The 144,179-nt window shown below is 40.0% G+C and overlaps 2 protein-coding genes across 3 annotated transcripts in view; one reads left to right on the top strand and one right to left on the bottom strand.

The window, feature by feature from the left end:
• The window catches only part of UHRF2 (ubiquitin like with PHD and ring finger domains 2), a 71,305-nt gene extending 28,479 nt beyond the window's left edge, over positions 1 to 42,826 (top strand). Inside the window, exons 4-16 of the mRNA XM_065907762.1 lie at positions 7,234 to 7,452; positions 17,505 to 17,614; positions 19,483 to 19,669; positions 24,951 to 25,074; positions 25,478 to 25,585; positions 27,831 to 27,935; positions 29,790 to 29,896; positions 33,293 to 33,455; positions 34,136 to 34,276; positions 36,070 to 36,163; positions 36,484 to 36,641; positions 40,708 to 40,806; positions 41,805 to 42,826. Coding sequence (XP_065763834.1) covers positions 7,234 to 7,452; positions 17,505 to 17,614; positions 19,483 to 19,669; positions 24,951 to 25,074; positions 25,478 to 25,585; positions 27,831 to 27,935; positions 29,790 to 29,896; positions 33,293 to 33,455; positions 34,136 to 34,276; positions 36,070 to 36,163; positions 36,484 to 36,641; positions 40,708 to 40,806; positions 41,805 to 41,951 — 1,762 coding nt within the window. The 3' untranslated portion in view covers positions 41,952 to 42,826. The remainder of the gene's footprint in view (positions 1 to 7,233; positions 7,453 to 17,504; positions 17,615 to 19,482; positions 19,670 to 24,950; positions 25,075 to 25,477; positions 25,586 to 27,830; positions 27,936 to 29,789; positions 29,897 to 33,292; positions 33,456 to 34,135; positions 34,277 to 36,069; positions 36,164 to 36,483; positions 36,642 to 40,707; positions 40,807 to 41,804) is intronic.
• Positions 42,827 to 53,695: 10,869 nt separating this feature from the next.
• On the bottom strand, positions 53,696 to 138,575 carry GLDC (glycine decarboxylase). 2 transcript variants are annotated; one of them, XM_065908155.1, is made up of 25 exons: positions 138,111 to 138,575; positions 137,486 to 137,564; positions 119,198 to 119,333; positions 115,072 to 115,236; positions 111,089 to 111,166; positions 109,742 to 109,889; positions 109,220 to 109,416; positions 107,418 to 107,514; positions 104,322 to 104,427; positions 103,102 to 103,241; positions 101,943 to 102,023; positions 99,511 to 99,608; positions 98,691 to 98,775; positions 98,476 to 98,517; positions 97,374 to 97,516; positions 81,571 to 81,646; positions 76,678 to 76,803; positions 75,104 to 75,253; positions 72,949 to 73,061; positions 71,529 to 71,670; positions 69,023 to 69,134; positions 62,723 to 62,818; positions 59,299 to 59,471; positions 57,837 to 57,917; positions 53,696 to 57,342 (listed from the first exon to the last, which is right to left on the bottom strand). In XM_065908155.1, the coding sequence occupies exons 1-25, from the start codon at positions 138,363 to 138,365 to the stop codon at positions 57,199 to 57,201; spliced, it is 3,063 nt and encodes a 1,020-aa protein (XP_065764227.1). In that variant the 5' UTR covers positions 138,366 to 138,575; the 3' UTR covers positions 53,696 to 57,198. The 2 variants fall into 2 exon arrangements, with proteins under 2 accessions (XP_065764227.1, XP_065764228.1); XM_065908156.1 differs by lacking the exon at positions 101,943 to 102,023.
• Between the last annotated feature and the right edge of the window lie 5,604 nt (positions 138,576 to 144,179).

Below are 144,179 nucleotides of genomic sequence, written 5' to 3'. Positions count from 1 at the left end.
CAATCTTGTTCAATCCCTGCCAGCATCCCCAGGCACCACCACTGGATTATTTTGGAGCAAGTCCCAAATTTTAATTGTTTTCAACCAGAAATAGCAGCTATGGTGGGCACACTGCTCAGATCTTCAAGATAGAACTTGTTGACCCACAGGGAATGACTGCAGTTAACTGACAACTTTTAATCACAGCACTTTTAAGATCTGTTACAGTGTCTGAGCCAAGGCCACACTCTTTCCTGGTTCATCTTGTTGTTGACATCTTAAGAGCATTCAACTGAGAAAATAGCTAAATGGATTCTTTTTAAAGTGTGCAGAAGAGAGCTAATATCAAGCCAGAGATTTACTACTCTTTGAAAGGTCGGTGTATGGTTGACCTTTGGCTGGTGTTGGGGAGCTAACTTTCAGGAGGATTCTCATTCCTTGATAAAAATGGTATACTGTGCATAAGCTCTACGAAAGAAATATGGATTATGCTGAATACCTGCTTCTGAGAGTCTGGAATTTTGGTATGTGCTAGATATTGAGTGCTGATGTGATCAATTCCTAATAAAACTCTTGAGCATTCTTTACTGCACATCCCTGGTAGACAACATTATAACACATATGTTGTCAGAATTTGTTGCTGAAGGAATTAAGCACATTTTATGTGACTACTGGGAATGGACTGCTTGAGCTTGTACCTGCATTCCTCTGGACTTAACCTTATATATATATTTTTTTTCTTTGCTGAATTTGCTTTGTATCCTTTCATTATAGTAAATCATAGCCATGGGAAGAACTGTGTGCTCTTCTGTGAGAATGAGACCTGTGAGTTCCCCCAACAAATCACTGAACCTGACGAGGGGACCCCAACACATTAAAAAAAAAATTCCACCTGGAATTTACAATGGTTCCTTAAAATCAAATAACCAGTCAATGTTCAGACTTATTTGTTTTTAAAACATATTCTTGGAATGTACACATAAGGATAAAATTAAGATTCATCCATTGCATGTTAAGTCTCAACCTACAGATCCCCCCTACTTTTTTTTTTTTCCTTACTATTTGTTTATGCAGGTGACAGTTTATTCAGTTTTCCCACAGTTGGGAGTTTACATTTCTGTTAATGTTAGTTTCCTGAAAGCTTATATGGTCATCCCTTGGTATCCATAGGGCATTGGTTCCAGGACCCCAGTGCATACCAAAATCCATGGATGCTCAAGTTTCTTATAAAAAATGACTTTTTGGGGTATAACCTATGCACATCCTCTTGTTTAAATCATGTCTAGATGACTTGTAATACCTAATGTTGATATTCTGTAAATAGTTGTAAATACTATATAGTGAAAGTGCTCAGTTGTGTCTGACTCTTTGTTACCCCATGGACTATATCCCACCAGGCTCCTCTGTCCATGGAATTCTCCAGGCCAGAATACTGGAGTGGGTAGCCGTTTCCTTCTCCAGGGGAATCTTCCCAACCCAGGGATCGAACTCACATGTCCTGCATTGCAGGCAGATTCCTTACTGTCTGAGCCACCAGGAAGTACTGTCTGAGCCACCAGGAAGCCCAAATACAATGTAAATGCTGTATCGGGACTTCCCTGGTGGTTAAGACTCTGAGCTCCCGATGGAGGGAGTAGGTTTGATGCCTGGTTGGGGAACTAAGATCCCACATGCTGTGTGTCCAATAAATAAAACATTTGGGGGAAAATGCTGTATAAATAGTTGTTGGAACCTGGCAAATTGAACTGCTTTTTGGAACTTTCTGGAATTTTTTTCTGGTTATTTTCCAACAGTGATTGGTTGACTCTATGGATGCAGAACCATCCATATATATGTACCTAGAGGTTTGATAGGTTTTAAATTTCATCATTTGATAAGACTGGTTTAGAGATGGTATTTATTTACCTATTGCATGACATTGAGAAACATATAATACCTGCTTCCCCGTTCTTTTCTTGTGGTAAGATTTAAGTGTTGTCAGTCTGATAAATACATTGTGAAATTTCCTGCCAGCTTTTAATGGTTTTAGTAGCCATTAAACTTCACCTTCCCAGGTGGTGCAGTGGAAGAGAATCTGCCTGCCAATGCAGGAGATGCAGGTTTGATCACTGGGCCAGGAAAGACCCTCTGGGAGTAGGAAATGGCAACCTATTCCAGGATTCTTGCCTGGAAAATCCCATGGACAGAGGAACCTGGGGGGCTGTAGTCCATGGGGTTACAAAGAGCTGGACACAACTGAGGGACTGAGCACCCACACAGCCTTTACCTATAGTTGCTATGTAATGAAATGTAAAAATGGTAATATTTCATTCTCTTTTCCTTCATTTGTTACCTATAGCTCTTTCATAAAGGACTTTCCTTAACAGTTGATTCATATACGAAAGGTAGAATAAACTATCAATTGTTGAACTTTTTCAGTGTTTAGAGTGAGTAAATTCCCTAGCATCCTCCAAAGGATCCTCCAGGGTCAGTGAGATTTTTACTAAGTATCATGTGAACTAATGGATTTTAATACTTGCTTTAATCTAACCCAGCTCTTTGTGGTGCCCAAGTTGTCTCATCTCTGGCCTGTGGAAGCTCCTTCAAGTCGAACCTGACTTAATGAGGATTTCTTTACATTCAGGTACAACAGGATGTCCCAAGCTCTCCTGTTTCCTGCCCAGGACTGGATTCAGCCATTTCTTTTTTTTTATTTTTATTTTTTAATTAATTAATTAATTAATTTTACTTTACAACATTGTATTGGTTTTGCCGTACAACATTGTATTGGTTTTGCCGTACATTGACTTGACTCTGCCATGGGTGTACATGTGTTCCCCATCCTGAACCCCCCTCCCACCTACCTCCTCATCCCATCCCTCTGGGTCATCCCAGTGCACCAGCCCCAAGCACCCTGTATCAGCCATTTCTTTAAGGATCTTTGGCTCTTTAGAGTGTATAGTTGGATGTTCATTGATACTTGTTTTGATCGTGTTTCTAGGTCTTCACATTGGAAACAGCTAGGAAGTTTGTACTGATACTTCCAATTAATTTTAGAGTTGAAAGGCTATCATTTAATCTTTTAGTTCTTCTCTTATCCAAGAATCATAGTTCTGATAATGTCAGCATTACCTTGCTTTATTCTCCTCATATGATGGTTTCAGATTAACAGTGCTACTACTATTGCAAACAATATTAGTGAAAAGTTGGTGTATTTTTTACTTTGTCCTTAGTAGATAAGTATAACTACACTAGGAATATGGAGTTAATTTAGTGTATTTTCAAGTCACTTAAGAGTTTGTATTTAAGCCACTTTTTTCATTTTGCTTTTGATCTTTAGCTATTTATCACATTTTGTAAATTTATGATCATGTGAAACGTTATGTGGTTCTAAAGGAAAAACGTTGAAATAAGCACATTAAGAAAAGCAGTGTCCATCTTGGTTCCTGCTAGCCTATTTCTTGTCTCTCTTTGTGGTAAATGAGTTTTGGTTTATCCTTTTATCTCAAAATATAAGTATTTGTGTGTGTGATTACATATATACTCACACGTATATACACACTTACATATGTACACATATAAGTCAGTCGTGTCTGATTCTTTTGCAACCCCATGGACTGTAGCCCACCAGCCTCCTCTGTCCATGAAATTTTCCAGGCAAGAATACTGAAATGGGTTGCCATTTCCTCCTCCAGGGGATCTTCCCAATTGGGATCAAACTCATGTCTCCTGCATTGGCAGGTGGACTCTTTACCACAGAGCCACCTGGGAAGCTATTCTTCAGGCACAAGTACTGGAAAGGGTTGTCATGCCCTCCTCCATGGAATTTTCCTGACCCAGGGATTCAACCCAAGTCTCCTGTTTCTCCTTCATTGGCAGGCAGGTTCTTTACCACTAGCACTGCATGGGAAGCCCATGTACAAATATATTTATTTCAACACATACTTAATTGGTGGAAGATAAATATTGTTTGCATCTTGGGTTTTATGAGTTAATATATCTCTCCATATATATGTATCACTCCAGCAAATGTCATATTCCTTTCCATTATATAACTGTATCTTGTAGTAAGTAGTTTCCTATTGTGGACATTTGGTTATTTCTAGTCCTGCTGTTACAGATAGTGCAGCTATAAATAGCCTTGTGTATGTGTCTTTTCTGGGGTGTTTTGTTTCTTAATGTTTGGGACAGATTCCTAGAGTAGAATTCCTGGATCAAAAGGTAAATACATAGGCAGTTTTGCTGGGTATTGCCAAATTCCCCTCTTCAAGGAGACCGTACCAGTTTGTATTCCCATCAGCAGTGTTTGAGAATGCCTGTTTTCCTACAGCCTATGAACACATTGTTATCAGGCTTCACAAAATGTTTTAAGTAGATCTGTGTTTTAGAGTCTTTGGCAAAAGTATGGTGGAGTCTAAGGAGTCTAATAAAACAGTGAGATGAATTGGCCTTGACAGCCTCAGAGAAATGCACGCCTTTACTGAGGATATAGAGTTACAGAAGTGTTGACAGTATGTGTAAGGAGGACTTAGTAATGATGGAGAAATTGGGGATAACTTCAATTTCTGGGAGTATGAAAAATTTACTGTAAAGAATATTGAGCATCAGCAGATTAGAGGATGGGGGAATTTCTTAAATTTGAGGCACTCCTGAAATACATGTTAGAGATGTAGTTGGATATATGAATCTGAAGAGAAATTTGGGTTAGAGCATTTTAGTCATCCCTGTGTGATGTTAAGATATGTGTAAATGAAGATGCTGAGGAAAAGAATAAAAGTGATAATTGAGCCTCAGCATGTTCTTGACTTTGGTAAAAATAGTTTTATGGGTCTTTTCTATGTCTTCTTACTTAGCAGCTGACTTAACATCTCTGGCTATACTTCATTTTCATGACTTTCATGCACTATACATAAGGACTGTGTATTTGTATCTTCTACAATGTAATTCTGTTCTGAAGTCATACAAACTTAGTTTCAGGGCAAACATAGCTTAAATTCCTTTGATGTAGGGAATGGTTTATTTTGACTCATCTCCAGTAAACATGATTTTATATATGATTTTAAAACTTTTGTTTAAAGTATTTCCATTCTTGGTATCTAACTTTGGCAATCATAGGCAAATGGAGAGTTCTTGCCAGTGAAGTACCCTTTTTTCCTATATTAATCATACAGGAGTATATGATGTCAAGATGTAAAAGTCATTTTACAGCTGAGAAAAGGATCTCATATAAAAGAATAGTTTTCTATTCTATCATTTATGGCCTTAAGAATATTGAGTCAGGAAACACATTCACTACTTTAGAATTAGAAAAGCCCTGAAATAGCTAGTTAAAAGTCTTCACCATTTTCGTTTTCAAAACAACCATATGGGCTAGTTAGTTAACCATTAGGTATGTTTTATACATGAGAGATAGTCATGTGTAAACTAAACACGGATAAAACTAAAACAGCGAAGTTTGGTAACCTTCCCAAGGATACACAGTAGTAGGAAGCTAAAATGGAATTTAAACCCAGGCAGGTTGAAAATAGAACATATTTTGAGTGAAGAGACAGGATGATAAAGGATTCAAAACATTATGTAAGTTGAAGGAAATTCATTTATAATGTTTTATACTTAAAGGGTGGCAGGGTGACCAACTTAGACCGTCAAGGATTAGGTCTTTAGTGGAGACAGTGTGTAGATTTCTTCCTGGCACTTGAGCTGTGGAACTTATTGTGTTTATCTTTGGTCTAGTATCAAGTATATTCTCTTTCCTATGTCAGAGCTATGTGAAAACAAAGTGACTTTTTTTAGAGTTAGAGCTGCCCTCTTCTCACTTACTGTCCAAGCAGAGGTTGCTTGGAGGCTTGTGGTAAAAGGGAATTGTAGCACTGAGGGTAAATGGACCAGATCCTTTTTAAGGCCCCTTGCTAGTCTGAGGATTTTTTTTCTTTTTCTTCTCTGCTTAACTAAAATTTGAAGAAGTTTGATTAAACTGAGTGATTAACTAAAATCCCACCAGGGTTAATATCCATTTATTATAAATAAGTTAGACATACTGTGAGAGTCCTAGGCCTGCATAGTACTTGTTTGATTTGGAAGAACCGAGACAAGCTGCTAGAGCTGCTTCCAACTTCAGGCTCACTTACATTTTGAATAGGTCACTCAATTGGTTAAGGGTTAATGGTCTCTTCCCTTAGTTACTACCTTGTTAATGCCGTCAAAAAGAGCTGTGATACTGAACAATTCTTGTGTTTCTATATAGCACAGTAGCTTATCAAAGTTGAGTATGCTTGAGAATTGCTGAGAGGATTTGTGACAATCGACCTCTGGGCCTCACTCCCAGAGTGTGAGTCAGGTCAGAAGTGGAGTTAGGAGTCTGCGTTTATGGCGTGTTCCCAAATGGAAACACTGGTTTGAGGACCACTGCTACAGTAGCTTGACCTACCCCAGGAGCTGAGCTTTCCAAGAGCACGAACCAGAAATTACTTGTTTCCTTATCCCTCTACTAGCCTGCAATACATAAAGACAACAGATCTTATTAATGTTATAGAAACCACTGTGGACTGTTACATTGCTGTTTTTGCCTGTGGATACCAAATGATAGGCCCCAAATTGAGGAACCTTCTTTTAAGTTCAAGTCAGGTTTAGGTTTGTTAAACCTTTAGGAATTCAAGTAAGATCAAGATTCTACTGGAATTCTTTCGCATGGGCTTCCCAGGTGGCGCTAGTGGTAAAGAACCTGCCTGCCAGTGCAGGAGACTTTGAGACGCGGGTTCGATCCCTGGGTCAGGCAGATCCCTGGAGGAAGGCATGTCTCTCCAGTATTCTTGCGTGGAGAATCCCATGGACAGAGGAGCCTGATGGGCTACAGTCTAGAGGGTCGCACAGAGTCAGACATGACTGAAGCAACTTGGCACTCAAGCATGTTCTTATTATGCATAAAGCATATGGCAGAGCTGGATAAACTAGTTCCAAGTTCAGGAGGAGATCAGCATCTAGTCTTACTGAAGTAATTTTTAAATGTGGGTTAAGAAAATGTAGAAAAGAAGAACTTGGTTTTTTTACCTGCCCCATTCATCATTCCCCGCCAACTCCCTCCTCAAGCTAGTTAAGAATGACTTACTAAGATTTTAACAAGACTTGTTTATTCTGGCATTTAAAATCATAAATATTATTTACTTAAGAGCCATTAAGAATAAAAGTATTAGGCTTTTATACATATTGCATGTAATTTTAGTCTTCCATGCTGATAATCATAATCATAAGCAGTATTCTGTGATTCTTTCTCCTCAGATATCCGGAAAGTGGTACTGTAGAAATAAATGTCAAGGATCTTCGGCCACGAGCTAGAACCACTTTGAGATGGAATGAACTAAATATTGGTGATGTGGTAATGGTTAATTACAATGTAGAAAGTCCTAGTAATAGAGGATTTTGGTTTGATGCAGAAATCACTACATTGAAGACAATCTCAAGGACCAAAAAAGAACTTCGTGTGACTGTTTTCTTGGGGTAAGATTCTCTTCACTGATACCATTTGATTACTGAATTAAGGAATATAATTTTTAAGTGTTAAGCACATGTTCTTTAATTTAAAAAAAAGATGGAATCCATGAAAGATGGAAATTTCCATACTAGAGGAAAACTTTTTAATTAATTTCTTGAATTTTTTATTAAGAATGACCCTTAAATCTCCATTGCTACTTTAAGGCTGGAGGTATTATTTAAAAGCACCTTGGAAATAATTGAACAGGTTATTAGAGAAATTTTTGCCCACTGTACAGGATTCTACTAGGCTAAACCAATAATATACAGAAGTGTTTCAATAGCTATGTTTGCTGTGAAGATCTGTTGATACAATAGAAATGAATGTCTACCTAGCCAGCTGTCTGCTGTACTTGCAAGACTAGCAAAAATTTTCCTTTATAGTAATTTTATTTAACTTAGGAACTTAAAACCTCCTTTGAAAAGAATTTAAAAGGTAAAATGTCACCCAAGATCTCATATCACTCAGATACTTCCATTGTTAATTCTTTAAGGAATACTTTTAGATATTTCCTTCAAGTGATACAAGTACTATGCATTGTTTCAAAGCTACCTTTTTACACTTGGAAAAATGTTGTCAACACTGTTTTGTGTTCAGTTCTTCTGAATAAAATGTATTGGATGAATAGTCACTAATTTACTTTTTAAAAAAAGTCTGCTAAAGTATTTCCAATTCTTTATCACGATGCTTAAGTAAAAACCTTGTGTATGCGTTTTTGTGCATTTTTCTTTAGAGTGAATTCTTGAAAGTACATCTGTTGTGTTGAGCATTGCAGATACTAGAATGACCCTGACAGTTTTCTTTTACTTAAGAGAAGCAGTCAAACTAACATACTTGTTAAATTCTGGTTAAAGTTCTGGTTAAATGCATTGTACATATATATGAGGGATACATATATATCTAGTTTAACATTGAGGTGACAAATCTAAGATTAAGCATCTGCTTATGATGAGTAATATAATGCAGAGGTTGGTAAACTATGGCCCATTGGCTACTTGTTTTATGAAAAGAAATTTTTATTGGAACACAGCAGTGCCCATTTATGTTTTATCTAAGACTGGCTTTTTTGTCTGTGTGCTCAACAGCATTGTTGAATGACTGCAAACATGAAACTTAAAGAATTTTAAACTACTTACTCTCTGACCCTTCATGGAAAAAGTCTGCTGACTCCTAAGATAAAAAGATTGTGAGCTTTTATTTTAGAAAACCATTTCAGAACTTTGGTGAAAACCCAAATGTGATTCTGTTGTCAGGCTAAGGATGTAATAACTCAATTAACAGATTTCTAAGTAGCTTGAAATTCTGACATGGATACAAATTATGAAAGAAAGGAGAAAGCATCTACATAAATTAGTTATATAGAGATACATAGGTGTAGGAAGTGAAAAAAAAGCATGTATACACAGCAGTACTCATAACATTGAGCTAAAAAAGCTTGCTATTTAAAACGTTTTCCTGAGTAATTCTGAGGTAAATTAAACAGTGGAGCACTCTGGCTTTAGGGACTAGAGGTAAGATTGAGTGGAAATTATAGATAGGCAAATATTGACTCATGAGAAAATGGTGGTATTTGAGGGCTGTCCCAAAATAAAACACACTGTCCTATAAAGGCTTAATGTTTGCTATCATTTAGGTTTTTACTAGACTTGTTAAGGATACAGGAGCCAAATAAGGAGTCACTTTGGCTTGTGGATGGGAATTTTTTTTCATTGTTAGAAATCTTTTCCCTTCACTGGAAGGAGTTTGGTGCTGTTACAGACAGTGCTTCCATGACATTATACTTCTGTCCTGGTGCTTATGTGTGTAGTTTCTGTTGGGTGGGTCTTGTCTAGAAGTAGAATCACTTGATTGTAGAACTTGTGCATCTCTAACTTTAGTAGATAGAACCACATATTTAAGTGGTTGTACCAGATTCCACTTTGACCATGGTGAGTTCAAATTGCTCTGCATTCTTAACCACACTTAATTTTGTCAGACTTGAGTTTTTGGTACTCAAGTGAGTTTCTAATAATATACTGTTGTGGCGTTAATTTACGTTTCCCTGACTATTAATGAGATTGAGAACCATATGTTTATTGGCTATTTGGATATCTCTTGTAAGAATCCTGTTTCAAGCATTAAGGATCCTGCTTCAAGCATTGGTGTTGTAGTTAATTAGGTAGTCTCTCATTGAAATTTTAGGAGTTCTAGTTATGGTGACTTGACCATTTCAGGTATATGTGGAGAAAATACTTACTTGAATTCTGTGGCTTTTCTTTTTTTCCCCTATGTTTGACTAGTAGTCTTAATTTTAAGTGGTTGAGTACTTTCTGTGTCTTGATTTAAGAAACCTTCTGAGGGTTGGTCAGGGTGGGAGATGAGTGAGAGTGGTTAAAAGGTACAAACTTCCAGTTATATGATATATAAGTTCTAGGGATATAATGTACAGCATGGTGACTATAGTTAATAATGTACTGTATATTTGAAAGCTGCTTAGAGAGTAGATCTTAAAAGTTTTCATCACAAGGAAAAAAATTGTAACTGTGGGGTGATGGATGTTAACTAATCTTTTTGCGGTAATCACTTTTCTGTATATCAAGTCATATTGTACACCTTCAGTTCAGTTCAGTTGCTCAGTCGTGGCTGACTCTTTGTGATCCCATGGACTGTAGCACACCAGGCCTCCCTGTCCATCACCAACTCTTGGAGTCCACCCAAACCCATGTTCATCGAGTCAGTGATGAGCCATTCAACCATCTCATCCTCTGTCATCCCCTTCTCCCACCTTCAATCTTTCTCAGCATCAGGGTCTTTTCAAATGAATCAGTTCTTTGCATCAGATGGCCAAGGTGTTGAAGTTTCAGCTTCAGCATCAGTCCTTCCAATGAATATTCAGGACTGATGTCCTTTAGGATGGACTGGTTGGATCTATTTGCTGTCCAAGGGACTCTCGAGTCTTCTCCAACACCACAGTTCAGAAGCATCAGTTCTTCAGCACTTAGCTTTCTTAATAGTCCAATTCTCACATCTGTACATGACTACTGGAAAAACCATAGCTTTGACTAGACAGATCTTTGTTGATAAAGTAATACGTCTGCTTTTTAATAAGCTATCTAGGTTGGTCATAACTTTTCTTCCAAGGAGCAAGCATCTTTTAATTTCATGGCTTCAGTCACCATGGGCAGTGATTTTGGAGCCCCCCAAAATAAGTCTCACTGTTTCCATTGTTTCCCCATCTCTTTGCCATGAAGTGATGGGACCACATGCCATGATCTTAGTTTTCTGAATGTTGAGCTTTAAGCCAACTTTTTCACTCTCCTCTTTCACTTTCATCAAGAGGCTCTTTAGTTCTTCTTCACTTTATGCTGCAAGGGTGGTGTCATCTGCACATTTGAGGTTATTGATATTTCTCCCAGCCATCTTGATTCCAGCTTGTGTTTCATCCAGCCCAGCGTTTCTCATGGTGTACTCTGTATATAAGTTAAATAAGCAGGGTGACAATATACAGCCTTGACATACTCTTCCCTATTTGGAACCAGTCTGTCTTTCCATGTCCAGTTCTAACGGTTGCTTCTTGACCTGCATACACATTTCTCAGGAGGCAGGTCAGGTGGTCTGGTACACCTTAGACTGAGACAGTTGTATGTCAGTTATATCTCGGTAAAACATAGAGTGGAGCAGAGGGGAGAAACTTCTCCCTACTCGTAGAACATAAAGATATCCTCCATTATTACCTTATAAAAGCTTAATACCACCTTTCTTTAGTTCTTTAATCCACTTCAAGTAGGTTTTTTGGTACAGTGTGAGGTAAACATTAGACTTGCCTTAATACATGTGAATAATCATTTTTCCGGGCATCATTCATTTAAAAGGCCATTTTCCCTTTATTGATTTTCAGTATCACCTCACTGAGTGTCTATATTTGATTCATCCATTCATCCATCTGATCTCTATTTTGTATCATTGGTTTGTTTTGTATATCCTTACATAAGTTTCGTACTTTCATAATATGACTGAGCATTCTAGTCATCTTGGTAACGTCTACATAAAACCATTAGGAATTTGATAGGTACAGGATTAAATCTAATCTATGAGTGTGATTTCTTTGCATTTATTTAGGTCTTTAATATGATTTTGTCATGTTTTTATTAGGTAAGGCATGTGCGCTCAGTAGTGTCTGACTCTGTGATCCCATGGACTGTAGCCACCCCCAGACTCCTCTGTCCATGAGATTTTCTGGGTAAGAATAATGGAATAGGTTGCCATTTCCTTCTCAAGGAGATTTTCCCAACCCAGGGATTGAACTCATGTCCCTGTGTCTTCTGCATTGGTAGGTGGATTTTTTACCCTGATGCCACCTGGGAAGCCCTGTTTATTAGATTAGACTGTATGAAATGTTTTTATAGATTCAAAATATTTGAATGTAGACAATTATATGACTCGGCCTGGTAGAATTCTCTCCAGAGGTCTAATCTTATGTGTCTTTTATTCTTATTTAGCTTTAGGTACCACTTGTTGTTATAAACAAATCCTTTTAAATTTCTTTTATCTTTCTTACTCTTATGTAAATAACCTTTGATTTTGGATCCACTAGCTTTACTACAGTTATTAATTTTAATTTCCATGTAGATTGTTTTGTGGTTTTTATGATTTTAATCATAATCTGTGAATTATGTTTGCGTTATCACTCAGTCGTGTCCGACTCTTTGTAATCCAATGGACTATAGCCCGCCAGGCTCCTCTGTTCCTGGAATTTCCCAGACAAGAATACTGGAGTGGTTTGCCATTCCCTTCTCCATAAATTACATTTATGTGTTCTTTTTCCTTTGATCTTTAACTTTTGTCTCCATTCACCAGTTGCCACTTAGTATGTTGTTAGAAGGAGGTGGTGAGAACAGGTATCTTTTTTTTTTCCACCCTGATGCCAAGAAGAAACTTTGTTGAACATTTTACAAGTACTTACAATGTTTGACAGGTATTTTGTAGGTATGCTTTCCTGGATTTGGCTTGACAGTATTTTGTGTAGGATTTTTCCATTTGGGTTAGTGAGTGAAATCTGCATTATCTTTCCTATCTAGCTATCCTTTACAAATTATGTTGATTTTATAAAAAATAGTGTGCTGTAATATTTTTCTATTTTATGGTAGAATTTTGTGTCCTTTTCTTGAATGCTTATTAGAACTTCTCAGTTAAGGTCTTTGGGGCTGAGTTTTCTTTGTACAAAGTTTTTTGTTTTGTTTTTTCCTGTAATGATTATCTAGAACTATAAGGTGCAAAGGAAGAAGCAAATAGAGGACATGATTTTTAATCTGCCTTGGAGATTTGATAAGGGAACTTGGAGTTAAAGTTTATTATTGTTTCTAATTTTTAATATGTGAGTATTCACCAAAAAGTGAATATGCTTAAATTATCTAATTCTAGTTAACATATTCTATTTTTCACTTGTCATTTCTGTTTCTGTTTGAGCTTTGAAGAAAATAGAAGTCTAGGGTTTAAATCCATTTTTCAAAATTTTGTTCGCTTACTCTAATATACTTAATACTACATGAAATTATACTAGATTAGTTTCGTAAGTAGAATTTGAATCCTATAGCAAAAAAAAAAACTTTAACCTCACTCAAACTATGAATATGCTTACCATATTTTGCATCTTTTTTATAGGGTTTCATTTACTAAATTTTATCTATACTTGTTTATCATAACATCTGTAGTGATGATCTTATTTTTGAATGTACCATTTTTACAGAATATAAACTTGATGTCAATATCAAGTTGTAAATCAAAGCTCACTGTATTCCAACCGTATTGGCCTCCTTGTGTTGATTAGTCATACAGACATGCTCCTATTTCAGAGCCTTTGCCCTTGACCGTTTCCTCTTACTGGTCTACACCACACTAGTATTCATTTGACTGGCTTTGTCTTTTATTTCTTTATTCACACATCACTTTGAAAGACAACTTTCTTGATCGTGCTATGTAAAATCATACGCACCTGGCATGGGTTAGTTAAATTCTCCTTTAGTGTAACTTAATTTCTTTATGAAACTGATTATCATCTGACATTTATTATTCTCTCTTGCTCTACTTGTATTAGTTTCCTATTATTGCTGTAACAAATTACCACAGACTTAGTGGCTTAAATTGGAGAAGGCAATGGCAACCCACTCCAGTGCTCTTGCCTGGAAAATCCCATGGACGGAGGAGCCTGGTAGGCTGTAGTCCATGGGGTCGCGACGAGTCGGAAACGACCAAGTGACTTCATTTCTCAGTTTCATGCATTGGAGAAGGAAATAGCAACCCACTCCAGTGTTGTTGCCTGGAGAATCCCAGGGATGGCGGAGCCTTGGTGGGCTGCCATCTATGGGGTCGCACAGACATGACTGAAGCGACTTAGCAGCAGCAGCTTAAATAATACAACTTATTATTTTACAGTTCTGTAAGGCAGAAGACTTACAAATTTCACTGGGCTAAAAGTATCAGCAGGGTTGTGTTCCATTTTGGAAACTCTGAAAAAAAAATTTACTTCCTTGCCTTTTTCAGATTCTAGGGATCTCCCAGTTCCTTGGCCTATGGCCTACTTCCTCCATTTTTAAAGCCAACAAAGTTGTATCTTTGACTATTTGTTTTTAGTCACATCTTCCTTCGAGGCTCTTTCTTGCCTCTTCTACTTTTCAAGATCCCCCGTGATTACCTTTGGTCTATCTAGGTAATCCTATTTAAAGGTTAGTAACTTCATAATGTCTGCAAAGTCCGTTTGCCATGTAAGGTAATATATTCATAGTTTCCTGGGCTGATGACAGATATCTTTGGGGCCTGTTATTTTGCCAGTCATACCACTAGAATGTTAATACTTTGATTTTTGTTTTTGTTGCTGTTTGCTGCTGTGTGTCAGACCCTGTTCTAAGAACTAGTTAGAATAGATATTCAGGAAATACAGTATTTCATAGAATCTGAAATTAACTTTTCTGTATTTTAACATCTATGAAATTAGGGTGTATCTTAAAATTGCTATTGGACTGACTAAAGTTGGGTTCTTTGAGATACTTGGTTTTACTTCTGCTAGTCACCTTGGAGTGCCATCTAACTTGAAGTTAAATTTACTATATCTAGAAATAGGACTAAAGGAGGTACATAAAAGAGAAAGTATAATATGTAATGGCTTTATGGATAGTATGTAACAGCTTTATGGTCTGACACTATAGTTATAACTGTAATACATGGAAGAAATATACAAAGAAATTTTAAAGTATTTTCTATAATCCTGATGACAACTGGTGAAAATGTCTTATGTGTAATGTGGAGTAAAGCAAAGAAGTACTTGTAGCATTCTCATTTAGCCATCCCTGGTGTCTTTGAGAACTAGGATCATGAAAGAAAGATTCTAGTTTTCTGATTGTGAAGGAAAAGAGAAATAGATAAATAATTGCTTTGTCAAAAGCAAACTTGCCCTTCAGTCCTGAATTTGAATAAAAAGTGTTTGCATGATCTCATGAGGTATGTTGTATATGTATTAATGTGTATGTCTCAATTTTGTAGGTTTGTCCACTAAAAATACCTGAAAATAGCAATCAGTCCAGTTGCAGTAAGCTTTTTAGCGCCTAAATCCTGGTCTTGAAATAACCATTTCCACCTAAAAGAAGGCTTCCCAGATAGCTCAGTTGGTAAAGAATCCACCTGCAACGCAGGAGACCCTGGTTTGATTCCTGGGTTGGGAAGTTCCCCTGCAAAGGGATAGGCTTACCCACTCCAATATTCTTCAGCTTCCCTGGTGGCTCAGACAGTAAAGAATCTGCCTGCAATGCGGGAGACCTGGGTTCAGTCCCTGGGTTGGGAAGATCCCATGGAGGAGGGCATAGCAACCCACCTCAGTATTTTTTTTTTTTTTTTTTTTTTGGAGGTGAAGGGATTGTTGAGCAAAAACCACTACAATATTGTAAAGTAATTAGCCTCCAACTAATAAAAATAAATTAAATAAATAAATAAATAAAATAAAAATTCACTTCAGTATTCTTAACCGGAGAATCTATGAGGTCACAGTCAGTCAGACACGACTGAGTGACTAAGCACACACACACACACACACACACACACACACACACCTATAGTCAGTCAGACACGACTGAGCGACTAAGCGTGCGCGCGCGCGCACACACACACACACACACCTAAAAAACCTAGCTTCCTTGGAGATACGATGACAGGCCAGAGGCAGAAATGTACAAGAACTAGGAACATCATGTCTCACGGTTAACAAGGAAGCCCACAAAGACTGCTAAACTCTTGTCAGAAAGATTTGAGAGTCAATTGAAAGATTCCATTGACAGAAGGTGAGACAATTTGACCATCTATAAGGCAAATAATAACTAAAGTGGATTGAAACACCTCAAACATGTAAACTCCTAGTAATATAGAAGCTGACTGGTCACCCACAGAGAACGTTTGAGAGCTATTTTTTTTTAACTGCTAAAGAAAGTATTCCATTTGTATTTGTTACATGCGTTATACCACTGAGTTACCAAATAATTGATGTGGTCATGTTTCTCTTTATGGAATTATTTCAGCAAATAAGTGAAAGGGAATGAAAGAACTAGAATATCAACATTATCCAGTCCCCAGTGAATTAATCTAGTCATTGAGCGTCTGTGGCTGCTATCATCATAGGAAAAGACAACTAAATAATTAGGTGCTTACTGATGAAAATAGACCTGTAGATGATTTTTACTCAAAAAATGAACCTATTTGAGTAAACATTGAGAGAAGGGTCAGCAGTTTTATTCTGTAAAGAGCCAGATAGTGAATAGTTTAACCTTTGGCTGCCAGATGGTCTCTCTCACAACTCAACTCTGCTGCTGTAGCATGAAACCAGCCATAGAGAATACATAAGTGAATAGGCATTGCTGTGTCCAGTAAAACTTTATTTTTAAAAACATGCCTCAAAGCAATGGTTTTTGACCTTTTTACCAGACCAACTACTGATTTACTGGAAACATAAATGACAGAAAAAACTGAAATAAACTTAGTGAATGTGGATATCAAAATCAAAACCATGGGAAACTGTAGGACAAATGGGGGGGGGTTCATCAACAAGTTATAAGGCAAAAGATTCGGAATTTAGTTTTTGAAACTCAGAACTATATCATATACTTAGGGAGGTAGACAGGTGAGAAGATTGAAGAAAATTAAGGTAAATATGGCTCTTGGGAGGGAGTGAAGAAGTTTTGACTTTTGAGGGAGGATGTGAAGTGCTGAGGGAGTTAATAGTCCTGTCTCTTGTCATGGTTGATTACAAGGATATGTGCCTTTTAGTTGGCTAAACTATACATCTATCTATAAATTTTCTGCATTTGTTTGCATTCGACATTAAAAGTTTTAAAAGAAAGGTGAAATATTTGAAAAAGTCCCCAAGCAAATAGTAACCAAAAAAACCAAAGGTACACTTGTGATACAAAATGCGTTACTAGAGATAGAAAGACATTTCATAAGAACATTTAAGTATTCTTAGTCTGTATGTACCCAATAATATATCTTAAAATATAAAGCAAAAGTTGATAGATTAAAAGGAGAATTATATAAATCTATAGTTACAGCAAGAAACTTTGAAGAAGTATATGCAAATAGCTATAAATATGTCTGGGGAAAATATGACTTAGTATTTGAAAGACTTTTCTTTGTAATGAGGTCATCTGTTTACTCAGAAAAGTGCATATTTATTGGAAAAATGTTTAAATCTTTCGTTTTAATTTGGAGTATCATTTTACCTTATCTTTAAATTTACAAGATAGGTGTCTTCTCACCAAATGGTCTAAGTCTTGATTTTTTTTTCCTAATATTAAACTAAAGTTACATTTTAACTTCAAATATTAATCACTGGACTTTTCCTACTGCTGGAAACAATAATTCAGTGATTAGCTATTACCCCATTTTAGTAGTGTTCAGTGAGTTTTGAAACTGACTTTTAATTACTGTTTACATATGGTTTAGATTTTGCTGATTTGCATATGGTTTAGATTTTGCTGACCTTTCTTCCTTTTTTAAACAGGGGTTCTGAAGGAAAATTAAATGACTGTCAGATAAGATTCATAAATGAAATCTTCAAGATCGAGAAACCTGGAGCCCATCCTCTTTCATTGGCAGATGGAAAGTTTTTAAGTATGGATCTTTCTTACGGGCCGAGACTGCATGTATTGTTCAGGATTGCCATTTTGACTGGCCAGGGAATGACTTTTGAGGAAGTACAAAACTAAAGACCATACAAATTTATTTTCAAGACAGCCATTTTGATATAAGATCAGTTTGGTTTAATGGATTTTTCTCAAGTGATAAAATTTGTTTTCAAAGACTGTTTTCTCATCTTGGGATTTTATTGCCATTTTCTTGCTGTTTCCTTTATTATAGTCTGTCCGGATAAAAAAACGTACTTTGGTAACGTGGCCATTTAAGATTAATATTTAATAATGAGGCTTATTTTTATACTAGTAGAGCCTGAGAAGAATAATGCTGGTTGAGCCCTGAATTTCTGGGAGGTAATGGATGGTTTATGTAATCGTTAGAACGTAGCCTCATCTCCTCATTGTGTGTAACGTAATTTCATGCAGCTAGTTGGTAACAAAGGTAGGACTAAATTCTAAGTCTTTCCCTTCATAGTTCAGTTGCTATCTTTCCAAATAGGTTACAGTGTTTCATACTCTGTTAATTCTGATTTGTGTGTATGTGTCTGTGTGTGGAGAACAGTTCATTAAGCTTTTGCCATGTGTCCATGTCAGTGTCTCATATATTCTGGCAAAAGACATATTCAAGATTAAAGAGTCCTGCCTATCCTCTTCTTAACCACAGTTGTGCAGAATTAGAAAAAGACAAGTCCTTTAACAGATTAATTATTAGACTTCCATGTTACTGGTTTAAGCCATACTCACTTTTGGGACTGCAGTGCTAATACACCTAGACTTGAATTAAGAACTTTAAGGCATACTGTGTATGATTGTATGGTTATATTCTAGGAATAAGGGTAACTTGTTGAGTAAACTTATTTAATGTGACTTGCTGTCAGTAAAACACAAAAGAAAAATTGACTAGGTTTTTCTTGTGTTTTCTCTCTCAGTGTATCTGCATATATATGTTCTTTGCCCAATGCTAATCATGTCATAGCTACAACTTTGAACTCCTGTGTAAGGAAACCATTTCAGAGCCACTGGCACTGATCTCTCTAAACCAGAAATCTAAACATACCCTTGGCAACATGTCGTTCTAGACATCTTTCTTTGTCCATATAATTCATCTTGGTGTGTTTATACAGTTTTGTCTAAAAAATTTACTCTGCAGTTTCATTTTGGCTGTCTCTGTATTATAGTTCTTGTAAATTTACCTCATTTTTCATAAAATTTATCCAACTGTTACTCTTTTGATACTTAAATTTAACTTTTGCTGTTAGCATTACTGTAAGACTTTTGTGTATATATGTTCATTTTATAATTTCAAATGAACATTTTGGCAAAAAGTACTTTGGATTTAGATGGCAGAGACTGGCAGAGGAGGGGTGGGCAATAAGTGGAACCTGTTAGTTGCCTGAATTCTGAACCAACTGATAAGCAAGATTTAAAAAAAATCAACTGTTAGGTACTGTATTTACTAATAGAGTATGTTGGGGGCATAGCAAAACCAAAATGGATTTGATGACTTCTAACAGGTGCACCCCTCCTAGTTTAGTCCACCTAGGGAAAGGTTTGGATCCGCAGAACAGATGTTACCTAACACTTCCATTTCGGAACAACTTTGTTCAGTTATTTCACTGGAAATTTTAATCTTATGATGCCCCATGAGTTCACTGTAAAACCCCTATCCATCTTGATGCACATTTGGGGAATATTAAAGTCTTGAACTGAATTATTCTATATGGTTCTTTTTGTTTAAAAAAAAAAAAAAAAAAAGCTGTGTGCTATTCTCATGGGTTTTTCTTTATAAAATTCATAGACATAAAAATGATTTTAAGACTGGGCTTGCTATAATTTTGTTCTTAATAGGGAAAAATGACCCTGAATGTGACTCTTGTGGTGGAGACCCACATAAGAAATGCCGTTCTTGCTCCTGTCATGTATGTGGTGGAAAACAGGAACCCAACATGCAAGTTCTATGTGATGAATGTAACATGGCCTATCATATTTACTGCCTGAATCCTTCTTTGGATAAGGTCCCTGAAGAGGAATACTGGTATGATTATCACGGGATTTTTGTTGTTACTATGTAAGAACTGAATGTGCAATATGTATTTGAAGCCCCAAAGGTAGATTTCTAAAGATACAAATGTGTAAGGGGTGGCTTTATTGAGAGAAATACATGTCTCCTCCTGGCAGAGATGCGGTCCATCTCAGAAGACGAGTGGTCTACATAGTATATACTGAAGTGCTTAAAACTGTATAACTAATGGTTATTTGGCATTGGTACCTTTATTCAGTTACTACAACAGCTTCTGAACTGATCTCTCACTCCGTTTTTTAATCCCTCCAGTCCTTTCTCCAATATGAGTCTGTGTTCTTTCAAAAATGCAAATTTGATTACTCCTTTGCTTCAGATGCTTTACATTACTGTAGAGAGCCTTGCACAGTGTTTTTTAGTTGATTTTTTCCACTGTATCTCTTACCACTTTCCTCTTTTATTTTCCAAAGTGCTCCCTAGATGACTTCATGCAATGATGAGACTTTAAATACCGAGCAAATGGTTCAGAATTTGTATTTTCAGACCCAGCCTTACCTGAACTTTATGTTCCTATGTTCAACTGCTTGCTTGACTAGTATTACAAAATTAGTGACTCCAAGTGGAGATCTTGATTTCCACAAACATGTCCACTGAAATCTTACTCCTCACGCAGTCATCAGTAAATAATACCATTGTTTCATCCACCTGTTGAGGAAAAAGCTGAATTTCATTTCAATTCTCTCTTCTCCTTCGTCACATACTCTAAGATTTGCTAATGTTATTGGATGTACAGTTCTACTCTCATTACCCAGTTGAGCCACCATCTGTACCCTGAACTGTGTGCATGTGTGCATGTATGCTTAGTTGTGTCTGATTCTACCACCCCATGGACTGTAGCCTGCCAGGCTCCTTCGTCCTTGGAATTTTCCAGGCAAGAGTACTGGAGTGGGTTGCCGTTTCCTTCTCTGGGATCTTTGCAACCCAGGAATTGAACCTGAGTCTCTGGCATCTCCTGCATTGACAAGTGGATTCTCTACCAGCTGGGTCACTAGGAACCCTATAGTAAATGCACAGCTAGTCTTCTTGCTTTCACATTGACTACCAACTATCCTTCTTGCCATAGCAGCAGAATGATCTAAATCCTGAATCAGAATACTCACCTGTTTAAGACCCCTAATGTCTTCCTGTTGAATTTAGGATAAAATCTAAACCCTTGCTCTCTATGAACCAACCTCTGCCTACTTCCAATATTCTTCACAACATACCATTCTTTATTATGCCTCAGGACCTTTATACTTATCTCTTTGCTTGTACTCTTGATAGGTTTGGCTCTTCTAATCTCATCTGGAATAGCACTAACCGTGATGTATTTCCTTTATCAGTCAGTTCAGTTCAGTTGCTCAATCATGTCCAACTCTTTGCAACCCCATGGACTGCAGCACGCCAGGCCTCCCTGTCCATCACCAACTCCCGGAGTTTACTCAGATTCATGTCCATTGACTTGGTGATGCCATCCAACCATTTCATCCTCTGTTGTCCCCTTCTCCTGCCTTCAATCTTTCCCTGCATGAGGGTCTTTTCAAATGAGTCAGTTCTTCACATCAGGTGGCCAAAGTATTGGAGTTTCAGCTTCAGTTTCAGTCTTTCCAATGAATATTCAGGACTGATTTCCATTAGAATGGACTGGTTGGATCTCCTTACAGTCCAAGGGACTCTCAAGAGTCTTTTCCAATATCACAGTTCAAAAGTATCAATTCTTCAGCGCTCAGCTTTCTTTATAGTCCAACTCTCACATCCATATATGACTATTAGAAAAACCAAAGCTTTGACTAGATGGACCTTTGTTGGCAAAGTGATGTCTCTGCTTTTTAATAAACTGTCTAGTTTGGTCTTAACTTTACTTCCAAGGAGTAAGTGTATTTTAATTTCATGACTGCAGTCACCATCTGCAGTGATTTTGGAGCCCCCAAAAATAAAGTCAGCCACTGTTTCCACTGTTTCCCCATCTATCTGCCATGAAGTGATGGGACCGGATGCCATGATCTTAGTTTTCTGAATGTTGAGTTTTAGCCAACTTTTTCACTCTCCTCTTTCACTTTCATCAAGAGGCTCTTTAGTTCTTCACTTTCTGCCATAAGGGTGGTGTCATCTGCATATCTGAGGTTATTGATATTTCTCCCAGAAATCTTGATTCTAGCTGTGCTTCATCCAGCCCAGCATTTCTCATGATGTACTCTGTATATAAGTTAAATAAGCAGGGTGACAATACACAACCTTAACGTTCTCCTTTCTGGATTTGGAACCAATCTGTTGTTCCATATCCAGTACTAACTGTTGCTTCCTGACCTGTGTACCAATTTCTCAGGAGGCAGGTCAGGTGGTCTGGTATTCCCATCTCTTTCAGAATTTTCCATGGTTTGTTGTGGTCGACACAGTCAAAGGCTTTGGAGTAGTCAATAAAGCAGAAGTAGATGTATTTCTGATACTCTTGCTCTTTCAGTGATCCATCGGATGTTGGCAATTTGATCACTGGTTCCTCTGCCTTTTCTAATCCAGCTTGAACATCTGGAAGTTAACAGTTCACTTGCTGTGGAAGCTTGGCTTGGAGAATTTTGAGCAATACTTTACTAGCATCTGAGATGAGTGCAATTGTGTGGTAGTTTGAACATTCTTTGGCATTGTCTTTCTTTGGGGTTGAAATGAAAACTGACCTTTTCCAGTCCTGCAGCCACTGCTGAGTTTTCCAAGTTTGCTGGCATATTGAGTGCAGCACTTTCACAGCATCATCTTCTAGGATTTGAAATGGCTCAACTGGAATTCCATCACCTCCACTAGCTTTGTTCGTAGTGTTGCTTCCTAAGGCCCACTTTACTTTGCATTCCAGGATGTCTGGCTCTAGGTGAGTGATCACACCATCGTGATTATCTGGGTCGTGAAGATCTTTTTTGTACAGTTCTTCTGTGTATTCTTGCCACCTCTTCTTAATATCTTCTGCTTCTGTTAGGTCCATACCATTTCTGTCTTTTATTGAGCCCATCTTTGCATGAAATGTTCCTTTGGTATCTCTAATTTTTTTGAAGAGATCTCTAGACTTTCCTATTCTGTTGTTTTCCTCTATTTCTTTGCATTCATCACTGAGGAAAGCTTTCTTATCTCTTCTTGCTATTCTCATTCAAATGGGTATATCTTTCCTTTTCTCCTTTGCCTTTCACTTCTCTTTTCACAGCTATTTGTAAGGCTCCTCAGACAACCATTTTGCTTTTATGCATTTCTTTTTATTAGGGATCGTCTTGCTCCCTGTCTCCTGTACAGTGTCACATACCTCCATCCATAGTTCTTCAGTCATTCTATCAGATCTAATCCACTGAATCTATTTGTCACTTCCAGTGTATAATCATAAGGGAGTTGATGTAGGTTATACCTGAATGGTCTAGTGGTTTTCCTTACTTTCTTCAATTTAACTGAATCTGGCAATAAGGAATCTATGGTCGGCTCCTGGTCTTATTTTTGCTGACTATATAGAACTTCTCCATCATTGACTGGAAAGAATATAATCAATCTGATTTCGGTGTTGACCGTCTGATTATGCCCATGTGTAGAGTCTTCTCTTGTGTTGTTGGAAGAGGGTGTTTGCTCTGACTAGTGCGTTCCCTCGGCAAAACTCTATTAACCTTTGCCCTGCTTCATTCTGTACTCTAAGGCCAAATTTGCCTGTTACTCCAGGTATTTATTTCTTTTATACCTTTATATTTCCTTTATAGCACTTACCATTTTCTGAAATTGATTCCTTGTGTGTACTAGTTTTCTTTAACTATTTACAAATATTTTAATCACAAGCATTTATCTCTGCCCGGTGCCAAAATAGTGCCTGGACTCATAACAAACCTGATGAAGAGAGTGATCCTAGGGATGACTATAATTAGAGGAGTCTTAGATTACTCTGTGAAGTATTTATACATTCATGTTGAGGTCCTTCACTTCATCTGAAATTCCTTAACCTTACATCTTTTCTACTTTTCCAAATCACATTGTCTGAATATTTAGTCTCTGAACTCATTTTCTCATTAGAGATGATACCTGCTTTCACCATAAGATCTTTGATAAAATTATAGTTAGAAGGTTAGCATGTCAGGTAAAACAGTCTTTCTTAAATTAATTTTTGGAAATGTTTCTGCTTTCCAGATTAGTAAGGATTTTACTTGATAATATTCATTGCCTTATCATACATAATTTTGCCTTGGATTTATTTCTATATCTCACTACCCAGCTAATTTTCTCAAAGTCTGAATTGTCTACATATCTTGTCTATAGTACTAAATATAACATCTCATAATTAGGTATTCAAAATTAACTAGTGGGTATAGATGTCATCATCTTTGTGAAACTATAGAAAAAGAAATATAAGATTAATGGGTGGAATGGCAAGTTGATCTTTGGGTATACCCAAAGTTTCCATTTCTTTGTGACTCAAAAATAGCCCCATTTCATTCTATATATATACTTAGGCTTTGCTTTTCAGAAATGATGACAAGGCAGCTTATAATGATGTGTACGTTACAGTGGCTTCCCTGGTGGCTCAGTGGTAAAGAGTCTGCCTGCCAGTGCAGGGGACACAGGTTTGATTCCTGGGTCAGGAAGATCCCCTGGAGAAAGCAATGGCAACCCACCCTGGTGTTCTTGCCTGGGAAATCCCATGGACAGAGGAACCTGGCAGGCTATAGTCATGGGGTTTCAGAGTGGGACACAACTTAGTGACTAAACAACAACAAACAACTCAAGTTATAGTAGCGAAACAACCACAAATAGGCTAAAGGATAAACACCTGTAGAGAATTAAAGTTGAGCTAGAGACATCCTTGAATCTGGTATACTTGTTATAATTGGCTATAGATTCTTTACTTTGAAAATTCTAATAACCAGTTCAGATGGGGAGATCTATCAGTTGCCATGGTTCATTGTTCAGTCTGGAATCATCTGTTCTTACCATTTTTGTTTTAATGGTAAAAAGTTCAGATGAATGATGTCTACTCTGAGAATTAGTGATAAGATCAGCATTTATGGTGCCATTTGGATTGGACAGCCTTGTTTGGCTTGTGCACTGAATTTGATCATAAAATATTAAGTTCTCTAAAAGAATGGCAGACTTAATCATGTAAATATTTTGAAAAGTTTAGTACTGAAATGCCCACTGAAACTCTAATATACACCAAGTATTACACATCTTAAAAATTAAACTAGAAAGGCCATATTTGTTATTGACGTTACTATAATATTATCAAAATTCTCTTTTTTTAAAGGTATTGTCCTTCCTGTAAAACTGATTCTAGTGAAGTTGTAAAGGCTGGTGAAAGGCTCAAGATGAGTAAAAAGAAAGCCAAGATGCCATCAGCTAGTACTGAAAGCCGAAGAGATTGGGGCAGGGTAAAGAAGGAAGTCTTTCTCTTCCTAGCTATAATGTTTATAACTGTAATGCAAGTTATAATGTTTCAATTCCAGTAGTAGTAATGGTATAAGTGATAATCTGAAATGCTAACAAATGACAATATTGGTTAATCATATAGATTGTTAGGATGTGCCTGATGGCCCAGTGGTTAAGACTCTGCTCTTCCACTGCAGAGGGTGTGAATTCGATCCCTGGTTGGGGAACTAAGATCCTGCATGCTGAGCAGTGTGGCCCCCAAAAAAGGAAAAAAAAAAAAAAAAAGTTAAATATTAATCACATAAATTGTAGGGTTTTATTTTATCTGCATTTTATGGGGATTAAGGGCTTTCTTTAAGATTTAAAATAACTGATTTCTCAAACAACTTGTTTGGTACCTTGTAGGGAATGGCCTGTGTTGGTCGCACTAGAGAATGTACTATTGTTCCTTCCAATCATTATGGACCTATTCCTGGAGTTCCTGTTGGATCAACTTGGAGATTTAGAGTTCAGGTATGTTTTAGATTGACTTAGTCAAAAGAGTAAAATTGGGTATAGCTCACATTATAGCAGTGTTAATGTCAGTTGATTCTAAGTGAACTGACGTAGGTAAGTATCATATGGCATTCACTTGTTAAAATGAACAATTTCCTGTAGGATGATTAGGCACTTCCTCATAACTTAGCAGACAGAGAAACATAACATCATGGACTTGGGCATTATCTAAGCCTTTGTATCATTTTATTTTTCTGTTATTGTTATAGTAGTTAAAGTTATTATTCATTATTCTGAAGAATAGGCATTTAGTTTAACAAGTACTGTGTTTTTTACAAATGAAAAGTTTTTGGCAACACTTTGTCCAACAGGTCAGTTGGTGCCATTTTTCTGATAGCATTTTTAAATTAAGATATGTACATTTTTTGGACATAATGCTATCAAGCACTTAAGACTACAATATAGTGTAAATAGTGGCTTTTATATGTACTGGGAACCCAGAAAATTCGTGTGGCTTGTTCTGTTGTGATATTCACTTTACTACAGTGATCTGGAACCAAACCTGAAATATCTCTGAGGTATGCCTGTACAATCATATTTATTTTTTATACTATGCATTATTGATAATATTTATATATAAAATAAGTTATAAAATCCACTTCAGTTCAGTCACTCAGTTGAGTCCGACTCTTTGCAACCCCATGGACTGCAGCATGCCAGGCTTCCCTGTCCATCACCAACTCCCACTTAATTGTCTTGTTCTTTGGTTTTTTTTTTTTTTTTAATTTTTTTCCTTTTTGTATACCTATCATTCGTTCCCCAATTCTAAAAGCCTCATTAATACGGTCTAAGATGACTTTGAAGTCATTGACTTGAGTAACTAGAAGGATAGATTTGCAGTTTAGGAAAGAGGGAAGATTCAGCACAGATTTATTTTGGGGGTTGTTCATGAAGCTGAGAATCAGATGGTCCTTGCTTCTAAAATACTTGGTGTTTCCAAGGCCTAAATCCAGGTTCTGTTGTTTTTATCAGCTTCTCATTGACTTCTAATGTACCTCTTTACCCAGCCCACTGTACAGTCTTGGATTTCAGTTTGCTTTACTCTGAGAACAGTTGTGTAATAAACAAATGAATCAGAATACTTCTCTTGGGGAGTTTGAAGTACATGAAGAAGTGACACTTAGTTTAAGTGAGCCAGAATTAAAGGTATATGGGGAAATGTAGTAAGCCCATTGTAATAAACTAAAAATGAGTGCTATGTTTGAGTATTACTGAGTAAGTAATTGGACTCAGATGTATAAACTCCATAAAGAAGAAACTGGATATAAGGATGAGAAAGTAGGTAGGAGCCCAGTTGAGAGAAGGTAACGTATAATACTTAACTTGGGCTTGATCTACTATTACGACCATTTAATACATGTTAAGCAGTTGAAAATTAAAAGCAGATTTGTTCTTGAAAGGGTTATTCTGTTTGTGATGGGTAGAAGGAATTTGAAGGAACAAAGCTGGAGGCAGTGAAAAAAGGTGTGTTTTAAGTATTTATGACTCAAATTAGAATTCTATCAGTGACTGTGGAAAATGATGGATTTGAGAAGATTTGGAAATCGAATCAGCAATGTTTACAACCAGATGGGTTTGAAGAATACAGACAAATGAGGCTGAAATGACTGTTGTCTGTCTGACTTGACTGAACTTCCCTGGTGGTTCAAATGGTAAAGAATCTGCATGCAATGCAGGAGACTTGGGTTCAATCCCTGGGTCGGGAAGATCCCCTGGAGAAGGGAATGGCAACCTACTCCAGTATTCTTGCCTGGAGGATTCTATGGACTGAGGAGCCTGGTGGGCTACAGTCCATGGGTCGCAGAGTCAGACATGACTGAGCGACTAACAATTTCTCTTTGATTTGACTAGGGAACAGTACCATAATGAAAGATGAGAAATGAGAAGAGGAGTTCTGGAAAACTGATAGTAAATTATTTTTCACCTGAATTGAGCTGGAATTACCAATAGCACAGAATGATAATGATTTAATAGTTACTTTGAAACTCAATTCTAGGCCTGAGCAGTTTTACAAGTCATTACTTCAGTACCTGAAGACTATATAGTTGGGGAGAAGTAAAGTCTGAGCAAAACATAGAATTCTGGGTGACATTCGGTTCTTAGTTGGAAGGTTTTAGGAAACAGTAACATATGTGAAACCGTTTTGTAGATGTAACTTAATGAACTGTATTTTGAGTATTTTGAGTCTCACTTGATGTTATAGGTGAGCGAAGCGGGTGTCCATAGACCCCATGTTGGTGGAATTCATGGTCGGAGTAATGATGGCGCTTACTCTCTTGTCCTGGCTGGCGGATTTGCGGATGAAGTAGTAAGTCATGATGCAACCTTGTTCTTTAGAACCTGTCTTAATTATTCAGTAAAATACAGAAGCTTTGTCCAGGATAAATCCCATCTCTTTTAGCATCACTTTTGTGTTGAAGTGGTCAGTTCTATACAAGTAACATAGTAAATCAGTCAGCGTCTTTAATCATTGCATGCGCTGATTACTGCAGTTGAAAATAGTCACATTTTCTTTAGAGCTCATTTTAATTTGGGCATAATTGTAGATTGACATGTAGCATTAGAAATAATACAGAAATGTCTGTGCTCTTTACTCAATTTCAGCCAACGATAACATCTTGGAAAACTGTAGCCCAGTATCACAACCAAGATACTGACACTGCTACACATTCAGGACACTGAACATTTTCCTTACTGCAAGGGTCTCTCACATGTCCTTTTTTAGCCACCATACTATTTCTGCTTTCCCAATACCCCTTAACTCTAGACAACCACTAATTTGTTGTCCATTTCTGTAATTTTGTCACTTAAAAATTTTTTATAAATGGAATCATATAGTGTATAATCTTTGGGATTGGCTTTATTCAGTTAGCATAATCCTCACTGTGGCATGTGTCAATAGTTCATTCCTTTCTGTTGCTCAGTAGTGTTCCGTTGATATAGGTGTATCACAGTATAACCATTCACCCATTGCAGCAAATGAACATTTGTGTACAGGGGATTTTGTGTGTATAAATATGAGTGTTTGTTTCTTTGGGATAAATCCCCAGAAGTATAATTGCTGGGTTGTATGGTAGTTGCATGATTAGTTATTTAAGAAACTGCTCGCCCCTCAAAAAAATGGTGAGGGAAAAAAAAGCTGCCAAACTGCCATTGTGAAGTCAATTCAGATACCATCTGGAAGACCATATCTGATCAATTTAAGAAGTATTCTGGAATTTTTAATATGTACTTTTTATTAGACTTTCTTCAAATGATGTATACACTGAAGGTGAATTCCTTAATGCCTTATTCCTTAAAATATAAACCTCAGTGTTGAATCAACAAAGTGTTTAACCCAAACCTCAGTTTGGATATGCAAAGGGTCCCTAAAGTTTTGGGACATATAAAAACACTTAAAATCATGAAATTTTAGTTCTGATTCTTAGTCCAAAGGAAAAATTAGATGAAAAACCTTTATTACAAGCAAGAATGAAGTAAAAAACGTCATTATATTCAGTCTGAATTAATTAAAATAATCTTGCATTGAAGAACCACTATTAAGATAGAGTTAGTAGAAGTAATTTACATACTGATGGTTTTCTTCGTTTAAGTACTCAATCAGGTAGAAACTTAACAATAACAATATAAATTTGTAGTTAAATTCTTTTCTAACTTTCTTCTTAATTATATGCAGTTGTCTTACCCAAATATAACCTGGGTAAACGCATAGATTTTGAAATGTGAGAAACTTACAGTGCCATTAGGATTGTGGTGTATTTTGCTGTTGAGAAATCAGTTTTGGAATATTTATTAAAATGATGCCCTGTAAAGAACCTACATAGTATTGATAAATTTATTTTAATAACATTAAATTAAATTAATATTCCCAACCTATAAGACCTTATTTTGTAACATTCTATAGATTATTTGTATATCACAAGAATAGTTATGTCTGGAGGCATTGGAAGCTATAATATTGAAATGAAATCTTTAGATCAAGTGATACAGCTTGAAGGTGTATTACACACAAGACTGTATTTGAATTTTCCCTTATTTTGGTAGATACCTTGAGAGAACATGTCAGCTTATAACATCCTAACCAAAGTTCTGGCTATGAAATAAGAATTGGTAAAATCATACCTGGATTTAGATGTTTAATGCCAAAAATGTTCTTCTGTAGGACCGAGGTGATGAATTCACATACACTGGGAGTGGTGGTAAAAATCTTGCTGGTAATAAAAGAATTGGTGCACCGTCGGCTGATCAAACGTTAACAAACATGAACAGGTACTCTTTATTGTTGGAGTTTATAAAAACTGTTTAGAATTTGGGCTTTGTATTAACAGTTGGACTATAGGACTATAATTTATAACTTACACTGTAGAGAAGAATCCTAAAGTGTAAGTTAATATAGCTAAAATAAGAATCTTATTACCTGATTAATATAAATTAATTATAAATAAGTATTATATAAATACTTACAAGCTTTCTAACTTATTTTAGTATTATTCTTTTTTAAATGACATAATTCCCAGTCTTAATACGTGTGCTTTGCACTTGGAAACATGTTGAAAACTTTGAAGAAAAGAAACCCATATAATTTAAGTGAAATTAAGGGCAAGGTGGCTTGCCTACTATCACATAGGTCAGAGTTTTGTTCTATTAAACACAAATTTATCTTTTAAAGTGACAGACTTCTTATTAGAAGAGACTAATGTGAAATAGGATTATGTTTAGGAGCCACATTTTTGTGCATGCAACATCAGATAACTTAATCAGAACTACACGAGGTGCTTTTAGAATTTATAATGTCTTTTAAGTGTTTAAAAAAAAAGAATCATTATGAAAGAGCCACCTTGTGCCAGCTTTATCCTATAGAAGAATTTATGATGGTCCAGCTTCCATGGGAATAGAAAGTTTAACTTCAAATGTTTTATTTTGTAAATGCATGCTAGCACCAGAAATAGATTAAGTGACCCAAACCATCAGATAGCAGTGACCATGTTGTAACTTGTCATAGTGAAAATTTTGCAATGATAAAGTTGAAATTTTTTGTATTTTATTATTAAGAATATTTTGTGGGATATTAAATGAAAGTGAGTTTCGCTTTCCTGAGTCTAAATCACTCAGTTTTAAGTAGTGTGCCCTTAATTTCTGATTACTGTGTAAAGAATATACTTTGTGGTTTCAAGACTTTTGTTGTATACCAAGTTATATAGAATCTGTTTTTATGTCTTCCTTCTATATTATTTCTGACAGTAGGATTATTATATTGAACCAGCAGAGGAGACAGGTCAGATTTGCTGGTGAAAACATTGTTGAGGTAGAAGTCTAGTACCTATGCAGTCTTTCTCTAATGAGGAAGCAATTCTTTAGGAGGAATGATCTTAAAAAGAATTAGAAATATTTTGATGTGTATTGTCAGTGTATCTTGAATTTGCAAAAGGGCTTTTTTTAATAATAAGATTATTTGACTTGAATGAAACTTCCTTTGTAACTACCTGCGCTTGTAATGTACATGAAAATTTCTTTTCAAGCTTGGAAGAATCTAATAAGTATACCGTGTTTATCTTATGTTACAATCTCAGAAAATAATTGATAGTAAAAATGTCTATATTAATAAGGAAGATAGTGAAAATGAAATAGTAACTCAGAACAATTCAAGATTAACTTATCACAGAGATGCTAACATTTCTTCAGTTAATTTATACACTAAGCTGTGCGTATGCCTTGTGATTGTAAAGACCTCTTAGGCAAAGATACCTATGTGTCTTACTATAAACATGAAAAGTGAAGTAAAAGACCCTTAGCTTTAACCCATAGTATATTCTTTCCTGGAGGGTATATGGTCTAATTCCTTTTTGCTTCTCTACTGAGAGGTAGTTTGATACCTGCTCCTTGCTTTTAAGAAGTTTGGTCCTATATCTTCTCAGCTCTTCCTCTTTATGAAACTGAAAAGGGCAGCAGGTAACCTGACCATCCTCTATCGGGACAATTGGGGCAACTGATTGAGCTGTGAACAGAGTAATGGAAAAGCCTTTTGTTTTGCCTAGTTTCATCCTCTTGAACTCTTTACACAGACATGAACAGACTACACACTTACATGAAACTGGAAGTGAGTTAATAATGCCAGTTAGTGGTGGCATTCATTATGACGGAAGGTACCTGTGGCACCAAAGCATTCTACTCATTAACGGGAAGATAGTACATATCTCTATGTCAGTTCTTTTAGGGGATGAAGTATGTGTATCTCAGTAGATAATTCCATAAATAATACCAATGCTGGAATTGATGGCTACAGTTTCTTCTACCTGACAGAGTTTTAATGCATTTCCCATTTGAGATTGTAACCAAAAAAAAGATAACTTGATGAGCTTTAATGACACCTAAAAATTTTTTTTTAGCTAAACACTTAAGTTCATTTACTTTAACTATGATAGAGATTATAATAGATTAGTCATTTAGTCTTAAATTTTTTTTTTTTTTGAGCCTGCATAAAAAGAACTACACCTTGGAAAAAAGTATTTTGTTCATATCTGATTTTACCAGATTTCAGGGGAGGGTGTCTGTATATATTTTCTTAACCTTAAGTGTTCTCAGTGGATTCTTTACACTTAAGTTAGAATACACGTGTCTTACAGAAGGAATCCTCAACCTCACGGATCTCATGCCTGATGATCTGAAGGTGGAGCTGATGTGATAATAATAGAAATAAAGTGTGCAATAAATGGAATGTGCTTGAATCATCCTGAAACTATCCTCCCCAGACCCCATTCCATGGGAAAATTGTGTCCCATGAAATGGGTCTCCAGTGCCAAATAGGTTGGCTACCACTATCTTAGAGGAAAAATACTAACTTTAAATAGTTCTAGTTTGTCTTTTGAAGGGCAGGACTGTGTTTCCCCAAGGAAGGTCTTCTAACATCTAATAACCTTACTGATTAGTTACTACTAGATGAGTACATACTAAGGAAGGTTCAGCTAAATCAAATGCCGCTTCCAGCTCAGTGTTCCTCCTTGTTCATGTGTCATCAGTAAAATGTAGTGATCTTGAGCAGCCAATAATCTTTATTGTCATGATTGAGCACAGGTATTTGAATGCTTCAGTTTTATTTAAACTTATCTTTCTACTGGAAATCTTTAAAGGATATCTTCATATTAAATTTGTTCTTTATTATCTTCTAAACTTTAAGGAATCTCTGTCTGGAATATGGAAAGTAGACCAAGAAAGGTCATTTGTACCTTGCAGACAAATTTATTTTTCTAGATTTCTTTCTACATTAGTCCAACAGTTTACCTTATTCCCTTATCAAAAATAATGATTACAGCAGTCAACTTGCTTTAGTTTTCCAACTTTCTCCCTCCCCTCAACAACGTTATTTAAAGAAAATTCCATGTATTTCTAGTTGTTTTCTATTATACGTGGCACAGATGTTATTACTTTCAGAAGAACCCTACAGGCTATCTGAGAACCAATCCCCTGGCTTGGGGGTGACATCAGAAAACTGATTTGTCTTCTCTGCTGGTGGGGGAAAGCATAATCCTATTATCTGGAATAATATGGAAAGAATCATAGAATCTTAACCATCAGGTAAGGCATAATTCACCTTTTAAGTTAGCTAATGATGTGATTATATACTTGAAGAAAGATTACTTGGTATAAAGACTTTGTTTTATTTTTTAGGGCATTGGCCCTAAACTGTGATGCTCCATTGGATGATAAAATTGGAGCAGAGTCTCGGAATTGGAGAGCTGGTAAGCCAGTCAGAGTGATACGCAGTTTTAAAGGGAGGAAGATCAGCAAATATGCTCCTGAAGAAGGCAACAGATATGATGGCATTTATAAGGTGCTCTATCTGGCATGACATCTTGCTAGTCATTCTTCCTGGGCTTTCAAGACAGGGTTGCCACAGGGAACTGCTCTACTGTGGGTGGGCTAAAGGAAACAATAGACCTTCTTAGTTGGTCTTTCTCCTTTTTCTAGAAATAAAACATGCACAAAACGAGCTCTTAATTTTGATACTTGTCTTTTAAGACTTACCTGAAGTCCCTAAAGGCAGAGTTATATTTGGGGTTAAGCTTTTTATAAGTGATACACTCTTATGATAAAACTATTCAAATAACTTGACCATTGTAAATATTGGATTCTTATATCTTCCAGAATGATTCTAACTGTAATAGATTTTTCAAAGTAGAGCACATTATAATTTTAAAATAGGGTGCATTCTTTGTTTTAAAAATGAAGGCATCTACTGCCACCATTTTAATCTACTATGTAAAATTATATTGATGAGCATAATCTTGCTACAACTTGAAATTTATAGCAGTCTGTCCTTATGGGAATTATCATAATTAGGAAATAAAGTCAAAACAATATTTTACTGCATACTTTTTACTTAATATTCCAGCAAAGCCAGTATCTTTCAAAGTTGCATTTAGTTCTGCCAAGTTTACTTAAAACACTAACATGACATTATGAATAAGTCTAAACTGTACATCTCAAACTAGCTGAAATATTATGATTTAGGTGGTGAAATACTGGCCAGAGATTTCATCAAGCCATGGGTTCTTGGTTTGGCGCTATCTTTTAAGGAGAGATGATGTTGAGCCTGCTCCGTGGACCTCAGAAGGAATAGAACGGTCAAGGAGACTATGTCTACGTTTACAGGTTAGATTACGTTTGTCTAGGCTACATGTATGTTCATTAAAATGTATGCCTGTGTACTATCTGTGTGCCTTAACACTGGATATAGCCCACAGCAGTTGGTCAGTGGACTGTAAGGGGTGAGGAATGAGATCACACAAGTATAGGAAAGGAAAAGAAGTAAAAAAGCAGCCTCCTAGGTGTCAAACTGCCCTAAGACCAAGAATTGTGCTTGGGGAAAACTGGGCTTGACAATGAAAAGTAAAATACATTTGACCCTTGAACACCACAGGCTTGACCTACCTGGGTCCACTTACACATGGATTTTTTTCAGTAGCAAATATTGTAGTACATTTCTGCTGTTGGTTAAATCCTCAGATGCAGAGGGCCAGCCGTAAGGTACACAGGAATTTTTGACTTCTGTACAATTGGCCCAACCCTAACTTCCTGCATTGTTTAAGGGTCAACTGTATTTCCAATTCACTCTGGACTTTAAGCATGAGGGAAAGGGATACCTGAAATTGAGGTATAGGAGGCCTTGAGAAGGGAAGTTTTATCCTAGAGGGCACAGGGGGTATGTCTCTGGTAGGGGAAGGGGGGAGGTGGCTTATAAGAGTGGTCTGCTTTCTACCCTTCTCACTTTTCCTCACCCCTTTTCTCTCTTCCCCCTCCAAGCTGCTTCCTTGTCCTGTCGCCACCTTTAGTGCTTTGCCTTTTTTTTTCTCTTTGCCCATGCTCAGCTGTTAACCCATGTAAGACTTTGTTAGTTTTGTGTGCATAATGGATGGTATGGCTACATTCCCCCTCCACTGCCTATATACCCTAGACTCTGTCCCTGACACTGACTTCAGAGCATGGTTTGAGTTTATCCTCCATCATTGCCCATCACTGTGCTTCTCGTAAAGACTACCAGCTTTGTCATTTCCCCTGGCTCTGCCCACACTGCATGTGTAGGGGCTGAACTATGGGCAAGTGTCTGACCACCCAGGCAGGTGAGTGTGTCTCTTCTAGTGCAAGTCTGTTTTTTTGTTGTGTTTTTTTCTTTTTAAACTCATGGAATTGTTTAAATGAGGTCTGTCAGCTGCTAAAATAACTGGCAAAATCATTCCTTTTATAACTAAATATTTTTAAAACCTATTGTTAAATCCATATTCAGAAGATTTTTTTTTTTCAGGTCTACTGTTCAGCAGAGCAGTATTCTAGATAGGTTAACTGTGAAACAGTTGAACAGAAAGAAGCATGTAAGCCAATCAGCTATGATAAGTTCATATCACTGAGATTTGTAACATTTTGAGCTTTAAATATGAGTGTTATCACAAAGCATATCCAAAAAAGTGTATAGCCAATAAAACACAAGGGTAATTGGGTAGAATTTATTCCTTAAAGTCTTACCTTTTAGTTGATAAAGAGTTCGGTAATGTAGTGGCTTTAGGTCTTCTGAAAGCTCTCCTGCCTCACCCTATCTGCCTGTTAATTTTAGGAGACAGAAACTTACCTTTCTATCTAATTCTACATTTTTCCTCAAACTTTTTAAGCCCCCTAGTCACAACTTGTAAACTGTTCTTTTCTCTTTTCAGTCTGAAACTAAAATCATGACGTTATAAAATGGAATATCTTAACAGTCAAAACTATATAGTCTTACACTGAATTGGGGGATTTTTAATAATCTTTTGTCCTTTGAATTCTGTTTCTTTCGATGTCTGTGTCGTTTATATAAATCCTTTTAACTTAGGGAAAGTATAGATCCCTCCCCATTTTCCTTTAACCTCTCTTCTCTATGAAGGTTAAATCTACATTGCACTTTTTCCCCTCATCAGTATCCAGTAGGTTACCCTTCTGATAAGGAAGGGAAGAAGACTAAAGGACAGTCAAAGAAGGCCAGAGGAACCTCAAAAAGGCCATCTGCAGATGGTAGGTAATGATCTAAGGACTTAAATACAAATAACTTAGTTTTTTATAAAGGGAAATACTAAGAGTAAGTTGAAAAACTCATAAGAAATGAAAAGAAAAAGGGTTTGTGTGTGTGTGTGTGTGCATGGTGGGGGTGGAGTGGGGTGGGATATTTGTGTATTTAAAAAATGTCAGAGCCTAAACTGCAAAGTATCCTAAACTATGGGAAAGTTAGATGCTGCTTTATATTTGTTATCTTCATGCTAAGCATAATCGGTGCCAATTAACTCTTCTGCTTAGAACCACTTGTAGTCTGCTGATATATTTTTAAATAAATCTAGATGATTGTCCAAGTGCCTCCAAAGTCCTCAAACCATCAGATTCAGCAGAAGCAGTTGAGGCTTTCCAACTAACACCTCAGCAGCAGCATCTAATCAGAGAAGATCATCAAAACCAGAAGCTATGGGATGAAGTTCTTGCATCTCTTGTGGAAGGACCAGTATGTAAAGATTTTTTAAAAGAGTTTCTAATATTAACAAATGATGAAAAATAATTTCCCTATGAATTATCATTTTCACAAGGCAGTTAAAACTTGATCCTTTTATCCAGGCTTCTCACTCAGTGCTCCTTTCAGAAATGCGGCAACACTCAAATGCTTTTAAGTTGATTTTAGGCCTCTTAGATGTTGGTTTTTTTACCATTTTGTGCTTAAACTGTGTGAGGTACTGTTCATAGGTAGAACTTTCAGTTGTGGAACACATTCAATTTAATCTAAAACTCATTAGGAAAGTTTTTTTCAAAGTTACATAATAGAATAAGTCTTAAGCAGTTCAGCACAATTTTCAGTGCTCATATGTTCAGCCTAGGAGTAAGGTAAAAACCAGCATTTAAGTATTTCCTATGTTTTTGATTTTTTTGTTTTCTTTGATAATCATAACATTTTTAAGTGAAAAGGAATTTCAAGTTTAACTGATGTTTGGGTTTTGTGTTAAGCTGTGTTTTGCAATGAATTTTTATTATCAAATCCCAGAAGGTAAAGGTTCCAAATGTAAATTGTCTCTTCATTCTTGGCTCACTGCTTTTGTCTGTCAGTTTGCTTATAAATTTGATTCTTCAACTTTCTTAGTTATTAGCCCTTTGTCAGGTGTAGTACATTACTCTTCTGTTTCCTTTCCTTCAAAGTATGTGATGTGCGGGTGTTGTGGGTGAACTCTAGTAACCTCTCTTGAAATTGCATTTGATCACGTTTTAGCAGTTTCTTCCTGCCTATGGTTTCTTCATTTTCTGAGGGCATTGGCCAAAACTTCTGTGTGTTTGAAATGGGGTTAATGCATATCTTATATGTGCCTTTTATGTGGATTTAGAGGAAACTCTCATATTTTTTGTGTTGCTTTTAGTCATTATTATGGAAAAATCTTCCTGATAACTATTTTTAGACTAAGGAATAAATCAGTTCAGTTCAGTGTCGTCGCTCAGTCGTGTCCGACTTTTTGCGACCCCGTGAACTACAGCACTCTAGGCTTCCCTGTCCATCACTAACCCCCAGAACCTACCCAAACTCATGTCCATTGAGTCGGTGATGCCATCAACCATCTCATCCTCTGTCACCCCCTTCTCTTCCTGCCCTCAATCTTTCCCAGCATCAGGTTCTTTTCAAATGGGTCCGCTCTTCACATCAGATGGCCAAGGTATTGGAATTTCAGCTTCAACATCAGTCCTTCCAGTGAACACCAGGACAGATCTCCTTTAGGATGGACTGGTTGGATCTCCTTGCAGTCCAAGGGACTCTCAACAGTCTTCTCCAGCACCACAGTTCAAAAGCATCAATTCTTCAATTTCTTTACAGTCCAACTCTCACATCCATACATTACCACTGGAAAAACCATAGCCTTGACTAGACGGACCTTTGTTGGCAAAGTAATGTCTCTGCTTTTTAGTATGCTGTCTAGGTTGGTCTTAACTTTTCTTCCAAGGAATAAGCATCTTTTAATTTCATGGCTGCAATCACCATCTGCAGTGATTTTGGAGCTCCCCCAAAAATAAAGTCAGCCACTGTTTCCACTGTTTCCCCATCTATTTGCCCTGAAGTGATGGGACCGGATGTTATGATCTTAGTTTTCTGAATGTTGAGTTTTAACCAACTTTTTCACTCTCCTCTTTCACTTTCATCAAGAGACTCTTTAGTTCTTCTTCACTTTCTGCCATAAGGGTGGTGTCATCTGCATATCTGAGGTTATTGATATTTCTCCCGGCAATCTTGGTTCCAGCTTGTGCTTCCTCCAACCCAGCATTTCTCATGATGTACTCTGCATATAAGTTAAATAAGCAGGGTGACAATATACAGCCTTGACGTACTCCTTTTCCTATTTGGAACCAGTCTGTTGTTCCATGCCCAGTTCTAACTGTTGCTTCCTGACCTGCATATATATTTAGGTTTCTCAAGAGGCAGGTCAGGTTGTCTGGTATTCCCATCTCTTTCAGAATTTTCCATAATTTATTGTGACCCACACAGTCAAATGCTTTGGCATAGTCAATAAAGCAGAAATGGATGTCTTTTTGGAACTCTCTTGCTTTATCGACGATCCAGTGGATGTTGGCAATTTGATCTCTGGTTCCTCTGCCTTTTCTAAAACCAGCTTGAACATCTGGAAGTTCACGGTTTGGAATGAATGGGGTTTATGAAATACCCTTAGGATTGATATTGGAGAGTTTTTTTCTTTGTTTTGTCTACAAATGTAATATTTTGCATTGTCCTTGGGTAGAATGAGACTTACATGTTTGGAGGACAGAGAAGAGTGAGTTAGCTCTGTGAGAAGTGTTAACTTGCTTTTTAGCATAGAGAGTCTTGACTCTGGTACATAAGAGTCATTTTCACTTAGAGCAAGTAAGAAACCGCAAGCAGTTGTTGATTATGGTCTAATTTTCTGGTTGGAGAGGATACAGCTGGGTTAGTGGTAACTCAGGTGAGTCCCAGCTGTGAATGGGCAGAAGACAAAGTAGCAGATACAGGTGAAGGATAATGACATCTGGGTGCACACGAAAGTTCTGTTTTGCACATTTGTTTGTCTGGGTGGAACATATGTATTAGGCCTCAGTCTGAGCTTTTGATATATCCTGTTTATCAATTTAAAAAAATAATCAAAGTTGTCAAATCCTGCAAGACTTCATAGATACGTGCAAATCAAGTATACTTTTCAGTCTCTTCTTTCAGTGTAACTTTTATGAGTCACCACTTGACAGTTCTCAAACAAGCAATAAAAACCCTGCCCTCTGGTGGCAGGACCTTACATACCTAGGTCAGGTGACTGTAACCTTGCTGCTAGTGGTTACCCTGGGTAGGCTTCATGCCCATTCTTTTCAGATAAACCAAGAACAACAAATCAGATTTTAGCCAGATGTGACTTTTAAATAAGTGCATATATTACATATGTATGTTTATATCCAGACACCTTCCCAAGACCTTACCAGATCTGACATCTCTACCAACCTCTGCATTCCCTTCTTGCCACGCTTTCCCTCCAAGCTGCTTCAGCCTCAGTGGCATTTGTGCTATTTAAACACAGAAAACCTGTTCCTGGACCATCACACACACACCATCTCTCTGACTGGCATTCTTCTCTCTGTTTCTTCATGAAGCTCATTCCTTCATCTCCTGTAAGTCTCTACAAAGTACTACACGCCCCAAAAAGGGCTTCCCTAGCTATCTTTTCTAAAATACATCCTCCTTACTCTGTTGCTTTAATTTGCATTGTTTCCTCAGTTATGACTATCTGAAATTGAAGTCTTAAAAATCTGCTCTCCTAAAGGAATATAAAGTTCTATGAGAACAGAGACTTGGCCTTTTCATTACTCTTTGTAGATGAGTACCTAGCACAAAAAATAACTGAGTGGAGGATTATCTTGGTGACTATTCAGAAAACTACTTTTCCTTCTAGGTTAAACAGCTTGGGTAAAATAGAACCCAGTAATGGCTTTTGAAGATTATAGAGCACTCATTTGATCATGTTTGCTTCAGAAAGCTTGACCTTCTATCATTTAGTCCCAGTTTGAGTAAATGTTAGCATTAGGAAAATAGGGGATTTTTGGATTTGGGCAAAATATCACAGAAAATTATCCTAGGAATATAAATACATTGATTCTTTGGGGTTTTCTGTGCTAGAGTATTACCGCCAAGTAGTTTCATCTTTTTCAGCATAAAAAATAAGTATTGAAGGTTTATAAGAGAGAAGGGTGAATAGATATTTTAGAATATATATAGATATATTAGAATACCATGGAGCTTTTTGAAAAATATGAGGTTGTCTTTGCAAAGTCATATCTTGACTTTGCAACCTTTGCAACTGAATCCTAAGATTTAAAACTAATATGTTTATCTTATGGATGAGATTTCTGCAGTTTCCTATTACACATTTGCTTGTAGTTACAACCACTACTTGATTTTTTTTTCCTTGATAGAAAGCATATATACTAAACGCGGTTGACACTTTTCCCCCCAATTATTTGGAATTCTATTAATATATTATGAAATGCTAACCTTTTTTTCTTCCGCTTGGTTACCATTTTAGAATTTTCTGAAAAAATTGGAACAATCTTTTATGTGTGTGTGCTGCCAGGAGCTAGTTTACCAGCCTGTGACAACAGATTGCCTCCACAATGTCTGTAAAGTAAGTAGAATTCTTTCTCATTTTCCCATATTAGGCGAGGAGGCACACTAACCTCCAAACCTGTTTTTAGCTCATGAAAAAGCAGTTTTTTTCATGAAGCAGAATAGATAAGGAACCTTGCTGGATAGGAAGGATTTAATTTCATCTTGGTGGTGAATGCATATTTTAATTTTACAGCAGTTCAAATCTATATAGTCTCCATATTCTATCACATTTGAAATTATTGAAGATGAGTTGAAATGGAAAAGAAAGTAAGGTGTTGCTGGTGTCTTCTATTACAACTTATGTATGTCTCATATATTATAGTGCAAACTGAAATAATTCTATGTACTTAACAGAATCTAGAACAAATTCTGTCTGGCAGCATGCTCAGAGGAATTGTGTATTGTCTTATCAGTGTGGTATAAAAGGAATTTGAATTTCAGTCAAACCAAGGTTGGAATCTTGTTCAACTGCTTGGTGGTTATATGTCCTGACCTAACTTCTGAGGTTTAGTTTCTTTTGTAAAATGGAAACAGACTTTCCACATAAGTGTTTGTATCTGACCTTGAGTCAGTTAAATAGTATCTTTTTGGAAAACACATTATATAAAATAGATAATGTAGTTTTAAGGAGGGAATTCCGGAGTTTTTTTTTTTTTTCTTTAGTGCCCCATCAGGAAAAATAAGGATTAAAATCCAACCTAGGTGAGGCTAGTGGGAACCATGCAGAATTCTAACACTCATTTCACTGAATGAGGAAATTTATATAAAAATTGTCATTTGCCTGAAGTCTCACAGCATGTGTTAGAGGTGGGACTGAAGCCTTGTCTGTAAGTTCATTTTCATACTGCAGGTTCAGGCCTTGACAGTTGTTCATCTTTTATGTTTCTCTTGTTTCCAAACAGTAAGTTTCTAGTTCTAGTCAAAAGCCTAAATTGTTGAGTATTTTCTATATGCTTTACCCTCAGATGAAATCAGATGTGTTTACTTTTCATTTTGTTTTTGGTTTTGCCTTAGGATTGCTTGCAGCGCTCCTTTAAGGCTCAGGTGTTCTCCTGTCCTGCTTGCCGGCATGATCTTGGCCAGAATTACATCATGATTCCCAATGCTGTTCTGCAGACTCTACTTGACCTTTTCTTCCCTGGCTACAGCAAAGGACGATGATCTATCCACTACTGTGTTGCTCACCGTGGCTTTTTGGACAATAAGGAATCTAAAATGGTTGGGGGTGGTTGGGAGGGGTGGAAGCAATGGTGGACCATATCTCACGTTCTGAAGCAGCTAATCCTCTTTCCTACATAGCCATCATCTTGTGTGTGTAGTAAGAGGCCCATTTCTCAACTGTCTTTTAAATATCAAAAGGTAGTTCTTGTCAGTTAACAACTAGTTTTAATGAGTAAGAAGACAAAGCCTCAGCTCTAGTTGATATCCAAGTTATGATTTATTTTGCAACTACCTCAGGACAGAAAAGATTTATGGGGATTTTTTAAATCATTGAGAAATTAGTTAAATGAAATTTTAGCTACACACTGCCTCCCAAATATTAGTTGTGCCTGGTTCATGTAATTTGATTTTAGAAAAGGAAGTGACACTTGAGATTGTTGGAATGAACGCAGCTTCTGTAGTGTGCATAATACATTTTTAATGTCTTCTTCCATTACAGTGTGTGTTTTGCAAGAACAGGTTCATTTTTTAGCCCATTTTGTGAGCTCCATTGTGCTTTTTTCTGGTGTTTTATGCAAGTTGACTACTAATGAAAACAATATGAATGCATTGTTGCTGCATTAGTGTAATGTGGTGTGGTTTTGCACTTAAAAGAGGTATTCAGATGATCTAGTTGTAAATTTCATGAAAAACCTCTTCTGTACTAGTCAAACTGCTTTTAGTGAGTCTCACCAATGGTTTTACATCTGCAGAGCATTGAGGACTGGGCTGAGTTTTTGAGAGGATTGAAATTGCTTCATATTGTGATCCTAAATTTTATATTCACTATATTCCCTAAAGTATACCTTAATAAATATTTTATGATCAGAAAAAAATAGCTCATCTTGCTTCACTTTTTTACATTTGTCTGGCTTATATTTGTAGGTATCTTTAAGAATCAGTCACTTCCAGAGTATTTCAGTGTGTGTTTTTACTGAAACAGACATTATGCACAATTTTTCACTCTTGATTTTTGGTATTGAGAACTAGTATGAAATCTTAAGTACTAAAGGACAGATTTCACCTTGAATTTGATCTTTTTTTTCCCCCAATTATTTTTATTAATTGGAGGCTAATTACTTTACAATATTGTAGTGGTTTTTGCCGTACATTGACATGAATCAGCCATGGATTTACATGTGTTCCTCATCCTGAACCCCCCTCCCACCTCCTTCCCCGTCCCATCCCTCTGGGTCATGATCTTTTTTTTTTTTTTAAACTAAATGGGGGGAAATTTTCAAATTAAGAACCTAGTGACTATTTTATCTATAACAATTCAGTCTTATGTTCAGTTTTAGCATAATTAGTGCTACTTGTTTCACAGATATGAGGATATTCTAAAACACTTCTAGTTTCTGAAACTAAATTTTCACAAAAGTTTTAATGTTATTAAATCAGTTTTCCTACCCTTGAATACAGACTCATAAATATACCTGGTATTTATTGAATATTTGCTTTGCATTTGTTCCTTTTCATGTATACTCACTTAATCCTATTGACAGTCCTGATAGGCAGAACTTCTTATCCCCTTCTTACGGATGAATATCAAAGGCACAGAAAGGTTAAGAAACTGGCCAGAGTTCATTGGGACAGGGGAGTGACAGAGCTGTGCTATACACAGGCCATCTGAGTCTAAACCTGGCGATCTACTTTTGGGCTACATAGGCTCACGCTTGAATATAAGCCAAACTGGTTTCAGAACTTTTCCTGCCTTCAGTTAAGCTCAAACATGGTGATTGGAGCTACTGTCAATGAGGGCTAGTTTCAAACATTGGAGTCATTTTTATTTTGAATAAATTAGGTTGAAAATGAATCATTAAATTGCATCATCCGGTGTTGGTCATATTGATGCATGAAGAGTGGGGAATACCTTCCAGTTTCAACTACTTTATCTGGTTTTACTACTTTTATTAGGAAAATAAAGGATTCCCACATTTATGGTATCTATTTATTTAACTTTGCTATAGAATGATAGACTGTGAATAAAAAAATGATTACAGTTTAACATGTTCAGAAGTGTCAAGAATGTCTCAAAGCTAAACAATTTTAGGTTGCTCAGGCTTTTTTTGAAGATTTCAAGTTTTTTTAACATAAAGTATAGGAAGTTTAAAAAATTTAATGGTAATTATATCCTCAAATCTAGTAAATATTTGTTCAGATTTCTCTTGTCTCAAATATCATGCATGGATATTTAGGTTTGTTTGAATCAGGACCCAAATAGACTTTAAATTGTTACTAATTGCTATCTTAGTGTCTTTAATTTGTGTTTATCTCCTGAATCTTTTTTTTTTTCTTTGCCTTTTACAGTTTGCATTTTGAAATGTCAAAAGCCTTTCAAACAGAATAGATTTTGCCAGTAGTAACCATGTGGTACAGTTAACCTATTTCTCTTTATTTTCTCTAAGTTAGTAGTTAGAATTCAAGAGTGACCAGATTTAGACTTAAAAGTGTGGCTGGGTAGGCAGCAAGACTTCTTCATAAGTGTTATAGTTGTCGATCAGGAAGGTGGAATATAATATTTGGTTGTCTCTTAGGCATAAGTTTGAATAATGAGATTTTTAGTGGATTCCATTACATTTAGTAAGTTATAGCGACTGCTAACCCACTTTCTTAAGGGCAAGAGTTTAGGAATTTTCTTTTTTCTAATTAGAGTAGGCAGAGCCTCTAGTTTTAGAACTTACTTCAGTGACCAGAATGACTGTGGTGACCACCAGCTATACTTTCCACCAGCTGTTTCCGGCTCAACTGCATATGTTAGGATTATATATCCCAGCCTCCTTGTGGTTGGCTAGGACTATGTGACCAGTTAGTTATGACATAAGTGCTGTGTCCCTTCTGGGCAGACCATTTAATTGCCCTCCAGAGCTTTTTCTCCCTTCCATGGAGGTAAGTAGCATCCAGATAAATGTTTTGTATCAACGTGGGGTCCCCAGCCAACTTGTGATATACATGCAACACAAGTGTGAAGTACAGTTTAAGAGCCTAAGGTTTTTGAGTTTCTAACACATGACCCAGCCTTTGCTGACTAATAGCATTCTTAAACTCCTCAGGCAGCCAGAAGATAGGAGATTGAATTTAACTGATCTTTTTAATATATTTGAACTACAACTTCTACTGTTTTTAAACTAAATTCCTAAATATCCAAATTAGTTGATAAAGCTATTGATAAATTGGTTGGTAGTGTGGCAGGCAACCTCTAAGATGGTCCCCAGTGATCTCTACCTCCTGGGCTTCATGCCCTTTGTAATCTCCCCTCTGTGAGTGTGGGCTGGAATGCTTTCATCTTGTTCATGTAAGGTAATGAACAAAGGGATGTTACTTCCAAAGATAGGTACTGTGGCTTCCTCTTGGGTACCCTCTCTTGCTGATTCTGGGAGAAGCCAGCTGGCATGTTTTAAACTACCTTACAGAGAGGCTTATGTGGCAAGAAACGGATGTCTCCAACCAACAGCCAGCAAGGAGGTGAGCGTGGAAATGGCTTCTCCTCCACTCAAGGCTTGAGCCTCTATGACTCAAGAATATGCTTGATAAATATGCTGTTTTTCACATTGTTCATCCCCTATTGGTAATTATTTTTCTCTACCCTCTTTCAAGATTTATCTCTGTCTTTTAAATTTTCAGAAATTCAATTATGATCTGACTGAGCTTGGGTTTCTTTAGGTTTATCTTGTTTGAGGTTCTTTCAGCTTCTTGAATCTAGATTTTATCTTCTGTCAGATCTGGAAACTTTCCAACCATTATTTCTTCAAGTGTGATTTCAGTCCGGAACTTTTTTTTCTCTCCTTCAGAACTTTAATGACATGAATGTTGGTTTTGTTATTGTCCCAGAAGTCTCTGCAATTGTTTTTATTCACTTTATAGTTTCTAATTGGTCAAATGAGGTAATTCTTAATGATCTCTAGGTCCACTGATGATTTCCTCTGTCATCTGCATGCTGCATTTGAACCCATTTGGTAAGTTTTTTTTATTTTTTAGTTCCAAACTTCCTGCTTGGGTCTTCCATATATCTCTTACTCAAGTTTATGTGATGAGTAACTTTGCATTGGATCCTACACATTTTGAGTATTATGCAAATCTTGTATTTAAATCTTCTATTTTATAAGGCCAACTGTTCAGGTTCAGTGGGGTTCAGCCCCACTTTTGTGGCTCAATGTCAATTTTCAAGGCCTTTGCAGTGGTATTCTGGTCCTCCTCAACTTGGATGCTACCTGAAGCCAGTTGAAACCTGGGCAGCAGTCCACTCATAGTTCATTTTGCCATGTTGATTATGGTCACTTTCTTGTGTGGTCTGGTTGAGGGTGTGCCCAGGACTTCATTAACACATTTAAAGGAACCCTTTCTCTGGCTTCTCTGTCTCTGTAATCCTCCCTCAGTCTCTATAGTTAGGATGGCTGACATGCTGCCTTTTTGAGGCTGGTCACTCAGTACAGGGCAAGGAAGGGCCACAGGGCTCCTCCTGTAGTCTTGCCCACATCCAATGACTGGGGAATGTGTGTTCACTTGGAGTGAGGCGGATGTGATCAAATCAATAATTTCATACATATCACCCTTTTCCCACCCTTTGGTTGATAAGAGCAGGCTTTTAATATTCTTCATCTGCACCCACTGACGTTTTCAGGTTTTAGATGTTTCTTGCACCCAAGTCAAAGGAAAGTAAAAACGTCACATAAGAAAACATCCAGGAAACTTCCAGGTCATTCCTCAAGTTCCAAAGTGACTACCCAGGTGACCACATTTTCCCTACCATTCAGGATCTTTAGATAGCTTCATATAATTCATTCATGGTTTTTAGTTATATTTAGCAGCAGGAATAAGGTGAAATATATATACTCCATCTTGTATGGTACTCAGAGTCCACCAACTTCAGTTCAGTCACTCAATCCTGTCCGACTCTTTGCAACCTCATCAACTACAGCATGCCAGGCTTCCCTGTCCATCACCAACTCCCAGAGCTTACTCAAACTCATGTCCATTGAGTTGGTGATGCCATCCAACCATCTCATCCTCTTGTCCCCTTCTACTCCCGCCTTCAATCAATCCCAGCATCAGGGTCTTCTCCAGTGAGTCAGTTCTTCACATCAGGTGGCCATAGTATTGAAGTTTCAGCTTCAACATCAGTCCTTCCAATGAACATTCAGGACTGATTTCCTTTAGGATGGACTGGTTGGATGTCCTTGCAGTCCAAGGGACTCTCAAGAGTCTTCTTCAGCACCACAGTTCAAAAGAATCAATTCTTCCTCTCTCAGCGTTCTTTATAGTTCATCTCTCACATCCATACATGACCACTGGAAAAACCAAAGCTTTGACTAGATGGACCTTTGTTGATAAAGTAATGTCTCTTTTTAATATGCTGTCTAGGTTGGTCAAGACTTTCCTTCCAAGTAGTAAGCATCTTTAAATTTCATGGCTCCAGTCACCATCTGCAGTGATGTTGGAGCCCAAAGAAATAAAGTCAGTCACTGTTTCCATTGTTTCCCCATCTATTTGCAATGAAGTGATGGGACCAGATGTCATGATCTTAGTTTTCTGAATGTTGAGCTTTAAGCCAACTTTTTCACTCTCCTCTTTCACTTTCATCAAGAGGCTCTTTAGTCTTTCTTCGCTTTCTGCCATAAGAGCGGTGTCATCTGCATATCTAAGGTTGCTGCTATTTCTCCCAGCAGTCTTGACTCCAGCTTGTGCTTCCTCCAGTCCAGCATTTCTCATGATGTACCCTGCATATACGTTAAATAAGCAGGGTCACAATATACAGCCTTGATGTACTCCTTTCTGGACTTGGAACCAATCTGTTGTTCCATGTCCAGTCCTAACTGCTGCTTCCTGACCTGCATACAGATGAGGCTATTGGAAGCTTCCTGATGGGAGAGACTGACTGAGGGGGAAGCTGGATCTCGTTCTGATGGGTGAGGCCTTGCTCAGTAAATCTGTAATCCAGTCTTCTGTTGATGGGCTGGGCTGTTTTCACTCCCTGTTCCTTGACCTGAGGCCACACTATGGTGGAGGTAATGAAGACTACCTTCTTCAAGAGGTCCCATGCTCTCACTGCTGCATGCAGTGCTCCCAAACCTGCAGGCCACCGCTGACCCACACCTCGGCCGGAGACTCCTGGGCACTCATGGACAGTCTGGGTCAGTGTCTTGTGGGGTCCCTGCTCCTTTCTCCTGGGTCCTGGTGCACACAAGTTTCTGTTTGTGCCCTCCAAGAGTCTGTTTCCCAGTCTTGTGTAAGTTCTGGCTGCTCTATGGTGGGGTTAATGGTGACCTCCTCCAAGAGGGCTTATGCCATACCCACCAAGAAGCCTTTCAAAACCAGATTTTCATCTACTCAGGAAACAAAACAGTTTTAACAATAAAGGAACTCTTGAGAGAAAGCTCACATTTTTAAGTTTTTATGTGTCAGACATTATGAGTGATACTGAAACTTTGCAGCAACCCAACAAAGAAGACATTTCCCTTTTATTACAAAGAAACGGGCTCAGGAAATGGAAAGAAAGTAACATCTATGCTATGTTCTAAGCCTATTGGGGTTTGTTTGTTTTTGAAGATTTTTTTGATGTGGCGCATTGTTAGGTCTTTTTTGAATTTGTTAACAATACTGTTTCTGGTTTGTTTTTTTTTAATGTTTTGGTTTTTTGGCCCTGAGGCATATGGTATCTTAGTTCCCCAACCAGAGGTCGCACTTGCACCCCCTGCATTGGAAGGCGAACTCTTAACCACTGGACTGCCATGGATGTTCCTGTTTGTTTTTAAAGTGTGAAAAAATATAAAACTAGCATATATATAAGCTATCTAGTATTGATCATTTTAGGATCATTCTTAAGATTTTAAATAAAATACTGTAAACAAAGACATACTTTAATCAATCACCTTGCCCATTCCCCTCCCTAAGAAATTATGAGTTCAGTGTTGCCTTTTCTGTTTATTTTTATACTTAGGTATTCATAAACAAAATATAGTATTTCAGATGTTGAAATCTGACACTTTATTTCATAGGACTTGATGCTTTGGGGTATCTGTCTTAATATTATTATTATCTAATATTAATATATTATCTATCTTAATAGATAAACTTAGTATCTCTATGTTTATTATCCAGGCATGTATATTCCTGTCATTGCAGTTGTTGTAATGTAGGATGCAGGAATGATTCTTCTCTTTCCTCCTTATTCTTACATTTAAAGCAGATTTTATCTTCCCCCTGACCCCCCAACACACACACCCACAACAAAAAGGTAATGTTTCTATCATTTTGTGATCATCCTTAATCTTTCAATGTACCTACACATGAGAGTATATTGATACTGATATTTATAAAATGGTCAATAGCTCAGTTTTTTCCTGAATAAAACAGTATATTTTTGTTTCCCTTCAAATTATCTTTTCAGACCTATTTTCCATGTAAATGTTTAATATTTGTTATAACTTGTTTTTAAAACTCCAGTTATTTTAAATATGACTTACTGATTTACTTGATAAGTTTTGTCTATTTACTCACTGTTTCTTGTTGAATAAAACAAGATGTTTTTGTACCAGACTTTTCAGTGAAAGTCTGTGAACAGTAAGTTTTCTCTTTGTGGGTTGAAAGTGTCTGTTTTCCACATAGATTTTAGAAAGATAAATTGTCTTGGTTTAGACTTGTAGGTTCCCAGTTATCTTTCTGTCGCATCCTGTAGGTATTCTGTTGTGTTCTGACATATTTTATTGCTGAAAAAAGTTGGATGTCATTTTGATTATTTCTTTGAAGCATGTATGTTTTTCTAATAACTTCTGAGTTTCACTAAAATCGATCTAGGTGTGGATTAATTTGTATTTGCTTTGCTTGGGATTCATTGTATTCCTTTAAATTGAAAATGCATTTCTGGAATTTTTAATTTTTCCTTTAAAAATAATTGCTCCTTCCATTTTTTCTATGTCCTTCTCAGCCTCCTAGAAGTTCACAGCAATCTACCCTCCATACCTTGATATCTCTTACAGCTTCTATCTCTTTACCCACTCTGTGCTACAGTCTGGTAATTTCCTTAGATCTTCCAATTTACTGAATTTTCTGAGTCTAATCCACTGTTTAACTGAACCAGTTATTAATTTTGTTCAATGGGACTGTTTCACAATGCAGCTAGTATGAATTTGACTTCCGTGTTCACATGCAGCAAAGCTTCTTGTTAGTGACTTTGTTTCCACCCATGGCCTGGGAGGGAAAGCTGCTTTTCCTGCTGTGACCCTGAGCTAGAGATACTAAGTTTTCAGTCCTCCTCCTGGGACAGAACTTTCCCGATTCTAAGCATACCCCGTCTCTACTTCTTACTATCCGTTATACCTGCAGCCTCAACTCCTAACATCACTCTTCCCTGGCATCTTTGGAACACCAATTCCTAAGACACAGCCAGACCAGCCACCTCCACTGGCCTCACAGTGTCAGGTCCTTTTGGTTCCCTCTTCATTTCTGCCACCTGGAGGTTTCCTCTTCTTCCTTGAACCTTTCTTTTTTTTTTTTTTTTTTAGCGGGGGAAAGAGAAGGTTTTCACTGGCATATCCATGTCTTTGGAGCAGGGATAGCAGCTATTCCCATGTATGTTCATTCTGTGTCCAAAAAGAATTGAGTACCATTGGTAGTTTTCATTCCAGCTTACTCCTCATACACACCCTGTGAATGGCATCATCTCCACTTTACTGGAGATGAGAGTTATTCACCCTTAGTCACTAAAGGTAGTCAGGAGCAGACTTAGAACTGAAACTCATTGCCGTGTTACTTAACCACTACTTTATCTGCTTCACTGTGTTGATTATTAACTCCAGTATTTTTATATTAAATCCATTTGCTCTTTGAAAACCAGGTTTGGACACTAATTTAAAGAGAACCTGTGTGTAACCTGACTGAATTTCATCTGAAAATGTCTGAATGGTTGTTGCATGGCACTTGTTTCTTTTTAGAGATTCTTCTCATTTTCATATAAAAGCCTTGGACTTCATTCCTAAATGCAACTAGTTTCTGGGAAATAACAAAGTTGTATAAGGATGGTGCTGAGGTTGCTTAGCTGGCTTCTTTCAGCCTCTTGACTCCAAACTGCCTGTTGCTCCTCAGGAGAATTAGACCCCACACTGACAGCACTTCTGTGAATGGCAGGCATGGTCCCAGGCTAAAGGCAGTCTTTCTGACAAAATACAGAAAGAGTGCTGACTCTCCCCCGCTCCCCCAACAACACAGCTAGCACCACACACTATACTCACTCCTTTGCTATTTGCAAGTTTATTTAATAGCCTACCCAACTGTCTCCTTCCATGGAAAGTATTTTCTTCATTGTCTTTTGGAATGCATTTGAAGCCACTTCTCTTAACCAATAAAAACATCTAGTTCTTCTATTTTAGGGAACTTTAATATTCTTATGTAGTTCACGTTGGATAAAATGTCTTGAATGCAAGCAAGTTATCTTTTTCCACTCTTTATGCCAGAGTTTTAAGAAAGAATCTGTTTGTATCTAATTCTGCTTTGGCTGCTTCCTACTGCAGTGAGTAGCAATTTTGGATCAAGTTCCCAGTGGCAGCACTGTTGGGGGAAATTCTGCATTTTTGGGGAATGACTGACATCACTCCTGGTACTGTTGGATTCCACCCTGTTTTCTGGGAATTTATGACTTTGGCTCTGACTTAAAACACTTAAATCTTCTGAATCTCACCAAGATTTTGTTTTGTTTTTTCAAATGCTCCTCAGACGTGCTTTTGTAGGAAATTGCAGATGTCATACTCCCAACTGTATAAAAGCTTTTACTAGTGAGGTTAAAGTACAATGCAATAAATGGATCAGAAGAACACTAAAATTCTCTTGCATTGGTTCTGAAAATCCTAGACCTCTATAAGAGATCCAGACCCACAGAGAGCCATCGAGGTCCATTAAAAAAATAATTTGTAGTTGATTTTTTTTTCAGCCTTCCATTATTCATTGATTCCCTTGAATTCAGAAGTTGCAGGCACTCTCCAACCTGCATTTTAGAACTTAATTTGTAAAAGAGTGATGGCCATAACCTGAAACTTAATGTAAGTAGAAAATGAAATCTCTTCATGAATTTTATAAATATTTCCTGTAGGAACAATGATACAGAGGAAAGAGGTGGATTTCCAGGCTAGCCTTCAAAGGCCTCTTAAACCACAGTTGAGCAGCACTGCTTTTACAGAAAAGGTATCTAGTAACCCTTCCCAACTCCAGGCACCAGAGACTGCCCCCTCCCCCAGATTGACGATGTGTTCCAAAACTTTGAGATGGGTCATCTGAGAACAGGTATTGTAGCTTCTTTAATATCAGGGACTTATTCCCCATTCCCAGGGAGTTATACATATGAGAGGTGGGGAAGAGACTTGGGAAAACGTCCAGAAGAACAGTGTGTGCAAAGGCTTTGAAGTTAGTTGGCCAGGTAAAGCCACAGCTGGGAGGCCCTTCTGAATGGGGAGGATTAGGAGATCAAGTAGTCAATGAAGCAAGTGGTAAGAAGAGGCGGCAGTAGGAGAACATCACTCGCCCACACAGGTGTAACAGCGACCCTGTCTACTTCTGTGGCCACGACCAGCCCCTCAGACTCCCTTCCTGGGAAGTCACCACTAGCCTTGTCCTCAGGGCTTGGCCACTCTCTGGACTTTCAGTTTTCAGTTTCACAGATATTCTAACCCTAAGATAGCCACTCCTCTGTTGCCTACCTCCTTACCTCTGGCCTGAGGTTTCACTCTTACTTGCTTTCCTCAGTTTAGACATCTTGCCGCCTAGTTGGCTTCTAAGAAAGTCTTCCTGTCCTTCCTCTTCTCTCAGGGCCCTCCCTCCCACACACATTTCCTTCCTAATCATGGGGTCCCCCTCCACCCTTTTTATCGAAGGGCCTTCCCACCCTACTACAGCTGGGCCCTCCTCCCAGCCTCTTTCCCATCCAGGGAACTTGGACCCTAGGTCTCTTCTGCCCGTTCCATGTGCCGCCTGCCCCTCATGACTGTTCCTCTCGTCTTCCTCTGCTTTCTGTCAGCCTGCCTGCCTCCCTCCCAAGTTTGGGTCTCCTCCTGCCTCCACCCCTTCCTTTTATGAGACTGCTCTCAAGTCAGCTTTTTAACCATCCCCCTTCCCATCCTCTTGATTTCCTCTCCTCTCCCTAATTGGAGGGAGTCCTTCCCACCTGCTTACTTGGGCCTAGTGCTCATGCTCTTGACTCCCTTCTCACCCTGGAGCACTTTTACCCACCTCCCCTACCCTGTCATCTGACTTTTCTTTCCTGTCAGTTTATCTTTTACCTGTCTTGCACTGAGCTAATGATGATCTTTCCTCTTCTGCATCTGAATCCTTCCCGTCCCCACCATAGGCCCTTACCACCTCCTCCCCCATTTCCTTCCTATTTCTAACCTGCATTTTTCCCCCATTTTCATTTCTCTCTCCCCACTTCCCCAGTTACAAATCCTTCCCTCCTTTCCTGACATAAGGACCAAACCCCACCCCTCACCCCCATACCTTTTCTCCTTTTCCCTCAAAGCCCTCCATCCTGAGCCAGGGCCCCATTTTTTCCTCTCGGGACCCCATTTTCATCCCCTATGATCTTGACTGTAGGCTCAAATCCCTCCTTCTCATTTTTGATTTCAGAAATACTCGAACACCTTTCTTCAACCCCAGCCTTTATTCCTCATCTTCTTTCTTCCTACCCTATTTCCCAGGTATTCTTTTTTTTTTTTTTTTTCCAGGTATTCTTTAAATCCTTTACATATGAGACTGAAAATAGTCAAATGCTTAAAGAAGGAAAATACATATACTAACATCTTCAAACATACTTCTCCCTCTTCCTGAACACCCCCGACCCCTCTTTCCCACATCTAGTCATGGCTGGTTTCATTTTGTTCAGATTTTAGGCTGAAAGTCACCTTGTAAGAGAATCTTTCCTTCCTTGGCCATCCAATATAAAGGAGTCCCAAACCCCTAGCCACGTACCATACTGATTTTTGTTTTCTAACGAATATTTAACCCTGTGAAATCTTTATGTGTTTGTCCATCTAGAATTGATGCCCCATGAAAGAGGCCTTAACTTTCTTACTCATCTTGTATTCATCTGTTCATCTGTCATTGAAATGGTGTGTGTGCTCAGTCGTGTCCAACTCTTTGTGGCCCTATGGGCTGTAGAGCCTACCAGGTTCCTCTGTCTGGATTTCCCAGCAAGAATACTGAAATGGGTTGCCATTGCCTTCTCCAGGGGATCTTCCAGATCCAGGGATCGAACCCGTGTCTCCTGCATTGCAGGTGGATTCTTGACTGCTAAAGCAGCCACCACGGAATCCATTTAGAATGTTACCTGGTACATAATGAGTCAGTTTGCTGAATGAGTTAGTGATTTCTGAGTGTCAGACAGTATGTCAAGTACTGACTTTGTCTTGTTTAATCTTTCCAACAAGGCTGACTGAGGTAAGTACTTTTATTATTGCTATTTTATACCTTAAATAACTGAAATGCAGAAAAGATAAGTGAATTTGCTTGTTTTCTCAAAACAGTTGGTTTATCTGAGAATTTAATTCAATCTGTATGAAGTCACAACTCATGTTCCTTCTACTTTTCTGATGGTCCAGACAAAAGGGGCTGTTAGGGAAGGAAAGGAAGGTGGATCTGAATGCAAGGTAGGTTAAATTGGAGTCGGGCTCCTGGGCTGGGTCAAGGAGTATAGGGTGTAGAGTATAGGATGCCAGACCCTAAGTTTGTTTATTTATTTATTTTTTTCAGACCCTAAGTTTAGAATGAGGATACAAGAGCTAACATTTAAGAGCACTTACTTTGTGCCAGACATTTCCAAACAATATATTCTCCCCCACCTATGACTGGTAGGTAACAGCATTTTACAGATTAGGAGTCTGAAGTTCAGAAATGCAGATTATCCTTTCTGAGGCCCTACAGGTAGGATGTAGCGGAGCCGGGATCTGAGTGACCCCAGGCAGTCTGACTACAGAGCAGGTACTCTGGTTGCTGTTCTGTGCTATGTTTACGAAAGGCGTGTGCTCCATGTTGGACACCAACTCCTGCTTCCTGGATTCTTGTCTCTGGACATTCTGCAGAATGACCTCACTGACGTCACACTCCTGCCCCCAGCCTACCTCTTACTGCTCTCCAAAGAAGAGGTGATGGATGATGACACTCCACTAGCACTGGGAAAACCCCACTTTTTATCTCCCCCCTTTACCTGGGATCAGCATGGGGCAGCGATTGTGGATGAGTGTGTCTGCTCTACGGACTCAAGCTTTTCTCCAGTGGGGTGTCCCCAGGCTTAGATTGGTAAAGCATTGGGGTAAGAAATGGAGAAGCAAGTCCTTCCAGCTAACGATCTAAAACTACAGCTGTTTTTTGAACACATACTATGTGGAAAGCCCTAGCTCGGCACTGGGAATCCAGTAATGAATAAGATATGATCCCTGCTCTCAAGAGAATTTAGTGAGGCAGATAAAAACCAAGTAAACAGAATAATTATTAACTGTGCAGAGAGTGTAGGATAACAGTGTCAAACTAGAAAATAACAGAGCCCATTTCAGAGAGACGTGTGGAAGACCTGAAGAGTTGCTGAAACATGAAGAACAGGTGCCAACAAAGCAAGGTGGTGGGACAAGTGTTCCAGGGGGAGGATGCCACACAAGCAGAGACCCAGGAGAACACATGAGCAGTGAAGACAGTTTACTTCAACTCTGAATCACCTGCTTTTGCCCCAAACACATTCCAGGGAGTATGGACTGAGAGGGACTCAGATAAATACTTGAGAAGGACTCAGATCTTTATCATTTAATTATTATGTAAGAAAGGAACCGTGGATCCCATCAGTTCTCTACTGCTTTGGCCAAAATGAAGAGTTCTACAGACTTTTTAAGTGTGAGATTAAGTAGACCACTTGCAGAGCATTCAGTAGAGTGCTCAGACCTTTCGTCCAGATCACTGTCATAACCGGTCAAATAACAGTTGTCTGAGTAATAAGGAACCAAGTAGTCAGGATTAAAGCAGATACTCAGTAACAATTGGAGAAGAACATCGGAAGCATTTGCTATTTCCATGGGAAAGTTATTTGTGACAGGCATGCTAGTTGCCTACCTGAAACTCCTCCTCCTTTTCTTCAGTTAACAAACTTCTGATTTTCTTAGGGGTAGTAACATGCCCAGGTGAAAGACCTCATAGCCCCTTGAAGCTCAGAGTGGCAATTGGAACCAAGCCTGGCCAGTAAAAGTGCAGAAGTTATTGGGTGGAACCTCTGGAAAAATATTCCAAAAGAAGCCAACTTGGATAGACTCTGTCTTTTGTTTCTCTTCCTTTTCCCTATCTAGAATGGGTATCTGATGCCCAGGTATGCAGCAGCCATTGTAGGAACATGAAGATGAAGACTAAATGCAAAGGAGGCAGAAGAGTAAGACTGAAGACTAGCTCTTGACTTACTACCTCTGGACTTACTGTTAAATGAGAAAAAAAATAAATTATTTGATTAAACTGCTGTGGTTGTTTTTTAGGTATATGCAGCCAAAGGCAATTTTAACAGGGCTAAAGTGGCAATCACTGCTAAGACATACAAATGGGTTCTTTAGCCAAAGACACAACTGATAATGTAACAGTTCTACTGGGCTGGATATTCTCATTACCCTGTAAACCCCTCTGAACCTAGGGTATGAGGGAGTTAATGCTGAAAATTGGATCAAAAAGGCATTCTTCAAATTGCAATGCTTTTATTAGAATATTAATTGCAGACTTAAAAACTACACATATGGAAAAATGAAAACACTCAGAAATGCTATTACAGATTGAGTAAATTAGTAGGAGGAAAAAGATCTCCTCAGTGTATACAAAATGTAAACATTTGCCCTGGGGTTTCCCACAGATGGCACAGTCCACAAGGACTTATTTGGAATAAAAATGTCTATTGGATCTCCAGTGCAGCCTCTAACATCTTCAAACTTGCTACATTGACGTTAAAGTTACTAGCACACTCCAAATCTTCTATGCAAAAAACTAAAGGGTCCCAATCAAGGCAACTGCTATGTGTGGAAGCAGAGGCACCAAAGCAAATCAATCTTCCAACGATGAGCTTCCACCCACTGTGCTAACTGTATTTACATTTACCTTGAGAGAATATACACAGTATACAAAGCTCCTATTTGAGTCTGTGGTGGAAAATGAAATATTTCATGAGATGCTCCGAAGCGCATCAAGTCAATCACTTGAACTGCGGGAGAGAACACTAAGAAGAGGCCCTCTTCTGCTCAGAAAACGGGGATGCATAAACACCCATGGGGGGACAGGTACAGACCAGGTGCTGGTCTCCATAGATGTCATCAATCCGGGAGATGGTTGGCCAGAATTTGTTCTCTGGTTTCACAAAGGGCTGCAGGGGACAAAAGACAGAAATGACCTGGGGTATTCTGAGAAGTTTCTTGGAGGGGTGGGGGGTGGGGAGAAGACTGTGATGCTACTCCCACAACCTGAGATAGCATTGGCCCAGTAAGTACTCAAAAAGTATAAGAAGCTAAAATCTAGCCTTCTTCATTACCGTCCCTCCAAATCTCCCATCCCTGCTCTACCAGACTGCAGAGCACCTTCACATAATTAAAAGGATGATTGTAGAAAACACTGACCCACTAGACTCTTATTTGGTCTTCCTGCACTGTGCGCCCTGAGGATTTCCAGGCCTGTGGTTGGCACTCTGACCTCAGAACTTGGAAGGCCAATTCCTGTGTTGTGTTGTTCTGCAAAGGTAGCCTACGTATGGTCGCTGTAGGGAGGGGACGAAAAGAGTGGAGCCCTCGGATTGGGTGATGGCCCCTCATACGCACGTGAACCTGGACCAGCTGGTGTGTCCAGCTTCAGAGGAGAACTTACAAGTGGGAATGCTGCCACCTCTCTGGAATACGGCCGATCCCAGTGGGAGGATGTGACACAGGTCAAGGAGTGCGGAGACATCTGAGACAAAGACAGTGGATAGGAGAGGGGTCAGAGCAGAAGCCTGCCTTCCACTTCTCATCATGCTTGCTTGAGCTGATGAAAGCCCATGGATGGAGGGTGGTTGTTTTGTTTCAGTTTGTGGGGAAGGAAATTTTGGTAGGAAAATGTTTATTGTGAAACATTTCGAATATCAGAAAGTTACAGTAACATAATAAGCACATTTACCACCCAACATAAATCAACATTTTGTCATGTTTGCTTAAGCTTTTAACATAAGAAGCATTACAGATATGGTTGACCATGCCAGCCTATCCCCTCTCTATCTTATTGCTGGCCCTCTTCCCCAGGACCAGCCACTATCTTGAATTTGGTTGTCATGATTTTCATGTTTTTATACTATTACTGTATATGTTAATAAACTGCATAGAGCCTAGTTTGGTACTCTTTTAAACCTTATAGTATCTTCTGTGTGTTTTATTCTCCACTTGCTTTTGTACCTCAGTATTATATGTTTTAGACATCTATTGCCATTTTTTAAAAAATTGTCTAAATCCTGAAAGAATCATCAGTGTCCAGAGAAAAACTGATGAGAGCAAATCATATCATATTCCTCCACTATCCTATAAGACTCGCACGGGACCAGCCTTTTCCCTCCAGCCATTGGTTCCAGGGCTCCACCTTCAGCGGGGCAGCTCCGGAATGTGTCTGAGCTCCTCTGCACATCTCGGACTGCTTCTCTGGCTTGGAGCCATAACGACACAACCACAGCATTTGCGGTCTTTTCAGTTCATGATCCCTCAGCTTAACAATGGCTGGACCTAATACAGAACTGGGCTCTGACCAGATATAAAAGGAACATAGTTTTGAAGAGGCGAAGCAATGTTTAACAAATTTTTCTCCAATGTAGGCCATAAACATGGTAAAACATTCAGGCCAAGTACCAGTCTGGTTGTTCTAAGAGGTAACTATTCCAATATGAGAATATCTTTATCCAGAGCATAAAAGGTAAATCATCTCAGTACAGAGCATCAAACAGAGATACAGAATGGTAAGACTTCTCTAACTATAGAGTCCATCAGTCTCTGCTCCCTCCTTTGACAGCCAACTGGGTCCTTGTGGGGTGAACAGCACCAAACAAATATGTAAAACCAACAAGTGACCACTAAACAGATATTTAAAATTAGAACATATCAGAAATAACCACATTATACTTGAGTAACCACTGCTATGTTGATTCAAGATTTAAAGTTTCAGGTAATGAATTTATCCTCTCAGAAGAAGTCTTATTCTAGGCAAGGATACCATCTTCCAGTAAGAGTTCAGAGGTTGCCAGCACCCTGCCCAGACACTGTTTTCTGCCCTCTAGGATATTTTAGATAAAGTACCAGTGCCTCTGTACCTTCAGTGGGTTGACCCTGGGGTCGATGCGGCCCTCCTCAATGTCGGCAATTTCCTGTCGGATGCTGATCATGGCATCGCAGAATCTGTCCAGCTCCGCCTTGTCTTCGGACTCGGTGGGCTCAATCATGAGAGTGCCTGCCACCGGCCAGGACATGGTGGGGGCATGAAATCCTGCCAAGGAAATGGGGGAATTTTGTCACTAGCTTTGACCTCCCCAGTTTGGAAGAAGAGACCCTCCACTTCTTAAAATTTATTCCAAGGAAAACAATCTGAAAAGTTTGCTATTGGGTATGTCTAGGGATTCACTTCAGCACTGTTTATGGAAGAAAAGCTTAGGAAATAACGTGACATCCAACAGTAGAGGATCAGGTAGGCAAATTTTCCTGGGTATCTATACAATAAATAAGCAATCATTCCATGCATTTAAATTTGTATTTGTTAATAGCTCTGAACATTTACCCAATTTAAGTGAAAAGGGCAGGCTACATAATGATATTGTCTTGTTTTTAACATGACAATAATATATATGCATATATATACACATACATACATTTATATATGTTTGTGTATATATACATACTTTATATATGTGTGTGTATATTTTATGAGGGAAGCTGTTTTGAAGAAGAATAAATATTAAAATATTAACAGGATTATTGCCAGAAAATGAGACTAGGGTTTTTATTTTACCTTGTGTTTTAGAATCTTTTTATAATGTTCATGTATTACTTGCAATTAAGAGAAATTAAAATAGCTTACCAAAAGCTAAATAATGAGGTAACAAGCATTAAGGACCCTGATGTGAGTGTTACTGTCCTTATTTTACAGATGAGGAAACTTTATTTTGGCCAGGATGTATAAAGTCTTTGAATTTACACTGAATACAGGCTGAAGGTATGTCTATATTTCCAAAAGTTTTCACATATTAAGATGAATCGACAAAATATGATTAAGAGAGAGATTTCCTAGACAAAAGCCAAAAACAACTTTTTCCCAATTACAAATTTTTCCTGTGAAACTTTAAAAGATGGAGAACAGCTCCTAGGTTGATTTCCCTGTCAATGAAGTTTGCCCTGGAGGTTTCAATGGTTCCCAAATTCTGGTGTGCACCATTACATGGGGAGCTTTAGAGTCATGCCTGCATTGTTTAGAGGACTGTCTTCTCAACATTTTATTATAAAATTTTTCAGATATACTGGTAAGTTGGAATGACTATAGAGTGAACAACCATACACCTACATGGCTTCTACAATGATGCTGTTTGCTTTATCGTGTATCTAGTCATCTATTCCTATCATATATCAGTTGGTAAAGAATCCACCTGCAATGTGGGAGACATGGGTTCGATCCCTTGGATGGGAATATCCCCTGGAGGAGGGCATGGCAACCCACTCCAGTATTCTTGCCTGGAGAACCCCCATGGACAGAGGAACCTGATGGGCTACAGTCCATGGGATCACAAAGTGTCAGACACGATTGAGTGACTAAGCACAGTCATCTACTCCCATCACATATCTAAGGAATTTGTCTTAGTTTTGATGCCTTTTCAAGGATGTTACAGTCATTTGTACACTTCCCCCTTAAACATTTCAGTATACATGTCATTAACTAGAGTTCCATATCTGAATTCAATATGTTTCCATATTTTTGTGATAGCTTACTTATTGTGAAATGCACAAATTTTAAGTACCATTTAATTAAGTTTGACAAATGCATACAACTGTGTCACCCAAATCAGAAAGAGTTTTCTTTTTAAACAAGCTGACCTCATTACCCATTAAGTCCAACCTCAATTCCATGAGTGAGCAAATTCAGCCCAATATTTTCTGCAATAGTGGTTCCCATATCTGGAACCATCTGAGTTGTCATGGAAACACAGATTCCTGGATTTTGACTCTGATTCAGGAAATTCAAGGTATGAGCCTTTAAAAACTCAGAATCAGGTTAATCACAATACTGTTAATCAACTATACTCCAATATACAATAAAAAGTTAACAAAGTTAAGTTTGGAAATCTCTGCCCTCTGGCAGGGTGCCCCTCACACACCTGATAAGATTCATCTATGAAGTACTTGTAAATACAGATCACTGTGCCTCATCCCTGGAATTCTGATTCAGTAGGTGTGATTAAGACCCAGAATCTGTGTTGTCATCTTCATTGTTTGTTTGTTTTTAGAGCCATTCACTTATTCTGTCACTTGTTAAACACAATTGTTGAGTGCTTCCTATGTGCCAGACACCTAGACATCCTGGGCTTATGGCAAGTGTAGTTATCACTCTATTAAACATTGAAATATCAAGGTTGTAGATAGAACAGAACTTGAGAATACTGGGCAGTAACTCCAAATACCACTTCTCTTATACCCCCCCCCCCCCCCCCGCCTCCCTCCCTGCAAATGCTGCTGCAGTCAGATGTGGGAAACAGACCACACACCCCAGAAATGACGACTCATCTTGAGTCAGTCACTGGCTGGGAGGTTAAGTCAGGTCACAAGAGTGGTCAAGAGGAGATTCTGAAGCAACTGCTAATTTCATTAATGAAAACCATCTCTGGTTTTCCCATTTATTATCAGAGTAACTCTGCATAATAAGATCATTCATTCATGGGAGGAAATGAGTCACTATGTGGGACTCCTGTTATGGTAGTAAAACTATAAAATTATTAAAGTTTTCACATTCCTTATTAAAAGAAGTCATTCAAATCATCTTAAAATTCAGATAAGACTCCACATTCATCAAAAGGCAAAGTTCTCCCCAACTTAGCCTTCCTGAGGATTGAAGAGTCTTTGATGTTATTAATGTCACTAAGAAAATGTATTTTAATAAAGCCTGTGCTGAGTGAACATCCACTAACAATACACAGATTTTTTTTAAAAAGCTTCAAAGAAAACTGCATCATCTCTGTGAAAACAAGGTGCACCTATTCCTTCATCTCTAGCAGCAGCTGAAACAGTTATGCCACGGCTGAGGTGGCTCAAATGCCATAAAACTCAAATGCCATTCATCCAATATTCCTACACATTGTAGGCTCTCCACTTCCTCTACCATCACACCAACTTACCTCTTCATGGCCCTCTCTGTCTACTAGGAGTGGGATAGGTGAAATAATTTACCAGAAACATGAACAGAAGACAGCAATCATTTTCTTTGGGATTTTAAATTTTGTTAACAATAAAGACTCCTTTCCTAACTGTTGATGAATTCAAGATATGTGATTTAATATCTTTCAAAGGACAGAATCTGTGGGGCCATAGGGAAAGTTTTTTCTTTACCCATAGTCTACGGCTCACCATTTAGCCTGTGGATCAGTTTACTGTGGTGCAAACACATTCAGTCTGTGGTCCATGACCAGGATGGGCAGCTGCATAAATGTCAGAAATCCAAGTTCTCCTTAAGGGGGTCTCTCCTGTGAGACCACTCACCATAATCTTGAAGCCTCTTGGCCACATCCACAGCCTCAATGTTTGCAGACTTTTTGAAGGGTCTTGTATCCAAAATAAATTCATGAGCCACATATCCTGTTGAGAAAAATTATTTCCGTTCACAATTAACATCAGCTTGTTGTTTTACCCAAGAAAATGAGCAAATAAATCAGCTTTTTAATGCATATCATTGAGGACCAAGGAACAATGGGTACTTGGTAAGTTATAGTTGACAATAAAGCCTTCATCTGCTCTTATTACATATAAAAACTGTTAACATGTCATGCCAATTTGTTCCATCCTCAGTGTTCTACACACCCATGAACCAGGAAGCTGTGGAAGGCAGAACAGGAGTTGGAAGGTTTACTAAAGTCCCTGGGGATGAGACAATTTTTACTCAAAAGACCAAAAATCTACTTGCAACAGTTTAAAATGTCATCATGCCTGGTCCTTTTTTATAAAATATTTCTAGTGTTAAAACTCCTTGATACGTTTTTCAACAAGTTTGCTCCCAATATCCAATTAATGGTTTCTTCTGTGGGCAGGTAAATATATACTAAAACGTATATATATAAGACACAGAATTTTATATGATTCTTCAAAGGGGCTTCTGAGGTTTCAGTTTCAGGTTTCAGACTGAGAAGTAGAAATGAGGCTGTTGAACAGCATACCACAAATAGCAAGGAGCTGAAAAGGCTGAAGTCTTGCAGCGGTCAGTTCACTTTGCTTCTCTAGGCTCAGGCCACCATCTCCCCAGTATGAGCTGTTGACCACCCATCCAACATCAAGAATAAACCACTAAATCAGCATTTTCTTAAATAGAACAACATTCCTGGGAGTTTCCCAAATGCCATGGCCTACATAACTGATGAATTATCTTCAAGGAAAGTATCTACTCAGTAAAAAATAATGCACCCCTTCTTAACCCACTATCCTGATTCTCAGCAAACAAGATACTTGGAGCAGTCATAACTTCTCAATCCTGAGGAGAATAGCTCTAGTCATTAACAGCCCCTGAAGACAAAATCTGTGAACTGCTCTGCTCCTTGTGTGATGAATACATATGAAGGGGTTGGCTTTGTTTGTAAATAAAAGTATGAGAACCTAAGACTTTGAATATACTGTCAACACATATCTTTAAAACAAGCTTTCTAACAATGATGAGGATTCAGTAGTAAAGAGTATGGTTCAAAAGGAGAAAAATGTATTCAGAGGTAGATAAATTTAGAGGAGGGGAAAAAAGTGCCTTAAAGAAAAGACCAGCTGGAATATTCAGGGGGAAAACTGAAATTATTTAACTCCTCATCAACTATTAATTTCAGGAATCCTAAATGCCCCACTATGCTACCACAATTGGGGAGCCAAGCCTTGAGCTTCAACCCTTCTTTTCTGAGGTTCTGGCAACCACCCTGGCATTGTAACAACAACTCAAAGAAAAAGGCTAATGGACCTCACTGCTCTGCTCTGCTCTGCGGAACACTCAGCTGGCAGGAGGGGAGGAGGAGACAGGCTCATGATGGGGAGGAGTCTCTCTTGCTGGCCGGCAGACAGCACAGTCTTTCAAGCAAAGGTTCAGTTACTGAAAGGCCCCATCAAGCCCAGCCCAGCCCAGCCCAGCGCTGCTAAAGCAAGACTTCATCTGCAGAGGCCCCTTCCACGGCCAAGTGGTTTGGGAAGAGTTCCATTTCCAAAATGAGGTTCAGATGTTATTTTCTAAATCCATATTCTAATATGTTCAAATGGAAACTGTTAGTGGGATTTCAGCATCTCTTTCTACTTGAGCCTGAAAAGGGGTGACATTTAAACTTCGTGGTTGTTGGAGGCCAGACCCCTAGATGATCATCTCTGTTTGCAGTTTTTAGGGAGAAAAGATATACAAATCTTCTATGGCATATGGTGAGTCAGAGGAATCTGAAGTAGAAATTGTATAAACTGATTAGTGCAAGTTCTAATTTTCAGTGAGTAGGTGTTTCCTCAGGGCCTAACCATGACTATAACCCAGAGTCTGAAACGATAACAAGTCAAAGGACCAAGGAAAGAAGCCAGGGATGGGGGTAGGAGATGATAGAAAAGCAAAATAGAAGTGCCTTGGCTCTACGCTTGGAACATCCCTCTCCCAACCCCTCATGAATTATTTTACAAGGCTGAGGATGACCTGGGAAAGTGCTACAGAAATATAAGACTTCCCCAAACCAGAACTTACTTTTCCTGCATCCTCAGAGTGAGTGCCTAGAAATAAATGGAGCTCACTCACTAATTAGAAAGCTTGGGTGGGCAATCGACATTCAGTCATGCTTTTCAGTTGCAATCCAGGGACCACAACAAACAGCATCAAGAGGCCAGTTTTCCTGGGAATGAGGGCAGATGGGTGGGGCCCCTAGCCTCAGGAGGTCACGTCCCAGCCAGGGTTGCAAGGGTGCAGCCTCTGAAGCCCATGTCCACCAGCCTATAAAGGCCACGAGGAAAACTCCTCAAGGACAAGAATTTCCAGGCAGAGTTAAGATTTGTCTAAGGTCAGAAACGGACAAGCATTTAAGAAGTTGAAACATAAAGAAAACACTGGGACACTAACAAAATGGTCTGTTCCACTGACAAGAACTCTGCTTAGATCAGGCAGTGAGCCTAGCCTCCCACAAAAGCAGACACTTGTGAACATTTTTAATTCCCCCTTTCAAAATGCCTCTGTTTACCCGAGGCAATTCCTTTCCTCATCCTTGCAGAATAAATGCTACTGGTGCTCCCCATCCCAATTCTTGCCTATCAATCCCTTGCTTCACAAAACCCTAAACCTCAACAAGTTTAGCTGATATTTTCAAATCTCTCAAAGAAATGGCTCATAAAGGGAAGCCTGGGCACTCCCCTGGGGGTCCCATGGTTAAGACACCATGCTACCACTGCAGGGGGCAGGGGTTCTACCCCTGGTTGGAGAGCGAAGATTCCCCAAGTCTTACCGCTCTGCAAAAAAAAAAAAAAAGGTGGGGGCGGGGTGGGTGAGGAATGCCTGTAGTTCATTAAAATTATTGCCTCACAGTCGCCCATAATTCCAGTCTTATTTAGAGCTGGTAAATATGACTAAGATGAGCAACGGTCTTCTGATATCGCCGTTAGACATTCTGGGATACAAAGTGTTTATTAAGAACATTTCTATTTTGGGCCATCAGGAGGTACAGTGATCATTCTTTTTTAGGCCCTAAAATACCAAACCTCTGATTGTGTAATGAATGTGTTTACCAGACCAAGCACGAGACAAGTTTTGTTTCATGAACTTTGGGATTGGGTAATAAAGTCTGTAATCACCAATCTATTTCTGCTCGGGACGAGAAATACAATTCATTATTTAATTCTGGGATAAAATGTCAAAACAAATGGAAATTTCATCCATCTTTTTGTGTTACAAACCTCCTGGGACAGCCTCTGCCTAAAGCAGTCACTTGCTGCCAAGCACATGGCAGGCACCTGATCGGTACTTGTTCTCTTTCCCCTCCTCGAGTACCGTCTACCCCCACGCGGTTCACACCACATTCATTCTCGCTCTGAGGAACTCAGGTTTGCAACTCACAACTCTGTGAACACACTAAAACCACTGAAACTCAGTGGGTGATGTGCATGGTACGTGAGTCCTATCTCAATGAAGTTGTCAAACTTAATCCTAAGGAAGTATTAAATAAAAAATAATTTAAGAATTTGGAAAAAAGCACCCTATACCTTGTAAATTAAAGCAAAAAGATTATTTTCAAGCATCACATTGGCAAAAACATTTTGGGTTTGGTTTGTGTTCCCAGCCTGGCACTTGGTGCTCACTGGGCCCTGGTACGATGGTCACTCATAGGCTGTTAGTGTGACGTAAGTTTGAATTAAGGATCTGGGGGGAGACAAGGTCAAACATTTCAAGTGCGTGAATGCATTCACATCCTGAGATAATTTGTCTTCTACAACTCTAACTTAGGTAGATAATCAGGGGTGTGTAAAAAAAAGAAAACTAAGTAAAAGATATTCATTGCAGCATTGTTACAAATACAAATAATGTGGTGGTGGTGGTGATGGAACCCCATAGAATTTGACACATGAGACATACCATAGAATGGATATAGCCACTTTCAAAGGACATTTAATGACAAGGGAAATGATCAGGACATAAAATAAAGTTAAAAAAACAAGATACAAGCTGTTTGTAATATGATCTAAATTGTCTGAAAGTACAGTGGGAAGAAATACAACAAAATATTAAGTCGTTATGTCTGCTTGATGAAACCATGGGTCATTTACATTTTCTTCCTCAAACTTCTTTGTCCAAATTTTCCATGTTGAGCACATGCACATGACTTATATAGCCAGACAAAACCAAGACTGATGCTATCCTGAAGGCCAATACAGAAGCAGGATGCATCTCACAGCACAGGAGCTATATTTGAATTAATTAGTAGCTCTTGTAGCTTCTTTAATACCCACTTCAGAAGCATTTCATTGTGTTGCTTAGAGACATATTGCCCACAACGTTCTTTTCTCCTCTCTGGGGAGCATTGCTAACCAGAGCTCCTGATTATTTAGTTCTTTTCTATTTTCAAACTCCGGAACCACCCTTGTGGATACATATTCACAAAGCAAGATCACAGATGGAGATGCACACAGGCCAAGAGACGAAGCAGGGCCTTGCTGCTGTGGCCCTGGGACTGGACACTGGTTACTGACTGCTCTCTGCTCTCTCTGCCCCAGGCTCAACACCCGGCGGTCCCTGCTCTCCGATCCGCGACCACAGCCAGGTCCTGCCCACCTGACTCTCAGGGCAACCCCTCCCACCACCTCCAGGGTGACTTGATGCCTCTCCTATTATTCCTTCTACAGTAGCTTCACTCTCACCTCTTCACAGCCTTTCCCCTGGCAGCTTAAAATCACCTTATTCTCTTATTTAAAAATGAATGAAGCTACATCCTATTGCAGCAGCTCCTGCCCCCTTCACGCTAAAGCCCCCAGACCATGAAAGTGTCTGCCTTCTCCGGACCTCAGTCCACGTCTCAGCCCATTTCCATCTGGCCCTGCCTTGCTGTTGGCCCTAGCTGCTTTCAAAGGTGACAGGAGGCGTCCTACCTGTGAAAGGCATGGGTCCTTTCTAAGACTTGAGAGGGCAGCCACCTGCTCTTCAGCTGCGCCTCCATGTCACGCGGGCCCGCCCACGTGCACTGACTGTGTGATGTGCTGACACGACGCCAGGGACTGAGGCAGCCACAGCCTCCCGCTGCGGGAGCTCAAGGTCTGCAGGAGCGGGCCGATGATGAGCGAGTGGGAGACGCCTTGTGGTGGAAGGAGCCAAGAGGAGTAGTTCTCACCACCAGGAAAGGAAAGGACAGCCTCAAGGAGGAGGTGTGGCCAGAGCGGAGGCAGGATTGATGGGTGCCAGGGAAACGCCAGCGGGTGGGAAGTGGGGAGCCCGACGCTGCCTCAGTGCAGGTGCCCCCTCACCAGGCGCCGCTTTTCCTGCACCCGTTCCATGCAGCCATCCACTTGAGAGGTTTCGCTCTGGTTTCTCAATATGGTTTCCTTGGGTCTCACCACTTCCAAGACTCTGCTCTCAGACTCTGTGCCCAGGGTCACACCTCTGCAAGTCCACCTGTGCCAGCCCCTCCCGTCACTTCCAGGGAGACCTAGTCCCTCCATCTCTGTCTCCCTCCCTCCATTATAAGCTATAGAGGCTTCCCTAAAAGGTTTTTACTCTCAACTAATTAGTAAACAAGTCCTCTGATTCTACTTCTAACAGCATGCTCATCCTCTGCCACTGTCTTAATGATATTAACATCCTCTTAATCTGGTCATTCCCTTGCCCAGAAACCTTTCTGGCCCAAGGGTGGAATCCAGAGCCTTCCAAGACCCTCAAAGCCCATGCTCCCTCTCCTCCTATCCCACCCTTCAGCCCACCCAACACTCAGACAACTCCTTTCTCTCTAGCTTGCTCCGGTATCTCTGTTTACAGGGGTTCTGCTGTGCTTCCTTTCAGGCTTATCTCAAAAGGCTCCTCCCAGAAGGCTCTCCCAACTAGAATTATTCCACTCATTCTCATGGCTGTGGGGGAGGTAAGAAGCTCATGTCTCTCTATGGTGTGGTCCTTGTTGTGAGTTGTGCATGGCAGAGCCCCACTAATATCCCTAAGCTGTTTACTAAATGGAAGTTATTTCCAGTACCTTTAGGCTTTACTCTGGTTGAGAAACAGAAGTTTCCCACCCACTTCTGCAAGTCACATCCACTAGGTCAAACTTGGTTTGGCTAAGAAAAAAGCCAAAGTGAATACAGACTGAAGTTCATACTTGCCTCTTGCACCCCGGAAAAGGACTCTGTAGTGCTTTTCTAATCTCTTGGCCATGTAGTTTGCATTCAAAATAGCAATTTCTGTGGCCTGTTTAAGGCCCTTGCCTCCCATCATCTGCAATAGAGGAAAAATTAGTCATCAACCATGGAACAGGGAGACCCAATGGACACTAACCAAAGACATTCCCAAATGAAAGGATATCAGCTCCCCAGCATGCTCTGGATTGCAGGGGAGTGAATTATCTTAACTAAGATATCTCGTAGTCTTCTCTAAGCCTAAAATAACTTTTGGTTTCCCTCTTTGAACAGTAATTTTATGCTTTTTATTGTAGTTAGAAAGCTTTGAACAGGGCAAAACTGACTGCTGACTATCGCCTTATTTACCCAAGAAAAAGAACTGTTTTTGAAGAGTTTCTGTTTGGTTGTTCACTGTGAATTTGAGATGCCTTGATAATTGCCAGGAATCTTGAGGGATCTTGGCCAAAATCCCCTCTGAATCCATTTTGTATGGTTTGTCTTTCAATTGTCCATAGTTCAGGTTTTTATGTTTAACAACTGTCAGGTTCTCAATCTTATCCTTTTCTGGTAGTTCATAAGTCCCTATGATTTTATGGGGATATCATCACCAGCAAAGAGTTTAAAGCCAAGACTGTACCAATTTGTACTGACTACACAAATGATGTAAAACAAATGAAATAACAGAGCAGGGACACCAAAGTCCAAAATAAGGAGAAGACACGTTTTGCCAGGTTGGTCAAAGAAGGGTTTCTAGAGTAAGAGCTAGAACTTGAGTAGAAACTTGAAAATGGATAGAATTTGGACAGACAAAGAGAAAGGGGAAGACACTCGAGGTGAGAATAACAGCAGAAACAAAGGTATGGAAGGAAGGCACGTGGCTGCAGCCTGGGCATTGCTGTAGAGTCAGGTGGGCTGTGACCACCTCTCACAAGCCTCAATCCTTGCTAGGAAAGACCTGAACTTGGCCTCTGCCTCCGGACCTGTGCATCAGAGTCTGAGCAACTTTATGGCCCCAGTTCTACCCTGCATATACTGAATTGATTCTCTCTGGAATGGGGCCTGGGAAAGTGCATTTTTGGGAGAATCTCCTAAGGATTTGTGTGGGCTGGGACATCCAGCGGTAGAGGCCAAGGGAAGCCAGGAGAAGATGGAGAGTCGTGGCAGAAATCTAGCAGTTCTGCAGGGAGTATATGAGAAGAACTGTATAAAGGAGAGAAGACGATAATGCCAGAGTCCTGGTAATAAGTAACAACAGCCTGGAATAAAGAAAGGGCCCAAGGTAGGAGGAGTGGCTGAAACCCTAACATATTTATTTCATTCTTAAACTGAGTCTGTCTGGTGTATCTGGCACACAGCCAAACCAGCCCTAGGGCATTTATTTTCTATATGTGGAAAATCATCTCTAACCCAAATAACATTCCATAACAAATGACTAAGGTTCACAGAGACCAAAAGGAAGCTGGGAATTAAGATTCTGTTTGCAAAGAAGCAGACCTTTATGATGATTATTCTTGTTGCTATTTGCAAAACAACTCGAGGATGATTTGAAAATGCAGGTTTTAGTCTCTGGGGTACAAAATTGTTGTCCCAGCTTCCCAGAAAGTTTTCATTAAGAATCATAAATGCCACACTGTTCAAGAATAACAACCAGCCCAGAGAGTCATCCGGCAAGATGTGCATAGCTGAGTTTGGGGTTTATTTCACCAGATTCTTGCTTTCTCTCAGGAGGGGAACCAGTTGGGGAAGACTGCTCTAATTACCGGCAGAAGAAGTGCTCCTATCCAGTGTGTGATCTTGTCAGCTCAGGAGGTGGGCAGGCTAGTTTAAATAAGAACTGTATAAAATAAACTCTAACCCTAATGTGTTTTGGGTTTTTTTTGTTTTGTTTTTGTTGTTGTTTTTTAAAAAACACAAAAGAAGGAAGCCCGTTCTATGACAAAGTCTAATTACCTTCGAGAGTATAGTTCCACAGGCCCTAAAGGGCAAAGATCTTTGGGAAAACCTCTACATAAGTGAATTTCTGCTATTTTCATCTTACCTTCCAGCTCCCAAGAAATATAAAGCAAAATGAGATGTATTCCTAAAATTTATCCCAGGATCTCAACCAAGTGTAATAATTAGTATATGCACTGTTTTTCGCTTGTGAGGGGCTGTACAAATCCTACAGGAAACCAAATGACGTGGCCAGAACATCCATATGACTCATGGTACTTAGCTCTCTCTGGAAAAATATATCTGGCATGTCAGTTTCTCTGGTGTTAAACCCACTGAGAGAACCCAAAGGAAAACAGCCTGATGAAGAAAAGATAAAATGAATTTTAGCTGATCTCTTTAGGAAGGTTTCTTCCACTCAAGTTGTCAGCAACTTTCACTGAACCGCATCTTGATCATGGATTTCTTCATTTTTAAGTCAAGAAGGAATCTGCAGTCTCAAGTCCCCATCCACACATCACTGCCCCCAAACTGTCTAACATGCATTAACAGGCCTCACCTTAATATAAGCCCATGAAATGGGCAAGATGCAACTGGAGCCCCATGGCGCTGCGCTGACGGTGCCCAAAGCCTGGGTATCTTCACTTGGTTTTACCGAAATGATGGGATGATTAGGCAGAAAAGGAACAAGATGCTTCTTCCTGTATATTTTTTTAAATACAAATTTAGAAGATGTTAAAAAGATCTGGTCTAACCAAACAGGCAGGCGCTGGGCCCTCTCAGGAAGCTCTGTTCCTAGCAAAGGAACTCTGACATGGAAGGGACCCAGCACGTGCTAAGGGGCATATGTTCAGGAAGTCTCCCTTCCTTCCTCCTCTGCTGGAGGCACGGCTCACCAGCCATCAGCCTCCTAGCAGCTCAAATAAGAACCATAGTGGAGAGCTGGGGAGAGGCAGGCAGCCTGGAACAGCATGCAGAGCTATGGGCTCATGAGGATGTGGGGACACCCCAGCCCCTCACACCCTCTCCCTCCCTGCCCTGGCGCCACACTCTTTCCAAAGGCATCTAAGGGATATAGAAGGATGCTGCAGAGATGCCCCATAGGGTAACAATCACAGGCCAGCATGTGAACATCAGTTGCCCCAACTCCCCCACAGCTGAGGCACTGCAACCCTGCTGCTTACTACAGAAACTAGGAATCAAAAAGGAAAGAAGAAAAACCAAGGGGGCCAGGCTCCCCATATCTCTGAAGACTGGCCCCTTCCATACATTTTGGGGAAAAAGGAAGACGCTCTGGAAATGATTGCTCAGCATCATTTCCATGAGATGATTTGATTTCAGTTTAAAAAGTTACCAACTGCTCCAAGATATTGCTTTAGTCTTATTCTGACTTCATCCAATTATTTCTAGTAATAAGGTTTGTTTTCTTCTTACTTATTTCAGATGTAATAAGAATTCAGGCTATAAAATGTCCAAAATATTACACCCAATTTCCTTTTTTGGCAGGGGGACATTTGAGTTCTACTCCTTTAGCAAATTTTAATTATACAATAGTGTTATCAATTTTAGCCACCATGTTATATGATAGACCCTCAGATGTAACCATAAGCTGATTTTAAAAATAAAGCTGCTTGGAAGTCTAAATTAAAGTCCAAGAGACCCTTCTAGGTGCTATTATACCAGTTCTTACCCATAATGCTCCAGTAAAGCTTACTATTCATTTCTCTGTTAATAAACCTGCTCTGTCTATACATGGCTGGGAGCTGAGTGTGGCCATTCACACTGTGATTAATAAAAATCTATGTTTGCTTCAGCTCCTTGAAAGCACCCCATTCACTGCTCATCACCCAGCCCCTAAAGGCACACTACATGTGAAGGTATCCTGACACCTGAAGTCCTCGATGAGAAGAACAGAGTGTGGGGCCACTCTCTGATTCTCAGTCTTCAAAGCCATCCTGAAACCAGGGCCCAGAACTCACACTCCAATGGGCCCCATGCCAGGGCCGCCACCTCCATGGGGAATGCAGAAGGTCTTGTGAAGATTAAGATGTGAGACATCAGACCCAAAGTCTCCCGGACGACAGATTCCCACCTGTCACAAAGGGAAAGAACCAAAAGCAAAAGTCAAGAGCTCGAAAGGGTGCTCTGGAGAGACAGCCATCCTGCTCCCCTGAGAGGAGAGGCAGGAGGAGATGTGCACAGAAACAGCCTAAGATGGCAGCTCAAACCCGACATCCCACGCGCAGCATGCCCTGCAGTTTCTATGGAAACAGCAATTGACCATTTAGATTTAAAGTATGATTTGAATATACCATCAACTCCTAATTATCCACCCACAAGAAAGGGGAGGGGAAATATAAGCTTTCCCTGGTATTGAAACAGGCAATTTCACCCCAGCATGTCTAGCACCCTAGCTTTGGGTATCATGCACTTTACTGAAGGGCCCCTTAGGACACGTGGATATAGAGGGCTGGAAGGCTATCTGAGAGAATACTGAGCTGAGAGAGAGGAAGGGGGCCTCACAGTTTTCCTGAGACCATCCTGGTACCAGCCACAACATTCAACAGGTGTTCTTGACACTTTGGCATTTGAGCTAATTGTAGATGGGATAAAAACTACAAGACTCATTTATGCTATTGAATCAATAGACAATCCCTGGACTGCTCAAAAGAGATCAGACAGAAGCAAAGAAAAACAGAAAGAGTCTGAAATTGGGAGTTCCCTAGCAGTCCAGTGGTTAAGACCCCATAATTCCAATGCAAGGTGCACTGGTTCAATCCCTGGTTGGGGAACTAAAACTACACATGGCACTCACTGGGGCCAAATAAAAAATTTAAAAAAATTTTAAATGAAAGAGTCTGAAATGGTTTAAAAAAAAAAAAAGGAGAGGAAGTTGAGAGGACTCTAAAAGACGATGAATCCTTGCCCTCCAGAGTCTCCCTAAAGCATCTCCTCAAAGGCACGTGTCACACAGACTGTAAAGAAGGCAAAGTGTTGAAGAACTGATGCCTTCAAACTGTGGTGCTGGAGAAGACTCCTGAGAGTCCCTCAGACAGCAAGGAGATCAAACCAATCAATCGTAAGGGAAATCAACACTGAATACTTGTCGGAAGGACCGATGCTGAAGCTGAAACTCCAGTATTTTGGTCATCTGATGCTAACAGCTGACTCATTGGAAAAGTTACTGATGCTGGAGGAGATTGAGGGCAGTAGGAGAGAGGGCATCAGAGGAGGAGATGACTGGATGGTATCACCGATGCAATAGACACGAACTTGAGAAAACTTCAGGAGATACTGAGTGACAGAGAGGCCTGGCATGCTGCCGTCCATGGTAGCAGAAGAGTCCAAAACAACTTGCTCGACTGAACAACAACAACAAAACATCACACAGACCACCCCCTACATACACACAGCCCAGCAAGTAGTCAGGATCAGTCCTCAGAGCCAGAGATGTGCAGCTGTTTTACGCTGATGAAACTGAAGCTAGTCCAAGGTCATGGGAGCTCAGTATCCACCAGGGGCCAAACCTGGGGTGTTAATTCCCTCAGGAAGGGAGGCAGGTGACCTTCTCGCCTTTAGGGATTACCCCCCGCCCCTCCCTGCAACAAGCTAAGAAAATTCAGCTCATTCCCTGCTTCCCGTCAACCTTTTTACTTCCCCCCCAACATCCCCTGTGACTTCATGACCTTCTTGGGATATGTGTGTGTGTGTGTGTGTGTGTGTGTGTGTGTGTGTGTGTGTGTGTGTGCACGCGCACGCCCATGCGTGCGTGCCTGTGTATGAGCACACTCAGTCATGTCCAACTATTTGCAACCCCATGGACTGTAGTCTGCCAGGCCCCTCTGTCCATGAAATTTTCCAGGCAAAAATACTGGAGTGGGTTGCCATTTCCTACTCCAAGGGATCTTCCCAACCCAGGGATCAAACCCATGTCTCTTGTGTCTCTTGCAGTGGCAGGTAGATATTCTTTACCACTGCACCAGGGTCTGTAATCTCAGTGAAATGGCAGTACACACTTTGATTTGGCAATATAGAAAGTCAGTCTCTGTTCTGAATTCAGTGTCATGTTTTAAGACAACTGTCAAGAAGACAAAACAATTTTTTTTTTCATAACCATTTTCTCACATTGCCCACCTGAGCGTTCATGTTTGCTCCATCCAGGTAGACCTGTCCTCCGTGTTGGTGGATCAGGTCACACACGTCTCCAATGTTTTCTTCAAACACTCCATTGGTGGATGGGTATGTAATCATGATGGCTGCCAAGTTCTCCTTGTGTTTATCCACCTGTGAGACAGAAAAGGGGCGGAGGGAGATAACGAGAGGAAATGTTTCTTTCTAAACCAATTCCTCATTTTTTAAAGGATTAAGAAAGATGAAGTCTTGGTCTTTTCATTTCTCAAACTGTCTCAATGTAGGATGACACTAATAGAAGTCCATAGCCATTTCTCCCTTCATAAATCATTCTAAAGAAATAACAAGATTCCTTTAGACTAAGTCTCCACGGTAAAGACCAAAAAACTGTTCAGAAGATTTCTGGATATTTTGGGCTCAATTCTCTAAAGTGGTCCTCCTTTGGTTCAAATCATCTCAATAATTATTTCAGATTTTTTCTGGTTCCAGACAAGTCAATTCTCATAGTTCATCTCACTACACTCATCTTGTCAAATCCATCCTATCCCCTTTCCCTCCCATTCTATTGAAATTTGAACTCCAACTAAGAATGTTCTGCTCTGATTTAAAACAAACAAATAAACATCATTTTTCCTTTTGACAGAAGGCAAGCATATATGTTTTTTTGACCAGCAAGTCAGAGAAACTCACATGAAAACAGAACAAACAAACAAAAATTTAAAATCATATCCTATATTGGAGAGACTTAATAATTACACATTTTGACCCAGAATATTTATTGGTAAAAACTTTATGGGGCAATGGGAAGTGGGGAGGTGGATGTGAGAGATGAATAGTATTGTTTGTTTTTATCTTCCTTTTGAAGTTAGTTACATGAAGTTCTCAGTCTCCATGCCTAATAACCCCAACAAAATCGCATTGCCATTCAAGTGATTTCCTCCCCTCTTAAGATGCAGCCTCCAGTCCACCAGTGGAAAGCAGATACGGTTGCTAGGCAACATCTTCCTGAAGGTTGGGAGGTTGGGGGTGGGGGTTGGTGTTGCAGGAAGGAGGATGGAATGTTGAATGAAATTCAGCAAGTAATGGCTGGGACCATCACAAACATCTGCAAAATCTACATTTCTGTTTTAATCCCTAATACAAAGATTGAAAATACCTGTGACTTCCAGTTTGTTCATGGGAGAAGGAGAGGAAGACTGGGCGGGAGAAAGCAGGCAGATTCTGCAAGGACTAGTCTTACTACCACCATGAATAATTAATTCAGTTTCTTACACATGCACATATTAGAGGATGGAATTTCAGTTTAAAGGACCTTCTCCTTGTTAAAGAAGGAAGAGATGAAAGAGACTATGATCACTTTTACTCTGGACCAAAAATGTGACTCTTGCTTTTATTTTTCTTATAGACATGGCTAGGTTTTCTGATTTTATGCCATTTTCCCTAGACCCATTCAGAGAAGGAACTGCAGTCTTTCAATGAGAATGCAAAAGAAGATAACATTGACCTAAACCATCCCTGATCCCCACCACTTCTTTCCAACCCAGACCTCCCCCATCTGGTAAGTGGAAGGTGAATACCATAGCCTTGAGGTGAGCTGCATCGATGTTCCCATATTTATCCACCTCCACAGGCTGAATCTTCATGCCCGCCATGTGGGCACTTGCAGGATTGGTCCCATGTGCAGATTTTGGAATGAGGCAAACCTTATGAATGGAACGAAAGGAAGGAAAGAGAGAAAAATCACCAGGCTGTTCATAATGGCAGAAGAGTCCTAGGGAATGCTTGGAGCATAAATACAATAGGTGGCATGTACTCTGTTTAAACTCACCGGTGGTGCCTTAACATCTGCTACAACTTCATCATTACTATATTGCAAAACAGTGTCCAACACAGGAGTTGACACCTGGATCCCCCAAATACTGTTCCCTAAAGACTTTCAGAATATTAACACTCTCTGTCCTTATCCCAGTAATGCCAAAACAAGCCTAGGCTTATCCTAACCTTGCCTCAACAATAATGTGTAGAAAGCACCTTAAAAGAACATGAGATTAGAAATTAAACTCTAGGACTCAAATGCACACATCACAGCTCCAGTGCTTGGCTCTGCTGGGACCCAGGAGAGACAATGGTAGACATACCCCAAGGCCTCCCAGTGACAACACACCAGTGATGTCGTCATTACTGGATACTTACTCTGTGCAATAGATTCTCTGCTTACATGAGAACAGCCAAGCACAAATGCCCATCAGTTTCTGCCCTGTGCTCACACAAGGCATTCACTGAGAAGGTTGGCATCTGTATAAATAAATGTCTAGAGGGACTTCTCTGGTGGTCCAGTGGTTAAGATTCCATTAATTCCAATGCAGGGGATGTGGGTCGGATCCCTGAGAGGGGAACTAAGATCCAACATGCTGTGCAGCACAACCAGATCAAAAAATAAAATAAATAAAAATAAATAAATAAAAGGACCCTTTAGACAGGGACTACATCACCTCAAATAAGACTCCTTGGCTGGGAGGAAACATTTCTTGTTTTGTCAGGAGGCTACTCCTCTCTTTCTAAAGTGATCTTGGTGTTGCCAGTATAATTAGGGAAATGAAAATCCTCCAAAAAAAAAAGTCTAGTGCCCGCAGATGCCAAAGGAACTCAGAATGAGGTGGTGCCACCTCAAGTTGAAGAGATCAAGAGAGAGTATTTCAAGAGCTTAAAGATGTGTTGAATTCTTATGCAAAATGGTTGGTGGGTATAATACTAAAATTCCCAGGTTTAAATCATTTTCATTTCCTGCCCCCAAATCGTGTGACTAAAGGTGAAGACACATGCTCTGTGTGACCTGATGATGCCCCACTTCAGGAAAGGGCACCCTGAAGTTTCCTCCAACAGAAAGCAGTAAGGAGAAGCAATGTTGACCCTGAAAACAATTCTGTTTTTGTTTCTTTGTTTTTGTTTTAAATTCTAGAACCAATATTGTCACCCTGTGAAGAAAAACAGATGGGCATTATAAAAATGGGCTTATGAAGGGGAAATTTAACTTAACAGCTGTTTCCTCAAAAACAGCAAAGCCATCTATTTAAGCAAAATGCATGTGACCCAAAGAGAACTACAAACAGAGGCAAAGATGAAATTACTTTGTTCTTCTTCTGTGGACAGTTAGCACTTCTTTGAATGGTGAACTGCCCCATGAATGGTGAACTGCTTCTTCGCATCAGGGGGCCAAAGTATTAGAGTTTCAGCTTCAATATCACTCCTTCCAATGAATATTCAGGGTTGATTTCCTTTAGGATAAACTGGTTTGACCTCCTTGCTGTCCAGGGAACTCTCAAGAGTCTTCTCCAGCACCACTGTTTGAAAGCATCAATTCTTCAGCACTTAGTCTTTTTTATGGTACAATTCTCGCATCTGCACATGACTAGTGGAAAAACCATAGCTTTGACTATACAGACCTTTGTTAGCAAAGTGTTGTCTCTGCTTTTTAATACGCTGTCTAGGGATATGAGAATTAGAAGGAACAAAATGTCTCAGTCATTTTTTCAATGATTTGTTGCTGTTAGACATTTCTGATTTTCTATGTGAATCCTCACTTTAAAATTTGTGGTATTGTAAGGGACTTCCAATACCTAAGTTCTAGGACAATGTCCTAGGTTCTAGGACAGAACCTAGATTTGATATTTTAGCCAACACTAACTCTCTTTGGTTCATTATGCCAATTTAGGTGGATGCTGTGTTTTTCTAACTCCCTAGTGTGCCTGGCATAGACCCAACATAGCTCATCTTCAAAAGACTTGCCGAATGAGTGAAGGAATAAGGAGAAGTTCTTTGCAAGGGAAATAAATTTCTTACCACTGGTCAAATCCAAAACCCAAAGGCCACTACTTTGCCTCAGGCAACTGAGAAAAGAAAAATACATACAGGTTTTGGTGGTGTTTTTTTAGTTTGTTTGGGTCAATGTCTTCCCTTTGTAAAGGAAATTCAATCACTGATCAGCAAACCCGAATTAGTATCTGACTAACAAATTAGTTAATAATTATAAAGTGCTTAGGACAGTGCCTGGCACATGCAATTTCTACATAAGTGTTTGTTAAATAATTTGTAGTCTCTCAAATTAAACTGGTAAATCAAGAATTTGGCCATTGCATTTTAGGAACCTCTGAAATTTAACCTAAGAGCAAATGTGAAAATAACTTCCAAAACAGTTTGAAATAAGAAAATCATCAGGAATACAGGAGGTTCTATAACATATGACTTCCCCACACCTTTTTTTTTGCAAAAAAGGATATATTTTACTAGTTTCTGTTATAGTCTATGATATGGGAGCAGCTGTCTTAGACATCTCTGATTCAGAAAAATCCTCCATGATTATTTGAATAATAAATCATTTTCTTCTTCTCTAACTAAAAGTCTAATTAAAATCTTTAGGATGCCAACACTTCCAAACTGAAGGGTTCTGTTTCTGCAAGCTCAATGACTGGGTAGTCGTCCCTGCCTCCCTCACACACCCTCAAAATGCAGCGTCCCGCTCCTCCCTGTCCTTCAGTGGAATAACCTCTCCTAACACTTCAGTGATAGCAATGTGAACAGTGGAGCCGGGAGAAGCATCACAACAAGGGGACTGAGATAGAAGGGAGGACTGGAAAAAACAAAGAGGGACAAAGAGCTGGAAAGAATCCATGTGTCACAGAAGAACTCTGTTGCTGCTGCTGTTTAGTCACACAGTCATGTCCAACTCTTTTGTAATCCATGGACTGTAGCCCACCAGGCTCCCCTGTCCATTGGATTTTCCAGGCAAGAATACTGGATTGGGTTGCCATTTCTTTCTCCAGGGGATCCAACCGACCCAGGGATCGAACCTAGGTCTCCTGCATTGGCAGGTGGATTCTTTACCTCTGAGCCACCAGGGAAACCCAGAAAAACTCTGCCCAGGCCCAGTTTCTCATCCTTTTTCTCTGTGACCTTTCTGGTTTGGCCCTCAACTCCTGGACATTAACAAATAGTTCCTGGGGTCAACCTGGAGAAGTAGGAACCAGCGCGGGATGGGAAGCATCACAGAGCAGACAGAACCTGGATTTTAGCTGGCCTTTCCTCACTAGCTGGTCACAGGCCTTCCACAAGCACAATAGTGTGGATCCCAGTGGCTTCCCCATAAAGCAGGGACAACATGGAGATGGTAACACAGGATGAATGGCTCCCTCTCTCGGAGTCCCAGAAACTTCATGGTTAAAGAGCGTGAACAACAAAGAGTTCCAGGGCCTACTCAGTACAAGGAAGCCACGGAGGTAAAATAGAAAAGGCAACTCTAAATGTCAGTCATCTGGCAGCCTCTCACTGGAAAATCAGAATCCCAATGTTTCCTTTCTGACTCTATGAAAGTGCTGAGATTTTGAGGTCCAAAGAACAACTTTAACTCCAAACTAACCCTTCCTTAGAAAAATCGAAGAATTCAAACCCAAGCGGAAAAAAAATTAAAAAGTTGCGATATCATTTTCTCCCATTTTGTGAAAGCGAAGTAAAATAGTATTTAAATTCTTCCCTGCAAAATCCAGGTAACTAGCCATAAATAATCCTCCAGCTTTAATAAAACCACGAATGGACTAAGACTGGGCTACCACCAGCCGCGCCCTACTTCTGTGGGCAGCCAGAAGGACTCTGGCCCCTTTTCTCTAAACCTCCTGGGCTGGGCAGACACTTGTGACTTGCTCCTGACTCCTACTCACTAATGCCACCGCCACAGCTCAGGAAGTTCAAGGTCAGCGCCGCCACCACCAGGAACACAGGCCTCCTTCGGCCGCAATCTGAAGCCTGTGTTGTTAGTTCATCTGCTAAAGGCACTGCCTCAGGATTGGTAGAGGTCTGTGGAGCCTATTAGCACCTGCTGGTCCCACAAGGGCCTCCAAAAGCAGTTTGGACCCTGGAGACTAAACTCTCACTCAAAGCAAATGAAGAAACAGAACCTTGAACTCTGCTTCATGTCTTCTTTTGTTATTGAGAGCTGAGAATCACTAAAAAGGAATTTATTTATTCAATGAATATTTTTTGAGCATACATAGGGCAAGAACTGTGCTCAGGCACAGTAGGAGTCACAGAAGAACGAAAGCTCCGTCTCTGCCCTCTGTCCAGGCCTGGGGCCAGGGCCGAGCCGAGGAGGGAGACTTGGAATGGCAACATTCCTGCCCCTTCCTCCCTTTACTCCCCGGGGGCAGCAGTTCTGCAGCCAACTGGCTAACTTTTACAGACTGGGTTTGAGAAGCCTTTTATCTCAAAATGTTTTTCCTCAAAATGGTCCAGTGAAACATCTTAGAGGCAAGGATTGTAATAGCCACTTAATAGACATTTAGTTTCTTGATTATATGTTTCCCCAACTTCTTCCAAGAAGACTTGGAGGGAGTGTCCCACAGAACAAAAGGGACCCTAAAGTTGAACCCACTGCCCTCTCCCGCCCCCACTCCAGGGGTAAACAAATGGTTGATACTCACTGTTCTGTGTGTCTCTCCTTTCGCATCTAAGTAGGCTCGGATAGAGGCCAGCCCGGCGTATTCCCCCTGGGCTCCGCTACAAAGACATGAAGAAAAGGGTCAGATGCCTCTCTGCCTTCGTGTACTCATTCAGTATTCCTCAGGTACAGGCTGTAGGTTCACCAACATGTGACACAAAGTCCCTCCTAGAAAACAGTAAGCTCACCTAGGACCCCTGCATGAGCCTAAAGCCTTGAACAACCAGAACAACACCTGGTCTGTGCACTATAGCTCACCCATTCCTACTCAGAGATGGGATTTCAACCTTCGCTCAGGACCATGCATCTAAAAAAAATCGTTTTCAATATGGAAAATTCCAAAACTGTGCAAAAGTAGAGAGAAGAATGTAAGGGACCACCACATTGTGCCTATTACCCAGCTTTAAACATTGAAAGATTATGGTCAATCTTGTTTCTATCTACATCCCTCACTAACCCTCTCACTCTGAACTAGATTATTGTGAAGCAAAACTCAAGCATCATATCACTTCATTGATTCAAACTTCAATATGTATCTTTCAAAGATAAGAATTATTCTTTAAAATATAATTGCAATTATCATACCTAAAATGATGAACAATAATTTCTTAATATCACTAAATATTTAGCCAATGATCCGATTATACTGCAAAGGAATTGTACATTGAGTACAATTAATTGAGTGTAATTGAGTGTGGTACCATTCCAGACAGACTCGGGGTCAGCTTTCCTAAGCCCCACGTACTCACGGCTGCTAGAGGCTGGCCATACCCATCTCAGCAGTCCTTGAAGGCACCACGTTTAGAGTACACTCAATGACTAACATTCCAGGGAGGGGTGCTGAGTCAATCATAAACTGTTACTTAATGTTCTCAGTACTCTCTGCAGGAAGGAAAGGAAGTGAGTAATAGGTTTTTTAATCCCATTCAAAATGCATATTTCCTCCATTTCACAAAATTACACCATCTTTTGACTCTGTGGAAGGGCCAGTGGTTTTGGCATTCATCCCTCCTGATCACCCCGAAATAATGAGATCATACTCTAAAAAAGAGCAAGGCTTAAGAATAAACGAGATATAAATTCTTTAATTTCTAAAAGAAAAGCTAGACTTGAGCACTAGAAAACATTTTTTGAGAAAATGGTGGGATGGAACCAGTTGAATTTGAAATATCTGCAAACTAGTATAAGGACATTGATGGTTTGGTGTCTGGAGATGGCAGAATTGACGATTTAGGGCTCAGCATGAGAAGAGGACAGAGCAGAGGAAAACATCTGGGGGTGCAAGGCTTGGAGTCTGGCTGGAGGAATAAAGGAAAGTGGTGATTTCCACAGTGTGGGTGCCACAGAGCAACAGAAGAGCCTAAATGAGCTAAGGAATAATGACAAGTGTAAGCTGCTCCAGTAATTAAGCACTTCCTATTTGCCAGGCACTGTGGTGCATAGACAAAACACAGGTAAATGAGAACCATCATTGCTGTCACCACCAAGCATTTTATAATTTTTTTTTTCTTTTTTGGACCTCAGGGAATGTGTAGACTAGTATTATGCATGGAGCAGCTCTGCAATAAATGTTTAGTTAATTTGTTCAAAATTGAATTCTTCTTCAGTCCAGACAACATTAATGTCATCATTTCGCCCATGGAAAAGGACTTCAACAAATGGATTTAGTCTCTACTCAATACTCCGTAATGATCTATTTGGAAAAAGAATTTTTTTAAAAAGTGGATATATTTATATGTATAACTGATTCACTTTGATGTATAGTAGAAACTAACACATTGTAAATGAACTATACTCCAAAAAAATTAATTTTAAAATGGATTTTGTATTCCCTTCTGTGTTTTTCTCATGACTTCTACTCACCTTGTGTTGGAAGATCAGTCAAAGAAGGAAAGAAGAGACGAGCTAGGAGCCAGTAACCCAAAAGAAAGGCAGTATGCCAAAGTTGATCAGAAATGCTGGGTGTTTTCTGGCTTAGATACTCTTAAATTTAAATCAGTCATTTTCCAAAAAAGTGCAAAAGGTATATTTTAAATCCTACATAAGGATTATTCCTGGGGTACTATGAAAATAAAGGGAATTATTAGTGCCACCTGTTGGTGAAAAAGCATTATGAACAGTATCTGCTTATCTGCATAACCCAGATTGAGAACTCATCAGAAAAGTACTACATGTGGAAGGGCAGCTAGGATAGTGGTTTTCTGACATCTATTCAAAACAAAGTGATTATACTGCATAGCACAGGGAACTCAATTCAACACTCTGTAATGGCCTATATAGGAACAGAATCTTAAGAGTAGATATATGTATAAGTATAACTGACCCACTTTGCTATAAACCTGAAACTAACACAACACTGTAAATCCACTATAAAATAAAAATTAAATTTCTGCATGGTTTTTAAACTTATGAAAAAGTTAACATAGAACCCATTTTGCATGACTGCAGGGTATGCTACACTTCATGACTTGGGGTGAATCCTAGAAGTTGCCAAAATTCATGCTGAATTATACTATAATGGAACTGAGAAAACAGTAGCACATTTTATTTATAATAGTCAAAGTGGGATGTTGTATTGATACAAGTGAAAAGGTATTAAAAATGTGCCCTAGAGAAAATGATCATGTTATGTATGGATCATAACTGAAAATTTAGGCACTGATAATTTCAGGTTTATACATTTTTTGAATTATTCTTGTTTTAATTTTCTCTAGATATTCTTCTGAAAATCATTAAATAGGTTAACATACCATTGTAGTTCACATACCAATGGCCACATTTAATGTGCAGTTTCAGAGAAGTTTTCTTTTAAGCTGTCTACTAGTCAGTGGGCCTATTTTATTTGTAACATTTGAAATTCTTAAGTTTCCTATATGATGTCCCTAAAAAATATTACATTTAAAAAGACATTTTTGTGAAAAAGATTTTTTGAGTGATAAACTGTAAATTTAAATATGAAGTGAATTCCTTCCCTTCAACTATCTATAATATCTATAATGTCTAACACCTAGCCCACTGCAAAAACTGAAATATTTGGAAGCTAAAATATGCATCACTATCCAATGAAACCAAGGTTTTTGTAGATATAGGATTATTCTAAAATTTATATGTGAAGTCAAAGCAACTGAAATAGCATTCTGAAAAAGAAAAAGGAGGAATCAGTCCTGCCTCTAATGTCAAAGCTCTCGTTGACCTGATGTTCCTTTTCAGGTAGTTAGACAACAAGCTCCTCTGGATCTTAGCCTCCATCTGTCACATGGGAATAATGCCACCCAATTTACAAATGAATTTAAAATTAGTATTATAAAAGTAATACATTCTTCTGATTTTTTAAAAAACTTCACCAATGAAAAAAGGGATGAAGCTTAAGGTAAAAACAAAAAAACAAAAACAAAAACAAAACCACCCCTAATTCTTACCAGTTTTACCCCCTCAAAAGAAGCACTAATACTAATTTCTTGTGATACATAATTTTTGTTTGTTTGTTTGTTTATTTTTTACCGAAGGATAACTGCATTACAGAACTTTGTTTTCTGTGAAACCTCAACATGAATCAGCCATAGGTATACATATATCCCCTCCCTTTCGGACCTCCCTCCCATCTCCCTCCCCATCCCACCCCTCTAGGTTGATTCAGAGCCCCTGTTTGAGTTTCCTGAGCCATACAGCAAATTCCCATTGGCTATCTATTTTACATACGGTAATGTAAGTCTCCATGTTACTCTTTCCATACATCTCACCCTCTCCTCCCCTCTCCTCATGTCCATAAGTCTATTCTCTATTGCTGCCCTGTAAATAAATTCTTCAGTACCAATTTTTCTAGATTCTGTATATGTGTGTTAGAACATGATATTTATCTTTCTCTTTCTGACTCACTTCACTCTGTATAGTATGTTCTAGGTTCATCCATCTCATCAGAACTGACTTATGCGTTCCTTTTTATGACTGAGAAACATTCCATTGTGTATATGCACCACAACTTCTTTATCCATTCATCTGTCGATGGGCATCTAGATTATTTCCATGTTCGAGCTATTGTAAATAGTGCTGCAATGAACAATGGAATACATGTGTCTTTTTCAACCCCCAAGGTATATGCCTAGGAGTGGGATTGCTGGGTCATATCATATGGTGGTTTTATTCCTAGTTTTTTAAGGAATCTCCACACCGTCTTCCATAGTGGCTGTATCAATTTACATTCCCACCAACAGTGCAAGAGCATTCCCTTTTCTCCATACCCTCTCCAACATTGTTTGTAGATTTTTTGATGATGGCCATTCTGATAGGTGTGAGGTAATATCTCATTGTAGTTTTGATTTGCATTTCTCTAATAATGAGCGATGTTGATTATCTTTTCATGCGTTTGTTAGCCATCTCTATGTCTTCTTTGGAGAAATGTCTGTTTAGGTCTTTTTCCTGCTCTTTGATTGGGTTGTTTGTTTTTCTGGTACTGAGTTGTATGAGCTCTTATATATTTTGGAAATTAACTTTGTCAGTTGCTTCATTTGCTATTATTTTCTTCCATTCTGACGGTTGTCTTTTCACCTTGCTTATAGTTTCCTTTGCTGTACAAAATTTTTTAAGTTTAATCAGGTCCCACTTGTTTACTTTTGTTTTTATTTCCATTACTCTAAAAGGTGGTTCATAGAGGATCTTGCTTTGATTCGAGTGTTCCGTCTATGTTTTCCTCTAAGAGTTTTATAGTTTCTGGTCTCACATTTAGGTCTTTAATCCATTTTGAGTTTATCTTTGTGTGTGGTGTTAGGAAGTGTTCTAATTTCATTCTTTTACATGTAGCTGTCCAGTTTTTTTGCAATATATTTGTTCATAATAATCTCTTATAATCCTTTGTATTTCTGCATTGTCTGTTGTAAACTCTCCTTTTTCATTTCTACTTTTGTTGATTTGATTCTACTCTCTTTTTCTTGATGAGTCTGGCTAAAGGTTTGTCAATTTTGTTTATCTCAAAGAACTAGCTTTTAGTTTTATAAATCTTTACCACTGTTTCTTTCATTTCTTTTTCATTTATTTCTGCTCGGATATTTATGATTTCTTTCCTTCTACTAATTTTGGGTAATTTTTGTTCTTCCTTTTCCAATTGTTTCAGGTGTAAAGTTAGGTTGTCTACTCAATGTTTTTCTTATTTCTTGAGGTAGGACTGTATCGTTATAAACTTCCCTCTTAGAACTGCTTTTACTGCATCCCACAGGTTTTGAGTTGTCCTGTTTTCATTGTCATTTGTTTCTAGAAATTGTTTGATTTCCTTTTTGATTCCTTCAACAACCTGTTGGTTATTTAGAAACACAAACGTGTTGTTTAATCTCCATGTGTTTGTGTTTCTTACAGTTTTTTTTCTTGTAATTGATATCTAATCTCATAGCGTTGTGGTCAGAGAAGATGCTTGATATGATTTCAATTTTCTTAAATTTACTGAGGTTTGATTTGTGACTCAAGATGTGGTCTATCCTGGAGAAATGTCCCATATCCACTTGAGAAGAAGGTGTATTTTTTTGCATTTGGATAGAATGGCCTGAAGGTATCAATGACATCCATCTCATCTAATGTATCACATAAGATTTGCATTTCCTTATTAATTTTCTGTTTTGATGATCTGTCCATTGGTGTGAGTGGGGTGTTAACGTCTCCTACTATTATTGTGTTACTGTCAATTTCTCCTTTTATGTCTTTTAGTGTTTGTCTTATGTATTGAGGTGCTCCTATTTGGGTGCATAGATATTTACAATTGTTACGTCTTCCTCTTGGATTGATCCTTTGATCATTATGTAGTGTCCTTATCTCTTGTAATCTTCTTTAAGGTTTATTTTGTCTGATATAAGGATTGCTACTCCAGCTTTCTTTTGCTTCCAATTTGCATGGAATCTATTTTACCATCCTCTGACTTCCAGTCTATAAGCATATATATAGGTCTTATTTTTTTATCCACTCAGCCAGTCTGTGTCTTTTGGTTGGAGCATTTAATCCATTTACATTTAAAGTAATTATTGATATATATGTTCCTATTGCCATTTTATTAATTGTTTGGGTTTGATTTTGTAGATCTTTTTTCTTCTCTTGTATTTCTTCACTATATAAGTCCCTTTAACATTTGTGTAAAGCTGGTTTGGCGGTACTGAATTCTCCTTAACTTTTGCTTGTCTGGAAAGCTTTTGATTCCTCCATCAATTTTGAATGAGATCCTTGCCAGGTACAGTAATCTTAGTTGTAGATTTTTCCCTTTCAGTACTTTAAATATATCCTGCCATTCCCTTCTGGCCTGCAGAGTTTCTGCTGAAAGATCAGCTGTTAAATATATGGGGTTTCCCTTGTATGTTACTTGTTGCTTCTCCCTTGCTGTTTTTTTTTTGTGTTTAGTCTTTGTTAGTTTGATTAGTATATGTCTTGGCATGTTTCTACTTGGGTTTATCCTGTATGGGACTCTGCCCCTCTTGGACTTGATGATTTCCTTTTCCATGTTGGGGACATTCTCAACTATAATGTCTTCAAAAATTTTCTCATACCCTATCTTTTTCTCTTCTTCTGGGACCCCTATAATTTAAATGTTGGTGTGTTTGATATTGTCCTAGAGGTCTCTGAGACTGTCCTCAGCTCTTTTCATTCTTTTTACTTTATTCTGTTCTTTAGAAGTTATTTCCACCATTTTACCTTCCAGCTCACTGATTCATTCTTCTGCTTCAGATATTCTGCTCTTGATTCCTTCTAGAGTACTTTTAATTTCAGCAACTGTATTGTTTGTTTCTGTATGCTTATTCTTTAATTCTTCTAGGTCTTTGTTAATTGATTCTTGCATTTTCTCCATTTTGTTTTCCAGGTTTTTGATCATTTTTACTATCATTATTCTGAATTCTTTTTCAGGTAGTTTGCCTATTTTCTCTTCATTTATTTGGAATTCTGTGTTTCTAGTTTGCTCCTTCATTTGTGTAATATTTCTCTGCCTTTTCATTATTTTTTTTTTAACTTACTGTGTTTGGGGTCTCCTTTTCCCAGGCTTCAAGGAAAGTTGAACTCTTTCCTTGAAGAAGATTGAATTCTCTCTTCCTTTTGGTTTCTGCCCTCCTAAGGCTGGTCCAGTGGTTGGTGTAAGCTTGGTGTAAGGTGAGATTTGTGCTGAGTTTTTGTTTGTGTTTGTTTGTCTTTCTTCTGATGGGGAAGGCTGAGTGAGGTGGTAATCCTGTCTGCTGATGGCTGGGTTTGTATTTTCGTTTTGTTTATTGTTTAGATGAGGCGTCATGCACAGGGTGCTACTGGTGGTTGGGTGATGCTGGGTCTTGTATTCGAGTAGTTTCTTTTGTGTGAGTTCTCACATTTGGTACTCCCTAGGGTCAGTTGTCTGGAAGTCTGGGGTCTTGGAGTCAGTGCTCCCACTCCAAAGGCTCAGGGCTTGATCTCTACTGCCTGCAGTTAGTTGTTGTGGTCTCAATAAGTTGATGAATGAAAAGAACCCGAGGTTTTGCAAGGTCCTCTTCAGGAGGACATTGAGAAGGACCAGAACCCTGTCCTGCCTGCATCTGAGGTCCACAGGAGTAGCCTTCTCGGAGGAACCGGACATTTCACAGGACCATGACTCTGTAAGAGGCTTGCAGAACCACACTGAGCTTGGGAGCCAGAGTCTGAAGGCTACGTGAAATGTCTTGTGACAAATAATGTTTTGATGTTCAACATTTTAATGCCACACTGTTCTCATCTAAACCCTTCTTTACTTTAAAAATACCATCATTAAGTAGTTAGGAATAAAAAATGATCCAAGTGAAATGTTAGCTAAGTAACTGACATTATGATAAAACTAATCACAGTAAAATGATCAACAAAACAGCTACTGTGTCAAAATGATCTGAATCAGTACATGGCAACCTCAGAGGACCATTCTCAAGAAAACATGGTAAAGTGAGAAAACATGCTAAACAGGCAGGATAAAGAGGATATGCTTCCATACCTCAGAAGGAATTCAATTTTAATCAAACTCTCTGTTGCATAACTCAAATATTCCAAACAGTATCTAGATCTCTGCTTCTAATAGCTTTAAATAAAACCCCCTCAACATGTTCTTACCAATCTCTATCTAATTTGACATAACCTAACCTTTGAATTCTGGGCAAAAAACATCTAGATGGATCTAGCCAACCTAATCTTTCTGATATCTCAAGAGCATCTTAAAGCAGTGGTTCTTAAACTCAATATCCCCAAATATCCCTGGGGGACTAGGGAGAAATATAAAGTCTTGGTTCACACCCCAAGTGTACTGAATCAGAAATCTAGGGGTTCAGCCAAATGTGAGAACCACCTTCAGCCAAATGTGAGAATAAGCAAGATCACCTTGCTTATTTAACTTCTATGCAGGGTACATCATGTGAAATGCTGGGCTGGATGAAGCACAAACTGGAATCAAGATAGCCAGGAAAAATATCAATAACCTCAGATAACGCAGATGACACCATCCTTATGGCAAAAAGTGAAAAGCAACTAAAGAGCCTCTTGATGAAAGTGAAAGAGGAGAGTGAAAAAGTTAAAACTCAACATTCAAAAAACTAAGGTCATGGTATCTGGTCCCATCACTTCAGGGCAAATAAATAGAGAAAAAATGGAAATAGTGACAGACTATATTCTTGGGCTCCAAAATCACTGGATGGTGACTGCAGCCACGAAATTAAAAGACAATTTTAATTTCTCCTTTTAATTTCTCTTTTCTTTCTCCTTGGAAGAAAAGCTACGACAAACCTAGACAGCATATTAAGAAGTAGAAACATCACTTTGCCAACAAATGTCTGTGTAGCCAAAGCTATGGTTTTTCCAATAGTCATGTACGGATGTGAGAGTTGGACCCTAAAGAAGACTGAGCATCAAAGAATTAATGCTTTTAAACTGTGGTGCTAGAGAAGAGTCCCTTGGACTGCAATGAGATCAAATCAGTCAATCCTAAAGGAAATCAATCCTGAATATTCTTTGGAAGTACTGGTGCTGAAGATGAAGCGCCAATACTTTGGCTACCTGATGTGAAGAGCCGATTCACTGGAAAGGATGTTGATGCTGGAAAATACTGAAGTCAGGCATAAGAAGGGGGCATAAGAGGATGAGATGGTTGGATGGCATCATTGACTCAATAGACATGGGTTTGAGCAAACTCTGAGAGATAGTGAAGGACAGGGAAGCCTGGGGTGCTGCAGCCTGTGGAGTCACAAAGAGTCAGACACAACTGAATGACTGAAGAACTACAACAACCCCTCCAAAACCTTACAAACCTTACAAAATCCAAATATACTCTTGAGAGTCAAGAAGTTGGGGAGAGGAGATCCTTCTCATTGCTTTACATTTCCCAAAAGATGGCTCTTTTCATCCTTCATCCTTCTTTTCTCTTTCTAGCAGTCTGAGTATCTCCCTGGAAATCAGTCATTCATCAGAGAGGGTCTCTGAGATCTGGCCTCCCAGAGCTCTCTGTAGGGGAGGGTTCTGAAGCTGCACTACGCCCACTAGCAAAGTGAAAGTGAAAGTCGCTCAGTCGTGTCCAACTCTTCACAACCCCAAGGAATTCTCCAGGCCAGAATACTGAAGTGGATAACCTTTCCCTTCTCCAGGGGATCTTCCCAACCCAGGGATCAAACCCAGGTCTTCTACATTGCAGGTGAACTCTTTATTATCTGAACCACAAGGGAAGTCCTAGGCCCTCTAGGAAAGCAAGTCAGAAATGATCAGTGACATGTCTGCTCAATGACACTGACCATGAACTTAGGAAAGAAAGGGAAGGAGATGGCCAATATCAAGTGTTTGACGCCCTTTGTTGCCCATGGTGGCTCAGATGGTAAAGAAACCCCTGCAATGTGGGAGACCTGGGCTCGATCTCTGGTTGGGAAGATCCCCTGGAGGAGGAAATGGCAACCCACTCCAGTATTCTTGCCTGTAGAATCCCCATGGACAGAGAAGCCTGACAAGCTACAGTCCAGGGTTGGGGGGGCAGGGGGCGGTGGTGGAGGGTCACAAAGAGTCGGACACAACTGAGTGACTAAGCACAGCACACAGTGATCTGCACACCACAGTCATGACTTAGCCTTCAAAGGCCAGTTTTAAAGTTCACTACACTAGAAGATATTAGTCATCTAACTAAACCTCCCTCTTTGGGGTTCCGCCAGGGCAACACACTTTCCAACCCAGTAATTAGACAACATTAGAATCACCTAAGGACTTTTAAACACTCAGTGAGCCCGAGTACTGCCCCTGGAGGAGATTCCAATATAGCTAGTTTGCGGGGTGGGGAGGACATGGCATACTTCAAAGGCTCCCCACGTAATTCTAATAGGAAGCCAGGACCGAAAACCCTGCGGCCCTGTGGTTTTCACGGTGTGGTAGCCAAACCAGCACATCAGCACCACCCAGGATTATATTAGAAATATGAATTCTCAGGCCTCAATCCAGACTTATTAAATCAGAAACTGTGGTGGTGGGGCTGAGCAATTTCACAAGCTCTACAGGTGATTCTCATGTGTAACCAAGTTGGAGAGTCATTGACTGTGTTCTGTTCACACCTCGTTTAAGAACCTTACCAAGAGGAGATTCCAGGAAAGTAACTGCTAGTTCCATCTACACTCAAGATCACAGTTTGCAGTTTTTAAAGATAAAAACAACTTCCTCACTATTATAAGCCAAGTAAGCTAGTAATAATTCCAGCTTGTCTTTCACTTTAGGTATCCATGGAAGGTGTTAATTACTGTTTCTGTCTGCTTTAAACGGTACATCATAATTCTAACCTAGCAGTTCCCAGAGTATTTGTGTGCTGCTGAATGATTTTCCGAGTGTCACAGTGGTAGGGGGAGCAAGCTGAAGCAAGCTGTCCTGAGCACAGTAGGAAATAGAAAGATAATTAAATATTATCTGGCTATGTTCTCCACCAAGCTGGAAATGCTCTCTGGGTTTATAGACTGAGCAAATAAATAAGAGAAATGGGGACAAGTTTCTTGACATTTGTGTTTTAAGTTCTTTAAACAACTTTGGGATCTCACTGTCACAAGAAACAGACCAGGTAAAGGCTTGGCTACTCAAACCAAAGATTTCATGCCCCAGTTTATGGTTATAAAATCCTTCATCATCCACATTTATCAGCCATCCCTCAATGAAATCTCAATCAAATCAAGAAGGCAGTGTTCCTTGCTTGCTGCGCAGGAGAGAAAACTACACCCAGCACTAGGGAGGAAGCCACGGAACAGAGCTCCGGAGACCTGACATATTCCAGGTGCTAACCTTTCCTTTGAGCTGATGGTTTCCCCTCAGAAAAAAAAAAATACATTGAAGAGAAGGGCCATATGGCAGCCTCCATCCAGGCAGGAACTACTAGAGAAAGAGAGAATAAATGCCTTCTGTGAGCGTAACACAGGACTGCGCCGGGTTGGAAGACATTATGAGGGCCCAGGAGCGGAGTCCAGGCAGAGGCACCAGGAAAACATGCAGAAACACTCAGGTTTATGCCTGAAAATTGCAGTTCTCCTGCTTAGGCATTTTAGAACCATAGAGTTGCATTTCGAGTCCACTTGGCGTTAAATATTCCTCTATCCTACAGAGCTTGGCTCTTTTGCCCTTTTTTGCAAGTCTGCCTCATTTTGTTTGAGTACTGCATTGCTGCAAAGGAAGACAGGTGGTCTGCCTCAACCCCAGGGCAGATTCAAAGCCAACTTCATTATGCCATCAACTGATGGCAAAAACCCCCCTGAGATCAGGAGTGCCAGAGTGAAAATGAATCTGTAAGTATCTTATCAAGAATTTAAGTGTTTTGCCATATGCATGTCCCCCACAATAAAAATAACATTTTTGAATTGTATTAAAATATACATCATGATTTAAAAAAAATTTTATTAATCTAAAATACCATAAGGACAAAAAATAAAAACCACTTGAAATTCTATCACCTTGGGATAATTATTTGGGTGTGTCCATCATTTGATCCTCTTTCCATCTATGCCTCTGCATAGATCTGTAAAACAGTATGGCAGTCCCTCAAAAAATTAAACACAGAATTACCATATATCCAATAATTTCATGTCTGGGTATACACCCAAAAGAACTGCTAGAGCTCAAATAGGTATTTGTACACCAGTGTTCACAGCAGTATTATTCCCTATAACCAAGAGGTCAAAACAACCCAAATGTTCACTGATGGGTTAATGGATAAACAAAATGTGCATACAATGGAGTATTATTCAGCCTTTTAAAATGAGAGAAATTCTGACATGCCATAACATTGTTGAAATTTGAAGATGTTATGCTAAATAAAATAAGCCAGATAAAAGGACAAATATTGTATGATTCCATTTATATGATGCACCTAGAGTAGTCAAGTTAATAATGATAGAAGGTAGACTCATGGTTGCTAGGGGCTGGGGTAAGGGTTAAGTGAGGAAATATTATTTAATGGGTACAGAATTTAGATTTGGGAAGATAAAGAAGTTCTGGAACTGGATGGAGTTGATGGTTTTACAATGATGTGAGGGTAAGGAATGCCATTGAACTTGACAGTTAAAAACAGGTAAAATAGTAAATTATGCTCTGGATATTTTACCACAATGAAAAACTAAGGTAGAAAATATTTTAGGATGTAGCAGCTAATGCTACTTCCTAAAAATTATGCCATCCACACTTATCTTTTAAATATCATGCAGTAACAAAAAAGGAAGGGAAACATATTTAAGATTCCTAACTTCTGGTGACTGAACTCTAGAACTCTATAGACACATTGACCAATTCCAACTAGTCAGGCATAATAAAAACACCAGGAAATGGTCCCTTGATACTAAGAGATCACTAAACCCTCTGTTTCACAAGTATAACTTCAGTGGCTAACATGGTACACTAAATTTTTTTCTGTGTAGAGTGGTCAAGAAACTTGTGTTTCTTCTTACAGTAACTACAAAGCTTACATTGGTCCCTGAGATTTCACTAGCCAGCAGTAAATCATGATGAACTAAGTTGTAAGTAGTTATCCCTGTGGTAGACTGATTCTGAGACATGGAACACAGAATTATAAGACCTGGAATTTATAATCTTGTGGGGGAAAAAAAACCTACCACAAATAAACCAAGATGGAGGCTGTAGAAAGCTATAAAAAAAATCATTCACATACAATACGTGGTAGATGCCTTTGTCTTTTCCCAAATGAGACATCAAATTTCCTAGCTCACTGGAAACATAGCCCCTGTATTTTCCCAGCAAAGAATGAGGCATATCCCCATCTGTCACAGCAGCCTCTGCTTAGGACCAGAAATATCTACTAAGCTTCAACAGAGCCTCTGTAACTCTGAAGTCAGCTCTTGGAAAATGGGTGGTGTGTCCGGGAAGTTCTGAACTTGAGAAGGCATCACTACCCAGAACTACAAAAGAATAATGATTTCTTTTCCTCCTCCATGGAAAATGGGGTCTCACTGGCAATCGTACAAATCAGGAGAGTAAGACAGAGAAAGAGCATCAGGTCAACTGAGGAGAAGAGAGAAACCTACAACATGATGGTTCTCAACCTTGGCTGCAAGCTGGAATCACCTGGGGGGCTTTAAAGGAAAACCCATGCGTGCATACCTTCCCTCACTGTACTCTTTCCCCATCAAGATGTTGATTCTATCTGGGACTGTGAGTTGAACACCAGGATTTTTTATAGACTCATCATATGAGTCTAGTTTCCAGCCCAGGCCTGGGAACCACTGCTTTACAAAAGGAGAACCTCCTCATCCTTCAGTCAGTCTTCTGGAGACTCTGCCCAGGACCTCAATTTTCTGCGAGAGTTAATGATTTAAAAAATGTTAAAGTGGTCTTGCAAAATTGCTCTCCAGTAAGATACAGTAGATGTGATCATATTCCATCACTAGAGGGCAGTTTCTTCAATGTCAATACTTAATTAAGGTATTATTGCCTCAGGTGAATTCACTCAGGGTCCTCTTATTTAAAAAAAAAAAAAAAAAAAGCTGCATGATGATGTTTTAATGAAGGTATACTACAGCCTGACTTTCATGACTGTCAGTTCCGTCCTAGAGAGTCTAATATTAAATAGGCTTTGTGTCCTTTTATTTGTCACATGCCCTCTTCCTAAAGGGTCTGTATTGTATGGGATATGTTGTTTTCATAATGTGTACGGCTTTGCTGTTACCTGTGTTACCAAAATAGGAGGGAAGGTGTGATAGTGTCTGGCTAAGATCTGATTACTTTCTGTCTCAGAAAGTGAGCCAATAAATGTCAGTTTTTAAGTCATTTGATTTTTTTATCTTGAAATAGAAATTCTGCATTTCTAACAAGCTTCTAGGTGATGCCAATGCTGTGACTGATGGTGGAGAAACCACCTTGAGTGGTGGAAGGTAGAGAAGCTGGGGGCAGACACAAGATTCCTCTTCTGAAGATATCCTCAGATGTTAACTTACATGTTGATGACATGTCTGCCTGCCTATCTATTCCCATGAAGACAGAAAGACCACAGATCCAGTGGATCCAAGCTGGATACGAATCAGAATCATTTGGTTCCTTCTTAAAAGTAAAGATTTTTAGTCTCAACCCCCTGAATACCAATAGGTCTGGAAGAGGGCCCAGGAATTTATATTTTTTAACTAGTACCCAGGGGATGTTATGATATCCTTCTGTTTTGTTGTTGTTGTTGTTGTTGTTGTTGTTTTCATGTTTAAAGGCAAATGTATTTCATTCCTTTCCATGCAAAACATAATAAGGTATCTTATATGCTTGTTGTTTCTTTTCCAAATCAAGTTTGGAAACTTGATTTGGATCCTCCAAATGAGGAGGATCCTCATCCTCTACAGTGAGCCATCTTATACCATGTTCTGCTAAGCATCTTACATAGGAGAGACTTGCTGACTAGTTAAGGGGTTTGTGCTGGGAGAAGAGCTAACATCTACTGTCTCTTCTGTTGCCATCAAGCTCACAGAGGGCCATTGTCAACTTGTATCAACATATGCCTACAGAAGCCATTCAGAGAGTCCATGGCAGGGAGGAAGGCACAGGACAAGAGATTTGCTATTCTGTGATGGAGCCAAGAGTCTAAAAGTTCCCATTAAGTCCTAGTCTCCAAAGCCATACATAGTTAGTTACTTTTACTGCATTCTGTTGGAGCAGTCACAAACTTTCATTCAGATACAAGAGGGAATATAGACCCCAGTACACATTGGGAGGAGTGTCAAAGTCACACTTGACTGGCCACTACATTTCCGTGAGCTTGCCTGTTTTTGAAAATCACTTTTGCTCAAAATTTTTTTATTTTACAGAGACTGAGGTCAGAAAAGGGGAAAGGATCTTTCAAGGTTATTGACAGAACTAGGATCCAGACTCTCCTGGTCCTACTAGATTGAGGCATTGCTGCTTACGAGGAGCTCAAGTCTGATTCTTAAACTGTAAGGTGGATGTAGTAACTACCTTTCAAAGATGGCCCACAGTGAACCAGGATTTTCCACATTCACAACCACATGTTGGCCCCCTCCCACATTTAATTTGGCCTGCTCTAAAATGCTATGACAGATAGAATGCTCTGGAAGGGATGCTGTGTAACTCCAGAGGCTGAACCTGAAAAGGCTTGCAGCTTCCACATCCTTCCACCTTGGAACATCCCACTTTGAACCTAGACCCAATTCTGTGAGGGAGCTTTAGCAATCACTGGAGAGGTCCACATATTCAACTGGACTCCAAGCCAACAGCCATCACTACCTGCCCAGCTCTGAGAATGAGGCCACTTCTAGTCATCCATTCCAGGGGGTATTATACTACAAAAGATAACTGAAAAGACGGAAGAATAAATCCCTTTACCTGTTAGGCTGGAAAGAGATTCGATCATAGCCAGTGAGTTCACACAAATCCTTCTCAAGTTCTCGGAAAAGCTGCTGGTACCCTTGAGCTTGGTCCAGAGGCACAAAGGGGTGGATGTTTGCAAATTCTTTCCATGTGATAGGCTGAAGAGCAAGAGGAGAAAGCATATGCATATGTATACATTGTAATAGTAATAACAATACTAACTTTAATAATGATGTGATGATGATAGCAATAGCTAACACAGAAAGTGCTTACTATGTGTCAGGCACTAATCTAAGCACTTTAAATAAATTCATTCATTTAACTCTTACCACAATCTTATAAAGTAAGTACTATTACTGTCTTCATTGTACAAGTGAGTAAAAGTGGCCCCGGAAACGGCACTTACACAACAATATAAAATTTTCCTATTTTTTCAGGAACAAAAAAGCCCCCAAATTGATTTAGATCCATGAAACTCAATGAGTTGTTTCAGGTATGGTTTATTCAAACTCTTGCATAGCACATATATTATTCTTCTTTTTCATTAAGCAGAACAAAACACCAACATAAAAGTAAATGGGGAAAATCCTATTACAATATAAGATGATTTTATTTTCCTGATGTGATTTGTCATATCAGAATAATCCTACAGGAAAAAAGAAACATGCTGGCCTAGTACAGATACTTACCAAACACCACAGCAGGATACAAAAACCTTCTGTTGATACAAGGAATAAATTAAAACCTCAATCTCAACCATTTTGGCACTGAGAAATGATTTATAGAAAGCTTAATTCCACCTGAGCTTAACAACTACAAATTGATAAAAGCTTTTAACATGGCAGATTTAAAAGGGAGTCTGGTGGGGAGAGGTAGGAAGACATAAATGCTATATCTTTACTTACTTTAACATTTAAAAATAATTTTGGTCATAAATATAAATGATCAGGTTGTAATAAAGTTAGGGTTTCTGCCAAGATTGTTTAAGAGTGAGGTAAAGGATTTCTAAAGTAGTTATTAATTACAGTCCCAGTGGAAGCTTCTCTCATTAACTGCTATGCACAAGCCAAGACACTGTCTCTGCTAAGTCCCCTCTTAATAGACGTGACCTACTTACCGTGAGTTCAGATGAACTGTTGAGCTTCATCGTACAGGACCCCTTTAAGAAGCACAGCCAAAGTGTATTACGTTAGTGACTTCCTATGTTCCATCTGATCAGTCCTCCCATCTCTCTGAAAGTCCAACCATTCATCTCTCTTGCAGCATATTATGTGTGACCCAAAGAGGTGGAATCAGGGTGGGGTGGGGAATGGAAATAAAGGCAATAATTACCAGTGGGATCATGCTATGAACAAGGGAAATGTCTTTGTTTTCCAGTCTCTTCATGTATCGGACAATATTTGTTTCTGAGTGATAGCTGTGAACAAAAAATATAGGGTTTAGACCAATATAATTAAATAAGAGCCCACACACATCTTTCTAAAAGGTTAAGATACACTGAAATCTACCTTCAACATACAGATCAAATTAGGCCATGAGCAACATGCCAACAAAGTTTCAGAGACAAGGGCATGGACCGCCCCTCACAAACCACAGAGGATTCCCTAGGACAAGAAGCTGCCCATGGGCGTGAGAGAAACGGCTGGAAAGAGGATGATGCTGAGTCCCTGGGTACCATCTTCAGCCTGGCAACCAGGCATCCAAACTCCCATCTTTTTCAGGAGTAGAATTACGGGTTATGGTGCCCAGGGAGCAGAACCATCAGGAAATATGATGTGCTCTGTGTCCAGGTTAGAATTGGGATTTAGCAGTTACTCAGGCTGAACCACCAGAGCCTGCAAAATCCCATGGACGGAGGAGCCTGGTGGGCTGCAGTCCATGGGGTTGCTAAGAGTCAGAAACAACTGAACGACTTCACTTTCACTTTTCACTTTCACGCATTGGAGAAGGAAATGGCAACCCACTCCAGTGTTCTTGCCTGGAGAATCCCAGGGACAGGGGAGCCTGGTGGACTGCCCTCTATGGGGTATTGCAGAGTCGGACAACTGAAGTGACTTAGCAGCAGCAGCAGGCTGAACCACAATAACCGTATCGTAGTTGAAGCCACTCTCCACTGTGCTCCCAATGCATAAGTCACACAAGCCACACAAACCTGTTGAACACTTGATGTGTGAGGAACGGGCTAGTCCTCTTGAAGGCAGTCCCTGGAATACCTCTCCGCTCCTCGCCCATACTTTCCGCAACCAGCTCCTGCACGGAGAGATCACAGACACTGAAGGGCAGAAATCATGCCTGGAACCACATGTGAAGCAGGCTTCCATTAAGCATGTGTTCTGATAGAGCACCAGAAATTCCCTACCACCCAACCTCTCACCCCCTTCTGGGACATGTGGCATGGTGCAAAGACAGAGGTCAGGGTCATGCAGTGTGGCAATTCTTCAAAATACCATGTTTAAGTTCCGTTGAACTTAGTGACAGTAAATAAAAGCTGTACAATTTTTACTGCAAAAACAAAAGTTGACATCTCCTGCATGATCCATGAATAATGAAGCAAGTTACAGTAAATTATTTTAAAGGGCTACCTAAAAATTTACCATGATAAAGCTCAAGTAAGGATTCTTATCTGACACTGCTCTTTTGTCTTTGAGAACAATTCTAACAAAATACAAATGTCAAGACCATTCAGTAGGAAAAGGAACAGTCTCTTCAACAAATGATGCTGAGAAAACTGGATACACACATGCAAAAGAATGAAATTGGACCCTTATCTTGCAGCATACACAAAAACTAATTAAAAATGGATTAAGGATCTAAATCTACAAGCTAAAACTATGATATCTGGGACTTCCCTGGTGGCCCAGTGGCTAAGACTCAATGCTCCCAATGTGGGGGACCCAGGTTTAATTCCTGGTCTGGGAACCGAATCCCACATACTGTAGCTAAAGATTCCGCATGCTGCAACTGAGAACCAGTGTGCCAAAATAAATAAATTAAATATTAAAAAATAAATAAAATTATAAAACTCTTAGACGAAAGTATAGAGGCAAATCTGCATGTCCTTGGATTTGGCAATGATCTCTTTATGACACCAAAAGCATGAGCAACAAAAGAAAAAACAGATAAAAGTGCCCTTTTGTGCATTAAATGACACTATCAAGAGAATTAACAGACAACCCACAGAACAGGGGAAATATTTGCAAACCATATGTCTGATAAAATATTCAAAACATATATTACACGGCTTGCTCCTCATTCTTCTCCAGGCTGATAGAATGGTTTTCTGGAGCCCTCGGTGGGTGTTCTCTAAATTCCTCAAATGCATGGAACAAATACTGTGATTAAATTTAAATTAAAGGCAGAATTCTAGAGGGAGGATACTTATTCAGTTTTGTTTATTAATTAGTTTAAAAGAGAACAATGTAATACTTCTTGGATAATTTACATTTGTTTTCTGATTTGAAGTCAGGTCTCAAAGAGGACTTAGACAACCAGGACAGCACTGATAAACACTCGGGACCTATTTCTGCTTCCTTTCAATTTAGCCAATATTTATTGAGTGGCTCTTTTGCTATAAGCTTTGCAGAGTGTTGTGATTAACACCTTGCTACAGGTGTAGGTAGCTACTGATGCCTCTCTTCCATCTCATAGAATCTCATCCTCACATGTCCCTGCTATTTCATCATTTTAGAAACCTACTCAGTCACACCACACTGCTTCTAGTTCTCATGTTCTCTTTCTCCTCCTAGCCTTTGCGGCTGCTTTTCCCAGCATCTGGAACACCTGTAGCTCCATCCTCCTCCTCTGCAGTTGTGTCTGGATAGCTCCTACTCATCTTTCAGGTCTCCACTTAAGAGAATTTCTTCCGAGTCTTGGTGAGAAGCCCCTCCTCTGTGCTCATCACAGAGAGTGCCCATCATAATACCTAGACTGCATTCTTGTGCTTGTTCAGATCCTCACTAGACTAGAAGCTCCATAAGGGCAGGAAATATGTCTGATTTAGCACTATCCTGGGGACTTAACGACTTCCCTGGTGGCTCAGATGGTAAAGCGTCTGCCTACAATGCGGCAGACCTGTGTTTGATCCCTGGGTCAAGAAGAGCCCCTGAAGAAGGAAATGGCAACCCACTCCAGTACTCTTGCCTCAAACCCCATGGACAGAGGAGCCTGGTAGGCTGCAGTCCATGGGGTCGCAAAGAGTCGGACACGACTGAGCGACTTCACTTTCACTTTGGGGACATAACACATAGTAATGACCTGGCACATATTAGGTTAGTTTTCCCATAATCAATATAACCAAGATGCAAATGTTGTGAAACTTTGTATTAGGAATAGCTTCAATTAAGTACAATTAACAGTCTTTCCAACTAACCTGGCTAATCAGTCCTGGCTGGGGCCCAGAGCAGTGACCTCTAACTATCAGCAGTCACAGGAGCAAGGGAAAATCAGTAGTTTAATTTTAACAGCAGGCCACCAAGGTCATTCCTGAGCCCCCTCTCCCTCACAACTCAGGCCCACAAGAGGCAAGGCATCTCTGACACCTCCCCAAATATTCCTTATGAGGAGGGTGTATTTTAATTTACTTACTGCAGACGACTCACAGCCAAAGATCCACAACAAGTCATCCAGATCTTTTTCATTGACTGTTTCATCAAGAGAAATACCAAGCTATAGAAATGAAAATGAAAGGGAAAACAATAGCTGTAAATGCCAAGATCAGGGCTAACATAAAAAGGAATGAATTTGAGGAAGTTGTAGTGAGGTGGATGAACTTTAAGAGACTGTCTTACAGAATGAAGTAAGTCAGAAAGAGAAAAATAAGTATCTTATATTAATGCATATACATGGAATTTAGAAAAATGGTTGTAATAAAAACTCTTTTCAGCGTAGGAATACAGATGCAGACTAGAGAATGAACTTGTGGACACAGAGCGGAAAGGAGAGGGTGGGATGAATTGAGAGAGGAGCTCTGACATATATACGCTACAATGTTTAAAATAGCTAGCTACTGGGAAGATGCTTATAGCACAGGGAGCTCAGTGCTCTGTAAGGATCTGGAGGGGAGGGATGGCGGGGTGAGGTGGGAGGGAGGCTCACGAGGGAGGGGATATATATACACTTATGGCTGATTCATGTTGTACAGCAGAAGCCAACACGACACTGTAAATCAGTTATCCGCCACTTAAAATTAAGTTTTAAAAAAAGAATTGAACACACACACACACACAATCAGGCCTGAAACTCTTAAAGAGAAGTTCAAGGGGAGAAAGTGCTAGACAAAACTCTCCATTGTTCTAAAAAAAACAGAATATCATTATGTCCAGGTTGGCTCCTGGGCAAAGCAGGCTAGTCCAGCCCCAAACTCCACAAGATTCAGAGTTTTACAGCCACATCTGAACTCTAACAGTCTGAGGGCTGCAGGGCACCCCTTTTGGTACTAGATAAGCTCATCATTTTCTTCTCTTAACTTGCCTCATCCTATCGCTTATCATAGAAGGAGTAATATGAGCAAAATATGTGCCTAAGAGTCCCATGTATGAAAACACAACACCTTAAGGAAAGCTGACAATGAATTACCATTTAAAAAGTCACAACGTTCCAAACTGGAAATGAAAATTGTTTACAAAGAAATAGATTGTGCCCAAAGGTCCAATACTGAGATCTTTTTTAAATAAAAAGATATTTTAATGAGAAAAGTTATGAAAATTTATAGAATTTGTAAAACGAAACTGAAAGTCTGACTTACTGTGCCATCCTCAAAGAGCCGCATATTTATTTGTCGCTGAGCGGCCCGGCCCAAGACCTCCTTCACGGAGCAGCCACAATGAATCTTCAAAGTGTCAAAGAACAAGTCATGCTGCAGTTGGTGCCCTGCTCGCTTGAGACCTAGACGAAACAGGAGAGCCACCAGTCTCTGTATATATATCCCCACCAGTTTACAGAGAAACCTGACCCTCTGCCCTAGAGGCTTCACAGAGAAGCCAAGAGGTAAATCCTGCTACAGTCTGTTCCTGGTCCTACCCATTGTTTTGGTTGCTGCTTTCAAACTTAAAAAAATTATTATTATGCTGTAGAAAGTTGTGAAATACATATAAAAATGGAGGGAAAATCACCATAACTACCAGCCACTAATAACTAATGGCTACTTTCTGGTACAGATTCCTCTGTGCCAGATTCCTCCCAGATTCCTCTGCACAGATTCCTCCCAGAAGAGTGTATATGTATGTGTGTCTATTTGTAATATATCACATATATATACTTCTTCATCCTGAAAAAAATATTTAACATATCATGAACACTTGGCTTTTCAAAAGATCAAAACTCCCTATCATTATTTTTAATGGCTATATAACATTCAAACTTAAATTATGTACCATAATTTTAACTAATTACTTACTACTAGACATTTAGGCTAATTCCAAGATTGTAATATTGCAAATAATGTTTCAGTGGACACCCTTTACATCCTTATCTGATTATTTCCTTTAGAGACATTCCTAGAATTTCTGGATCAAATTGTAGGCACTTTTTAAGTTTTTGATACAAATTGTTTAAGTGCCCTCATAAAAGTCATACCAATATCAGTATTCTTTTTTAATCTTTGCCAGTGTATTGGGAGAAACACTATTTTATTCTTTCAATTTACATTTATTTGATCAATAGTGGGTTGAAATTGTATATGTTCATTTGTATGCTTTCTTTTAAAATTACATTTAATGTTCTTTGTTCAGCTTTTTCTCAGGGTGTTCATCCTTCTTGCATATGGGGTCGGAGGGACTGAGCAAAAGCTCAGTATACTAAATATATTAATGCTCAGTCAATCATAGATGCTGAAAATATTCTTCCCCAGTTTTTATCCAACTTTTAATTTTGCATGTGACATTGGACATGCAGTGAGTTTTTAATTTTACTTATTCACAATTATCAGTCTTGTTACAACCAAAATTTTTAAAATAGACGACTCACCTTCAGACAAAATCAAAGTGGCATTATGCACCCTCCTAGCAATATGTTCCAGCCCATGGGACCCATGGTAGATTGCAAACATCACAGCCATATTCGCCAGGAGAGCCTAAACAAAGAGCATTTAAAGGATGATGTTCAGCAATGTGACAGAGACAGGTACTGAGACTGACAACAGGGACTAAGCAAAATGATCAGACTTCCTGCTTCCTCCATGCAGTTGGGAACCATTTATAACCTGCCTGGCCATCTGAGGGAAAAACAAAAAACAGCATCTAAGGCATCTTAGAGTCACTATACTAAACCTTTGAATGTGACCATTAATAAGAGATTCCATTCATGCAACATAATTTTGCCACTCGTAAAGGGGCAATCAGACTGTCATCAGATATGTGATATTTAACATTGGAAGACAGTGGAACAAAGACCTCAGGGTAAAAAAGTGAGATCTAAGAATTTTAGGCTAAATAAAATGGTTCTTCAAGGATAAAAGCAACAAAAATTTTCAAACACACAAGAACTTATGGAGCATAATTCTCTTTACATCTCAAATAAAGCACTAAAAACTGAATTGCAGCCCAACCAAGAGATGAATGGTAAGTTTACAGCAAAGGACCACCAAAGATAAAAATGCAGGACATGGAAAATAAAACCAAAATGAGATGGCAGGAGATATATTAGAAAGGGAAAATCAGAACCTACGGCTTATTTCCTGCTGACAGTAAGGTCACCTTCTCAGGTAAGTTATCTCTTTTGACTGTTGATTGAGGTTTCACAGAAGTATTTACAGGGAAGTATGTATCCTAGTGTGATACAAAATGGGAAAGAATGGCATTGAATCTCTCCGAGATTCAGGGAAGGAGTCCAACATAGGGAGCAAGGAAGGGACTGTTGTGATGGCACCTTGGATCATGGAGAAGGATAAAACGAGGGTGGCTTGGGTCAGATACCAAAATGAGTGCCAACTTAGGGGAAAATAATGGAGACCCACCTCCGGTTTCTCCTTCTTCTGGCTCTCTCTCTCACCTGTTTATCTTCTAACCATGCAATATCACCCATGGTACCTAGTCCAAACTCAAGTCTCTGACTCCTCACCTGCTTTAGTCCATCTGATTCTCCCACAGCCCCTAACATCTCATTGGTCCAGCATCACAGTCTCTCTGAAGTTTCCAGTCCCACTAACGTGACCTTTGTCCTAACGTACTAGGTCAGCAGTTCAAGATCCACCTTATGGCCAATCACCCCAAGGTGGGAAGGGGCCCTTCACGAAGTAGAAACACATCTCAGCTGAGAAACACAGTACTTTGAAGTTGGATGATGTTCAGTATCAGATCTAATGTGTTAGGTACACTTTTCCTCTGTGAGGCTGCTAGAAGGAATATTTCTGTGGCAACTGCTAAACAAGAGAGAGTTCTTGAAAAATGCCAGAAAGTGAAATCAGAGTCAGTAAAGAAAATGAGGAAAAGAAGATATTAGAGAACATAGAAGTAGGCTTTCTTGGACCAAATCCCAGAGAGAGTACAGACACTCTTGTGGACTCCAGTTAACAGTTAGAAATAAATACAGAGGAACCACAACACCTTACAGCTATGGAGAGTGCATTTCTAAAGTAAAACATTCATAGAATAGAGTATCATGGCTCGTGGCTATGCTGTCTGGAAATAAAAACTCAGGCTAGAGTTCACAGAAAACTCTGGAAATCTCCCATCACAGAAAGTCTTGTGGAGGTTGATTCACGTTCCTTTTTAAACTAGAGATCATGAACTAGAAGGAAAAAAAGAAGTAGGAACATAACTTCTGTTCATTGTAGACAGCTCAAGCTAACCTGGAAAAATAATTCAAGCCTTGAAGCAAAAAACCCTTAGTGTACTTAATGATCAGAGAGACACCTTCTGGAAGAATATGATCAGAAAGCAGCAGAGGAAGAGAAGATATGTTAGCAGAGAATTCAGCAAAAAATGAAGGGTAAACTATAGAAAGTAAAGGCAGCATATAAAGATCCATTTGCTGTCAACAGAGGACAAGCTTGTGACAACTGGCTCCGACCTGTGACACTAAAGGAGCTCCTCCCTGAAAAGCAGCCATTTCCCTGAGACAAAAAATATAATGCAAGAAAACCAACAGAGGATACGGTTTCAATGACAATGACTATAGAACAAACTATTACTGTTGGTGCTGTTTAGTCATTAAGTTGTGTCTGACTCTTTGAAGCCCAATGGACTGTAGCCTGCCAGGATCCTCTGTCCATGGAATTCCTTAGGCAAGAATACTGAAATGGGGAGGCATTTCCTTCTCCAGGAAATCTTCCTGACCCAGGGATTGAATCCACATTTCCTGAATTGGAAGGCAGATTCTTTACTGCTGAGCCACCAGGGAAAGACTCAGAACAAGCTGTAAAAAGACCTTATCGTCAACTGCATCCGTGGAGAGGCTTTCTAAAACCTGGTGGTGGTACTGTAAGCCAATGCCCTGAGGCGGAAGAACACTGTACTGCCTGCTGAGTTATCTACAAGATCTTTTTCTCTGGCCTGAATGGAAGAGATGAACCTAAAATGGATCATATGCTCAGGTGTACTCCTCCACCTGATCCCAGGAACTGGCTGAGTGTCAATGAATACTGCTCCCTCTAACCTGAGTTCTTGGGCAACGTTCAAGTTCCTCTTTCATCCCATCCATTTCAGGAATACCTCTCATGTGTTCTCAGTAAGAATACCCCATGACCACCACTGACTGGCCAATCTAAGCCATCCCCTCGATACAGTCCCCTCAAGTATCTTTACTCGCCTTCCTCACACTAATCTGGAGCACCTCCATCTCAGCCGTAAGAGAATTATCACGCATAATAGATCTGCCCTGCAGCCAAGAATGCCAGAAACCCTAACGGGTAAAGTATGTACATACATGGAACCCCAGTAAAATACAAGACTGGCATTCTGACGAGACCACAAGGCTTGTCTACCAACAAGATCTTGTCATTTCTGGTGTGCCAGCTGCTCGTTAGATGATGAACGAATGAAACAACAATTCAGTAAAATGAATAAGTAGATCATTTCTATAGACTGTAAGGCATTCAGTGAGCAGGTCAGGTTTGGGATCTACCTGAGCTGTACAGATGTTGCTGGTAGCCTTGTCTCTCCGGATGTGTTGCTCCCTGGTTTGAAGAGCCAGACGATATACTTCTTTTCCACTGACATCTCTGGACCAAGAATAAAACATTCAGTCAGCACAGATCATCACAGTACTGAGAGTTGCCATAAACAGAACTGCTTCTTTCCTTCCCACCTTGAAGTGAATTCAGCAACGTTACTTAGGTGCTAGTCCATAAAGAACAATTTCCAAACTATCTTCTTCCAAATGGGACTACTAATTTTCAGTTTGTACCCTGAGGATTTGAGGCACTGAGATGTATACAATAAGTTGGAAACCTTAAAAGAAAACTTCCCAGTAATCTCCCAGCCTAAAATAATGATGATAATTGAGGATTAAACTTCACTCTGAGCTTCTTGGAAGACTTCTTGGAGAACAGGGAAATACTGGACAAAGGAAACAATTTTTATACCAGAAATCTGAGCAACTATGTTGCTATAAATAAAGTTAATAATCTTACCACTTGTCTCTAATAAAATCTCTTCTTTCTTAATGCAATTAAAAATCTAGATAAACACAGAGATTCAGCAGTCTTATCTTCTATTTCATCAACTCTTTGGTCCACTTTCCAAAAAGGTCAGAAGTTCAATACCAAAATCAGAAGATAGTAACTGATATATGAAATTCTTTTAAAATCAGAAAACCTCTGCCTCATCTCATCTGGTGAAGAGACATCACTGAAAAAAGCTAATGTAAAAATACCTAAAGAAAATATCGTTTTTACATTAAAAAGCAAAGTGCCTTTTGCTATTATGTGACAAAATGAAAGTATTTCAAAACTTCTCATCACCACCACATCAAGCACTAATGCAGACTATTCACTTACATTAATAATCCAATTTTTATGAAAGGTCAAAAATAATATGCTAAATCTCCACAGTAATAATCATGGAACTCATCTAAGTTCTTAACCTGATGATCTTCAGCTGTGAGAAGCACTCAAGAAAGTATATTCAGAGGGACTTCCCTGGTGGTCCAGTGGTTAAGAATTTGCCTTGCAATGCAGAGGACTTGGGCTCAATCCCTGGTTGGGGAACTAAGACCCCACGTGCCATGGAGCAACTAAACCCATGCACCGCAACTATTGACCCCACGCGCTGCAGCAAGATCCCACACGACACAACTGAAGATCTCAGTGCTGCAGCTAAGACTCGATGCAACCAAATACATAAACAGATATCTTTGAAAAATACTTTAAAAGGAAGTACATTTGGAAATTACTCAAATAGCCAAGGGGCAGGCCCCTAGGAAAGAATGTGGGAAACACTCTATGTGTGCATAATAGTCTCTTACTGCACTTGTCTTTACACAGCCACATGGCAAGCTAATCCTTTCAAGAAAGAGACTAGTTAGATATAGAACACACCTAAAATATTCAGTCTTTCAAGGCTTTCATCGACCTAAATAAATTCATTTCTATAACTTCAGTACAAATATGTTATACATTGCATGCATACTTTTCCAAATATGCACAAATGCATGGCATTTGAGAAAAGGTACATGGCATTTGAGAGCTAAATATAGGAGAATGGTGTGTGTGTGTTGGGATGGGTTAGGGGGTAGATATGGCACTTATACCCCAAACATTAGTATCCTAAATATGTTCTCTCTTCTGACTCTATGTTCTATATTTCCTTAATTGACCCAAAATGACCCTGTTAAATTCCAAGAGAAATCATCGACTTTTGTGAGCAAGAGAAGGAGCAGGGAAAACCACAACCACAGTAAAATGGAAAAAGCATGAGCTGCTTTACCTCGTTACCCCCACCATTCTTCCAGGCATCATCCTCACCAAGTTTTCTCTGACAGCAAAAAAGGCTGCATGTGGTCCACCATAGCCCAGAGGCACCCCAAATCTCTGTGAGCTGCCCAGGGCGATGTCTACCCCAAATTCTCCAGGAGGCCTCAGGATGCACAGGGCTAAAAGGTCAGTAGCACAGCAGGCCAAGCTCTAGAAAGGAAATAAGAGAAAATGGAAAAGGTCGTGGCCTTCCCTGAGAATAGTGGGAGAGTATCAAATTATCTCCATTACAGGCAGACTGGCAGAGTTGGTTTGTACCCCGGGAAATGTGTTTACTCATTCATTCATTTAAAATATTTACTGAGTGTCTACTATGTGCCAGGAGCCAGCAAAGAAAGCAAACTTGAAGAAAGGAGGCAGGTTTACCATACTAGGTGATTAAGGTGTGGAAATTAAAACACACCTAAAGAATAACAATAGTCATTCAAAGTTTAGACACTCCTCCATGGACCCCCACAAGGAAAGGCTCTCCTACCCCAGCCTCGTGGGCTCTCTCTACTAGCTCCGTGAAGTCCTCCACCTTCCCCTCAGTGTCTGGGTACTGGAACAGCACTCCACTGACATCTTTGCGGCTGAAGTCCATTTCATGGGGTAACTTCAGCTCAATGAGGACTCCAGAATACCTGGAAAGACAAAGAACCACCATGTTTTTGGTTTACAGGGAAAATCAAATTACCTACAGTTAGAGAGTCATATTCGGTGTCCTTCCTCAGTGCCCCACTCCCTACCCCATCCCAACATGCACACATACACCCCCATTCCACACCTGGCCCTTCAGTAAACAGTGCTTCTCCCTGGCTCATACGCATCCAACAGCTCAGCTTGTTTCTCTCTTCTGTCCCTCTGCTCTTCTCCCCCTCTCCTATCAGAACATGCTCCTGGGACAAGAGCAGGAACATGACTTCTTATGGCTATAGAACCAACACCAGTGATGGAAGAGCCGTCGCTACCTTGACCTTAGATGGGCCTCAGTGAAAGTGTCTTAGTCGTGTCCAACTCTTCATGACCCCATGGACTGTAAAGTCCACGAAATTCTCCAGGCCAGGATACTGGAGTGGGTAGCCTTGCCCTTCTCCAGGGGATCTTCCCAACCCAGGGATCAAACCCAGGTCTACCACATTGCAGGCAGATTCTTTACCAGCTGAGCCAAATGGGCCTTAGGTGAATGGAAATCTCAGTAAGACAAGGAAGAAAACCTTCCTTAGTTCTTGTAACTATCTAATTTCTATCATGTTAGAAAACCACTTCTGAAGGAATGGTGGTATGGGTTCAGGGGAAAGGCTTTCACAAGGAGAAAGCAAATAAACACACCCACGTGTGGCAGCTGTGTTGTGTTTGTTTTATTTCATTACAGCGATTAAAAAAATGTGCTTTCATCTACATTGTACTAACCCTAGGTATTATGTAGATTCCTAGGAGCTGTGTTTGTAGGAATTTCAGACAAGAGTCATGTTTGTAGGAGTATATACAAAATTACGACAGTGTGTGAGAGTTCCACTTTTACTCTGTGCTTTTCAAACTTTTCAAAACACTGTTGAAATTACTTTGATGTTCTTAATCTTCTTTTTACAAAAAGAAGACAAAAAAATGTGGTAACTTAATAAAAAGCAAAGGCAATCAAATCCACTGTGTATTTTCCCCTAAATTCTGAAAAGGTTTACTTACCAATAAGATCATGGGAAGAAAGTGGGAGGGAAAATAAAACTCAACAACCCCAGCTTAAACCAGGTTCACCTCCAATCACTTTGGAAATAAGAGGAAGAAACAACAGAGATAAGCATAATATTATCCCCTAGTTCAAAATACAAATAAAATTAATTACTTGGCTCGAGTTTGGACGACAGCAATTGTTTGTGGGTGGCAACGGGGGTCAACAAAAAACTTCCTCCTCTTGTTCTGCCTGTTAAAAAGAAAAACCGCATTCAAACATGAACATTAAAGAGATCAGAGTATCTTCTAAGAATGCAAAAAAAGATATGGTACTAAAGGAAAGCCTGAGCATAGAATAAAAAGTTATCAGTCACGAATAACTAATGGTAATGTTTCCTAATCAGAATTGCACTGAAATCCAATTCAAATTCTAACCCTATTTAGCAAAATCAATCTTGAACTGATTTAAATTTTTAAAAACATACTGTGAGGAAAAAGAAACAAAAGGGTAGTAATTAGGTACAAGTAGAAACAAGAAACTAAGTCTTCTAAATAAAAACATTTGTGAATTTTATTGCCAAAAGAGCATTTGTTGCTGTTGAGTTGCTCTGTTGTGTTGGATTTTTTGTCACCACATGGCCTATAGCCTGACAGGCTCCTCTGTCCATGGAATTTCCCAGGCAAGAATCTGGAGTGGGTTGTAATTTCCTTCTCCAGGGGATCTTCCCAACCCAGGAGTCAAAACCACATCTCCCACATTGGCAGGCAGATTCTTTACCACTGAGCCATCAGGGAAGTCCCAAAGGAATATTTATAGATTATCTAAACCAAGTGTCCTCATTCAAAGGAAAAGGATGGGATTCAGGGAACTTCTGAATCAGTGAACATGCGGAGATCTGGGAAGAATGGGTGACCCTGAGGCAGCATGGAAGCTCTGAACCCTTTCAGCATACCTAGGCCTATGCAGACCTCCTGTCTGGCTATTCCTGAGTTATGTCATTTGCTAATACACTGCTTCTAGTAAGTAAAATGTTTCTCTGAGTTCAGTGAGCCACTCTAGTAAATTTAAAGGAAACTTAGGAGGGGATCATGAAAACCCTGTGGGTTGAATACAACCTGGACTTGAGATTGGCATCCTGAGTCAGAAGTGGCTGTTGGAACCCTCATCTATAGCCAGCTGGTCAGAGCACAAAGATTAACCTGGGCTTGTGACTTGCATCTGAATTCGGGCAGGGGCAGAGGGGTGGGGTGCAGTCTTATAAATCTGATCCATGAACCTGTGGAATCTGATGCTATCTCCAGGTAGGTGCTGTGAGAATTGAATTCTCAGACACCAGTGGGTGTTTGTTTGCTGGTGTGAGAAGAAACCCCCTCCCTGACTGGAATTGGTACCAGAACCAATTTAACCACTCATCAAGCCTCTAGAAGCCAAGAAGGAGACTTACATGGGCATTTAGAGTATAAAAAAAGAACCTTGCCCCCCAGTTCTACTAGGATCAAGCTATCAGCCACTGCAGTCACCCAGTGGACTAGGGCCAGCACCCCAAAACCTCAGACAGACACACCATCAATGTGGGCACATTTCCCTACCAGATGACAATCCACATGAGAATCTACCCGGAAGGAAGTTAAACTCAAAAGTATTCACAAAGCAAAGAATGAAAGAAGGCGAGGAGCTGGAGAACAGCTGTTAACTAAATGTTAACCAAAGTTAACCATGACCCAGCAACTGTGCTTCTGAAAATGTGTCCTCAGAAAATAATCAGAATTTCTGACAAAGATTTATCCTAAAGATGCATAAAAATATCAAATATCAGTGAAAAATGGGGACAAACAGTGTGTAACAATAGAGGTGAGGTTACATAAAACTGCCACAATAAAAGCCATAGTTAGAAAACTCACTAAAGAAATGGGAAATGTTCCCCAAAATATTGTGAAATAGAAAAAGAAAACAAGCTATAAAACATCAAATATAACCTGAGAAGAAATTCATCATAAAAGAGAGTGATAAAAATATACGAGCAACTCCGGCAGCTCAATTCCAGAAAAATAAATGACCCAACCAAAAAATGGGCCAAAGAACTAAACAGACATTTCTCCAAAGAAGACATACAGATGGCTAACAAACACATGAAAAGGTGCTCAACATCACTCATTATCACAGAAATGCACATCAAAACCACAATGAGGTATCATTACACGCCAGTCAGGATGGCTGCTATCCAGAAGTCTACAAGCAATAAATGCTGGAGAGGGTGTGGAGAAAAGGGAACCCTCTTTCACTGTTGGTGGGAATGCAAACTAGTACAGCCACTATGGAGAACAGTGTGGAGATTCCGTAAAAAACTGGAAATAGAACTGCCATATGACCCAGCAATCCCACTCCTGGGCATACACACCAAGGAAACCAGATCTGAAAGAGACACATGCACCCCAATGTTCATGGCAGCACTGTTTATAATAGCCAGGACATGAAAGCAACCTAGATGCCCATCAGTAGACGAATGGATAAGGAAGCTGTGGTATATATACACCATGGAATATTACTCAGCCGTTAAAAAGAATTCATTTGAATCAGTTCTAATGAGATGGATGAAACTGGAGCCCATTATACAGAGTGAAGTAAGCCAGAAAGATAAAGACCAATACAGTATACTAATGCATATATATGGAATTTAAAAAGATGGTAACGATAACCCTATATGCAAAACATAAAAAGAGACACAGATGTACAGAACAGACTTTTGGACTCCGTGGGAGAAGGTGAGGGTGGGATGTTCTGAGAGAATAGCATGGAAACAAGTATACTGTCAAGGGTGAAACAGATCACCAGCCCAAGTTGGATGCAAGAGACAAGTGCTCAGGGCTGGTGCACTGGGAAGACCCAGAGGGATGGGGTGGGGAGGGAGGCGGGAGGGGGGATTGGGATGGGGAACACATGTAAACCCATGGCTGATTCATGTCAATGTATGGCAAAACCCACTACAATATTGTAAAGTAATTAGCTTCCAACTAATAAAAATAAATGAAAAAATAAAATAAAATTGAAAAAAAAAAAAAGAGAGTGATACTTAATTACATGTTACATCACAGATTGCTAGGCATTCTCCCTGTTAACCATGATAACAGAAACTCTGTATGTAAAGGGCAACAATGTGCCCATCTGAAAAAGCTTCATTTCCCCAGGTGACTTGCATGTAGGGGTGGTCAATGAAACTAAGTAAATTGTTAAGTAGGGGCTTCCAAAATACTACTGGCTTAATTCGCTAGAAGTGCCCTTTACTTCTTCCTGAATGCAGACATCGTGGCTAGAGCTCCAGCAAGTCGTCTTGTGATCGGGAGGACTGTAGACAGGGGCCATTGCCTACCACTGCAGTAAACAAAGAATGCTGCCTGTCATTCCAGCTCTGCAAGGATGAAGCCACTAGGCACTGTAGCTGCCCATTGATGGTGCACCGAGAGGAGTTCAGGATGGAGAAAAACAGGAAATATTACATGCTTTGGAGACTGACCTAAGATAGTTAAGAAGCACTTCTAAGGAATAACTTCAATGAGCCCAGATTCTTGCATCTCCCCATACACTGAAAAGCATTAACATCATTAACCTGAGACGTCTGTTCTTTCTGATTTGCAGTAATCTTTGGATGTTCGACTACATGGGATTTTCTTCCCCCAGCAAAAAGTTCCTACATATTCTGGCTCCTTCCTGACCTCTCAGCAGCAGTTCCTCAGAGCTGTATGAGAGACTGTCTCTGTGACTATTGTCCTCAGTAAGATCCCTGGATAAAACTTAACTTGCAAGTTTCAGGTTGTATCCTTTTCTTCCATCTACAGGATGAAAGCCTCACACTGAAGATGAGCCCGAGAGGAGGGCATCAGTCCGTGATGCTACCTCAGAGCTGCTGTAACATCCCTGAACAACACTATGTATGTGACGAGCAAAATGTCTTTCTTAAGAATATAATGTTAAACAATGAACAGCAGTGGCTTTTTAAAGGCACTATATTTTCTATCTTTTTATTATCTCAACTAACTTGTATAATGATACTGATGTAATGTATCTCATACCCATCTGTGTTGGGGGGTGGACAGGGGAAGCCGCACCCACACAGCAGTGGTGAGACTGGCCGATGTCCCTCGCCCTGGACCTCTCACCTGTGGCAGAGCTGCATTGCCTCTGCAGCCGCGGTGGCCTCATCCAGCAGGGATGCATTAGCCATGTCCAAGCCTGTGATGTCACACACCATGGTCTGATAGTTGAGTAAACTCTCCAGTCTCCCCTGAGACACCTCTGGCTGGTACGGAGTATACTGGGTGATCCTGTAAGGGACACAAAAGGCTATGTCCAAACTGTGAATCCACTATTCAGATTCACAAAATGCATTCATTTTAGAATTAGGTATCTGAAAACTAAGTTTTCCTCTCTTGAGAATGATGTAATACATAGATAAGCTTACTTTTTGTCTTCTGTAAGGAAGCTTGGAATTAAATCATGGTGATAATACTTATCCTTTGGTTGGGGATCATCAGTACATACTTTTCTATCCAAGTATGTCATCTTATATTTACATTTCAAGGATCTTATCATAAGTATGTGTTTTACTGCAAACTGGCTCTTAAAATCCACTTGGGCCTATCTATGGTATTAGAAACAGAATTCTAGAAAAAAGCTCACCTCAATCATGGTTCAAGAATCTAATATCTAATACTCAAGACTTTTGGCTTTGGAGGGGAGCAGTTTTGTTCATACTAACCAGAAGTCCTATGTGCACCTAAAAAAATTAATAGAGGTCAATTTAAGAATTGTCACTCTCCAGTTATTAGAAGTCTATGGGAGTTAACACCATAGGTATCAAAATTCAAGAATGCAAATAGTTAGAAGGCTGTATAGACATGAATTTTAATCTTATATCCTCCAGCTATTAGCCAAAAATATGTCTTCAGGTATGTGAGTTAACCCACCTAGTGCCTTCATCCCTTTTTATCATTCCTTCATTTATTTACTCATCCCACAAATATGTGCTACATGCCCACTAAGTGCCAAAAACTATGATAAGTTCAGGTGACGCATCAAAAGCAAGATGGGTAACAGCCTCTGATCTCAAGGAAAGTATTATAGCGGGGAGAGATAAAATACATGAAATCATTTCAGAGTGATAAACATTTGAAATAAAATGAGAGAGGAGAGGATGGCTGAAGACCTGGGACAGAGGGATCTTTTCATCAAGAATCCATTCACTGTACTACCAAAGTGTGTCAGACTGGAGTCCATGTTCCCACACGTGATTAGCATTGCTTCCTGTCTCTCGTTTTCATTCCTCCAAGCCTGAAGAGTGTTTTCCTTTCTTTCCTGATGGTAATCACACTCAGGGTATTCCCATCTGTTGTTTTTTTTTTTTTTTTTGGTAAGGATTTGAAATCAATGTCTTCTTACCTCTGAGGGAGGAGAGAGTGGGGGAGCTTATCTTACCAAGCAGTACAACATTAAGACATTGAAATAATTTCCCTGAGATGTTCATTGGTATAGTAGTGTGTGTGTTCGTGTGTGTTCTGTACACACTGTTTTTACAGCAGAGTACATTTTTGCTTCAATTAATTCCTTGAACAGCCTAGCTTAGCAACTGTAAATCAGTTTGCCAGATTCTAAGTGGCTGGTGAACTGGAATAAATGAGGCACACAATACATCATGTAGACAAAGTAGAAAGGGAATCTGAGCAGAAATGGGGTTACACAAAAGGCATCAACAAGGGGCAATTGTGATCTCAGATCAGATAAGATCTTCATACATAGATCTTCACACATGTGTCTGCAACACAAAGACATATGCTTAAATTGCCTGCTAACATGAAATTTTCACTTTACTATCATTATTTGACATGCAGACAGACACACAATTAGACACACACACACATGCACACACACACAAAACCAAGCATATACATGTATCAGCCAGCCCATCCAAAGAATCCATCACAGCACTGAATATAATATTGAAAAATGAGCAACAGACTGTCTACTAAAAGGACAATGATTAAATAAATCAGAGAACATGCATAGAACACTATGGGTTGTGAAAAGGATATATAAAAGATTTCCTGACTAGAAGATGTTCATGATACATTAATTTAAAAAGTAAAATATAAGATACCACAATCCTGGTTTTGTAAATTTATAGAAATGTGTGAACCAAAATGTAAACAGTACTTTTTTCTGGGTGGAAAGATTAATGTAATCTTTACTTTCTTTTTATTTGTTATGTTCTAAATATTAAAGCCATTGGCTACTATTTATTAACTATCTTCTGTGTGTTGGGAACATGTTCACTATCTTTTTTTTTGATGATTACGTTATGCATGCTCTTTGTGTCATCCTATATCCACCCATTTCTTTGTTGTCTTACTAGCCTAGCACAGTGCTTAAAACAGGAAATTATCAAATATTTCTGGTGCAAATATGTGTTTAACTTTGCTGCTCGAATGGGGATGGGTTCCCAATCACCTGTAGGAAAAAGCCCCAAACCTCCCAAGCACAGTCCTTCATACCTAAGACGGTACTAATCCTTGGCTAACAGACTTTGGGATGTGATGTTTCCCCTCCCTTGCTCAGCCTTTTTTCTCCTTGCTCTAAGTCTAAGCTTAGGCTGATGCTAATTAGCATTGCTAAAAGCTGAAAGCTTTAAAATTATTTGCTTGCAAAGATGATAATTATATGATCCTACTACTTTTACTTGTAAACTTCTTTTATTGTCCACACCTTTTTTTAACACTACTAAACAGGCATAAATAGTCTTAAAAATTATTTATTAATGAACTCAGATGGGTGAGTCTCAAGCCTGGAGACACTAAATAAACCCTCATTTCAGGAGAAAAATGCTAGCACAGGGCCTGCCATCCTACATAAAAGGGTTTAGTTGCTTCAGGCAACCAGCGATCAAGAAAACATCTGTGATCTACAATTTCTATGTTCCAACTGATTTTAACTCAGTTGATTTCTCTTCCTAGATGTATCTGAATATTAAAAAACAAAAAGTATCTGCATATCCAAGAAGGCGTTCTGTCCTGTTTAAAAAGGATGCTTGATACATTCAACATGGCATTAACATTTATTCCAAAATAATCAGCATTCTTTATGATTGTGACCAAAAAACTGGAGGTGGGGGGAGGGAATTGCAGTAGGACATACATTCATGAGATTCTTTCATTCATTTCCAGTGCCAACATTATACAAAACAGAAACAGTCACAAGGAAAATGTACATGCTTTGATATTAGTTAATTGATATTATCAACAACTGAAAATTTCAAAAGTAGATCCCATAAAGTATAATCTAAGCCTAATGTAAATTTTCTTGTAAGAGCCCAAATGTTTGTATTCTCTGGAGGCTATGTTACTCATTTATTTTCACCTCACGTCAGCGGAATTTGTTGGTTCCATCTCTATGACAACCATTCAGAAGGGTGATAATGTGAAGTCTACCCACCCTCATGTGCACAGCCCGCCCTGTCCTGGCTGGCGAGGGCCAGTATCACCCTCTGGTTCAAATCAGCTTTTGGAGAATACAAAGGAACAATACTTAAAATCACCCCAAAACCAGGACTGAAAAGCGAACAGCACTGTCCGCCTCTCAAAACTCTGGTGGCTCTAAAGTAAATGAACACACCCGCTCACAGCCAGGAAGCTATATGGCCAGTGTTCTGTTCGGCCACCAAGAGCCGAGACTGCCGGCCACTATTCAGACGGCTGGAATGTGCAGTCCATTCATGTACTCTTGAGGCTTGCTTTGTAAGGAGGAGGAGACAGGCCATTTGCTTTCGAAATCAAACTCAGAGTTTACCATCCAAACTTTCACCAATACCCCAGTGGAAACGAAGCCCTCAGCAATACAAATACTTCCGCGTGTGCATGCATGCACACACACACTTAGCAAAAACACTAGTTCTTGGACAGTTTACTCCTGTTCTTCTATTAATAAAGAAATGAACCATACTGAAACTAACAGCAATGCAGGAGTGATTAGGCCAGATCTGGCTCCTCTAACGACGGGACGTGAATCACTGTATCTAGGACAAACGTCCGCACCAACCAGCACGACCTGTGTGCTTATGCAAAAGCAGACAAAAGACACAAAGATGCTGTGCTTCCCACCCAGTCTAGCCTGTGCCCTGAGCAACACACAATGGCAAGTTCGGAGACTTTGGCGGGGAGTGGGAGAAGCTGGGGCACAGAAGAGTCATGCAAATCAAATCACAGCACTCGTGTTTCTTATCGAGAAATACATTACCATCCTGGGTTCTCCAGTAAGTTCCGCAAAATTGTCTGTGGTACTGAGCAGTTATAATAGCCCATGCCAATATACGATCTCCAGATCTGATTCTTGTTGGAAATGGCATGCAGAGTTGCAAGGATTTCATTTTCACCTGATTGTGGGAAAGAAAGAAATGTTAGAGAGAGAAAACATCTCAAAAGAGAGCTCTAGGTATAGTTTAAAGCCCTAATTTTTTTCAATATTGACATGAGGAGAACAGCTATATGGAAAATATAAGCATCATCCTCTTAGCAACACTAAGAACTAGATGCGGAAATCTGGGAAAAAAAAAATTGCCACACAGCCTTGAGTTACTCTTTAGAGTTTTTTGTGGCTCTTCTTTTTTTGGTGTTGTTTGTCAGAATTTCTCAATTTTTAACACTTGCCTCATTCCACGTTTTTTCTGCTCCCTTCACATGTTTTATTTACACTAAATAAAATTTCTGCTCTTAGCAAATAGTATTTACCCTTTTAAGTTGCCTTATGCCAATAGTTGGTAACTCTTAAATAACACATATGAAGGGTCTTTTATAAGCAGCTGATCACTTATAGCTATAACTTATAAAAGACCCTTCACTCAACCAAGAAAATATCGATTATAATAAAAGAACCACGTGCAATTTTAACCAGCATTTTCCTTAAGGCACGAAGGTAATTAAGGAGTAATTATAAAAGTTCTCAGATGCAGGCAAGACCCTGTTTTGGGTCATTCATATAATAACAAAATAATAATTGCATCTGACATTTTAAGCACTTACTCTTTGCCAGGAATTGTACCAAATGCCTTTCACGTAGCTCTGGAAACTGAGGCTTGAAGAGGATCACTCACCTAAGGCTATGCAGCTTTAAATTAACTACCAAGTTGAACTCCAACGTCAATACTTTCCCCGATGGGCCAGACTGTGCTCTCCTACATTTATAGCACTTACACTGAAAGCTACTTTCTAGATACAGATGACCTACATGCTTCTTCCCCTGCCCCTATGCAAATAGTTAGATCATACGCATATAGCTACTAAAGTTTAACTGAGATTTAGCTACTTAGGCAAATGTCTGCCCTCTTTAAAATCTTAGGGACTCAGTCACTAAGTCTTGGAATTTATTGATTTTATTGTTACAAATCTAGGCACAGCCATCTAAGATGGCAAACTGGCTAGGAAAATGCTTCCCAATATTTTAATTCTACTGAACTCTAAGTGACTATTATTCTCATTAATCCTCCTTTATCCTCAATGAAAACATTTTCACCCTTGGCCGTGCCCTCCCATCCCATTTGTTTTCACAGTAAATAAATTCACTAGAGATGTGTCATTTTGTCAGACTAGGCTAATAAAAGAGAGAAGTATCAGTTTGTAAGTATCAGTTTCATGAGTAAATATAACCCAACTGCCTTATGATGGACAATCTTGCCTTCTTCCACTGAAAGTTTAGGACATAAAAGTGAACATACAATAAAACAGTATCTGAGGAGATACCTAAGTACAGTACCCTTAGGCATGCAAGAAATGCAATCACTTTCCAAAGTCTTCTTAGGGTACAGTGATTGAGAAGACCAGTAGGAAGGGAGATTAATTAGTAGTGCCTGGCAGACACCCAACTCAGCAAGGCCAGCTTCAATTAAGATACTGTGCAAGGAGGACAGGTCCCTGTTTCATATTATGCCAGGAAGACAAAAAGGTCCAGCTCTCAAATGAGAACAGCCTTTGAAGGACTTTGTCAAATCAAGAGTTAACCTTTGAGAGACAAAGAGTATTGAATAATATAACTTTTCCCCACATAATAAAGATGATTCTACTGGTAGTGTGGATGGGTCAGAAGGGAGACTCTGAAAGTAGGGAGAGATAGTAAGAGGCCAGCACAAGAGTCCAGGAGGGAGATGGGCCAGGGAGTGTTGTGAGTTAAACTGTACCCTCTAAAAAGATAGGCTGAAGTCCTAATCCCTAGAACCTAGACAAGTACGTAAAACATTAGGAGCTGCTATGAGAGATGCTGATGTTTATCTGGAGACCTGAAACTGTCAACTAGAATAGTGGAGGAAACTGACTTTTTCCTTTTGCAAAAAAACACATTCTCCCCTACCTCCCAGCAGGGCTGAAGATGTTAGTGCAAGTTCATGTGTCCAGTGAAAGAACCTCAGTGACAGCACGGTGCCTTTCTTGTCCATTGGTTCTGCAGCCTCCTGCCTCTTACAGCCTTCTATTTCCCTTGTCTTGTCCTGCATGTATGCCTTCATCACCCCCTATACTAGCCAGGGACCCACCGCCACATCCTACATCAGTTCAGGACCTCCAGATACATATCAGCACCACTCACAGTTGCCAACATCTTACACACCTGGATAAAACACTTGAAAAAAAATTTAGAGGCCAATTAGCATAAAAGAAGAGCAAAATAATTAATTATAGATAAGAGTTAGAAGCGTAAATATGTTCAAACTTGAGACATACAAGTTTTTAATCCTGTAACAGACATACTCTAATCGCTACAGGATCAAACATTCCAAGCTCCTGTGGGCTCTGTTCCCAACTAGCTTGGGGCCAATGTGAACACAGCACGCCCTCCAGGATCCACAGCTTCCAAATTTGTGGAGTTCAACCAAGAATCAAAAACTTGCGGAAAAAAAACTTTTCAGAAAGTTCTAAAGAGCAAAATTTGATTTTGTCATGTGTTGGCACCTATTTACATATCATTTACACCATATTTACAACTATTTAGATAGCATTCACATTGCAATTACAGCTATTTATATACCATTTACATTGTACTAGGTATTATAAACAATCTAGGGATGATTTAAAGTATATGGGGCGGTTGTATGTAGTTCAGTTCAGTTCAGTCTCTCAGTCACGTCCGACTCTGTGACTGCATGGACTGCAGCACACTAGGCTTTCCTGTCCAAAACCAACACCCAGAGCTTGCTCAAACTCATGTCCATCGAGTCAGTGATGCCATCCAACCATTTCATCCTCTGTCATCCCCTTCTCCTTCTGCCTTCAATCTTTTCCAGCATTAGGGGCTTTTCCAGTGAATCAGTTCTTTGCATCAGGTGACCCAAATATTGGAGCTTCAGCATCAGTCCTCCCAATGAACATCCAGGACTGATTTCCTTCAGGATTGACTGGTTTGATCTCCTTGCAGTCCAAGGGACTCTGAAGACTCTTCTCCAACACCACAGTTCAAAAGCATCAACTCTTTGGCACTCAGCTTTCTTTCGAGTCCAACTCTCACATCCATACATGACTACCGGGAAAACCATAGCTTTGACTAGATGGACCTTTGTTGGCAAAGTAATGTCTCTGTTTTTTAATATGCTGTCTAGGTTTGTCATAGCTTTTCTTCCAAAGGGCAAGTGTCTTTTGATTTCATGGCTGCAGTCACCATCTGCAGTGAATTTGGAGCCCAAGAAAATAAAGTCTCTCACTGTTGGGTGGGGGAAGGGGGCAGAAACCAATCCTTCCTGGATACTGAGGGACAACTGTATTCCTTGATTGGTCTTCATCATAGCCTGGTCTTGATGATCAATTTTACATTCTACTGGGAACACAGTGAGTTGATAGAATGAGTAGTCTTTGTACATCGAGCTAATGGACACTGGTGAACCACCAAGAGTGCGGCAAGTACTTGGTCATGCTTCTGAAAGTTATATGGTCTGAGAAAACTTTACCATTCACTCATCCATTGCTCATCATGACCAGATAGAAGCCAAGACGGTCTGTGACTTGAAGAACAGAGTTAAGCTGCTTCTTACTGTGATAAAATCAAGACCTCACCTATAGATTAACATACTAAATCAGAAAGAGAAAGACAAATACTATATGATATCACTTATATGTGTGGTTTAAAAAATGATGCAAATGAACTTATTTACAGAAGAGAAATAGACTCATAGACACAGAAAACAAATTTTCAGTTACCAAAAAGAGAAGAAGAAGGGGGGATAAATTGGGAATTGGGGATTAATAGATATACCTTCCTATATATAAAATAGATGAACAACAGGGACCTACTGTATAGCACAGGGAACTATATTCAGTGTCTTCTAATAATCTATAATGGAAAAGAACTCAGTAATATGTATTGATATATAACTGAATCACTTTACTGTATACATTGTAAATCAATTGTATCTCAATAAAAATCAATTTTATCTAACAAATCTAGACCTCAGACTTTACCAGTCACATTTAATAAAAAACACTTCCCAAACACACAACTTAGTGAGTGTCTGAATTATTTCTAATGTTTGTTCACTGGTCACCATTTCTCACACCTACTAATGAAATCTTACTTTGGTCCAATCAGCACAAGAGCCAACTCAGTGAGTGCATTTATTTAGGAGCCCAGAGTTTGAGTTAATATGTTAAGTGATGCCAAGATTCAACCGGCCTGGAGAAAAGGGGAGAAAAAGGGAAAGTCTGCTATCAGCGGTCTACTGCTGAACCTACCTGAAATGGAACTCAGCAGAAACAGTCTCTAAGAGCAAGTCTGGGGTCATGATAAATAAAAGCCCCAATCCTAACCATGCAAAGTGCCCCATTGTACTTCACAACAGATCTATACTCCTTTCTTCCTTGGAAATGAATTCCTTTCTAGAGAAAATAGCGTGGGTCGCTTCATTCCAAAGTGGCAGCTTTCTCCCCCCATATAGTAAGACAAGCATTTTAAAAAGGCAGTTGTGTCATACAAATACTGGGCAGCACAGCCCAAGGAAAGCTGTGTGGACAAAGAGGAGAGGAAACAAGATCAACTTCTCCCCAGAGTGAACCCCAAAGCAGCGCACATTCCTCATTCTTGTCCTTCCAACTTGACAAAAGCAGCTTCCTCCTGTCAACAGGCCCAGTTCCAGCCACCATATTCCTGAATGTGAAGGACAATGAAACAAACCAGGGAGGAAATGAGATAGGGAATGTCCATTAAAAAACACCTCAAGGGATAAACGAGGTCCTACTGTTTAACATAGGGAACAATATTCAATAGCCTATAACAAACCATAATGGAAAAGAACATGAAAAACAATATAATTCATACATATACAGATATAAATGTATCTGAATTACTTTGCTGTACACCAGAAACGAACACCACTTTGTAAGCCAATTACACTCCAATAGAAAACACAAAACCTAAAAAAAAAAAAATAAATAAATAAAAATTTTAAAAATTAAAAATTAAAAAAAAAAAAAAAAAAGAAAACACAAAACCAAAAAACCCTGATGCCTGCCGAGGGCCCCACAGAGCAGCCAGTCCTGTGCCTTCCCAGCCACGAAAGTCCTCAACCCTTCAGCGATCTGAACAGCAAGTTCTTTTCCTGCGGGATAAATGTCTGCTTCTGACCTTGTTTACTCCTCTACCTCAGCACATTGCATAATGCCCTGGTCCTACTGTACCAGGAACAGAGTTCAGTGACCTGGCTACCACTCCCCAAGAATCTGCAGGTGGGTCTCTCACTGTTCCTGCTTCTCAGAATTCAGAACGAATGCTTCCTCCTTCCATAATCCCACAGAAGAGCCTTTCCTTTGTCACTTGCACCTAAAATATCAAGGAGAACTTTGTACCAACCACTACTCCAAATATACTTTCTGATAGAAAATAAGCTGATTTAGCTGTTAAATTGCTAGGTCTAGGTTTTAATTTCCCACATATGTGAACTTTGACAAAAACTGAGAAAATGTCATTAGAATAAGCAGGTAGGCTGTATGGGTCAAGATACCTGTTACACTCCAACACACACACACAAACACACGCACACAAATGCAAATACATACACACTATTCCCCACTCTTAACCCTTTCCCCAAACACTCAGTATGATGATTGTTTTTGCCACAGTCATATGGGAAAATGATTTGCTTTTGCTTTTTTAGACAATCTCAAAATAATATGCCTAAGTTATTACAGAGTATATATAATTCTACCGTTTATATTAAAAAAATAAATGTATATGCATATTATATGTTAACAGAATAGCTCTGGGATGATGCTTAAGAAACTGATAAATGAGAAGGCTTCTTGCTTTTCCCTGTGTATCTTTTCATGCTTTTGAGTTCGAGACAATATGCCTGTGTTATTTATTCAAAAATTTTAAATCGAAATGTTATGCACAGAACAAAATCCTCCTTGTGAAATACACTGGTGAAGATACCTACAGTCCCTGCAGTGGCTGGCTGTCCTCAGAGCCTTTTCCACGCAGTCCAGCAGCACCCAGCGTGGAGCAGCCACTCAACCAGCAAGAGCCATCCTCCCACGCCCTGCCCTTCATGTGCTTGGCAAGATGCTCAGAAAAGGACTCCAAGGAAATCAGCAGGACTGAAAACCAACACACTCATATTTGAATTTGCCCAGAAAGGCCTTTTTCTGCCAGAGGGTGCAGGGAAAAGCTGGGGCTAGAATGTGAGGACAGAGACTGACTTAGCAATTTTCTTGCCAACTTGTAGATCCCTGGATTCAAAGCTGCTCAGGAACCATGGGGTGAGGTCAGGGGCTCTCAATTCAACATAAACAAACCGTGGATGATAGCACATATCGGGATTTTCTGATTTCCTGAGTGGAAGCCAGAATTTGCCCTCAAACTCCAACCCCATGTGCAGCCTTTCTCTAACGTCACCTTTCTCCCTCCTCCATAAATAAGTGGGGTTAAGCCAGGTTAACCCCACTTACTCAGCCCATAAACCCTACTCCCTCTTATCTGTCAAGTTTCTTTCCCTGGTGAAGAAATTGCCCAACCACAGTCTGTTCAGTCCAGGAAGGTAAACCAACCCATAAGTTCTGCAAAATGAAGAATTTGCTGTCGTTCAGTCGCTAAGTCGTGTCCGACTCTTTTGCAACTCCATGGACTGTAGCCTGCCAGGTTCCTCTGTCAATGGAATTTCCCAAGAATACTGGAGTGGGCTGCAGAAGGACATGGAAACTTTAAACTGAAAACTCTGCAAGACTGGCAGGGGGGAGCCCATCCCATGTATCAGGACGTGGTCTGGGCAGCACCACACAGGTCTGATGCCCCACCCCCAATCCTGCCAGGTTCTTTCCCATCTTCTTGCTCAGCCAATTAACACCCAACCTCACCTAGCGCCTCATGACCCTCAGGAATTAGAACCCTCTGTCAAGTACTTCCAGCTTAGAGGAGCCAACGCGTGTCCAATCCATGTTTCTGATGGCTCTTTGCCCCTACAGTTCTACCTTCTCACCCAGGAGATACACAAAGAGAACAGACATATGGAGAAATTTATAATCCACCCCAGAATCCCACCAACTAAATTATAACCTCTTCGTGGGCAGGGGCATAATGGTTTGCTAGGCACATAGTAGGTGCTCAGAAAATGCAAGGAAATGAAAATTCACCTAAACCCCCAAATATAGTTAGCTCAATATTCACAATAAGTCATGCATTACAGAACGCACTAAGACAAATCAATGTGCAAATTGTTCTCACATCCCTAAAGGTACGAGCTTCAGAAAAACATTTCTAAATAGAAACTTGCAGCTATGAAGCAAGTTCTGTGAAATAATGCAGTGACTGCAATAATTTCATATTTTCCAAAATTTTCTTTCCTTATTGTTAAGTCAGTTAGTACATTGATGTTACAGACATTGAGAATCCTTACAAAGTAAACCCCCAGTTTGCATTTTTACTAAAATACTGCACGTTTAACAAGTAAAACAAACCTCAGCAGTCAAAACCAGATCTAAGATTTCTAAAAGCAAAGCACAGTGTCATTTGGTGGGGGGAAAAGAGGACATAAGGAATAGAAAAGCCAGAGCACCTACCCTCCGACAAGCAGCTCACAACCTCACTGTCGATCAGCCCCCTTAGGACTCTGAGTGGACTCAGGTTAGCAGGTCAGGGCCCCACTCTCATTCCCATAAGATGCTCACTGAGCTTCCACCCCAATGTACCTCACATCTCCCAGCCTGTGCGGGCCTTGAAGTCCTTGGCCACTTGACTTCACCAATCTTCCACCTCAGCTAAACTCAGACATCCCATTTCTCTATTTCTGCTCCCCTGTCACTAAATGATGTTGGGTGAGGGGACCCTCGCAAACTTGATAGATTCAAGGCATCAAATCTCAGCAGGGAACTTCCCTGGGGGCGCAATGGATAGGAAGCCACCTGCTAATGCAGGGGACAGGGGTTTCATCCCTGGTACGGGATGACCCTACATGCTGCAGAGGAACCAAGCCAATGTGTCACAACTACTGAAGCCTGCATGCTCCAGGGCCCTCGAGCCACAGCTAATGAGCCCAAGGACTGCAACTACCAAAGCCCACGTGCCCTAGAGCCAGCAAGCCACAAACTACTGAGCCTGCATGCTGCATGCAACTACTGAAGCCCATGTGCCTAGAGCCTGTGTTCCACAACAAGAGAAGCCCCCACGATGAGAAGCCCATGCACCACCACTAGAGTAGACCCCGCTCTCTGCAATTAGAGAAAGCCCATGCACAGCAACTAAGACCCAACACAGTAAAAAAAAAAAAAAAAAAAAGAAAGAAAGAAAAACTCATAAAAAATCTCAGCAGGTCTTCCATGCAAGGTGATCTAGGTTCCTTAAGACCCAGATGGTCACTTTCTCACTTTTCTAACACTCAGTCTCACCCTTTCTGTCTCTCACTCAGATCAGCAGACAGGCAGCCCCTAAACTCCTCCCACTGCAGTGTCCTAACGTCATCAGGTAGACTTTCTTCTCCCTGATACCTAAGAAAAGTTCAGAATTTGACACTAAATCTACAAGTCCTGACTTGTGGATTTATCCTTTGGCCTCTTGGATTACTTCATCTCAGACTACTCTGTAATCCATTCTTTTCCATGCTCTATTTCCCCATGTCCTGGCTTCTACTTTCTTCCCAATACTCCATCACTAGGAAATCTTGCTCATTCTCATTAATTCATTCAGAAGAGTCACTAAATCTGTAACTCCATTTCTAGTCTCTCTCTTGAGCTCTAGACTTGTATTTTCATCTACTGCTTCAGCTTTTTCAAATGCATATTCCACCAACACCTCAAATTCAATTCTGCTCAAACAAGGCTCACGGTCTCCTCTTCCTCCAGGACCTCCTCTTCTCCCTATTCGTGCTGTTAATATCACCATCACCCCCAAGACACTCAGCCTAGAAACTGACCTACAGTCCAACCTGCTGCCCCTCTGGGCCAACCACCATGTTTGTACTAAAGCATACTTCCCAGGCTACTCCCAGCCAATTACTAAGCCCAGTAGAACTAATGTAGACCCACTTCTGTAAAGATGTGGGACTCCTCCGGTGGATGACTTTGGCTCAAAGACTCCACTCAGACTGACCAAAAATTTTTAGATCTGTGTTGCAGTCTCTGATTCTCCTTACCCAATTCTCCTTTCATCTATCTTCTCCACCAGAGTCAGACCTGCATCACAATCTAAAAGTTCCCCAGTCTTCCCCTGCTCCCACTTTTGCATATCTAATATCCTTGTAGCGACTGCTTCCTGGTAGACCTGAACTAACGTACATTTAAAATTTCACCTCTAACCTCTCCAATAAGCTCCCAGTTGGTCTCCTTGCCTGTATCTCAGAGGCACTCAGCCAAACACAACTTGAATATATTACTTCCTTCTGTAATAACTGTCAATGTCTCCCCATTACATACAGGAAAACAAATCCTTTATCACAGTTTTGAGCCCTCCATACCTTGCTTTCTGTACATCTCTGCAGCTCAATATTCTATACATAGTTTACTCACCATCCTCAAATAATCAAGCATGTCCACAATTCCACCCTTCTGTTCATGCCATAACCTCAGCCCAAGCATTCACCCTTTTTGTAGACCTGAAGAGCTATTCAGTATCTGAACCTACAGTCAGGGATCATATCTTTATCACCCTTTACCTCCTGACTCTTGCATTCTCAGTGCCTAAGCAGTATCTTATTTTCTATTGAAGTTTTTCAATAAATGAGGAATGAAAATAGATGGAGAGGGTCATAGATGTAGATTTGGGGACAGTAGTTTATAACCCGATGGTAACGAAGGGGCCTAGGCTGGGAGATTTAGGGTATGAGCAAATGGCCCTATGTACCTAATAGTCCTCAAAAGTAATGCCATATTTAAAACATGGTATAATTGATTTCATTGTTATAGCACTGAATATTTTTTTAAAGTTAGGTAAAATTCATTATCATTTATAATACTAAGTATATGCTAACTTAGATGAATGTGGTAGTTTAAAAAATATGTTTGCAGAAGACCTTCAGGGCAGTGAAAACACCCTTTATGCTACTATAATGGTGGCTACATGTCAGTATACATTTGCTCAATTTCACAGAATGTACAACACCAGGAGGGAACCCTAACATGAACTATAGGCTCTGGGTGATGATGATATGTCTCTGTAGGTTCACTGGTTATAACAAACGTACCACTCTGGTGGAGGATGTTGACAATGCAGGAGTCTCTGCATATGTGGAGGCAAGGGCTATATGGGACCTCTCTGCACTTTCTGCTCAGTGTTGCTGTGAACCTAAAACTGCTTTGAAAAGGAATGTCTATTTTAAAAAATTATGTCTGTAATCTTGTTTACACTCCTCCCTTCAAAAGGTAGAAACTAATTCCCCTTCCCTTGAATTTGGACCAATCTTAATGACTCACTCTAATGAACAGAACATGAAATAAACGATACTATAGGACTTTCAAGACGAGGTTATAAAACGGATAGCTTCTGCCTGGCTTTCCTTCTCTCTTGAATCACTGGCTCTGCAGGAATCCAGCTGCCATGCTATGAAGACACTCACTCAAGTAGAATGGGGACTGACCTGTGTGAGGAGGCACCAGGGCCTCCCCCAAACAGCCAGCACCAACTTGCCAGCCATGTGAATGAACCATCCTGGAACTGGTTCCTCTAGCTCTGGTTGAACATCCACCAGCGTGGGAGTGAGATCTCACAACCTCATGAGTGACTCAGAACCAGATCCCCCTAGTTTAGTTGCTTCTGGATCCCCAACCTCAGAAACTATGAGGATAATAAATGTTCATTGTTGTTTTAAGCCAGAGTCTTGTAGTAATTTCTTATAAAGCAAGAGATAAGGAATAGAGCAACTTTTCCAAAGAAGAGCCAATACTTTAAAATATTGTTAAAGAATTTCATGTATATAAAATCTTTGATAATGCTGGATGAATCCCATGATCCTTTACCAAGTAAGGGGAAAAGTTGTTTTATATTTTAAGTCCTTTGTCTCAATCGCATGACCTATTTGGCACCTCATCACCTTATGTCTGCATGTTTGTATCTTTGTATGTCAAAAAATAAGAAAGTCCTGTGAAAGGATCCCAATCCAAAATGGAATCTAAGGATATGAAAATGGAGAATCTCACACCTGCTCCCTCAAGAATGGAACTTGAGAACTGAGAGACTGATTTCCTGTAAATACCTGATTTCTAGAAGGTTGGGACTTATCTGAGACCAATGAAGAGCCACCAAAAATCTCTCCATACTCAAGTCAACAAACTCACTGTCTGGGTTCTGGCTGGATGGCCCTCTTTTGTGCTCCCTACCCACAGAGCCTGCCCTAGACTTTCAACTAACTTTGAAGCTTCTACAGCATGTGTCTCCCAAATTGTAATTCCTCTACTACTCCCAAATAAACTCAAACTTCTGGTAATTTGAGCTTGCTTACCTCTTTATTTAGGTTCTTTGTTCAGTTTACCTCTTTATTTAGGTTGATAGTCCAAAACATGTTAATGCTTAAAATGATACTTTACAAAGAGTGACATTTCTCACTTGGTGTTCTAATTTCAAAAGGAAGGGGAAAAAACTGTTTATAATTTATTTTAGAATTCATCTCTTAACTATTTTCACTTTTCCACTTCTATTTGGATACACCACCACATGCATATTTGTCTGACAGTACCTGATATAATAAAAAGTATCACTAGTCTTTGTGTTTGTGTATATCCTGAGTGATAGGAGTATCTTGTGTTATTCATAACAAGCACTTCTGAGCATACCTAGGTATCTGCAAATAGATGAGGTTCAGTTCAGTTCAGTGACTCAGTTGTGTCAGACTCTTTGTGACCCCATGGACTGTAGCACGCCAGGCTTCCCTGTCCATCACCAACACCCAGACCTTGTTAAAACTCATGTCCATGAGTTGATGATGCCATCCAACCATCACATACTCTGTTATCCCTTTCTTCTCCCACCTTCGATCTTTCCCAGCATCAGTCTTTTCAAATGAGTCAGTTCTTCACATCAGGTGCCAAAATATTGGAGTTTCAGCTTCAGTATCAGTCCTTCCAATGAACACCCAGAACTGATTTCGTTTAGGATGGACTGGTTGGATCTCCTTGCAGTCCAAGGGACTCTCAAGAGTCTTCTCCAAAACCACAATTCAAAAGCATCAATTCTTTGGCACTCAGCTTTCTTTATAGTCCAACTCTCACATCCATACATGACTCCTGGAAAAACCAAAGCTTTGACTAGATGGACCTTGGTTGGCAAAGAAATATCTCTGCTTTTTAATACGCTATCTAGGTTGGTCACAGCTTTCCTCCCAAGGAGTAAGCGTCTTTTGATTTCATGACTGCAGTCACCATCTGTAGTGACTTTGGAGTCCAAAAAGTAAAGTCTCTCACTGTTTCCACTGTTTCCCCATCTATTTGCCATGAAGTGATAGGACTGGATGCCAAGATCTTAGTTTTCTGAATGCTGAGTTTTAAGCCAACTTTTCACTCTCCTATTTTACTTTCATGAAGAGGCTCTTTAGTTCTTCACTTTCTGCTATAAGGGTGGTGTCATAGATGATGGTGGGGTCCCTAAATAGCCTTGGACGGGGCTGGTCAGCAGAAAGACCAAGTGATTAGAAAGCTGGAACTCTCAGGGTCACCCATTGACCTCTAGAAGTAGGAAGGGCAGAGGAGCTGAAGAGTAAGCTCTATAAAAACAACAGATTTGATGAGTTTCTAGAATGGCTACTACATTCCTGTGCTGGGACATACCCCAGTCCCATGGGGACAAAAGCTCCTGTGCTTGGGACCCTTTCAGATCCCACCCTATGTTGTTGTAGTTGTTTAGTCTCTAAGTCATGTCCAACCCCACGGACTGCAGCATGCCAGGCTTCCCTGTCCTTCACTATCTCCTGGAGTTTGCTCAAATTCATGTTCATTGAATTGGTGATGTTATCTAACCATCTCATCCTCTGCCACTCCCTTCTCCTTTTGCCTATCCTATGTATCTCTTCATTTAGGTGTTCACCTGTATCCCTTATAATATCCTTTTAATAAACTGGTAAACATAAGGAAACATTTCTGTGTATTTCATGAGCCACTCTAGCAAATTAATCAAACCAGAAGAAGGGATCCAACTTATAGCTCATTAGTCAGTGCTGAAGTGGTAAAGAATCTGCCTGTCAATGCAGGAGACGCAAGACTCATTCGATCCCTGGGTCAGCAAGATCCTCTGGAGGAGGAAATGGCAACCTGCTCCAATATTCTCACCTGGAAAATTCCATGAACAGAGGAGCCTGGTGAGCTACAGTTGATGGGGTTGCAAAGAGGTGGACATAACTGAGTGACTGAGCACAACAGGTCAGAGCACAGGTGACAATCCTGACTTGTAATTGACATCTCAAGTGGGGGCAGTCTTGGAGGGTTAATATGTGAAGTCTGATGCTGTATGCAGGTAGATAGTGTCAGAAGTGATTTAAATTGTAGGATGTCCCCTGAGAATTGAAATACGGCTTCATGGTGCTGAAAAACATCCAAGAATCCCCCAAATCATCAGTATAACTATTCTGTTAAGATGCCATCAAAGATGGCATGCCTAGCACATTGAATTTTGCCATCTTATTTTTCTCACTGAAGGTGCTGCCTTTTTGAGTTTTCTCCTTCTTATAATAATATATTTACACAAACACACAAAAAACGTACACAGTCAATGTAAAGATATTGTCTTTGTTTCTATAGATACAGGAGATATCTATAGAAGATATATTTCAACTTTTTATAGTGCTTTCAGAAATACCAGATTTTCTATTCAATTTCACATCATTTCTGTACATTTACAGCATTTTATTCATAGTTTTATGACATATTGGACGTTTTAACTTTTGAACTCAAGTCACATTAAGATGTAAGCCCACTGAGGATAGTGATTATGTTTATTCATACATTTATCCTTGCAATGCCTTACCAGTAGTAAATAGCCATAAACACTACAATTTAGACAATAGAGTGACTGCACAAGCTTTCAGTCAGGTCAGCAGGGGTCTGCCCCATAAGAATTAATGACAAAAATATAAGGACAACAGACTACTATGAGAGTCTAAACATACAAATAGACATTGGCCAGACCATATATAACTATAAAATTTTCACCTACCATTTGCAGCAACCTGCTCAGGAAACCAACCCCCTAATCCACAATAAACCACCCCTGAGCCAGCTCGCTACAGACTAGACTTGCAGAAAGCTCTCTTTTGCTATCTCCAGTGACAATGGCAGAAGATAAACAACAACTTCTATAGCAATTGGCCCAAAAGAGCCAGGACTTGATTAATAACTGACAACTTCACTAATCTTGGTCCCTGCTTCCAATCTAGAACCAACCAGACAAACCTGAACAAACAGCTTTATGCAATCACAAGGAAAACCCTGCTTTAGTTGGAAGACTTGCTTTTGTTGGCCTACCTACATCTTGCTTAGGCCAACAGGGTGCCCCTGAAGGCCTTCCTACTCCCCTGTACAACAAAAGGCTGACTCCTATAGCAAGTTCAGAATAAACAGCCTTTGCTTTTCTCATTTGGCTGGTCTTTGTTTATTTCCACAGTTGTATAAGAAGAATCCATCAGAATTATCCTAAAGATGAAATAATAATTCATACATGCTGGGATCTCAAGAAGCCAGAAATGGCCAAAGGAGGGATTTGTCACACACTGCAGGCTGCACCTGACAACAGACTTAACCCAGCTGAAAAACAACTGATCCGTCCACGGTCAGGAGAACAGATGCCCTGTCGGTGTCCTCGGGGTCAGTTCAGAAGGGTGGGTCACCTGGGTGACAGAGTTGCCACCTGCAGCTGCATTGCACAACCCTGCACCCTTCACTCACTGCCCTCCATTAACCATTTGTTAAAATCACTCTAAACAATATTGCTTGGAGCATTAGGTTGTCACAAGTCCATCAAAAGTCTCATTCTGACAGCCCAGCTGCCCAGTTCAGGTCGAATAACTTACACATTTAAGGGTTTAGTGTCTCCTCTCTCTTCCTAATAAGCATGCTCAAAATAAACAATGTGCAATTTTCTGTAAACTTGAAGCCTGGCTGCTTCTGTGAAGTTATGGGCTACTTCAGTCTGGTTCACTGGAGATGACTTCACTGAAAATACTACACAGAGAAACATATTATAGCTGAAAGTGAGTGGTGTGATTCATAAAGTATTTAAGTTTTATATTAATTACAAAATAAATACATAGTTACTGTAGAAAATCTAGAAAAAAACAGAGGAATAAAAAGAAATCTAAAATCATTCATAATGGCACCATCCAGAGAAACGAATGTTTCCATTGACATAAATCCTAGTTTTTTTCCTTTGTGTATGCCAGTGGAGGGTGGGGGTTCACTTGAATGGGATGAACAAGTAGCTTTGTTTGTTTCTCTAAAGTATGGCTTACTGTGAAGCCGACTGAGATCAAGGCATTCTTTCAAGGCACTTCCTTACCTGTCCAAGGGGAGAGGGAGCCTCCTGCATAACAGCCGAACAATCCATGCTTCCCTGACTCTGTCAGCCCGCTTTGTCCTGTACAATCTATTCCCTCTGGCTGCAGCAGTCTCCCCTGGAGTCGTCCAACAGAGCATTACTACTCATCCCTCAACACCCAGCTCTGACCCTGCACCTCTGTCACCCCTTCCCTCACCCCAGCAGTGGGCCTGAGTGTTCTCAGACCTGGGCTCTCAGCCCACTGCAGTATTTCCACTAGGGCAGCTGGTGGAGTGATTCCAGTGTGTTGGGCTTGTGCGCACCTGTAAATTGGATACTGAGGAAGTGTCAGGACAAGGATTTTCTCCCTTAGGGGACAATGAGGAGGACTGGAGTGTGAACAGGGCCTGCACTGTATGGGTTGAATTCTGCCTCCACTGCTTACCAGTGGTGACCTTGGGCATGATTTTTACCCTCTGTATGCCATGCTTTTTGTGTTTATTTTGGGCCACGCCACACACACGTGGGATCCTAGTTCCCAGACCAGGGATCCCTGCATTGGAAGCGCAGAGTCTTAACCATTGGACCACTGGGGAAGGACTGGTTTGTTCATTTTAAGTCAGAGTTGATAATGATAGTTACCTCATAGGGTTGTAATAAGGATTAAATTAATATATGAAAAACATTTTAAAAAGAGCCCAGGACATGCTAAGTACTACATATTGGTTTGAGATCATAAAGTTATGAATAAGAACCCAAGTATCTCCATACTGCTTACAGCTCTCACAATCTTCTTTTACTCAGCAATGAGGGATTTAAGACATGTACTAGCTTAGTTTTCTCTCTACTCAGTGAACAAATATTTGGTCTAGAATCCCTTTGATTATGGTAGAACACGGGCACTCAGCTTTCGTGTGAAACCAAGTTTGGGTCATGCAGCTCCACTAGTAAATGCAAACGCTTCTACTAGAGGTTACCTGTACCAATTTGCTCTCCCCATGTGGAACACATTCAATAACCATTGCAAAGTAAAACACTGATACCTTTTTGATGCATTCTGCATCCCATCCTCCCTATCCCCACTCCTAGCTCACTTCTAAGAAGCAAGCTTTGTTGGAGAGCCGATCCACTTCAGGGCTAGGGAGACTCCTGCCTGTGCAATATTTTCTGAGTCACCTCAGTCTAACCAGATGGAAGCAGCCCCAAACTTCACAGAAGCTGGGTTTAAAGTTTACACATAAATTATAAATTACTTATCAGAAGTCTGCTTCCAAAGAAGGGGGACAAATGGAATCTCTCAAGGTTCAAATTTTTCAGCTGGAAACAAGCAGCAAGAGTACACGAGGCTAGATAACTTGGATATGGTTCCTAGACTCTGATGCTCTTAAAAAACATTTTATTTAGAGTATATAGTAAAAGGGCTGACCTAAACATTTTGTGACTTTGAAAGACTCAGGAAGAAATTTACTTGTTCAAATATTCACTGATGACTTGTTTCAAAAACATATAACTATGCTAAACATCCAATGAATCAGGATTCTGATTTCCTAAAACTGAAATAGATAAGGCTTCTAAAATTGAAATAGATAAGGAAGGTTATCCCCAGGTCTCAATCAGTTCAAGCAGACAAAAAGTTCATATTTTCTTCTATGAACAAGGTTCCTTCCATCAAGGGAAATGGTTCAGATTTGAAACCAATAAAGGAAGCAGCCCTCAGCACAGCGTGAATTATAGCATCAGTCAGCTGGGGGCTGGTTCATACCTCAAGTTGTATACTTGAAAACAAAATAAAGCCTACCTTCCACATATCTTTTCTGTCCTCAGACCTAAAGCAAACCAATTATCTTCTCTTCCCTTGACCTCAGAAGACATAGCATTTTTATGATTCAAAACCAGGAGAATACTTTCTTGTTTATTAAAAAAAAAAATTCAGCTCTGTCTCTCCACTTGAATTTTGCATTTGTTGTGTGAATTCTTGCTCAGTCGTGGACATCAAATAATCCTGAGACCATTAAAATATTTTTAAATATAAATTAAAATTCTAAGAGAGTCTATGGGTAAATTAAGATTTCTTAAAAATCATTCAGACTTTAGAAGTACTGGTGCCATGCAGTGGGTATAGATAATAAAATTTGGATCTGAGATGGAACAATTAGAAACTACTGTGATATAAATAACCTCGGGGTAGGAGGCCAGATGTCTGGGTCTCCCATTTTTGTCACTCCCCTATTTGCAAGACTGTAGGCAGTTCTTTTTTCCCTTCTGAGTATGCCGATCTGCAGAGAAGTGAGGACATCTCCCAAGCCAAAGGATGGGAGAATCACACCTGGACAGGTGCCTGGCGAGTTGGGAATCCTTTGCACTTGCTTGCGCACTGCCTCGCCCCGCACCCCACCCTCCCCAGGAAGTTTGCTGGCTCCTTGCGGGGTGCTGAGACAGAGAACTATTCCAGGGAGCCGAATATATTGCACCCTCCTCCGCCCGGTGCGGTACCCAGCGCTGTTTTATCTTAATAAACATTCTCCCTCCTGAGCAATCCTGACCCATAGATGGACTTTCAGAGACCACAGAAGACAAACAGGCCAGAGCAAATGGAGTCTCCCGGTTACTTACAGACAGGGTCATCCATTTTCAAGGGTCTTTTCAGGCGGATGCTGGCAGGGATGGTCTTCTCGATCAGTTCATCAACGCTCTAAAATTAAAAGGCAAGCTTGTGAACACTGAAGGCAGAGGAAAGTGCTTCTTAGTTAAAAGTCACCTCTGTATTTTGCATATACAAAGGCTTGTGGGGACTTCACTTATTAAATGGTCTAATTTTTAAAAAGAGTTTCTTTTTAAAAAGGACAACTTTAACAAACCAAAAATCACTCGGGCGGGGGGGGGAGGGATTAGGATAGTAATTCGGCCACTGTAGCTTGGATTTCGGTGGGCAATCGGAGATAATTGGATAAATCGGGAGGTTCTTCTCTTGCAAAGTTAGAGCTCATCAGCAGGGCCGAACTAGGTTGTTAAATACACGATTTTGAGGCGCGAAGAGCTGGTGGAGGAGAAAGTAAGCTGGTGGGAGAAGTCTTGGGCACGCGGACCGAGCACGCGCGCTGGCTTCCTCACCAGAGCCCCGGACCAGGATGCAGGTCCCAAGCGAAGAGAAGCGGGGCTCCTGGTGGGGGCCGGGAGGCCGTGCGGACAGAAGGCAGGGCGGGGGTGAGGCCCGGGAGAGCCGGGTTGGGGTCCTTACCGCCAGCCCCAAGGCCTGTAGCATCTCCTTCTGGTCTTTGTCCCCGGGACCGATATGTCTCCGAGCGAAGTCGTCGTGTCTGGGGAGGAGGCGCTCGAGGAGGCGCGAGGCCCCGGCCCCGCCGCTATCCCCGCCGCCGCTACTTCTGTCACGGCCCCGCGGCGCCCACCGGGGACCCGCTCCTCCAGCCAGGCGGCGGCCGCCCCCGACTCCGCAACCCAGACGCAGCCCCCAGGCCTTGGCGCACGTCTGCATGGTGGTCGTCACCGTCCCCTGCCTGGGCCCGCGAGGCTCAGCCGGGCTTTCTGCTCCTTTTCTGGTCGTAGTCCCCTGGGTGGCGGCTGCCCCCAGGTGGCTGGAGCCCCTTCCCGAAGGATGACCGAAGGGACAGATGGATGTTCAGAGGCAATGAATGGGTGCCGCGCCGATCCCGGACACGCGCGCAAACTTGTTACTCCTCCCGAAGCACCTGCTTCGCACACTTTAAGCGTCGTTCTGGGGGTGGGCAGTGGGATAGGCCCAGTGAACGCACGGCCAATGGGAGTGAACGGAAGGGCGGGGCAGGGTCTGCCCTGCCCCGCCCCCTTTCCCTACCCCCTCCTCAGGCCCTCCGCGGGCTCCTCCTGCTCTTCGCGCAGAGCCTTCCATCCTCAATTACTCCCGCTCCATCTCTAGTGGATGCAGGGACCGTCCCCCTCCCTGCGCTCGGTGCCAGAGGCAACAGACGAAAGTGCCTGGGGGATTCAGCTGAAATGGAAGGTGATTCCGACAGGGAGGCCAAACTCAGAGCTGGTTAGTCTCTATTAATTTCAGGGTAACTTCCTGTCATACCTCCTGGAAACCAATACGCGCAGATGAGAGTTTTCATATAGTTGTGTGATCATGAACAAGTTATCCAACCTCTGAGCTTCGGTTTCCGCATCTAACAGAGCTGGATAGTATTTAAAAAGAGATCGTACATTGAAACTACAACCATAACACTAGCCTTGAACTCTTCTCTTATCCCCTTTCACGCCCTGCTCCCTCCCGCCGCGGGAGGGTGTGTGTGTGTGTGTGTTTGTGTGTATGATATAAAAAATGCAAAAGATACAAACGTATACATTTTGCACTGTCACCTTAGTTGAAAAGTTATTTATACCTGGATATTTTGGAAATCCAATCTCTCTAGCTAACTCTTGAGATTTTTACCAGAATAGCTTTCAGAATTACAACTCTCCTAATATGAGGAAGAGTGAAGGACAGAACATTAGGTGTACTAAGATTAGGGAAAAACAGAACCTGTCCTCTTTCTCCTCTAAGCTTCGTCTTCAGTCTTATTCTGCACACCCTGGGTTCTGTAACTCACAGGCACAGAGAGTAGGCAGAGAGGCAGGAAAGTAGAAAACAGACAACTGTAGGCAAAATGTGTGTGTGTGTGGCAGGCAGGTTAGGGGATGAGTGGTGAACTAGGAAGGCCTGGGTGAATATCTTTGAAGATTTTCACTAGTTTGGAATTGAAATTACAGCCTTAATAAAAGTTGGGAGATATCCTTGGTGCTAGCTGCCATGGGATAAGACAGAAGCAGTGTGCATTTATTCCCCATTCCTGACTATTCTCTATGGATCATAGGGGCTGGAAGCAAGAGAACTATAATTCCCAGCTTAGCTCCAGGCTTCTAGATGTTGTTAGTCTTCTGTCAACAAGATACACTTGTGTGAGAATTGGAAAATGGAATCAAAGTAGAAACCATTTTCTTGTTTTTCTGACAGCAGCAGATATATATATGGATGGCAGCAGACATGAAATGATTCCTTACCAGCCATCCATGTTTGTGCAGCAAGGCAGCTGTGATAAACATCCTGTGATTTTCCAACCTTAGGAAGCAGCAGGAATTTCTCGCTGTCCTGGACTAGAGCTTCAGTGGTTGACCTAAAGATAATGGTGTTCTATCTACCCTGTCTCTTGCTTTTCCAGTCCTTCCAGTGATTCTACATGCACTACTTTTTTTTTTTTTTTTTTTTTTGCAGTGGGTTTTGTCATACATTGACATGAATCAGCCATGGAGTTACATGTATTCCCCATCCCGATCCCCCCTCCCACCTCCCTCTCCACCCGATTCCTCTGGGTCCTCCCAGTGCACCAGGCCCGAGCACTTGTCTCATGCATCCCACCTGGGCTGGTGATCTGTTTCACTATAGATAATATTCATGCTGTTCTCTCAAAACATCCCACCCTCTACATGCACCACTTTTAATCCAGGTATTGCTTGAAATATTTTGAGTGTTTTGTTTGTTTTCCTAAATAAACTTTAACAAAGACTGTAACTGAGCCCAAAAGTAGGCTTAGAGGAATTAGCTATCTGGCCCAATTCTGTTTGAAGTCAATGATAATGTTATCACTAGGGGAGGATGAGATCATGATAGTCTTAGGCAGAAATTGAAAGTTATTTAAATTATCAGTGGGGGGCTTCCCTGGTGGTTCAGTGAAAAAAGAATCCACCTGCCAATGCAGGAGACATGGGTTTAATCCCTGATCCAGGAAGATTCCACATGCCGCAAAGCAGCTAAGCCCTTGTGCCACAACTATTGAGTCAGCGCTCTAGAGCCCCTGAGCCAAAACTACTGAAGTTCTAAGGCTTGAGTGGCCTAGAGCCCATGCTCTGCAACTAGAGAAGCCACTGCAATGAGAAGCCACCACGATGAGAAGCCTGCACGCCACAGCTAGAGAGGAGGCCCTGCCTGCTGAAACTAGAGAAAAGCCCGCACAGCAACGAAGACCCAGCATAGCCAAAAATAAAATAAATAAATTAAAAAAATATATATCAGTGGGGAATAAATTTCCTATTGAAGACAAATCTTTGCTAGACCAAATAGTTGCTAGGTTAGACCCTTCTGGTGGGAATGATATAACAAGGATTATGCTGCTGCTGCTGCTAAGTCACTTCAGTCGTGTCCGACTCTGTGCGACCCCATAGATGGCAGCCCACCAGGCTCCCCTGTCCCTGGGATTCTCCAGGCAAGAACACTGGAGTGGGTTGCCACTTCCTTCTCCGAACAAGGTCTATAGAGGGGGCTAGTTGCTTCTGAATGCCATGGAGAGTCTATCCAGCAAAGTGACCACTCAGGGACTTCCCTGGCGGTTTCAGTGGTTAAGACTTTGCTTTCCAACGCACAGGGTGCAGGTTCAATCCCCAGATAAGGAGCTAGGATCATACCTCCCACCCCAAAAAAGAAAAAAACAGAAGCAATATTGTAACAAATTCAATGAAGACTTTCAAAAATTATTTTTAATTTAAAAAATGAAATGACTTCTAGAGAACTAGAGAATTTCAAGCTCTATAACTTCTGTGGCTTCAGGGAGAAAGTGAGTGAAGTCGCTCAGTCGTGTCTGACTCTTTGCGACCCGGTGGACTGTAGCCTACCAGGCTCCTCCAGCCATGGGATTCTCAAGGCAAGAGTACTGGAGTGGGTTGCCATTTCCTTCTCCAGGGGATCTTCCCAACCCAGGGATCGAACCGGGGTCTCCCGCGTTGCAGGCAGACGCTTTACCCTCTGAGCCACCACAAATCAGACTCACTGTTTCATCCTCCTGATCACCAAATTATCTTAAAAATTGAATCCACAGTTTTATTAGGGCTCATCTGTGAAAGCTTGGGATTAATCTAAAACCCCAAGACTTGGAATGGGGACATCCTGGTAATTTGGGTTGAATTTGATTATCTTAAACCCTCAAATCCAACTGAGTCCCCTTTGCCACCTGAAACACTCCCTTCTCCCCTCTTTGAGATGCTGGTGATTCCTTGCCTCCCTTGCCACCCCTTGCTTGAAGATTCTGTAATGGCTTCACTAAAACATCAACCTTACAGAGGTATGCCAATGCTTCTTTACCTCTAGATCCACAGGGAGAGTCAGATTGCAACATACTCTAGGAAGGTGAGTAAGACGTCTGACACCAGAGGAGACACTTACACAGGGAAAGAGTTGTAAGACATTGCTAAAGTACATTAGTGTTGGAGGATTTCTCTGTAGGGGTGAGTTCTAGACCAAGGAAGAAGGAATATAAAATTGAAATCATTCATGTGTTTGCGGCACTAGAGATTCTGGATTTAGTGTATTAATTCAATCGGTTAGCAATGGCTCTAAGGGTCTGCTGAGTTCATTGACTGAAACCGGGCTCAAATTATTATTGTTGTTATCTAGTTGATAAGTCATTTCCAACTCTTTTGCAACCCCACAGATGGTAGCACTCAATGCTCCTCTGTCCATGGGATTTCCCAGGCAAGAATATTGGACTAGGTTGCCATTTTCTTCCCCAAGGGATCTTTCTGACCCACGGATCGAGCCCGAGTCTCCTGCATTAGTAGGCAGGTTTTCTTTACCATTGAGCCACCAAGGAACTCAATTATGGCCTTCATTCAATTAGATTAAGATACTAGAACTTTCTTGGCTTAATAGAAAAGAAAGGATCCAAAGACATCAGAAGAGGGAATTCTCTGGCAGTCCTATAGTTAGTATACTACGCTTTCACTGCTGAGGACCTAGGTTCATTCCCTGGTTGGGGAATTAAGATCCCACAAGCTTCATGGACAAAAAAAGAAAAACTGGATAACTACATGTAAAAGAATGAAATTAGAATACTCCCTAACACATACACAAAAATACCCCCCCAAAAAAATAAATAAACCCAAACAAATTAAAAATCTAAATGTGAGGCTGGTCACTATAAAACTCTAAAAAGAAAATATATGCAGAACATTCTTTGACATAAATTGTAGCAAGATCTTTTTTGACTCACCTCCTATAGTAATGAAAATAAAAACAAAGATAAACAAATGGGACCTAATTAAACGTAAGAACTTTTGCACAGCAAAGGAAACCATAAATAAGATGAAAAGACAACCCTCAGAATGTGAGAAAATATTTGCAAATGAAGCAGCAGACAAGGGATTAATCTACAAAATATACAAACAACTCACGCAGCTAAAAAAAAAAAAAAAAAAAAAAAAAACACAATCAAAAAAATGGGCAAAAGACCTAACTACACATTTCTCCAAGTGAGTGAAGTCGCTCAGTCGTGTCTGACTCTTTGCAACACCATGGACTGTAGCCTACCAGGCTCCTCCCTCCATGGGATTCTCCAGGTAAGAATACTGGAGTGGGTTGCCACTTCCTTCTCCAGGGGATCTTCCCGATTCAGGGATTGAACCCGGGTCTCCTGCATTGCAGGCAGACGCTTTAACCTCTGAGGCACCAGGGAAGACCATTTCTCCAAAGAAGATATACAGATGGCTAAGAGGCACCTGAGAAGATGCTCAATATCACTAATTACTATTGTTCAGTCACTAAGTCATGTCTGACTCTGTGACCCTGTGGACTGCAGCATGCTAACAACCTTCCTGTTCTTCACTATCTCCCAGAGTTTGCTCAAACTCCACTGAGTTGGTGATGCCATCCAACCATCTCATCTTCTGTCATCCCCTTCTCCCCTTGCCCTCAATCTTTCCCAGCATCAAGGTCTTTTCCAATGATTCAATTCTTCACAATCAGGTGGCCAAAGTATTGGAACTTCAGCTTCAGCATCAGTCCTTCCAATGAATACTCAGGGTTGATTTCCTTTAGGATTGACTAGTCTGATCTCCTTGCAGTCCAAGGGACTCTCAAGAGTCTTCTCCAACACCACAGTTCAAAAGCATCTTCAGCACTCAACTTTCTTTAGAGTCCAACTCTCACATCCACACATGACTACTGGATAAGCCATAGCTTTGACTAGATGGACCTTTGTTGGCAAAGCAATATTTCTGCTTTTTAATATGCTATCTAGGTTTGGCATAGCTTTTCTTCCAAACAGCAGGTGTGTTTTAATTTCATGGCTGCAGTCACCATCTGCAGTGATTTTGGAGCCCAAGAAAATAAAATCTGTCACTGTTTCCACTGTTTCCCCATCTATTTGCCATGAAGTGATGGTACTGAGTGCAACGATCTTAGTTTTTTGAATGTTGAGTTTTAAGCCAGCTTTTTCATTCTCCTCTTTCACCTTCATCAAGAGGCTCTTTAGTTCTTCTTTGCTTTCAGTCATAAGGGTGGTGTCAT

Source organism: Muntiacus reevesi, chromosome 17 (genome assembly GCF_963930625.1).
Source record: "Muntiacus reevesi chromosome 17, mMunRee1.1, whole genome shotgun sequence".
Lineage (NCBI taxonomy): Eukaryota > Metazoa > Chordata > Mammalia > Artiodactyla > Cervidae > Muntiacus > Muntiacus reevesi.
Note: the sequence above shows the minus strand (reverse complement) of the source record. Positions and strands in the feature narration are given on the sequence as shown.

Excerpts from the sequence above, each read along its gene's own strand:
- GLDC (XM_065908155.1), bottom strand. The coding sequence starts at position 138,365 with ATGCAGACGTGCGCCAAGGCCTGGGGGCTGCGTCTGGGTTGCGGAGTC. Across the intron at positions 98,518-98,690 it reads TTCATAGCATGATCCCACTG|GGGTCCTGTACGATGAAGCT; the intron begins GTAATTATTGCC and ends TGCTTCTTAAAG. Across the intron at positions 81,647-97,373 it reads ATCTCTTTCCAGCCTAACAG|CGGAGCCCAGGGGGAATACG; the intron begins GTAAAGGGATTT and ends ATGTCTTTGTAG.